This window comes from Eumetopias jubatus, unplaced genomic scaffold, assembly GCF_037043125.1.
Source record: "Eumetopias jubatus isolate StellerSeaLion01/CBP00866 unplaced genomic scaffold, mEumJub1_p1.0 scaffold_16, whole genome shotgun sequence".
NCBI lineage: Eukaryota > Metazoa > Chordata > Mammalia > Carnivora > Otariidae > Eumetopias > Eumetopias jubatus.
Window position 1 is genome coordinate 11,082,683 of NW_028274822.1, and position 144,179 is coordinate 11,226,861.

The 144,179-nt window shown below is 35.6% G+C and overlaps 1 pseudogene; it reads right to left on the minus strand.

Annotated features, from left to right (window-relative positions):
* Positions 1-85,870: 85,870 nt before the first annotated feature.
* On the minus strand, positions 85,871-86,930 carry LOC114208833 (heterogeneous nuclear ribonucleoprotein D-like pseudogene; annotated as a pseudogene).
* Between the last annotated feature and the right edge of the window lie 57,249 nt (positions 86,931-144,179).

A 144,179-nucleotide genomic window follows, 5' to 3' on the forward strand; every position in this document is an offset into this window, starting at 1 on the left:
TGGAACATTCTCCAGAACTGATCACATCCTAGGTCACAAATCAGGTCTCAACTGGTACCAAATGATTGGGTTTATCCCTGCATATTTTCAGACCACAATGCTCTGAAACTAGAACACAATCACAAGAGGAAAGTCGGAAAGAACTCAAAACACATGGAGGCTAAAGAGCATCCTCCTAAAGAATGAATGGGTCAACCAGGAAATTAAAGAAGAATTAAAAAAATTCATGGAAACCAATGAAAATGAAAACACACTGTTCAAAATCTTTGGGATACAGCAAAGGCAGTCCTGAGAGGAAAGTATATAGCAATACAAGCCTTTCTCAAGAAGCAAGAAAGTTCTCAAATATACAACCTAACCCTACACCTAAAGGAGCTGGAGAAAGAACAGCAAATAAAGCCTAAACCCAGCAGGAGAAGAGAAATAATAAAGATGAGAGCAGAAATCAATGAACTAGAAACCAAAAGAACAGTAGAACAGATCAACGAAACTAGGAGCTGGTTCTTTGAAAGAATGAACAAGATTGATAAACCCCTGGCCAGACTTATCAAAAAGAAAAGAGAAAGGACCCAAATCAACAAAATCATGAATGAAAGAGGAGCGATCACAACCAACACCAAAGAAATACAAACAATTATAAGAACATATTATGAGCAACTCTGTGCCAGCAAATTAGATAACCTGGAAGAAATGGGTGCATTCCTAGAGACGTATCAACTACCAAAATTGAACCAGGAAGAAATAGAAAACCTGAACAGACCTATAGCCACTAAGGAAATTGAAGCAGTCATCAAAAATCTCCCAACAAACAAAAGCCCAGGGCCAGATGGCTTCCCAGGGGAATTCTATCAGACACTTAAAGAAGAATTAATACCTATTCTCCTGAAACTGTTCCAAAAAATAGAAAAGGAAGGAAAACTTCCAAACTCATTTTATGAGGCCAGCATTATCTTGATCCCCAAACCAGACAAAGACGCCATCAAAAAGGAGAATTACAGACCAGTATCCTTGATGAACATGGATGCAAAAATTCTCACCAAAATACTAGCCAATAGGATCCAACAGTACATTAAAAGGATTATTTACCACGACCAAGTGGGATTTATCCCTGGGCTGCAAGGATGGTTCAACATCCGCAAATCAATCAACATGATACAATACATTAACAAAGAAAGAACAAGAATCATATCCTCCCAATAGATGCAGAAAAAGCATTTGACAAAGTACAGCATCCTTTCTTGATCAAAACTCTTCAGCGTATAGGGATAGAGGGTACAAACCTCAATATCATAATAGCCATCTATGAAAAACCTACAGCCAATATCATTCTCAATGGGGAAAACCTGAGAGCTTTTCCCCTAAGTTCTGGAATGCAGCAGGGATGTCCACTATCACCACTGCTATTGAACGTAGCATTAGAAGTCCTAGCCACAGCAATCAGACAACAAAAAGAAATCAAAGGCATCCAAATTGGCAAAGAGGAAGTCAAACTCTCACTCTTTGCAGATGATATTATACTGTAGATGGAAAACCCAAAAGACTCCACCCCAAAACTGCTAGAACTCATACAGGAATTCAGTAAACTAGCAGGATATAAAATCCATGCACAGAAATCAGTGGCATTCCTATATACCAACAACAAGACAGAAGAGAGACAAATCAAGGAGTCAATCCCATTTACAATTGCACCCAAAACCATAAGATACCTAGGAATAAATTTAACCAAAGAGGCACAGGATCTGTACTCAGAAACTATGAAATACTCATGAAAGTAATTGAAGACATAAAGAAATGGAAAAACGTTCCATGCTCATGGATTGGAAGAACAAACATTGTGAAGATGTCAATGCTACCTAGGGCAATCTACACATTCAATGCAATCCCCATCAAAATACCATCCACTTTTTTCAAAGAAATGGAACAAATAATCCTAAAATATTTATGGAACCAGAAGAGACCCCGAATAGCCAGAGGAATGTTGAAAAAGAAAAGCAAAGCTGGCGGCATCACAATTGCGGACTTCCAGCTCTATTACAAAGCTGTCATCATCAAGACAGTATGGTACTGGCACAAAAACAGACACATAGATCAATGGAACAGAATCGAGAGCCCAGAAATGGACCCTCAACTCTATGGTCAACTTATCTTTGACAAAGCAGGAAAGAATGTCCAATGGCAAAAAGACAGTCTCGTCAACAAATGGTGTTGGGGAAATTGGACAGCCACATGCAGAAGAATGAAACTGGACCATTTCCTTACACCACACACAAAAATAGACTCCAAATGGTTGAAAGACCTAAACGTGAGACAGGAGTCCATCAAAATCCTAAAGGAGAACACAGGTAGCAACCTCTTCAACCTCAGCCGCAGTAACTCCTTCCTAGAAACATCGCCAAAGGCAAGGGAAGCAAGGGCAAAAGTGAACTATTGGGATTTCATCAAGATAAAAAGCTTTGCACAGCAAAAGAAACAGTCCACAAAACCAAAAGACAACCGACAGAATGGGAGAAAATATTTGCAAATGACATATCAGATAAAGGGCTAGTATCCAAATCTATAAAAACTTATCAAACTCAACACCCAAAGAACAAATGATCCAATCAAGAAATGGGCAGGACATCCAAATGGCCAACAGACACATGAAAAAGTGCTCAACATTGCTCGGCATCAGGGAAATCCAAATCAAAACCTCAGTGAGATAGCACCTCACACCAGTCAGAATGGCTAAATTTAACAAGTCAGGAAACGACAGATGTTGGCGGGGATGTGGAGAAAGGGGAACCCTCCTACATTGTTGGTGGGAATGCAAGCTGGTGCAGCCACTCTGGAAAACAGTTGGAGGTTCCTCAAACAGTTGAAAATAGAGCTACCATACGATCCAGCAATTGCACTACTGGGTATTTACCACAAAGATACAAATGTAGGGTTCCAAAGGGGTACGTGCACCCCAATGTCTATAGCAGGAATGTCCACAATAGCCAAACTGTGGAAAGAGCCAAGATGTCCGTGGACAGATGAATGGATAAAGAAGGTGGGGTATATATACACAATGGAATATTAAGCAGCCATCAAAAGGAGTGAGATCTTGCCATTTGCAATGACGTGGATGGAACTGGAGGGTGTTATGCTGAGTGAAATAAGTCAATCAGAGAAAGACATGTATCATATGACATTGGGGATATGAGGAATTCTTAATCTCAGGAAACAAACTGAGTGTTGCTGAGTGGTGGGGGGTGGGAGGGATGGGGTGGCTGGGTGATAGACATTGGGGAGGGTATGTGCTATGGTGAGCGCTGTGAATTGTGCAAGACTATTGAATCACAAATCTGTACTTTTGAAACAAATAATGCAACATATGTTAAGAAAAAAAAAAGAAGATAACAGGAGGGTAAGAATGAAGGAGAGTAAGTCAGAGGGGGAGATGAACCATGAGAGATGATGGACTCTGAAAAACAAACTGAGGGTTCTAGAGGGGAGGAGGGTAGGGGGATGGGTTAGCCTGGTGATGGGTATTAAGGAGGGCACGTTCTGCATGGAGCACTGGGTGTTCTGCACAAACAATGTATCATGGAACACTACATCAAAAACTAATGATGTAATATATGATGATTAACATAACAATAAAAAATTTTAAAAAAAAGAAATACTTAAAAAAATTATAGGCAAAAGGAAAATGATACCAGATGGAAATTAGATCCTCTACAGAGAAGCAGAGGGTCAGAAGTGGGAAATATGCAGATAAATGTAAAATATTTTTCTTACTTATTGAGTAATTATTGGAAATATTCTGAAATCTTCAGAAAGTCACCAGAAGTAGTGAAAAATAAAGTTATTGGGTGATTTTTCTTCTAATAACTATTCCTCCTTACTTCTGCCTCTTAGTGATTCCACAAAAACGGTTTACTGAGCTAAGTATGAAAAATAAAAAGGATTTTTAACTTAAATTTTTTAATAAAGTATTTTTAAGATATATTTCAATGGGCAAACCACTTGAAAAAAATATTATACAAAAGAAAAATTGTGCCAAGGGTTTTTGTATCTCCAGGCGTTCACTTGGTCTTGTCATCTTCTGTCCGATCTAGGTAAGAATGGCTCCTTCTCATGTGTCAGGTCTCAGATTACTATGTCAATTACATGGACATTCTCACTGACCACACAGATTCCCTGTAATAGTATCTGCCATAGCATTCTGATAATTCCTACACCATTAACTTCATAAGCTCTTATACTCATGTCTTGTTAAATTTCTGTTTTCTTGATTAGCATTCAAATTCCATTTTACTGCATATATGCAGTATAATCTTGGGCAAGTTATTTAACCCACCTGTGACAGAACCTTCATCAGAAGAGTGGGAATTAAACATATGCCTGAGAATTACTATGAAGGGAAAAGGGTTAATGTAGGTAAAGAGGTTAAATTGTTGCCTGGTTCATTTAATAGTTTGATAGCTGCTAGATGGTACCATTATGGTTATTATTATTTAGATAAATTCTATGAGAACAAACTATGTTCAAGATTATATACCCTGTGCCTTTCTGATTAGCAGGAATATTTAGTTAAGTAAATATACATAAAACTCTTTGACTTTAAATGAAAGAATATAGGGGTGCCTGGGTGGCTCAGCCATTAAGCACTTGTCTGACTTCAGCTTGGGTCATGATCTCAGAGTCCTGGGATTGAGCTCCACATCAGGCTCCCTGCTTGGCGGGAAGCCTGCTTCTCCCTCTCCCACTCCCCCTACTTGTGTTCCTGCTCTTGTTATTTCTCTGTCAAATAAATAATAAATAAAATCATTAAAAAAATGAAAGCATATATACCTGAACATTATTTTCAGCATTCTATTAATAAAATACACATATTAAAGCTGCAGTTAAATTGCTATTCAAATACTAATGCTACCTTTGTAAAATTGCACCAAACTTTCAGAAAACCTTTCTGAAATCTATATCCAATATTTTAAAAATATATTTAATCAGATAACTTAAGAGAACTCCACTGTATAAAAATGTGTGTGTGTGTAGGCTTAAACAAGAAGGCTGAAGATACATTTATATCTGCAAAGATATAATGTAAGTCTATAGGTCTGTTTCACTTAAAGTACAAAATTATTTGGTAGATAGAATAAATATAGAATCCATTTGGAAGAATATTTTCAGTCATTCTATATGTTGGTTATTAGGGTACAAAATATATACATTGTAAATAAATACTAGAATAGTAAGTTTGAAAAGAAACAGAAACCAAACTTCAAGTAAGATTAATTTAAAACTGACAAAAATGTCAAAAGTCTATAAAGGAATACATCAGAAACACTAAAATATTTTAAAGTAGGGTTTTATAATTATATGTAATTTTAGTTATATTCCCCTTTTAATATACATGTATTTCAGTACAGAAGTGAGTAAGCATTCTATGTATGAAATTATTTTAGTCCAACAACCTGTCAACAGCATGTAACATCTGAAAAAACTATGACCTATTGGACAATTTCTTTTCATAAATGAAGCACACTTCAAACACACTGGGCTAGTATTCCTTTATTGGACCCACAGGTTTGCACTGCCAGATTATTTGGCAAAAATAAAAGTAAGCTTTTTGCTGAAAATAGATGTCTCACGTGGAAGTTCACTTGCGTTTGGTGTGTTTTGGCTGCTCTACTCACTGCTTCCTTGATTTTTTTTTTTTTTTGAAGATTTTATTTATTTATCTGAGAGACAGAGAGTGAGAGACAGAGAGCACGAGAGGGAAGAGGGTCAGAGGGAGAAGCGGACTCCCCACTGAGCAGGGAGCCCGATGCGGGACTCGATCCCAGGACTCCAGGATCATGACCTGAGCTGAAGGCAGTCACTCAACCAACTGAGCCACCCAGGCGCCCATGCTTCCTTGATTTTTGATTGATAGTTATTTTTCAACTTCTATTTTCTTGATTATCCTTTTTACTAACTCTGTACCCGATTCAATTTCACTACTCTGTTTTGACAGTGAAATCTGCAAGCTCTCTGACCACTGACTGCTGACTTGTGGAGTTTCTGCTGCATTTAAACTTTGAGCTTCCTTTATAAAGACACTGTAATTATGAATAGAGAATTCACCTATTCTTGACAATAGGTATTGAACACAAACTAAAATCACAACTAATTATGTGGATGGTTTTATACATTTTTCCAGTTTTTTTCTAGAAACACACTTTTTGATATAGTTAATATTTTAATATTTTCTACTCAACATGGTCCACATCTGAAAATGTAATTACTTTCTAATGCCATTAATATTATTTGAAAACTTTTTAAATCCTATGGTATATCATATGGGTATATAAAAATTATCGGTTTCCTCCTCTTTTATTTAGGTTATTTCCAACCACTTTTATACACTACTTTGTAATTAATGAACATTATGACACAGGATATTTTAGGAGAATTTGTAATTCTATCAAGAGGAGATTTACAAGGGGATTTCTGGACTGTGATTTTACCCAAAGTCCTTGATATATGTAGACATAGGGGTGTGTGTGTGTGTGTGTGTGTGTGTGTGTAACTGCTTTTTTCTATTAAAAACAATTTATTTCCATGTGCTATCTTTTTTAAAAACATGTTTCTAAATCAAAGGATTAGGGCGCCTGGGTGGCTCAGATGGTTAAGCATCTGCCTTCGGCTCAGGTCATGATCCCAGGGTCCTGGGATCGAGTCCCGCATCGGGCTCCCTGCTCCTTGGGAGCCTGCTTCTCCCTCTGCCTCTCTATCTCTCTCTCTCTCTGTGTCTCTCATGAATAAATAAATAAAATCTTTAAAAAAAAATAAAAAATAAATAAATCAAAGGATTAGTTTTTGTAAAACACTATTGATATATTTGTTTAAAATTTATCCCTTATTGCTAGTGAAGATCCATCCATTAACCACTTGGGTTTTTTTTAAGTAAATCATTTATTAACTTACTTCATTGTTAAATGGGACTTTTATAACTTTTATATTGGTTTATAGGAAATAATTTCATATTTAAAATGGTCAACTTTTAAATATATTTTAATATGAATTTTTCTAGCTCATAAGTCACATCTTAAGTCATGCTTGGCTATTTTGACACAAAGATATTTAAAGTTTTATTTAGTTAAATACAGTTAATCTTAGTGACTTTTTATTGAAGTTGCACATAACATAAAAGTTCTGGGAATTTTATAATGTCATGTTATATAACAATAACGTTAATATTTATTGGGATATAGGATTTAGGTAAAATCAAACAATTTTATATCTAAATATTTTACCAAATATTTGAATGATTTTACTGAAGGGGGAAAGCATCCATTCTCCAGTGGCTTAATTCTATACTTTCCCCTTCAAGTCTATGCAGATTTCTTTCTTTCTTTTTTTTTTTTAAAGATTTTATTTATTTATTTGACAGAGAGAGAGCGAGAGAGGGAACACAAGCAGGGGGAGTGGGAAAGGGAGAAGCAGGCTTTCTGCCGAGCAGGGAGCCTGATGCGGGGCTCAGTCCCAGGACCCTGAGATCATGACCTGAGCCAAAGGCAGTCACTTAACCAACTGAGCCACCCAGGCGCCCAGATTTATTTCTTTTATTAATATTTTGTCCCACTCTCGTATTTTTATTTTTTTATTTTATTTTTTTAAGATTTTTATTTATTTGAAAGAGAGAGAGAGAGAGAGCACAAGCAGGGGGAGCAGCAGAGGGAGAGGGAGAAGCAGGCTCCTCACTGAGCAAGGAACTCGATGTGGGACTCAATCCCAGGACCCTGGGATCCTGACCTGAGCCGAAGGCAGACACTTAATGACTGAGCCACCCAGGCGTTCCGACACTCTAGTATTTTTAATACATAAAATTAAAATATATGTATTATGACAAATCTGTCATTTATGCTCCCTCTTTCCAATATTCTTTGTATTTTTCACCTATTCTATTTGAAGTATTCCAACTAAAATAATTAAATTTTTAAATATTAGAAATATATGAAAATCTGTATCCTCACAATTATTACCATCTTTATATTCATTTCTGTATTTATTTGCAGGATTTGAAGGTATCCCTTTAATGCTTATGTTTTAAAGATATCCCAATTAAAATCAAATGTAACTTTTTCTGATATTCTCAGGTTACACAGAACTACAAATTATTAGACAAAGCATTTTTAAAGACATTTCAATATATTTTAGGGCAATATTAAACACTTGAAATAGGGTAAGAGATCAGTGAAGAACAATAGATATTTCAGAAATGAGAATTGATATATGTATGTTTTAATTATTGTAACACATTGTAAAATAGCTAGCATCCAGAAGACCTCTACTTACAACTAATGAGTCAATAAACAAAATCTTAAGCAGATTCTTCTTTGTGGATAAAAAAGTAACTATAATTAATTACTGTGAATGTAATTAAACTCATCTTGTTCCTTAAAAGGCTTGAGGGAAATTGAGATTTCAAAAAACATGTCTAGAATAAATTATATCTTGAAGTGTCTATCATTTTCAATGAAATCCATGGTTTTGTCTACATTATGACATCTTATTCAGAAAATTCCATATTATATTTAAGATGTCAAAATGGAGACCTACAACAAGCAAAGGTAGAAGAAAAATGAAAAAGTTTTAGCTATATCTAGGTCTTTTTTTATTTTATATGTGCTGAAGTTTCAGCTGAACTGGTGCCTACTGAAGTGAATTAGAAACATATTAGCACCTTAGAAAATTAAAAAGATATGTGAAGAAATTGGAAAGTTCTCATAAAAGCAGTGAAGTGGATTTCATGTTACATGTTTTACCACACACACCACACAAACACACACACACATACACAAATCCAAGGGTATATTCTGAATTACTTTCTCTGTTCCTGGAGAAAACACATCGAACCAGATTCTGTAAATCAGTAGTTGAAATAAAAAAACAAAAAACAAAAAACAAAAAAAAACACCTGGGTAGCTCTGTCGGTTAAGCGTTTGCTTTCAACTCAGGTCATTATCCCAGGGTCCTGGGATTGAACCCCACATCGCATTGGGCTCCCTGCTCAGTGGGGAGTCCGCTTCTCCCTCCCCTTCTGGCCCTCCCCCTGCTTGTGGTCTTTCACTTTCTGGCTCTCTCAAATAAATTTATTTTTTTTTAATTTTATGTATTTATTTGACAGAGACACAACAAGAGAGGGAACACAAGCAGGGAGAATGCGAGAGGGAGAAGCAGGCTTCCTGCGGAGCAGGGAGCCCAGTGCGGGGCTGGATCCCAGGACCCTGGGATCATGACCCGAGCCGAGGCAGACGCTTAATGACTGAGCCACCCAGGTGCCCCTCAAATAAATAAAATCTTAAAAAAAAATTTTAAAGCTATTAAAAATAAAATAATAATAGCTATATTGTTATATTATTCAAATGGAAAACTAAGATCAAGGTCAAGTTTTTTTTGTTTTTTAGAGTCCTAAAGATGGTACCTAAAAAAAGACTCTAAGTCTCCTAATTCTGTGGTTCTTCTGTGATTGGTGAATGTAATCCAGCATGCAAGAGTAATTTTTTAATTAGCAGAATATCATCAAGCAATTACTTTTATATATTTATATTCAATATAGGAAAAATATTTGTGCCTTTGCACTTTAAAAAGAAGAAACTAGATTCAGCTAGATAGTTGTGTAATCAGTTGCACAATCAAGCTCCAAGCTGGTCTGGGGTAACTCTGAAACTAAGCATCAAGATTGAGGTTCTCTTATTTAAATGATGAATTGGTTTGTTTCGGTAATTTAAAAGCAGGATAGAAATCTCTATAGATACAACATTCTGAATTTCTTCAATGGTATCTATTTTGTTAAAAGTAGGTCAGGGATTTTGTCTTTAAAATAATTGGAGTATACTTCAGATGTCCCAAATAGTTAATGGACACATAGGTCACACATGTTCATAATTTTACAATAATCTGAATAAATATTTCAAATATATTTGGAGGTGTGGTATAACTCCATCTTGGAGATACATTATGCTGATTTGTGTGTCTATTCTTAGATGTGATTTACATTTTTACTACATGTATTAAGCAATATAAAATATAGTTTATCAGTGATCAAATTTAATATTATGTTGCGCATATCTTCACCTTTCTTTTTAAATTTACATTCCTGAATAATTACTATGTTAATACTTAGGGCAATGGTCCATTTGTTTTTAATGATACATCATTTAATTGTATGAACATATGATAAATTCAATATCCTTTGAAAGAAATTTAGGGTACTTACAGTCTTTATTAAAAATAATGTTTCTATGAGCAATCTTGCAGTTACTCTCTTATCAAGACATACATGCAAGAATTACTCCAGGATTAACCTAGAAATGTATGCTGGGTAACCAATTTTGTATATTCTCAATAGTGGTTGTCAAAGAGCTATCCTAATGGGTTTACCAATTTACACAATACTCACACACCCCTCACCATAAGGGGAATTGACATAAATCTTAGGTTTTGCTCATCTGGTATGTGTGTAAGGGATGTTTTTCTGGTTTAACAGATATTTTGCATCATTAATAATATTGGTAACCTTTCAAGTGTCTGGAATTTTTGTATTTTCTACTTTTTAAATTGCTTTTTTTTTTCATGTCTTTTCATTTTTCTTTGAAGTTGTTTGCCACATACTTTCCAAACAGCTCTATACAGTCATTATATATAATTTTAAAAGCTCTATAACTTAATGATAAATATTTTCCATTAAGAAAGTTTTCCTTTCTCTGGTATAATAAGATATCATCCTATATTTCCTAACTTTTCAAAAGATTTTCTTTCCTCCTTTACACTATGAATCCAAATTAAACTGACTTTTACAAATGATGTGAGGTTAAGTATACATATTAGCTCCATACAGTAACACTTTTTTCCACCATCATTTAGTAAAAGATATATCCTTCCCAACTGATCTGCAAGATAGAGAAACTTTATAAAAATTTTATGTATACAGGGTCTACTGATGGGTCATTTTATTCTATATCTTAGGCCAATACCATGCTAACACTATGATAACACCATAGTAAGCCAAGATACTGTGTAGAGAAAATCACACTATTTTATCCTTTACAAGTATGACCTAGCTGCCCTTAGGTATTTGCTCTTATGGAGTTTAAGTTCCAGGTAAAACTAAGCCATATTTTATATGTAATATATCCTATCATAGTTTTAAAGGTATAAATTGATTTGGAAGAGCATTTTGTTAATTCATTTTCATTGAGATGATACATCTTTTTTATTTTAATAAAATTTTATATTTTTTACCATAATTTTTTCTTCATCCAGTACTTTCAAATCAGGTTATATATGTTATCACATGTGATAGCAGATATTTTAATTGCCGGTAATAAAACTTAAAATGTTTCTATTTCATTTTTTATTTTATTTTGGCACTTTTGGTATACCTTTAAATTTTAATTTATTTATCCTAAAGTAATTTCATAGATCCTAAATTCACCTGCAGTTTTAGGAAAATCCTACTCTTAGGTTTAGCAACATTTTCATCTGTGTGATTATCTAGTAATTTATACTCTCAGTTTTACTTAAGAATCTAATTTACTTAGAATTTTCATGATACTGAAATATTTTTATAGAGTGTATACCTAATGTCCTCCCCATCAACTATTAAATAATTATGTATCCTGTTTTATTACTTTTATCATATGCTAATTAACATTTCTCATATTTTTTGTTCCTTTATGTTTGTTTTGAATTTATTTTAAATTTTTTTAGTTTATTATATTGTTTTTTAAACACAAGTAAATCATTATTTTTAATACTTCAATTTGGAGTAGCCAAAATTGTCAAGCCATATTTTCTTATTTTGAAGCAGAATCCCCAGGAGCAGATCCTGATAAAATAATTTCAGTTCAAGTAGTTTATTTGGTACATGAGCTAAGAAAATATGAGTAAATGAGTGAAAATGTGAGACCTGAGGAAATGAAGCCAGTAAAGGGACTTTCACCAGTATATTGCTTCTGGGAACTGGAGATCAGTTCTCTAGAGAACTAGGAAAACAGTACAGAATATGCCAGAAGGCTGAGGAAGAATTTCATTCACCAGTTATGTGGATGAGGATTGATTCTGGGGACAGTAACTCTCCAACAGGTCCAGCTATCTCTACACACAGATGGAGCATGCACTTTTAGCCATAAAATCTCAGGCAGAGAGGAATAAATAGTTGCTGTAGGCAGCCTTCAGAATATATAGTTTAATGCTTAGAGGACACAAGATGGACCAACAGCATCTACTTAAGTCCCACCAATGCAAAATTGCTTAGGTTCACTCAGACCCCTGTCGAATCTAGTCTGTCCTTCCTCTGATGTTGCAAGGTAATGGCCAGTTGCAATTACTATAAGGCCACCTGAAGTTGGTTCCAAGGTCATGATTTAGTTTGTCACTCCCCTCTTCTACCATCCATTCTAGATTCCTCTCCTGCTCAACTAAGTACTTCTGTTACTTTAGGTTGCTTATTTAGAAGAATAAAACAGACCCCTAACCCTATCCCACCAGTAGTGCTGCATGCCAAATAACGACTCCCCACCCAAACACTCTAGTCCTTTTATACTGATCAGATTGCAGTTGCTCAAATGGTTCCTTGCACTATACCTTAGTGAATCTATTGATTTTTTGAGACAGGCTTGTCTATGTCCCCATCATGTAGCAAAAACCCTATGCTCGCATGATAAACAGTCAATCATCCCAGCCAGAATGGCTATTCCCTTCCTTGCCTGAGGCCTATGCAAAAGAGAAACAAAATTAGTCTAGTGGCAGCTGTATTTAGGCTTTAATCCACATTCTGTTAAATTTTAATGAATTTTGCACCACCTCCAGCATTCCCAGAACCAGGACATCTAATCTACCAAATCTTCGGATGAGAAGCAAAAATTACCCAACTGAGACAATGGATGTGATGGTTAGAGACATCACTCTATTTTTATCCCTTGGATCCTAGAACTGGGTGTTTTAGATAATTAGGATTGCATCCCTATGTAACAGCTAATCCTCCAAGTTTATAACACGTTCTGAGGGGCAATGTCTTTGTCTCACAAGATGTTATCTTTAAACTGACACTTCAGATAAGCTCTCAGGAGATGATTCAAAACTTCTGTTTCTGAGTAGGATATAGTAGATTGAATAAACTTAGTGTTCCCATGGCAACACTTAGACTAAGACAAATGGATTACAAAAATCCTATTTTTTTTAAAGATTTTATTTATTTAATTGACAGAGAGACAGAGAGAGACAGAGAGACAGGGAACACAAGCAGGGGGAGTGGGAGAGGGAGAAGCAGGCTTCCCGCTGAGCAGGGAGCCCGATGTGGGGCTCGATCCCAGGACCCTGGGATCATGACCCGAGCTGAAGGCAGACGCTTAACCAACTGAGCCACCCAGGCGCCCCAAATCCTATTTCTGAAAATCTAAAACAAGGATTAGATGCACTGGGTTTCCTAATTGAAATGAGCTCTTGATTTTTCCCTTAGTTGAGGTGAGTAAGATTGTCCTGACTCTCAGTCAAGAGTGGAGCAGGGCGGTAGGGATAGTGACATTCTAGAAGCTGACAGAATTATACTAAAACTCAGCCAAACTCTAAACCAGATCCATCTCTGCTTGGATGGAGGCAATCAGCCTCTTATTCTAAATGTCTGAAAGAATGAAGATGGCTACTGCTGGCAGAAGATATTATTTGGATTTCTTATGGTGCTTTTATACAAAAATCCTGACAGAAAAGAATTTTTTTGCTAGATATATTAAAAAAAAATGACAGATAATCAGGATAAAAACAAACAGTACATGCAGATCCACAGATGATCAGATTTTGGAACTAGCAGAATAGAATGTCAAAAGAAGCCTATGTCCAATAGAAGAAAAGGTAGACAAAAATGCATGAAAAAAGGTTTTTAATAAGCACACATATATATGTACATATGTGTGTGTGTATTTACATCAAAAGAATATAAAACTGCAAGATAAAATATGTAGAATTAGGAATTTATTGAACAGGCAAGAAACTACTTTTCTAGTCTCCTGTATTAGTTTCCTAACCTGAAATTCTGTCCCAAAGTAAATATCACCTATTCAGATTTCTTACCCTTTTATGATTAGCATCAACACTTTTGTTAGCAAATGTTATATCCATTTTATCTTCAATAGTGCTGCATGCCAGATAGCAACTCCTCACCCCAACACTCAATGCTTTCAAACAAGTATGTATTTTAATGTGTGCTTCTGTAGTTTGGTAAGAGTTGAAGTGACCTTGACCTTGGCAGGATGAATAGTTGTTTCCACTGCAGGTCTATGGGTAATCTGGGCGGCTCTGCTCCAGGATGCAGCCGCTGGGGCACCTCTGCTCCATGATTTTCATCCTCTCCCTGAAAAGTGAGTATCAGAAAAGAAATAGATGGGGCGCCTGGGTGGCTCAGTCTGTTAAACGTCTGCCATCGGCTCAGGTCATGATCTCAGGGTCCTGGGATCCTGCCCTGCATTGGGCTCCCTGCTCAGCGGGAGTCGGCTTCTCCCTCTCACTCTTCCTCTGTGCGCGCTCTCTCTCTCTCTCTCAAATAAATAAAATCTTTGGCGGGGGGAGGAAAGGAAAAAAGGGAGTAGATTAGTGTTAAGGAAAAGAAATGGGACTTTGATACGTGATGAATACAAACTTGACAAACCTGGAGTTTGGAGGTAAGGGTGTTAATTGAACAATTGAATAAATTAAGTTTAGAAAATTGTCCAAATATGAAAATTCTTCCTTAAATGAAAAAATAAACTTCATATGGCACAAAGAGTATGAATGGAAATTTATACATTAGAAGAGAAATGAATATTTTATTAGGGTAGTGAAGATTTTCTTAGATATAAAAATAAAAATGGTAATGAAAAATACTTTTGAAAATATTTGAATATATTAAAATTTGCAAATACTTAGCACAACAGCATTATTAGTAAAATAAAAAGACTTTTGGCTCACTGAGATTCTATTTACAATAACCACAGTAGATATGATTTCCTTTTATCCAGACTTTCATTCCTCTTCACATGACAACTCTCTTGACCACATTCTCAGGAGTTACCTCACTTCTGAACACAATCCCTATTTCAGCTCCTCTATACTGGTTCACTTGAGCTAAATGTTTAACAGTAAGGACTGCTCTTGATTTATCTTCTGGGTCTTTAAGTGGTTTTCTTTCAATTTCCTAATCAGGCCAAATTTTCTGATCCAGTATTTTATCGATTCCCTGGCTAATACCTTCAAGCCTCTTGGCATTTTTTTCTTTTTTTTTTTTTAAACTAAGAATAATTGTATCTCTATCAATCTGAATATCTACCTTAAAATCACTTATTTTAGCTTCTTGCCATAAACTCAGTAACCAGAGCCTCCTATGTTACAGGTAATGTATAAATCATCAAACAGGAAGAGAGAGATGTCAACACATTCAATTTCTTATTCATATTCCCATATTTTGTATTCATATTCTTCCCTTTCTACTTTCTATCTACCTGTATTCATCACAGTTTTTTTTTTTTTTTTTCTAGGATAAAAGCAAAAGGCAGGGGTTTGGGAGACCATCTGTCTGATTTCAAACCATGGCTCCATTTCATATTTGCTACATTATCTCAGATATTATATAACTCTTCCATACTTTGGTTAACTTATTTGTAAAGTGAGCAGTAAGTGATTAAAGCCAAGCTGGGGATTTAGAACAATTCTGTCAAAAGTAAGAACTTACTCTGTATTCTCTGGGATCTTCTATTACTGAGTCCTGTATGTTATTTTGTGTGAGATCATTCCTTGAGTCTAATGTTCATCCCTTATGCTCTAATAGAGATCTCAGTATTAATTTTCTTCCTAGAGACCTCTCTCAATTCTCTTTCCTCTATCTTCCCTTTCTCTCTTCACATTTTCTCATCAGAACTTAAATCCCCCCCATCATAAAGATCCCTTCCTTACTAAAGAGAACAACCCCTCAGTCATATATTGACGGGATATTCTCTGGCAGTAATAAACTCCAGTCACATTTGGTCATTTTACTTCCTCCCAAAGCATCCTGGTGTGCTATGATAGGGGTCAGTACTATTAACTTTCAAGGATATGACACAGATTATAGTGTATGAATTCAAACAAATTTCAAAAACATTAAAATTACAAGTTATACAGAAGTGGATTTATATAATTTTAGCCAAAAAAAAAAAAATTCCCCCAATCACAGCAGTAGATCCAATGGGGAAACAAAAATTCAGATAACAGCAAATACATACATAAAACACACTATTGATTAGGTATTTCTGTAAATACTTTACATATATGAGCTGTTTGTTCTGATAGTTCACTTAAAATAATTTTTTTCTATTTCTATACTAATTTTACAAATGAGGAAACTGAGGTACAGGCTTAAGGAATTTTCTCAAATCAAAAAGAACGCATCTGTTCTTTGAAACAGATTCATCTCTAGATAGCAAGATATTATATACTTCTCTTTATCCCCTTTTAAAACCATGTCTACAGGTTCAAAGATTTTGATTTTGATTTTTTGTCAATGCTGATTTTTTCTCTGAAACATTCTCTTCCTTCAGCTTTCAGGACAACCCTCTCCCTTAATTTACCTCTGCCTCTTTGGCTGATCTTTCTCAGAATACATTGCAGGCTTCTCTTGTTGTAACTGTGTCAGAAATGCTAGTGTTTCTTAGGACTTCCCCCACCTTGGCTGACTTCTCACTCTTCCTCATGGGATCTCATGATGCCAAAGATTTTGGTAACCATGATGTATGCTCCAAACACACTTTTGCCATCCAGATAGCTTTTCTGAGCTTCAGATCTACATATTCAGTTGCCTATAAATAGGAACATCAGGTTTTAATGGACTCTACATGAACTTATTTTCCTCCTTCTGTTCATTGTTGATCTCCATCTCACTACTAGCACCCTCATATGTCAAGTCCTAAAGGCCACAGATGTGCACACCATTGTAGATTGATCTCCCTCTATCTCTTTCACTCTTCCATATATTTAATACTTGATGACATCATATTAATTTATATGCATTCTCCGTAATCTGTGCTGTGTTTTAACCTTCAGTTATTTCTGTTCAGACAGAATCTAGCAATCTCCTTATTGCAATCCCTTTCTTCAGTGTGCCTGCCTTAAATTTAGCCTTATTAAATCAGTCACCCACAAAATCCATTAAAAATGACAGTATGGAGGTTCCTCAAAAAGTTGAAAATAGAGCTACCCTACGACCCAGCAATTGAACTACTGGGTATTTACACCAAGGATACAAATGTAGTGATCCGAAGGGGTACATGTGCCCCAATGTTTATAGCAGCAATGTCCACAATAGTCAAAATATGGAAAGAGCGAAGATGTCCATCAACAGATAAATGGATAAAGAAGATGTGGTATATATACATAATGGAATATTATGCAGCCATCAAAAGGAATGAAATCTTGCCATTTGCAATGACGTGGATGGAACTAGGGTGTATTATGCTGAGTGAAATAAGGTAATCAGACTTATATGTAAGACATGTATCATATGATCTCACTGATATGAGGAATTCTTAATCTCAGGAAACAAACGGAGGGTTGCTGGAGTGGGGTGGGTAGGAGGGATGGGGTGGCTGGGTGATAGACATTGGGGAGGGTATGTGCTATGGTGAGCGCTGTGAATTGTGTAAGACTGTTGAATCACAGACCTGTACCTCTGAAACAAATAATACATTACATGTTAAAAAAAAAAAAAGTAGGAAGGGAAAAATGAAGGGGGGGAAATCGGAGGGGGAGACGAACCATGAGAGACTATGGACTCTGAGAAACAAACTGAGGGTTCTAGAGGGGAGGGGGGTAGGGGGATGCGTTAGCCTGGTGATGGGTGTTAAAAATTAAAAAAAAAAAAAACATGAAACCTTAATGTATTCAAAGCTGTTTACATTTTTTAGTGAATCCTTGCCATATTCAGGTGAGTGTTTAAAATCTTTATTATACATAACAAACAGTTCTCTTGTCATTGTTCTTTTAAACTTTATGCTTCAAACTGAGTCATCCACATTTTTTCTGACCATGTCCTTCTTTTTCCTTTCACTTGAATACCTTAGAGATCTTTGCTACTTAAAATATCAACTCTAACCTTCAATGCTTGCCAAGTTTCTCCCTTAAAGTTCATTTAGGTACTAGCCTATTATGAAAGATACTCATAATGTTATTTAGAAGACTACATATTATACTTCCAGTAAAGCACTGTTTGTATGTGATATTTCACTTACTAAAAACACTGCAATTGTGTTTTTACTTGCCTTTTTTTCTCCAGAAGACTCTAAAATATTAACACCTTTATCGTGGTAAAAAGGAAAATAATATGATCTAGAATCCTAATAAGCATAAATATCCTTCAAAATAAGGATGAAATGAAGATATCTTCTAAAGCTTCATTTTTTAGAGCAGTCAGTTCCCCAAAATTAGAAAGATACAGATATTCCCCATATACCCTCCTGCCCCTAAACATGTCTAATCTTCCCCATTATTAATATTCCCCACCAAAGTGTTACATTTGTTGCAATTGATGAACCTACAATGACACAAAATCACCCAAAGTCCATAGTTTCCATACAGTTCACTAAAATTCTATGGGTTTGAACAAATGTATGAGGTTTTCATCACTGTATTATGATACAGAGTATTTTCACTGCCTAAAATTCCTCTGTGCTCTGCCTGTTCATTCCTCCTCCCCAACATCTGGCAACTACAGTTTTTTTCTTTTTTTAATTAATTAATTAATTTATTTATTTTACTGTTTTCATAGTTTTGCCTTTACTAGAATGTCATATAGTTGGCATTGCACAGTATGTAGCCTTTCCGGATTGACTTCTGTCACTTAGTAATATACATTTAAAGTTCTTCCATGTATTTTCATGACTTGATAGCTCATTTTTTAAAATTTTTTTATTGTTAATCACCATACATTACATCATTAGGTTTTGATGTAATGTTCCATGATTCATTGTTTGCGTATAACAACCAGTGCTCCATGCAGAATGTGCCCTCTTTAATATCCATCACCAGACTAACGCATCCCCCCACCCCCTCCCCTCTAGAACCCTCAGTTTGTTTTTCACAGTCCATCATCTCTCATGGTTCATCTCCCCCTCTGATACCCCCCCTTCATTCTTTCCCTCTTGCTATCTTCTTCTTTTTTTTTTTCGAGGTCGAAGAAGTTGCTGCCTGTGTTCTCCTTTAGGATTTTGATGGACTCCTATCTCACATTGAGGTCTTTCAAACATTTGGAGTCTATTTTTGTGTGTGATATAAGGAAATGGTCATTCTTCTGCATGTGGCTGTCCAATTTTCCCAACATAATTTGTTGACGAGACTGTCTTTTTCCATTGGACATTCCTTCCAGCTTTGTCAAAGATTAGTTGACCATAGAGTTGAGGGTGCTTTTCTGGGCTCTCTATTCTGTTCCATTGATCTATGTGTCTGTTTTTCTGCCAGTACCATACTGTCTTGATGACAGCTTTGTAACAGAGCTGGAAGTCTGGAATTGTGATGCCGCCAGCTTTGCTTTTCTTTTTCAAAATTCCTCTGGCTATTCGGGCTCTTTTCTGATTCCATACAAATTTTAGGATTATTTGTTCCATTTCATTGAAAAAAGTGGATGGTATTTTGACGGGAATTGCACTGAACCTGTAGATTGCTCTAGGTAGCATTGACACCTTCACAATATTTGTTCTTCCAATTCATGAGCATGGAACATTTTTCCATTTATTTGTGTCTTCCTCAATTTTTTAATGAGTATTTAATAGTTTTCTGAGTACAAATCCTTTGCCTCTTTGGTAAGATTTATTCCTAGATTCCTAGGTATCTTATGGTTTTGGGTACAATTGTAAATGGGATCGACTCCTTAAATTTATTCTGTCTTGTTGGTGGTGTATAGGAATGCCACTGATTTCTGTGCATTGATTTTATATCCTGCCACTTTACTGAATTCCTGTATGAGTTCTAGCAGTTTTGGGGTGGAGTCTTTTGGGTTTCCACATAAAGTATCATATTATCTGCAAACAGTGAGAGTTTGACTTCTTCTTTGCCAATTCGGATGCCTTTTATTTCTTATTGTTGTCTGATTGCTGTGGCTAGGACTTCTGATACTTTGTTGAATAGCAGTGGTGATAGTGGATATCCCTGCCGTGTTCCTGACCTTAGGCAGAAAGCTCTCAGTTTTTCCCCATTGAGAATAATATTCGCCATATGTTTTTCATAGATGGCTTTTATGATATTGAGGTATGTACCCTCTATCCCTCTACTCTGAAGAGTTTTGATCAAGAAAGGATGCTGTACTTGATCAAATGCTTTTTCAGCATCTATTGAGAGGATCACATGATTCTCATTCTTTCTTATGTTCGTGTATTGTATCACATTGATTGATTTGAGGATGTTGAACCAACCTTGCAGTCCAGGGATAAATCCCACTTGGTCATGGTGAAAAATCCTTTTAATGTACTCTTGGATCCTATTGGCTAGTATTTTGTGAGAAGTTTTGCATCCCTGTTCATCAAGGATATTGGTCTGTAATTCTCCTTTTTGATGGGGTCTTTGTCTGGTTTGGGGATCAAGGTAATGCTGGCCTCATAAAATGAGTTTGGAAGTTTTCCTTCCATTTCTATTTTTTGGAACAGTTTTAGAAGAATAAGTATTAATTCTTCCTTAAATGTTCGGTAGAATTCCCCTGGGAAGCCATCTGGCCCTGGGCTTTTATGGGAGATTTTTGACGACTGCTTCAATTTCCTTAGTGGTTATAGGTCTGTTCAGGTTTTCTATTTCTTCCTGGTTCAATTTTGGTAGTTGATACATCTCTAGGAATTAATCCATTTCTTCCAGGTTATCTAATTTGCTGGCATAGGGTTGCTCATAATATGTTCTTATAATTCTTTGTATTTCTATGGTATTGGTTGTGATCTCTCCTCTTTCATTCATGATTTTGTTGATTTGGGTCCTTTCTCTTTTCTTTTTGATAAGTCTGGCCAGGGGTTTATCAATCTTGTTCATTCTTTCAAAAAACCAGCTCCTAGTTTCGTTGATCTGTTCTACTGTTCTTTTGGTTTCTAGTTCATTGATTTCTGCTCTCATCTTTATTATTTCTCTTCTCCTGCTGGGTTTAGGCTTTATTTGCTGTTCTTTCTCCAGCTCCTTTAGGTGTAGGGTTAGGTTGTGTATTTGAGACCTTTCTTGTTTCTTGAGAAAGGCTTGTATTGCTATATACTTTCCTCTCAGGACTGCCTTTGCTGCATCCCAAAGATTTTGAACAGTTGTGTTTTCATTTTCATAGATTTCCATGAATTTTTTTAATTCTTCTTTATTTTCCTGGTTGACCCATTCTTTCTTTGGCAGGATGCTCTTTAGCCTCTATGTATTTGAGTTGTTTCCGACTTTCCTCTTGTGATTGAGTTCTAGTTTCAAAGCATTGTGGTCTGAAAATATGCAGGGAATGGTCCCAATCTTTTGGTAACAGTTGAGACCTGATTTGTGACCTAGGATGTGATCTATTCTGGAGAATGTTCCATGGGCACTAGAGAAGAATGTGTATTCTGTTGCTTTGGGATGGACTGTTCTGAATATGCCTGTGAAGTCCATTTGGCCCAGTGTGTCATTTAAAGTCTTTATTTCCTTGTTGATCTTTTGCTTAGATGATCTGTCCATTTCAGTCAGGGGGGTGTTAAAGTCCCCCACTATTATTGTATTGTTGTCAATGTGTTTCTTCGCTTTTATTATTAATTGCCTTATATAATTGGCTGCTCGCATGTTAAGGGCAAAGATATTTACAATTGTTAGATCTGCGTGTTGGATAGACCCTTTAAGTAGGTTATAGTTTCCTTCCTCATCTCTTATTATAGTCTTTGATTTAAAATCTAATTTGTCTGATATAAGGATTGCCACTCCAGCTTTCTTTTGGTGTCCATTAGCATGGTAAATGGTTTTCCACCCCCTCACTTACAATCTGGAGTGTCTTTGGGTCTAAAATGAGTCTCTTGCAGGCAGCATATCGATGGGTCATGTTTTTTAATCCAATCTGATAGCCTATGCCTTTTGATTGGGGCATTGAACCCATTTACATTCAGGTTAACTATTGAAAGATATGAATTTATTGCCATTGTATTGCCTGTACGGTGACTTTTCCTGTATGTTGTCTGTGTTCCTTTTTGGTCTATGTTGCTTTTAGGCTCTCTCTTTGCTGAGAGGACCCCTCTCAATGTCTCTTGTAGGGCTGGTTTCGTGTTTGCAAAGTCCTTTAGTTTTTGTTTGTCCTGGAAGCCTTTATCTCTCCTTCAATTTTCAATGACAGCCTAGCTGGATATAGTATTCTTGGCTGCCTATTTTTCTTGTTTAGTGCTCTGAAGATATCATGCCAGTCCTTTCTGGCCTGCTAGGTCTCTGTGGATAGGTCTGTTGCCAATCTAATGTTTCTACCATTGTAGGTTACATATCTCTTCTCCCGAGCTGCTTTCAGGATTTTCTTTGTCTCTGAGACTTGTCAGTCTTACTATTAGATGTCGGGGTGTTGACCTATTTTTATTGATTTTGAGAGGGGTTCTCTGTGTCTCCTGGATTTTGATGCCTGTTTCCTTCCCCACATTAGGGAAGTTCTCTGCTATTATTTGCTCCAATATACCTTCTGCCCCTCTCTCTCTTTCTTCTTCTTTTGGGATCCCAATTATTCTAATGTTGTTTTGTCTTATGGTATCACTTATCTCACGAATTCTGCCCTCATGATCCAGTAGCTCTTTATCTCTTTTTCTCAGCCTCTTTATTTTCCATCATTTGGTCTTCTATGTCACTGATTCTTTCTTCTGCCTCATTTATCCTAGCAGTTAGCACCCCCCTTTTTTATTGCACCTCATTAATAGCCTTTTTGATTTCGACTTGGTTAGATTTTAGTTCTTCTACTTCTCCAGAAAGGGTTTCTCTATAACTTCCATGCTTTCTTCAAGCCCAGGTAGTATCTTTAAAATCATGATTCTGAACTCTAGGTCTGAAATCGTACTAATGTCCATATTGAGTAAGTCCCTGGCTGATGGTACTACCTCTTGTTCTTTTTTGAGGTGATTTTTTTCGTCTTGTCATTTTGTCCAGAGGAGAATAGACGAATGAGAGAACAAAATGCTAACAGGGTAACATCCGCAGAAAATATACTCTAAACAAATCAGAAAAGACCTGTAACCCGGAGAAAAGAAAGGGAAAGAAAGAAAAAAAGGAATAAAAAAAGAAAAAGATAAAAACAAACAAAAACAGAACAAAATAAAAAGAATATGATCAAATATGATCAGGCTAGTGCATAGATCAATGCCACACAATAGATTTCAGTGTATTTTGGTCTGTTAGAAGAAAGTGCCTCCCAAAATTTTAAAGAAAAACCTATATATGTGCAAAAATAATGGTTGTTATAATGAAGGGATGGAATATGACTGTAACAGTGAAAATTATAAAAGATTTTATAAAAGAAATTGTTAAGTTTGAAAAAAGAAAGAAGAGATAAAAGAAAAGAGAATGTGATCAGGCAAGAGATTAGAACAAAGCCATACACTAGAGATTTAGGGTATATTTTGATATGTTAGAAGAAACTGTATCTCAAAATTTTAAGGAGAGAACAACTTATATATATATTCTAAAATAAGGGTAACTACTATGAAGATAGTAGTTGATAGAATATGACTCTAAAAATGAAAAAATAAAATGTTTTTTAAAAAAAGGAATTGATAAGATGTTGGCTGAAAAAGGGAAAAGAAAAATTCAAAAAAAAGTTAAAAAAATTAACTTTGAAAGGCTAAAGAATCATGGTAAAAAAAAACATGGATTCTATGTGCAATATTCCCCTAGCTCTGAAGTTCTGCCATTCTGATTGATCGGTAAACTTGGTCTTGGCTGGCTGTTCTTGCTGATCTTCTGGGGGAGGGGCCTGTTGCCGTGGTTCCCAAATGTCTTTGCCAGAGGCGGAATTGTACTGACCTTGCCCAGGGCCACGCTAAGTAATCTGCTCGGGTTTGTTTAGGGAGCTTTTGTTCCCTGCAAGCTTTTGGTACAGCTTTGGAGGATGAGAGTGAAAATGGTGGCCTGCCAATCTCCATCCCGGAGGAGCAGAGAACTCGGGGCCCTGCTCCTCAGTGAGCCCCCAGAGAAAAGCAGGCAATCACTCTCGAATCTGGCCGCACTCTGTGCTCACTGGCCTGTGACCGAGCGTTTCTATCTCTGGCACCCGACCCCGTGTGGAGTCTCCAAACCCAGCAGATCCCTGCGGTGTGCTCCCGCGCCGCTCCTCCCGGAGGAGGAAGGGGAGTCTCCCCAGATCTGCCGCTTGTTGGGTCCCTGCTGGAGGAGCAGTGGCCCGACTGGGCCGCGGATCACAGTTCAGGGCCACCCCGAGCTGAGAGCCCGCGCCTCAGCTCTGTCTCTGCAGCCAGCTTCCCCGCTCCGATACCTGGGAGCTCTGCCGCACTCAGGCACCCCCGGTCTTTCTGTGACCCCGAGGGTCCTGAGACCACACTGTCCCACGAGGGTTCCACCCCCCTGCTTAGCCACTGCAGCGACGTCCCTCCGCGGAGCCGACTTCTAAAAGTTCCGATTTTGTGCTCCGCGGCTCTAGCACTTGCCAGAAGCGGCCGACGGAGGCCCCTCCCCTGCCATCTATCCTCCCAAGTATCACCTCGGATTCACTTCTCCGCACGTCCTACCTTCCAGAAAGTGGTCACTTTTCTGTTCAGAGAATTGTTGCTATTCTTTTCTTCAATCTCCTGTTGAGTTCGTAGGTGTTCAGAATGGTTTTATCCCTATTCAGCTGAGTTCCTGGGACCAGAAGGAATCCAGGTCTCCTACGCCTCTGCCATCTTGCTCCACCCCACCCCCCCACATAGCTCGTTTCTTTTTTTTTTTTAATTTTTTATTGTTAATCACCATACATTACATCATTAGTTTTTGATGTAGTGTTCCAGGATTCATTGTTTGTGCATATCACCCAGTGCTCCACGCAGAATGTGCCCTCTTTAATACCCATCACCAGGCTAATCCATCCTCCCACCCCCCTCCCCTCTAGAACCCTCAGTTTGTTTTTCAGAGTCCATTGTCTCTCATGGTTCATCTCCCCATCTGGTTTCCCCCCCTTCATTCTTCCCCTCCTGCTATCTTCTAATTTTTTTTTTCCTTAACATGTATTGCATTATTTGTTTTAGAGGTACAGATCTGTGATTCAACACTCCTACACAATTCACAGTACCATAGCTCATTTCTTTTTAAAATTGAGTAACATTCCATTTTCTGGATATATCCCATTTTATCCATTCTCTTAGTGAAAGGGACCTTGGCTGTATCCAAGTTTAGGCAATTATGAATAAGTTGGCTATAAACATCCATGCACATATTTTTGTGTGGACAGAAGTTTATAGTTCCTTTGAGTAAATACCAAGGAGCAAAACTGCTGGACCAAATGGTAAGAGTATGGTTTGCTTTTTTAACCAACTTTCAAGCTGTCTTCCAAAGTGGCTGTACCGTTTTGAATTTCCATTAGTAGTGAAAGAGAGTTCCTGTGTTCCACAATCTCACCAGCATTTGGTGGTGTTAGTGTTCTGTGTTTTAGCCATTTTAATAGGTATATGGTGCTATCTCATTTTAGTTTGCATTTCACTGATGACCTATGATTTAGAATATCCTTTCATAAGCTTATTTGTCATCTGTGTGTTGAAGTCTTTGGCCCAGTTTTTAAAAATGTTTTTAAAGATTTTTTTAAAGATTTTAAAGATTTATTTATTAGGCAGAGAGAGAGAGAGAGAGTGAGCACGTGAGTGAGTGGTGAGGGGCAGAGGCAAAAAGGAGAAAAGGGACGCAGAGGGAAAAAAATCCTTAAGCAGACTCCCCGCCAAGTGCTGAGCCCTACATAGGATTCAATCTCATGACTCATGAGATCATGACCTGAGTGAAACCAAGAGTTGAATGCTCAACCACCTGAGCAACCCAGGTGCCCCGGCCCATTTTTTTTTAATTAGATTTTTTTTTTTTACTTGATGAGTTGAAAAATTACACACACACACACACACACACGTATTGTGTGTGTATCTATATGTATATATAATAGTTTTTATCAGACATATCTTCTGCAAGTATTACTTCCATTCTGTGGCTAGTCTTCTCATTTTCTTGACAATTCTTTTGCAAAGAAGTTTTTAGCTTTAATGAAGTAAGTTTACCAATTACTTTTTTCATGAATATTGTGGCTTTTGTGTTGTATCTAAAATGTCATGGCCAGGGGCGCCTGGGTGGCTCAGTCATTAAGCGTCTGCCTTCGGCTCAGGTCATGGTCCCAGGGTCCTGGGATCGAGCCCCACATCGGGCTCCCTGCTCTGCGGGAAGCCTGCTTCTCCCTCTCCCACTCCCCCTGCTTGTGTTCCCTCTCTCGCTGTGTCTCTCTCTGTCAAATAAATAAATAAAATCTTTAAAAAAAAATGTCATGGCCATACCTAAGGGTATCTAGGTTTTCTCCTGTGATATCTTTTTTTTTTAAGACTTTTTTGTTTATTTGACAGAGACACAACGAGAGAGGGAGCACAAGCAGGGGGAGTGGGAGAGGGAGAAGCAGGCTTCCCGTGGAGCAGGGAGCCTGATGTGGAGCTCCATCCCAAGACCCTGGGACCATGACCTGAGCCGAAGGCAGACGCTTAATGGCTGAGCCACCCAGGTGCCCCTCCTGTGATATCTTCTAATAGTTTTATACTTTTGTGTTTTACATTTAAGTCTATGATCCATTTTCAGTTAATTTTTGTAAAGGGTGGAAGTTTGTGTCTATGTTCATTTTGTTGTTGCATGTCCAGTTCTAGCACCATTTGTTGAACAAGGTATCTTTGCTCCATTGTATTGCTTTTGCTCCTTGGTCAATAATCCATTGACTTCGTGTATCTTCTTCTGGGCTTTCTATGGCGTTCTAGTTATATGTCCATTTTTTTGCCAAATACCATAGTGTCTTAATTACTGTAGCATTATGGTAAATCTTAAAGTCCAGGAATGTCAGTCCTCCAACTTGTTATCTCTTTAAATATTATGTTGGCAGTCTGGGTTTTTGGGCACTCCATGTAAACTTTTAGATTAGTTTGTCAATATCCACAGAATAATTGTTGGGATTTTAGTTGGTATTGCATCAAATATATAGATTTAGTTGGGAAGAACTGACATCTTGATAATATTGAGTCTTCCTATCCATATACATGGACTATCTCTTTATTTAGTTCTTCTTTGATTTTGTTTATCAGCTTTATACTTTTCCTGATATGGACTTTGTACATATACTGTTTTATACTTAAATATTTCATTTTTATACATAAAAATTTTCACTTGAGTAGGGCTAATAAAAATGGTATAGCATTTTTAATTTCTAATTCCACGTGTTCATTGATGATATATAAAAAATAATTGACTTTTGTATGTAACCATGTTTAATGCAATGTTACTATAATCATTTATTGGTTACAGGAATATTTTTGTCAATTCTTTTACATTTTCCACATAGACAAACCTGTCAACTACAAAGATGGTTTTGTTTCCTCCTTCCTAATCTGTATACCTTTTCTAATCGTGTTAACCAGAACTTCTAATATAATACTGAAAAAGAGTGTTGAGAAGGGATATTATTGGCTTGTACAAGATCTTAATGGGAAAGTTTCAAGTTTCTACCATTAAGTGAGATATTGGTTGCAGCTTTTTTGAAGATAGACTTCCTCAGTTAAGTTCCTTTCTAATCCTAGTTTACTGAGTTTTTGTCAGATATTGTCAAATGCTTTTTCTGCATCTATTGATATGATCATGTGATTTTTCTTTTTTAGCCTGTTGATGTAATAGATTACATTAATTGATTTCAGAAGTTGAACCAGCCTTCGGTACCTGGGATAAATCCCACCTTGTACTATATAACTTTTTATACATTGTTAGATTAGATTTGGTAAGACTTTTTGAGGGTTTTTGCATCTGTTTATCTATATAGTTTTCTCATAATGTTTTTGTCTGGTTTTTGGTATTAAAGCAATTCTGGCCTCATAGGATGAGTAGGGAAATATTATCTATGTTTCTATACTTGGAAAGTGATGTAGAGAATTGTTATTTCTTCCTATAATGTTTGGTAGAATTCACCAGGGAAACTGTCAAAGCCTGATACTTTCTGTTTTTGGAGGTTATTAATTATTCATTAAATTTCTTTAAAACATGTAGGCCTATTCAAATTTGTAAATCTAATTTTGATAGTAAGCCAAACACACCTAGGAATTTCCAAGGAGTGACAAAATACAATTACCTTTATTATACGTCACACTACATAAATATTTTGTGGTATCTTAAGTATAACACTATTTAAATATTTCAGTGTTTAATTAGGTAGGACCCAATCTAGTTGAAATATCTGACTATATAATTAACATTTGTTTGTGATGCCAATTAAGGAAAAGAACAAAACCAAAACTTAATGATAGAAATGGTCCCGCTTTTCTAGATTGTGACTTCCTTAATTTTTGAGCTAAAAACACAATAATCACCCTATTACTAAATAGCTGTACTTTTCCTTAGTTCAGTTTTTCTTTTCTTCTATCAATATAAGTGGGTGAAAAAAACTATGAGTCAGTAAACTAGGAGATAAAAAAGTGATTCTAATGTATATGAAGATAATGTCAAAATGATGAGCTTAAGTTAGATATCTGAGTTTTTTTTCTGAAAAAAAAGAAATAAAATATTTTAGATTTTGCAAATCATAAGGTCTCCATTGCAATGAACTACTCTGCCATAATAACAGAAAAGGAACCATAGGCAACACATGAATGTGGGCATAGTTATGTTTAAATAAAAATTTATTTACAAAACAAAAGGTAGGTAAAATTTGACCAAATGGTCATAGTATTATAAAAGCTCTAGTGGCTATATAAATTTCAGAAAATGTAGATTCTAATATTACCAGTAATTAAATTGGTATTTTATTATATTAAAAGGTCAGCGTATCAAGAAGATAAATAAAACCTAAGTAGAAATGGACCTAGTAGCATAGCTTGAAATCTCATGAAATAAAAACTAAAGAAAAAAAAACTGAGAAAAGAAATAGAATCTTATTTATAATTGGAAATACTAATTTTTGTCATTCAATATTTGTAGAGAAATTAGATGAAAAAATCTATTACAGCATCAATGCTTTTTATAACAGTATTAACCAAATTAATTGACTTTTGTCCTCAATAATCAGAGAAAAATCACATTTTTAGAAGCACAAGAAATTTTTACTGGAGATCATATTCTGGATAATGAAACAAGTGTCAGTAAATTTAAATTACTAAAAAAAATAAAAGGTCTTCTCTTTCCATACTACATCCCTTGAAAGAAAGTGACTATGCACACCCCACACGTATTGGGGATTTATGCACCACCTCCTTGAGGGTGGAGTGTCTACATATATTATTTGGAGTTCTTCTGCATGTGTATCCCCACCCCATTAATTCATTTAGTCACTTATATTTTATTATACTACTTACATTAGTATGGACTCATTGATATTTATACTTTATGTTATAGTCCAATAATTCTTTATTTTCTGCTCAAATTCCTGCAACTTTGGCCATTGGGATCTCTCAGTTGGCTCTGGTATACTTTTGCCATACTTACCATGAATTTTCTTAACTGTTAATTTGAGTATGTGTGCACAGAAGCGTGGGTATTGTTAACCTATACTCCCATGTGAACCAGTTTTAACAAGTGGTGTACAAGGTATATGTACAGTTTCTTTTGCCTTTAGTCTTAGAGATTTCACTCATTTCAAAAGTAACCTAGGTCTACACCTTTGCATATCCCCCTCAAGGATGTTCTTCATGTATAAAGTTAACAGATTTGTTGTCACAGTCAGTAGATCATCCTGTGATTTGCTTGATATCCCTGCCTCCCAATTTGTTTTCTATTTGCATACCAAAAAATTCACTCTTTCTGCTGTAAAGCTCAGTGGGTTTTCACAAATGAAGTGTCATGTATCCACCATTATATTATCGCACAAAACCGTTCCATCACTCTAAAGTCTCCTATGTTGCATGTATTCAACCCTCCCCTCCAAAAAATTCAAGAAACCATTGATTTGTTGCCTTTCTCCATAGTTTTGCCTTTTCAAAAATATAATATAAATTGCATTATACAGTATGGAGCCTTTCCAAACTGCCTTCTTTTACTTAGTAGTGTACACTTAAGATTCAACTATATTTTCCATTGTTTTATAGTATATTCTTTTTTTTTAAGCCCTGAATAACATTCCACTACTTAATTTGCCACAGATTTTTTATCCATTTACCTATCTTGGTTGCTTCTGAATGGAGTTGCAACAAACATCAACATGCAAGTATTTGTGTGAATGTAAGATTTTAAATCATTTGGATAAGTACCTAAGAATATGATTGCTGGATGATATGGTACGACCATGATTATTTTTGTAGGAAACTGCTAAAGTGTCTTGCAGAGTGGCTCTACCATTTTGAATTCCCATCAGTGATGAGTGAGACTTTGTTGCTCTGCATATTCACCAGCTTATTATTATTATTAGTAGTAGTAGTAGTAATTATTATTATGGCCTTCTGTTAGGTGCATAGTAATACCTTATTGTTTTATGTTTCCCTGATGACAAATGGTTTTGTGGCTTGTTTGCCATCTGTACATCCTATTTAGTATGATATGTGTTCTAAACTTTTGCCACTTAAAAAAAAATTGTTGCTGTTAAGGTTTAAGTATACTTATATATTTTGATATAGGTCCTTTGTCAGATATATGTCGCATATTTGTGTCGAAAATATTGAAAAGTGGGATGCCTGGGTGGCTCGGTTGGTTAAGCATCTGCCTTCAGCTCAGGTCATGGTCCTAGGGTGGGAGTCCCACGTGAGGATCTCTGCCCAGAGGGGAGCCTGCTTCTCCCTCTGCTCCCCCCTGCTTGTGCTCTCTCTCTCTGACAAATGAATAAATAAAATCTTTAAAAAATATATTGAAAAGTATTTCCTTGCAGTGTGTGGTTTCTGTAACCCCATTCTCTGAATTTTTTAAATTTAAATAAAGTGCAACATATCAGTTTCTTTCCCTAATTAACCATGCTTTTGATGTGTCTAAAAACTCATTCCAATGTTAGAGATGTTTTCCCTTATATTTTCTTCTAGATGTTTTATAGTTTTGCATTTTACATTTATATTTATGTTCTATTTTAAATTAGTTCTTGTGAAGGTGTAAGGTATGTGTCAAGTTTAATTTTTTGGCGTATGGATGTTTAATTGTTTGAGGACCATTTACTTTAAATTATCATTTCATCATTGAATTTCCTTTGCATCTTTGTCAAAACTAGTAAACTATATTTGTGTTTTTTTTTGGACTCTCTATTCTACCATCTATTACTTTGCCAACACTCTTTTCCTGATCACTGAGGCTTTATAGACAGCCATTAAATCATACACTCTGTGTCCTCCAAGTTTGTTCTTCATTTTTGTGTCAGCTATACCAGGATCTTATGCTTTCCATTTAAATTTGTGTACATCTACAAACTAACTTATTGTGATTTTGATTGGGATTGAATCGAATCTATAGCTCAAGTTGGAAAGAATGGATATCCTAACAATATGGAATCTTCCAATTCAGTGCATTTGCAAAGGATATTTCCCCATTTATTTAGTTCTTTCATTTCTTTCATCAGTGTTGTTATCCCCACATATAATTCAGTACGTATTTTGTTAAATTTATACCTAATTTTTTAGTGCTATGCCAAGGGACATCTTTGTAAAAATTTCAAATGACAGTTGTTCATAACTGGTATATTAGAAAGTAATCGACTTTTGTATTTTAATGTTGTATCCTGAAATGTGCTATACTCAATTACAGGAGTTTTGGTGTAGATTCTCTTCAGATTTCTATATAGATCATCATGTTATCCAAACATTTTTTAAAAATTGCTTCTCAGAAGTTTTATTTCTTATATTTTTTTGCACTGTCTAGAATTTCCACTATAATGTTGAGCAGAAATGGTGAAAAGACATTCTTGCCTTGATCTCAATCTTAGGAAGAAAGCATCTAATTTCTTACTATTTACTATGATGTTAGCCCTAGGTGTTTTTAGAATTATCAAATTGGAGGTTTCTCTTTCTTCCTAGATGCTGTAATTTATTTTTTAATTATAAGCAGGTAAGGATCTTGTCAAATGCTTATTCTATCTCACATTATGTGATTAAATAATTTGTATTCTTTAGGTTTTTGATATAATGCATTACCTTGATTGATTTTCAAATGTTGAACTTGCCATGTGTAGCTGGAATAAGACACACCAAGTTATGATGTCTAATTTTTTTAGGCATGCTGGATTTAATTTGCTAATATTTTAAGATATTTTCATCCATGTTTATGAGAGATACTGGATTTGCTGTAAATAAACTAGAAATACTTTTATTTACTAGTAATATTTATCTGATTTTGATATTAGGGTAATGTGCATTCATAATGAGTTAGGATGTGTTCTTGCTGCTCTTATTTTCTGGTATAGATTATATAAAATTGGCAATATATATTCCTTAAATATTTGGTAGAATTGATCTGTGAATACATCTGGGCTTTGTGTTTTGTTTTTGAAAGGCTATTTATGGATTCAACTTCTTTAATAGATATCAGCCTATTTCTTCTGTGTGAGTTTTAGTAGTTTGTGTCTTTTTAAAAATTACATTATTCCATCCAATTGTCAAAATTGTGAGCATGGAGTATTCCATTATTATTTATTTAATTACCATGGGACCAGTGTCATGCCCCTCCTCTCTCATCTCCTTCATTTAGTCCACTAGAAGTTTATCAATTAATGTTTTCAAAGAATCATCTTTTGACTTCATTGACTTTTCTCCATCTCCCTGTTTTCAATTTCATTGATTTTTGCTCTTTTATTATTTTTCTTCATCTTGCTTTTTTTATTGCTTCATCTTGCTCTAGTAGTAATTTATTTTTCTATAGTTTCCTAAGCTAAAATCCTAGATTATCTACTTTATATCTTTTCTAATGTATGCATTTAGTGCTATAAATTCCTCTCTAAACATTTATTTCACTGCATCCCAAACATTTTCATTAGTGACATTTTTGTTTTAAAGGTACTCAAATTTCTCTCAAATCTTTCACAAATGTATCATTTGAAGTACATTGTTTATTTCCCAAATACTTGCAGAGTTTACAGCTGTCTTTCTTTTGAGTTCATTTAATTCCACTGTTATCTTAGAACAGTTTGCATCATATATGTAATTTTACATGTTTAGTGGTATTTTAAGGTCCAAAATATGTACTATCTCAGTGAATATTCTATGTGAGAAGAATATGTATTCTGTTGTTGGGTGAAATATTCTATAAATGTCAAATTGATTGAGTTGGTTGATAGTGCTGTTCAGTTTTGTATGTATTTTTATTGATTTTCTGACTGGCCAGTTGTATTGGACAGAAACACGTTCATGTTGCCAACTCTAATACTGGATTTGCATTTAATAATGATTACTTTTTCCTTCCTCCTTCCAGAAATATGAAGAAATCTAGAAATCTTTGTTTATTTTCACTGGAAGGACATGGTTGATTGCTAATGGAGGTAAAGCCAAAAAAGTGTTGGGACCCTCATAGGATATGGCCCCCAAATACTTTTCACCTTCCTGATAGTCCACACCCAGCCTTCAGCAGTTCATCACAACTACCATTTAAGTATTCCTATCAATTTAGGCCTTACGTGGCTTCTGCTCTAGGCAAGCTGACTTTGCTTATGTTTCTCTGGATGCTCCTGTCTTTTAAGACTTCAGGGTAGCATTTTTCCCAGAAACCTCAGTTCTTTGATGGGTCCAAGACAGTCATTACTTATAGTTTTTCCAGCTTTCTCTTGTAAAGATGAGGGTGACAACTTCCAAGCTCTTTACATGTCATAGCTGAAACCATAAGTCCCAACACTAGATTTTTTTTTTCTGTGTAGTATGCAAATTTTTTATTTAAATTCAATTAGCCAACACAGGGTACATCTTTAGTTTCTGATATAGTGTTCAATGATTCATCAGTTGAGTATAACACCCAGTGCTCATCACATCACATGTACTCCTTAATGCCAACTAGACTGAATTTTAGCTTTAAATTATCAGGTACATTTTAAACAATTTAAGAGGGAAATGGATAATCCTTTGTATTTACCCAGATATTTGACATTTTGTATCCACTTAACTTTACCCAATAGTCCATGCTTTCTTCTGGTATTCTACCCCTCCACCTCTTGCTTCTTTCAATATATTTTCATTATCTTTGGATTTTCAACAGTTTGATCATGACTTGCCTGTGCTTGGTTCACTTTGATTTTACTCTTACCAGTCCTTACTGTTAATTTACATTATTTCCTAATTTTGGAAAATTTCAGCCATTTTTCTTCAAATACTGTTGTGTTCCAATTTCTTGCTGACTCCTTGAGGTTTGCTCCAATTGCTCATTTGTCAGAACTTCGGTCCCAGAGTTTCTGAAGTCTTTCCTTCTTTGCATTTTTTTTTCCTTTGTGCCTCTCAAGGTGTATAATTTATCAACTTTGAAGTCCCTGATGTTTCTCTTATTTCCATTCTGCTATTAAGCCCATCTATTATATTTTTAAATCCAAAATTGTAGTTTTTCAATACAGAGTTGTTTTTATTTTCTCTCATGAGATTTCATTTATTTTGTGTGTATTCTTTTTTGCTTCAAAGAGCATGGTTGTAGGAGTTGCTTTGAGAGGGTTTTTTTTTTTTTTTTCTGATAGCTACATCTAAGTAATCATGCATTAGCATATTTTGATTTTTCCCCCCCTTGGGAAAAGGTCGACATATCCTTTGTATTCTTAATTTATTGATTACTGAATGCTTTTTAGATTGTATCTTGGGCATTGTGATTGTTGTTTAGACTCTGGTTTCTCTTACAATCACCTGGAGCATGTTGGGTTTTCTATTTTAGCAGTCAGTCTTGTTAGAATCAGACTTAAAGCTATCTCACCTTGTGGGAGCAGTAGATCAAATCTCACTTTGACACTTTTTAATATGGTGTTTTGAGTCTCTCCTGTTCATGCATAGTTTGGGGATGAGACTGAGAATTTTATGAATTTTATGAGATCTGGAACACCTTTCTCTGGTTCTCCCTCCTCTTGGATTCTTTTATCACTCTCCAGCCTGCCTGGGCTCTTTTTCCATTTTTCCTCAGTCCAGATAGATGGTGGAATTTCTATCCTGGTATCTTCTCAGGTTAGTAACTGAGGCTTGGGATCTTGGAGGAAAAGTTACAAAAACAAAAACCAGAAAAACAAAATTTGGTAATCCCCAGCTGGTAAACAATTCCCCATGGCTCTCTGATATTTTGTTATGTCTTTCAAATAGCTACAAGAGCCATTTTGGTGAATAAATGTAGAAGATGCTCACTTAAACTTGGATTTCAGATAAATAATGAGTAACTTTTAGTATAGGTGTATCATAAATACTGTAGGGGACAAATTTGTATGAAAATAAATTATTTTCCTGAAAATCATATTTAACTAGGTATTCTTCATTTCATTTTGAAACCCTACAAGCAGATACACTGAGGGTTTGTATTTAAAACTCTTTTCATGGATGTTTATATAGCAAATAGCTTTGGAATATGAAGATCGTATCTCTCCCTAAGGAGGCAAGTGTATTTGCTAACTAGTATAATAAAGATAATATCTCCCTCTGCATAATGCATAGCTGTACTTGTAGCCTATTATGAGATTCAAGTTCTCTAGTCTCAGGATTCCTTAGCTCCAGTGCAAACCTATAGTGTATGTACTATCCACCTGTTCTCTACACTGCTGTTTTATTGCTCTGTGTTCTTTTATTTTGACCAGAGTTTATAGTTATCATTGGGTAGGATTAGCTTTAGTTTGAGTACACACATATAGCAGAACTGGAATTCATAATCTGGAGGTTTTAACATACTTTCTGCAATAATTCATAGTAAAAATAGAAAATCTATATATAGGTATAGATTATTTGAACAAAACTATTAGCCAATTTACATTTATTGAATAATATACCCAACCACTGCAGAATACTTATATTTTAATTGTAAATAGAATACTCACTAAAGCAGAATGTGTCATAAAAATCTTAATAAATTCAAATGGATTAAAATCATACCTATACTGTCCAGAACAGAATATAACCAAGAATCAATAATGATAATTAGGCAGTATCAAAACATTTTAAAATTAAGTAACAGTAATCGATTTTAACAGCTCACAAACCTCCCTCTTTCTAAATTTTCTAATTTTTACTAAAACAAACTTACAGATTTCTCCATTTTCCCCACACTCTTAGTCATTTCCTTTTAAAAATAATTTTGAAAACAGTTTTCAATTGACAACACAATGCAGCATAAGAGTAGAAACCATATTTTATTGTTAGATTGAGTAAACATAAAACTACTTTGTTAAATGGTTGTAAATGTCTCTAAAAGTTTCCCCTCATCTTCAGCCTTTACCTTGCTGGAGACCTATCACTGTCTTTGGGCCAGCACAATGTTCACCCACGTTGGGTAGCACTGTTTCACATTATATTAGTTTTAGATTGTTGTTGTGTTAGGGCAGCCAAATATATTGAACAACAATGGTTGGGGGCAGCTTAAATAGTCTTTAAAAATTCTCCTTTGTTGCTTTCTATGAACCCTGAAGCTTTTTTTTTTTTTTCTGGAGGAAATGCTCTAAGCCTAGCCGTACTTTAACATTTTTTCACTTAACTGTGTTCAAAAAAACCAAAAATGGTTAGCTTGGCTTCAAGGGCTAGAGGTTGTTATTAAAATCAGTTAAGATATAAATACATATTTAAAAAAAAACCTGAAGTTCATGAAATGGAAAAAAAAAAAGGCAGTAACAGTGAGAAGTGACCTAAGAAATTACATGTTGTTAGCATCTGTGACGTTGAGTTTGAGTGTTGTTCTCCAAGTCTCCTGATTGTCTTGTGTGCTCCGCATTTCTGTTAGTTCTTTTGAAAGTGACCAAACTTGTGAGAGTATTACAAATTGTCTAATATTCTGAAAGCATGTCCTTCATTCTTGGGATCTGATTCTAAGTTGTTTTTATCCTATGGGCTCCTCTCAACTTTGTCATATTATACTTGGAACATATGACCCACTGCTCTTCTATTTTGGGAAGGCACCTATTTAGGGATTTTCTACTGGGATATTTTTAAATACTTTATGTTAAGGCTACCACAAGAAGAAATTATTCTGAAACCTTTAGAGATGTGAAACCCTTACCTAATGTAGTCTTAGAAAGCCAAGAGAAAAAAGCATACCTTAATATGTGCTAGGCGTATATTTAGAGAAACCATGCCAAACAAGCTTAATTTTGCATGAATCTCAAGACTTTTACTGTGAAACGTCATTTCCTCCACATCCATTAAAGACAAACTTTCCCTTAGTTTCAGAGGTTATTATTAACCGTGCCTTTCCTATTCCAATAGAAATGGTTGGAAATATTTCTCTTCCTCACCGTTGAAATAAGTTTGCTGAACTCTGTACTGTTTACTTGAATGTGCAGAATGTATCATGCATGCTCTGTTGATTAGAGGTAGTTTGCTGCAAATATTATAGGTTTTTATTAAGCAAAGTCTGCTTAATTCATGCTGTGCTAAATGAAGTAGGTGGCGGCTGTTCAATTTAGCCAATTAGTGGCCAGAGTCCTTTTGGAAACACTAAAGGACCAAGAACTTCTCATTAAATTTTATTTATAACAAGGACAGGGGAGGAAAGGATCATGAAACATCTCACTGCATTAATCCTAAAGATCTGGAATGCCTTAAACAGTAAACAGACTTATTGGTTCATATAGGGATACAGTGGATTTAAATTAGTGTACAATTACACATGTTCTAAGTTGAAACCAGTTATACATATACATATTCTTTAGGGTTTATAAATCCTAGTGTGTTGTTGTCACTTAATACTTTAGTGATCATAGAAATAATATATTCTACTTATTTATTTTGTTTTCAGTCAGTTGTTTAATAAAACCCTGTAGAATATTCAGTCTATATCAAGCTATGAGACAAAAGTTAGAAACACACAGTTCCTAGCTCAAAAAGAAGCTTCCAGTCCAGTGCAAGATTGGTGAAATATTCTTTCTCACATCATGGAAAAAAAAAAAAAAGGTCAAATTCTCAGAGTGTAAGACCAAAAAAAATCACATTTAGGTAAACTTATTTTAGAAAGTTGCTTGCCTGGGGACATTCAGGGAGGTATTCCTTGTTTCTATGTTTGCACAGAAAACTCTTTTGGAATAATATGCCTGTTTGTCACCAAATTCATCACTCCCCAGGGCCAGGATTAGTACCTAAGGAATTGGTGAATTTGGTGAAAGGAACTGAACTTGGCTTGTTCAGGTTTTCCATGTCTCCGTGATAGTTGCCTGAGAAAATAAATAAGCATCTCTACTTGTCTATACTGAAAGTTTTACAGCATGAAACCACTGTTCAATAGTGATTTTAGCACCACTTGCAACTAGGTGACTCATTGTTCTCTCAAGTATTCCAAACTCAGGCCAGAAACAGGTGAGGAAATGTATTGAGTTCCCCTCAAGTTTCTGAAGACTGTCAATGTGTCCAACACATCTAGGTTCACTTTCTCACTTGCCCAGTGAGACCAGTTTAATAAATTGGCAGTTGTTCAGCACTTGCAGACCAGGGCCAAATGCAAAAGGGTAGATTCATACTTCCTACCTCTCACACAGGAGACATGCGTGCCTTTTATCCAGTCCATAAATGGAAGGGGGAAGGGACCCACCTCACTCTACATTTCTTCTTTTTTTCCTCCCTTTCTCTTACTATAGCTGCTGCCACTATTCTTATTCTTGAACCTAAGCACCAAGAGTTGAATACCTATAGGTAAACGCAAAATTCACATGCTTCCTTTCATTGTTGAAGTTTCTCTGAAGATTAAAACTTTTATGATACAGGAGTTAACAAGAGGTGAGCTTTAATAATTTTTGTTCTTTATCTCATAGCTACAATTCACATTTTTAAGCCACCTTTTTGAGGTATGATTGGCATGTAAAAAAAACCTTGTATATTTAACATATACAACTCAATGAGTTTGGGGATGAGTGTACACCCAGGAAACCATCACCACCATCAAGACCGTAGACCTATCCATCCACTCACAAAGTTCCCTTCTGCCCAGCACCCTCCCCCTTATTTGGTAAAAATTATTTCATAATACTTAAATGGTCTGCCCTCTTAGGAATTATTAAGTATACAATGCAGTATTGTTAGCGATTGGCACTATGCTGTGTGGCAGATCTCCAGAACTTAATTATCCTATAAAACTTAAGTTTTATACCCTTTGACTATCAACTCCAAAGTTTAAAATTGCTGCCTTAGTCTCTTTGGGCTGCCATAACAAAATACCACAGACTGACTAATTTACAAAGAGCAGATGTATTTTTCACAGTTTTGGAAACTGGAAGTTTTAGATTAAGGTGCTGGTATAATTGGGTGAGGGCCCTCTTGCAGGTTACAGACTTCCTGTTGTATCTTCACATGGTGGAAGGGACTAGCAAACTCTCTGGAACCACCTTTGTGAGAACATTAATCCCATTCATGGAAGTTCCATTCTCATGACTTAAGCACCCCCTAAAGGCCCCATCTTCTAATACAATCACAATCTATTAGGATTGAGGGGAGTGACAAAACATTTAGACCATAGCAACAGCTGAATCTATTATTCAGATTATCATGAAAATAATATTTTAAATTAGAATTTGGATGGATTTAAGACTGTAGGAACATACTCTTGTCCATACATTTATATAGTGTTTTGGTGCATTTTTAACTTCAAGATGACTTTTGAAATTATGTATGATTTGATAGGAAGCTAAGCTAGAAAGAAAATAACTCATCAAAGCTAACAGTAAATTCCAGGTTTTTTGTCATACTCTACTAACTTCCTTGCATCAGATATCTATGGTACTATTTTTCAACTCTTAATTTTCTTTTGAAATGTGAAAATACAAAAATATCTTTATATCAGTATGAAGATAGAGTAAGGCAAACACAAAACTGGGTGTTGTTCATTTATCACTGAAAACTAGGAAATATTCACTTGTTTGCAGGAGTATCACTTTTTGTTTTCGAGAGAGAGAGAGAGTGAGTGAGTGTGAGGTGGTGGGGCAGAGGGGGAGAGAGGATCTCAAGCAGACTCTGTGCTGAGCCCAGGGCCTGACATGGGGCTCCATCTCATGACCCTGAGATCATAACCTGAAACAAAATCAAGAGTCAGAGGCTCAACCAACTGAGCCACCCAAGCACCCTGGGAGTACAACTTTTGACCCAATGTTTTCAAACAGTAAGAAATAAAATGAAGGTGGGGTTTTGTGGGGTTTTTTTTCATTATAAATCTTGAATAACTGTGTCAACCATACCTGCAATTACTTTTATAATTACAATGTCCCCCTGACTCAGGACCCTTCATTCCTTCATCTTTCCTAAAAGCTAAGATCCTTAGAAAGAAACATATGCTATCAATATGAAAAACAATCAAGTCAAAGTTAAGATCCCATCGATACTAAGTTCTTCATGAAGAAACCAAGAATTACCAAACATTTTCAAATAAATGGATTACGACCAAATGAAAATTTTATGGCTGAAAATTTTATGGCTAACTTAAAGTTGTTATTTTTTTTAAATCTAGAAATGACTTTAGATAATCTCATTAATACAATAGATTATCAGTTTTCTTTAACTTCAAGTGATTATTTGCAAGAGGGCCAGATTCTGCACATGAGTCCTTATATCATCCTTTTTTATCAGGAGCAGTGTTGCCATTCAAGTTTTGTTATTGTAGCTTCAACCCTGTAGTAAACAACTGGGCTTCTAGGTGACATTCATTCAAGAAGCATGTGTGAAGCATTCACTACATGCCAGGCACACCCTACACACTAGAGGGATAGACCAATCAACAAAAGAAAGTTCTTTATCTTCCATAGTTTACACTGAGTTGGGGAAGACAAAGATCTATGTCAGTAGCTGCTAACAGGAAGAAAAATGTGGAGAAAAGAATATAGGGGAACAGAACATGGTAGGGATTCCATTTTGGAGGAATTAGAAGCTCTTAACTGATGAGGTGGTAGTGGAGCAGAGATTTCGTAATGAAAATGATGGATTTTAAGAGAGCAGCACAGAACAGGTACTGTTGCCAGCAAGTAGTAATGTGAAATAAGGCATTGGTATATTTTTGGATAAATGAGACAAAAGTATTTAGAAGTTAAAATATACAGTTGCTTCTCTCCATGGAAATGCTTTTGCACCTGTGTCAAAATCAGTTGGGCTTATTTGTGTGGAACTGTTTCCTGGCTCTTAATTCTGTCCCAGTGATGATCTCTATGTATGTATCTCTGTAAATACCACACAGTGTTGATTATTGCAGCTATATAATTAGTCTTGAAATTGGATAGACTGTTTTCTTCCACTTTATTTTTTTCAAAATTGTAGCTATTTTTGACTTTACATGCAAATTTTAGAATCTTGAATATATCTTGACTGTCTAGAATGTCTGTCTTAGTTTTTTTTTTTAAGATTTGATTTGAGAGAGCATGAGAGCGAGAGAGAGAGAGAGAGAGAGAGTGCTTGAGTGTGGGGAGGGACAGAGGGAGAAGCAGACTCCCTATTGAGCAGGGACCCTGATGAGGAGCTTGATCCCAGGACTCTGGGATCATGACCTTAGCCAAAGGCAGACGCTTAAGGACTGAGCCACCCAGGTGCAGCTTAATGAGCTTTTAATACAATTTTGTTAAACTTGTGTATCAATTAGAGGACAATTGACATCTTTACTGAGTCTTTCAGTTCATGAAAATAGTATCTCTTTTTATTTAGATTTTCTTTGACTTTTTCCTTCAGCATTACATGGTTTTTAGCATAGAGGCTCTATACACGTTTATTAGATTTGTACCTATATAAATGTCATTTATAAATGACATTGTAGCTTTTTCTGCTTATACATGTTCATTGCTAGAATATATAAATACATTTTTATGTTGACTCTGTATTCTAATACCTTGCTGAGCATATTCATTAATTCTGTTTGTAGGTTTGTTGGTGTTTTCTATGCTGACAATCATATGAGAATAGGGACAGATTTATTTCTTCTTGATTTGTATTCCTTTTATTTCCTTTTATTGCCCCAGTGCCAGAATTTCTGACACTACTTTGAATTAAAGTAATGAGAGTGAACATCTTCATTTTGTTCCTCATCTTAGAGGAAAGCATTCAGTCTTTTACCATTCGGTATGTTAGCCCTAGGTTGTTCTTAGATGTACTTTATCAAGTTGAAGTTACTGTCTATTCCTATTTTTCTGAAAATTTTTTCCATAAATGGGCATTGAATTTTATCAAATGACTTTCTCACTGATAGGGTCCTATGGTTTTCTTCTTTATCTTGCTAATATGATGGATTACTTTTGTTGCTTTTTGAATATTGTACCCACCTTGCATCTCTGAAATAAACCTCATTTGGTCATGGAGTATAAGTCTCTTATGTATTGATGAATTCTATTTGTTAATGTTTTATTAAAATGTTTTTATCTATATGAAGGTTATGAGTCTGTAGTTTTCATTTATAACACTAGTTTCATAAAATGAGTTGAGATGTGTTCATCCCATGATGATCTTTTGTTTACCATTTGTTACATAGGGGTCAAAATCTTCAACGATAATTGTGGACTTGTCTATTTTTTCAGTTCTATCAGTTTTGGCTTTAAATATTTTGCAGCTCTGATATTTGGGGCATATACACATAAAATTGCCATATTTTCTTGGTGGATTCACACTTATATAATCCCTCTCTGGCAATTTTTGCTGCTAGAATTTTTATCTAATATTAATACTACCTTTGCTTTCCTTTTATTAATGTTTGTGCAATATACTTTGTTGGTCATTCATTTTACATTAACCTGCTGCTGTATACTGAAATGTGTCCCCCCAAATTCATAGGTTGAAGTTTTATCCCTTGTATGGTTGTATTTGGAAATATGGTTTTTATCCAGTAATCAAGGTTAAATGACATAGTGACAGTTCAAACACTAATCCAATAGGATTGGTGACCTTGTAAGAGGAGGAAGATCTCTCTCCCTGCCTCTGTTCTTCCATCATATACTAAGAAAAGGCCATATGAGAACAGAAAAGGAGTTGTCTGCGATCCAAGAGTGTTCTTACCAGATACCAATTTGGGTGACATATTGATCTTAGACTTCCAGTCTCCAAAAATGTAAGAAAACAATTGTTTCAGCTCTCCAGGCTGTGGTATTTTGTTATGGAATCCTGAGTAGACTTAGGGCAGCTACCTATATCATATTTGAAGTGAATTTTTGGTAGAGCCCTTTTATTTGGGTCATGTCTTTAAATCCACTTTACATTTGTTTATTTAGGTCATTTATGTTTAAAGTAATCATTGATATGTTAGTGTTTAACTTTTTAAAAACAATTTTAACTTCTTCTATTCATGTGTTTTTCTTCCTTCCTTTGACCTGAACATTTTTCACAATTCAATTTTTGTTTACCTACAGTGTTTCCAACTGTACTAATTCGAGTAAGCTAGAAATCTTTTTACATCCATTTATCCGCCTGTATTTATAGTATAAACTTGCATTTAGCACCGCATCTGACATCATTAATTTTACTTCAACTGTCAAAACATAATTTAGAAAATTCAAAAGAAGGAAAGCCTAGTGTATTTCCCCCATATTTTTGCTTACTACATCCTTTCTTCCTGCTGTTTGAAGATTCTTTACTGTTGCCTTTCTGTTTAGAGAAATTATTTAGTCGTTCTTTTATGGTGTATCTGCTGTAACTAAGTACCTTTATTTTCTTTTATCTGAGAAAGTCTTGATTTCTTAATTTCTGAAGGATATTTTCACTGGTTATAAGATTTTGGATTGATCATCTTCTTTCAGTACTTAAGACCTATCAAGTGGAGGCTACTTCCTTCTGGCCTTCAAATCCACTATAATCCATCTTCTTTTTCTCCTGTAGTGAAGCGATTATTTTTCTCTGGTTGCTTTCATGATTTTTCCCTTGTCTTCAGTTTTCAGAAGTATAATGTGTGTCTTGACTTGGATTTCTTTGGGTTGATCCTTTATGGGATTTGTTCAGTTTCTTGAATCTGCAATTACATTTCTTGCTGATTTGTAAAGGTTTTCAGCCATTATTTTTTTAATTACTTTTTTTTAGCCTCATCCTCTTTCCCCATGCTTTCTAAGACCCCAGTTATACAAATGTTAGAATTTTGTTAGCCTTAGATTTTTTTAAAATTTATTTCCTTTTCATATTGATTATTTTTTCCTCTTCTAATTTACTGATTATTTCCTTTGTCCTTTGATATTGCACTCCTGATGTCATCCTCAGTCTACTGATGAGCACAACCACAGCTTTTTATTTTAGTTATTATATTTTTCATGTTTCTGATATTTCCATTTCATTTTTGTGTTGAGATTCACTATTCTTTTACTGAGGCTTTCTATATTTTGTTTCAAGAATGTTCATACTAGCGGATGCTTGGGTGGCTCAGTTGGTTAAGTGTCCAAATCTTGGTTTCAGCTCTGGTCATGATATCAGGGTCATGGGATGGAGCCCTGCATCACGCTCAAGATGGAGTCTGCTTGAGATTCTGTCTCTCCCTCTGCCCCTCCCCTCACTCACACACCGCAATAAATAAATAAAAATAAATAAATAATAAATAAAAGAATGTTCATAATAGCTTATAGAAGTATTTTATCATGGCTTCTCTAAAACCTTTGTCAGATAATTCTAACATCTGTCATCTTGATGTTGACGTCTGTTTTTTGGTTTTGTTTTTTTGTTCAGTTTAAAGTTTTCCTGGTTCTTGGTATGAAACCGATTTTCAAATGAAATGGCATTTTCATATTATGAGACTCTGAATATTATTTAAATATTTTGTTTTATCTGGCTTATTTTGTCAGCTGTGGTGGAAGAGGGTAAAGAGAGATGCTCTATCATTACTGCCAGATGGAGATGGTTGCAGTTTTCCCACTTGCCCTCTATTGATCCCTAAGTGGGGAGGTTCTTCATTTATTGCTGAGTGAGGGTGTTAGTTCTGAGTTCACGTGTGGCACCCACTAGGTATGGGGGGGTTATGAGTCAGTGGTGACTGAACCCCTGGCTCCTTACTTGACTTGGCACAAACAAGATAGGTGCCTTATTACATCCTCATGAGGTTGGAAGTCTAGGCTCTCCATTGACTCTTTGTTGGCATAGGTGGAGTTAAAAGCAATTCTCTTCTGCGATGCTTGTCTGAATTATTGTCCAAAAATTTTATGCCTATTAAAGGATATTATACAAGGGGCAGCCCCTTTCTTCCTCATGTGGCTAGAGATGGCAGGCTTTCATTATTTTTGCGTGTGTCCATTGGCATTTCTATGTTGACCATTTCTTCAGGTCTAAATATAACAAAATAAGTAGCATTTATGACACAAAAGGAAACCTGGGAACATATCACCTATTCTTTGGTTTTGGATATTTCTAGTTGGTTTACTGTCTTCTCACCTTTCAAAATTTCTTATATTGCTTATAATATATGGTTTTTAGTTGTGTTTAGTAACAAGAACAGAAAATCTGTGTCTACTTAGAAGCATATCATATTCTCAACATATTTCCTGGTCCAAATAAATGTGCTTAATTTTGTTTTGTTTTCAATATATCATCCTCTACTACATAAAAATATTTTCTAGAAGAGAAGGAATCCAGTTAAGTTGAAAGGGAAAAATAGTACCACTTCAAAAGCAATTTTATATTTTTGAAAAATCTTCCACAATGTATTTATTAGTTTTTGGTATCTGCAAGGTGGGATCTGTTTGGTGATTATAAAATAAATAAATGTTACTTAACAATAGAATGAAATATGGCTAACCCACAACAATTTTCTTTTCTCTAAAATATTGTTGCCCCACTGCCATAGACACATGATGATATGTATAAGAATCTCCTAGAAAATTTTTTTTTTTACTTCTACTACCATATGGTAGTTAACAATCTTGAGTCAAATTGTTTTACTTTTTAATGAGTCATTTCAAATTTTGGATCAGTAGAAGCAGTCAGTAAAAAATTGTGATAAATCCAATACATCTAGTAACTCTGACAAGATATATTTTTATCCTCCAAGATTGCTGTGATTTAAACTTGATGTAATATTTTGAAAGATCGGTACAATCACCTCCTAAAACAAATGAAGTTCAGGACATTCTGATGCTCACTGCTATTCCTGAACTCCTCCTCACCACTCCCCACCCCCCCCACCCCCACCACACATATAGCTTATTAGTGAGATCATTCATCAATTTTAAATACCACATAATGTATTTTATGTTTGAAAGGTGTTACAATTCTTCAAATGTTTGGAATTCAAATGATTTACATGTATTCTTGATTATTTTTTACACAAAATTATTAATAAAATGTTAACCCAAAGCTTTTTAAAACTATTAGATTTGTAACCTTGGACATATTGTTTAACCTCTCTGGACCTCTGTTACCTTTTCTGTAAAATGAGAAAATCAGAACTGGATCCTATATAAGATTTTTGTTTCTGTTTGAATATGCTAACTTATTTTAAAACCTTCCATCAAGAAGGGTTATATATGAGAAAGTTATTTTCAAATGAAATTAATGCTTACAGAAAAATACTAGGAATTTTAGATTTTATATTTTTAGGTAATTTTTCTCATGATTGTTTTCAGTCAATATTTTTTTCAGATAAATAATGTAACTCAGTGTCTCTACATCATTCTTGATTATTCCATTGCATTCTGTATCTTGAATTGAATTTCTGATTCATCTAATTTTTTCAGAGTAATGTCATATTTATTGTCTTTGGTTGTGAGTGGGTGTGTAAAGAGAGGGGACTGCAGGGAAAGAACGAGTAATAAGGGACACTAAAGATGACACATAACATTTGACTCAACCTCTTAGTTTAACAACTTCTGTAACAAAACAAGTAGAGAAATGAAGGGTGGGATTTGCTCCAAACATGGAGGAAGCATGGGTGTGGTCCATGAAAGGATGGTAAAAATTAATACTTTATTTTTTCTTTATTTCTCTGTCTTGTAAAGAATCTGGCAAGGTGATTTATTTTTAAATGGTAAACTGGATATATAGGGGCAGCGGATAATTATATCTAATTTTGTCATTGAAAATTTGAGCTACTGGGCTGTTGTGTTAGTATTTAGGCGAACAAACAAATGTGCATGCATATTCTCAAGAAATTTTTTCTCATTGAGTGAAAAATTAATTTGATGAAAGTCAGCTACTTGACCAGTCTTGAACCCAGTGGGCACTCAAATGTCTGTTGAATGAATGGATGAGTACTCTATTCTATAGTTTGGTCAGGCCACATATTCTACACAAATGAAAACAAATCCATGCTAAAAATTCCAAACTCAAGCATACAGTCCTATTTGAAGAGTACATAAAAGTTGAAGCTGACAGCTTCTCAATTAGCCACCATTTGAAGTATGTGCACAGTGCATGTAAGAAAGAGCACTGAATAAATCCCCATTATCTTTTTATTCTAGGTAGTTTCTGATCTCACGTAATTTTTCTGAAAATACAGCATTATAGATCTAGGATTGTGAGGACATTTTTGATGTACAGTCATTCACACTCTGTAATATAAAGGCATTGTAAATTTGTCAGTCGTCAAACCACTTTGCCCAAAGTGAATTAATGAGAGTTTAAAGAACCACAGCTGGGATAGGGTTCTTTAGGCCTTTGGTAAGAATCACTTACTAAAAGGCATGTGACAATTACAGAAGGAGAGGAAGAAGGCCAATAATGCATATTAAAAATTGGTATTTAATCTCTCTTAACATACATACATGAACATACACGCACCCATATATAAAATTAAAAATCTTAGGGGATGTACAAATTCTATTATGATTTCTCAGGGAGTTTAGCAAGGTTGTGGAACACAGGATCAATATATAAAAGTAAATGCAGTTATAAACTAGCAATGATTCTGAGATTAATAAAAGTATTATTTTCATTACTACTGAAAATCTAAAATACCTAGGAGTAAATTTGAAAAAATATGTAATAGCTCTCTACTGAAAACTACAAAACATTACTGAAAAGCACTACAAGAAACCTAAATAAGAGAGATACTCTGTTAGAACATAATCAGGATTCTCCCCAATTTCATCTATAAATGCAAGGTGTTCAAAGTTAAAATCCCAGCACGCTTTATTAATGCAATTTACAAGCTGATTCTAAAACTCACAGGGAAATGCAAAAGACCTAGACTAGCCAAAGCAACTTTGCACAAGAACAAGTGGATTAACATAACCAGATTTCAAGTGCTGATGCAACTCAGCCCTGGAAAAGATATTTCACAGTCTAAACAACATTCCTTTGTTATTGAAATAAGCCAAGTTTTCAGTAAGTTATACTTTTTTCACCTGCCTTGCTGATGTAAATGGGGCTTGAGTCCCTAAAGTTTGTTTCAGGAGCATTTTTTTTTTTTTTTTTAGTCAACTTTCTGTTTCTTTTACGTCTTTCTCTCATTGACTAAGATATATTTTACAGAGTGCAAAGCATAGATCTTAACACGGTTTAAGCTTTGATAAATATATATGCTTATTAAAACCAACAAATCAAGATATAAAAGATTTTAGGGACCCTAAAAATGTCCTCCAAACTTGTTCCTTTTCAAGATTTGGGAGGAGAGGATATTATATAGATTTTTTACATTGGCAATTTTATTCTAAAATATATGGTAATCTCTACAAAGGCAAACAAAATCTGGGAATATGATGTAGGTTGCACTGAAACTATAGATCAGGCTAAGGAAAGATGACAGCTTGATAATATGGTCATAAAATCCATGAGCATGGTATATATTTCTATTTAAACCAGGAGTTGGCAAATTTTTCTATAAAGGGTAAACTATTAAATGTTTAGGCTTTGTGGGACACATGTCCTCTCAGTCGTAAGCACACATGTATGTGCACGTGTGTCATATATGTATATGATATATATAAATGACTTATCTATATCATTAAAATATATATATGATATATTAAATGATTTAGTGATATATATATATAGCGTATTAAAAATATAAAACAGTGTCTCAGTTTGTGGGCCATACATAAACAGGCAATGGGCCAGATTGGTCTGTAAGCTATATTTTGCCAAACCCTGATTTAGATCATTTTAAATTATACTTTACAATATTTGTACTTCTCAGGGAGAAGGTCTTGCACATCATTGGCAAATGTATTTCTAAAATTACAATTTTGGCATTAGTACAAAAGACATTGTTTTGCATTCAATTTTCTAAGTTTTTGTTGCTAGTAAATAGAAAAACAAGTAATTATTATATTGATTTTGTGTTCCTTACCTTGATAAATCACTTAAAGTAGATTTTTATACAATTCCTTGGCTTATCTGTGTACAGAATTAATTTTCCTATGAATAATGGCAATTTTAATTCTTGTGTCTTTTATTTCTTAAATTATTTCATTGAACAGTATTTGTTATGGTACTAGCTGTGGGTTTTTTCAGATGATTTTTATTGAAGATGATCGTTTCTTCCCTAAATTGTTCGAAGTTTTTATCATAAACGTGTATTGATTTTGTTAAAGGTTTTTGTGTGTAATCAGGTGAGCATGTAATGGTTTTTTGTTAGTGGTGAATTATGCAGAGATACTTTGTGTTGTGATTAGACACATTTGGTCTTGATTTGTATAGAAATACATTTGGTGTCTAAGTTGAGGTGTTATACACTAATTTTCTTGTAATGTCTTGTGAAGTTCAATCTAATTATTTAAATAATTTAAAAATTTTTAATTAAAAAATTGGCATTAAAAAGGAGTTAAGAAATAAGTTGTTGGGACGCCTGGGTGGCTCAGTTGGTTAAGCGTCTGCCTTTGGCTCAGGTCATGATCCCAGGGTCCTGGGATTGAGTCCGAGCAGGAAGCCCGCTTCTCCCTCTGCCTGCTACTTCCCCTGCTTGTGTGCTCGCTCTCTCTCTCTCTCTCATAAATAAATAAATCTTTAAAAAAAAATTAAGTTGAAAGAGTTAAAAAAAAAGTCTTTGATTTCTAAAAGTGGGTACTTTCCCCCCCAATAGATGTTAAGTACAATTAATCATTGGAGGCATCTGAGGCTTGGATATTGTTTGTGAAATTTGTAGTTACAGATTATATTTTTTAAACATGAAGAATTATTCTGATCTTCAATTTTTCCTAAAATAATTTCCAACTTATGTTTTTAGAAAAAAAGTAACTTGTCAACTGGGTTGTATTGCCCATTCATGGAAAGTTGTTCATGATAGTTCTTCATTCAGCTTTGCTAGAAGAGCTGTAATTTCTTGTCATTCCTGATATTTGTAATTTTTTCTCCTTTTCTTAGACTAGTTGACTTTAGAGGTTTATCAATTTTCTTATATCTTTAAAGGACCAACTTCTAGATTTGCTGATTTTTATCACTTTTTAAAATTCTTCTATTTTTATTTCTATATATTGGGTTTAATATACTGTATATTTTTAAATAAGGTGGAACTTCTACATAATTTTAGACATTTCTTCATTAAATATACTTATAAAGTTAGAAAAATTATATATGCTCAGACATTTTTATGTACTGTGTTTTTATTCAGTTTAGAATATTTCCTATTTTCTTATGTTTTTAGTTACTCAGTTATTTCAAGGTTATTTTGCTTAATTTATAAATATGGGGGTTCTAGATATATTATTTATCAAGGATTTTTAATTCCTGAAATATCTTATTTCCATAATTTAAAGTTTATTGAGACTTTTTTTATAACATTTTTGGTGAATTCTTCATGTACACTTAGGAAAATATTTGTGCTCAGCAGTTGTTTCATGTATCCTTCTGTATATGCTAATTAGGTTTCATTAGTTGATAGCCTATTCAACATCCTACATTCATATTAGTTCTTCTATCAGTTGCTCAAGAGAATGTTAAAAAATCATCAAACTTTATTTATCTCCTAAATTCACCTGATTTTGTTCCATTAATTTTGAACTCTTATTGGCATTCACATATAGAATTATATTTTCTTAAATTAATCTTTCTATCGTGAAATGTCCCTTTTTTCATCCATTAATATATCTTTTCATGAAATCATGTAATAATGAAGCCACACGTGTTTTATCTTCATTAGTGTTTACATGTTATTTCTTCCTCCTGAACTTTGCCATCTGGCTTTATTTTTAAAGTGTGCCTTTGTAAACAGCAGGTCATCATATCTTATGTTCACCTAATTTGAAAATTTCTGCTTTAAAATCAGGGGTTTAATTAACCTACATTTAATGGAGTATGATATGGGTTGAATTTTTTCCTTGGAACTTTATGTTGACTAATCAATTATTTTGAGTTACGTATCTCTACTTAATTGGCTTTTTAGCTACAGTTTTTTCTTCAATTCAGATTTTTTTTCCTGTTGACATGTTTTCAATTTCATTGATTTATTTGTCTATAATATCCATTCTCAGGTTAATCATTTTTTAAATTTGACATTTGCATTTTTCACTTCTACAATTTCATTTTTTTTAGTTTTCTTACCTTTTCCATTAAACTTCCCATTTCTTCAGCCATTATAGTAATATCCTCTAAATTATATATTTATATTTTTATTAAAGTATAATTAACATATATATTATATTAATGTTCTACTAATCTCAGGTGTACACCATAATGATTCAACATTTTAGACATACATTACTCAGTGCTTATTAAAATAAGCATATTTTTAATCCCCTTATCTTTTTCAACCATCTCCCAACCTGTCTCCTCTCTGGCAACCACCAGTTTGTTCTCTGTATTTAAGAGTCTCTTTTTTTTGTCTTTTTCTTTGTTTTTTTAAACTGTACATATGAATGAAACCATATAGTGTCTGCCTTTCTATGACGGACTTACTTCACCTATCATAATACCTTCTAGGTCCATCCATGTTGTCATAAACAGTAAGATCTCATTCTTTTCTATGGCTGAGTGATATTTCATTGTGTATATACATACACATCATGTCTTCTTTATCCATTCATCAATTGATGGACACTTGGGTTGCTTCCATATCTTGGCTATTGTGAATAATGCTGTAATAAACATACGACTGCATATATCTTTTCAAATTAGTGTTTTCATTTTCTTTGGGTAAATATCCTGTAATGTAATTACTGGATCATGCGATAATTCTATTTTTAATTTTTAAAGAAATCTCCCTATTTTTTTCCACAGTGACTGCACCAATTTTCATTTCCACCAGCAGTGAATGAGGGTTCCTTTTTCTCCACATCCTTGCCAACACTTGTTATTTCTTGTCTTTTTTATTCTATCCATTCTGACAGGTGTAGAGTGATACTTCATTGGCGTTGGGTTATCATTTCCTTGATGAGGAGTGATGTGAGCATCTTTTCATGTATCTGGTCATTTGTATGTCTTTGGAAAAATGTCTATTCAGGTCCTCTGCCCATTTTTTGAATTGGATTTTATTTTTTGTGTGTGTGTGTTCAGTTATATAAGTTGTTTATGTATTTTAAGTATTAACCTCTTATCAGATACATCTTTGCAAATATCTTCTCCCATTCAGGAGATTGCATTTTGTTTTGTTGATGGTTTCGTTTGCCATCCAAAAGGTTTTTATTTTGGTGTAATCCCAATAGTTTATTTTTGCTTTTGTTTCCCTTGTTTGAGGAGATATATCTAGAAAACTGTTTTTTTCTTTTCTGATTATTTCAGTTATGACTGTCAGTACTATGTTGAATATATTCATAACACTTATTTTAAAGTTACTTTTTTTTTGCAAATGTTAGTATATTTATAATCAGTACTCTTTATTGACCTTTGTTTTTCTTCTTGATTTTTCCCTTCAGTATTTCCTAGTTACCACTGAAATTGTTGAAATTTGGTCCTATATGCTGGATAATCTTTTTAAAATAACAGGAGATATCAGTTTTAACAGCTTTGAGATATAATTCACATATTAGTGGCATCTGGGTGACCCAGTTGGTTAAGCATCTGACTCTTGGTTTTGGCTCAGGTCATGATCTCACGGGCCATGGGATCGAGCCCCATGTTGATTTCCATGCTCAACCAGAGTCTGCTTGAAGATTCTCTCCCTCTGCCCCCTCGCCCTACTCATGCTTGTACTCTCTCTCAAATAAATAAATCTTTGAGTTATAAATCACATATCCTAAAATTCACCCATTTTAGATGTAAAATTTGGTGGTTTTTAGTATATTCACAAATATGTGCACCATCACTACAGTCAATTTTAGAGATACCCATCACCTTAAAAAGAAACTCCATCTCTTTGGTATCATTCCCCTGTGTCATATACACCCAGTCCTTAGCAGGCACTTACATATTTTCCTTCTATAGACTCTTCATAGATTTCCTTTTAAAAAAATTCATACAAATGAAATAACTTAGCACGTGGTCTTTTGACTGACCTCTTTACTGCAGAATAATATGTTTAAGGCTTGTCTGTGGTATAGCTCATCCTTCATTCTTTTTTATAGCTGAAGAATATTCCATTGAATCAATCTACCACACTTTGTTTATTTATGTGGAAACCAAGAACCATGTTAATGTGGGAGATTAAATTTTTATTCTTTTTGCCAACACTGCTCTACTCTGACTTCTTTGAAAATTCCAAGGTCGGAGAAGAGTAATGGTTGGGGAATTTTTAGGCTGCACCATGTATTTTTGTATTTTAGTTTCTTCTAGAGCCTGACTTCCAAACAATCCATAGTATTCTTTAAAGTCCTGGTTACTCTCTTCTTGACCCTACAAATCCCCATTCCACTTGTACTTTCCTTCAGGTATTGATAATTATATGGTTCTTTAGTCAACTTCCAAGTGTTTGCTTTTCTGAAATTCAGTTAAAGCTTTACTTGCATCTTTGCTATTAAATACTTTCATAGAAAAATAAGATATTTGTTCTGTTTATTTTATGCTATTACCCAAAGATCAAAGGTCTCTCATATACTACAGCCTAATTAGGAACAGATGTGCCAGCCTCATGAAAAAGTGTGCATTATGGTTTTGGGAAGCAAATTAAATGGTTTCTGCATGGAATAGTGATCTTACCAAACCAACCATGGTTGCTGTACAGACAGTTCTTAATCCTTTTTCTAAAATGGGCTCCTATAGAGTATACAGATGGTTTTTCATACAAACATTGGAATTTAATTCCATGTTCAAAGAGTCAATATGTAATTTTAATCAGCTGGATGTAAACTATTTCCATGTGCTTTTCCACATACTTCTGTTTTGGAAGGTAAGGTTCTGGGGTTCTGGGAGGGGTAGGGGTTTTGTTTCATAGAAGCAGGGAATACAAACAGGTATTCTTTTTGTTTGTTTGTTTTTCATGCAAGTAAACTTTTAACAGAAAAAAATGAGTTGAGAGAATCCTGGTAATTTTAACAGCCCTGGAAATCCCAGGGAGTTTATCACAAACATTTCTTCTTTTCTTTCCCCCTAAATCAAGATTATTTTTAAACCTCATTATATTAATTTTTTTCACTGAAAATGAAAATGCAGATATATACTTTGCTAATGCCACTCCTTCTTGACAGCCAGTGTTTTCCAAATTTGATCCAATATTAAGGACAGATCTCTCAACTCTATAGGAAGTCCAGGAGCCCAGAAAGAAATTCCATAATTTTTCTGGTTATTAGAATAGGGAAACTTATCACTAGATTTCCTCTGTAATAGTACTTGCCATCTCTTAAGTGATTTCTATGACTTGAATTGAGGATATATATGCATCTTGCAATAGTTAAAAAATGCAAATTAGTGGGAGCCTCGTGAGTTTCATTTCCACTAGAAATAGTAACCGTGACCAATACGGATCTTGAAGTGTCATTAATTGCTCGACAGTAGATGAGTCCCAGCTCTGGAAGCTATAGGTGATGTGCTGTACTTTGGGTTTACTATTGTTGTTTATAGAACATGGTCCTTCCATCATCCATTTTCTTACTTGAGACACAACCTAATTCTGCTGCAGAGCATCTCATAAGGCAGACATGATCAGTATTTATTTTGTTGAACCAGTATCTACTTTGTTGGATATGAAGATCAAGATATGTGGAAAGATCATGAATTGAATAGGGTGACTGAATTTTGTAATGCAGATAATAAAATCTGAATAAGTCACTAAACAAGCAGGAGGGGCAGAAGCCAATACAAAAAGCCAGAGAACAAAGTCAATTTTGGGAAACTCCCAAGTAAATGGAAACAGAGAATGACAGTTCAGGTAGGCAAATGGAAATTCAATTTTGGATGAATAAATAAGTATACTGACTGTACTAAGATCTATCTGCACTATTTGTATGATGCATTGCCAAGCCAACTCTGATGAAAGAACTAGGTACAGAGTGTATAGAAATGAGTTGACATAGCAATAAATGGTGTTAAAATATTTTCTTGTTATCTTTGCTGGACAAATTTGTTGCACAAAATTAAATTATACAAAGCCATCACGAATTGATTCCAAAATTTTTATGTAGTGCCAAGAAATCATTAAGGACTTTTGGTATGAATCTAAGCTGGAAGCATTTAAAAGCATGTTGTTTTGTTCTGTTTTGTTTTGTTTTGTTTTGTTTTGTTTTGTTTCCCACATTTTTGCTTTGGGGCTAAAAGGAAAATCTGAAATGTGAAAACAGGAAAGGCTGTAAACAAAGGGGTTTGTTGTTTTCTTTAGGATGTTTTTCCTAATGGTTTTTCCTTGGGCACCATATAGTTAAGAGAAATAGAAAAAAGTTTCAGAGCCTTCAGAAAGGAAAATAAGGCATTATTGAGGCAAATAAATTACGGTTGTGTGTATATGTGTTTTCTTTATTCGAAGTTTTGTTTCTATGAAATTGGCCAAGTAGTTGTTTCTCCTCCTTTCTTCTCTGCTTTTTTCTCTTCATTTTTCAAGTGACATCTGAGTTAGAACCAAATATGCAAAGAGATAAAAGTTAGATGCTCTGATTGTTGCAGAGGTGGGGCTGTAGATTATTACCCACATTGATAGTCACCAATGGTGTGATAGTCCATAAGATATTTTAGTGGGATCTTAAGAGAACATAATCTGAGAATTAGTGCCTATGAGGACTGTCATAACTGTATTCTGGGTTTAGGTAGCTAGACAGCTAAAAGATAAAGCATGTTCTTAATGTCAGATACAAAATAAATACAAGGAAAATAGACAAGGGAAACTAAACCAACACAACCTATTACAGTACAATTTAAAAGTTACTAAGTGGTGTTTACAGTAGTAACAAACCCTTCAGCTATGGTAATTAAATCTGGATTTGCTTAGTATTCAATCTGGGAGCTCTTATCTAGCTTTTAGTAAGGGCATGACTGGGGAAGACCAGAAAGAGAGACATAATATAAATTCAGAGAAACAACTCTAATGATGAATGACTGAAAATTATATAAGGATATATCCATATAAATGAAATTAGTTGTGTCATATGTCTACATAAATGCTGATTATATAACAGAATATAGTTTGGCCATAGTGTTTTTTTTATAACTTCTCTAGCATAGCTTGGGACATTTTCCAATTCCTTCTGATAAAGAAAATTTCTTGTTTCTTTTTTTTTTTTATTTCCATTCTTTGGGGATTTTCTTCTTTTTTTTTAATAAAAGCATGTGAAATGGAGTAAAAATGCTTTAGATAATAAAATGGTACTTATTCCTACACAGTAGTATACAGCTCCTAAATGGACAAGATTTAGTAGGTTTTTTGCACACAGATTACTAAGCTTGTGAAGTAAATATATATATTTTTTCATATATATGTTATATATATTTACTTCTATATAATATATATTTACTTAGACATGTATATTAGATATGTACATGTATGAATATATGTGTATTGTGTGTGCATATATATGTATATGTGTATTTACATATATCCAAATTTCAAGTGAGCAAACCAAATAAGGCTTGATATAGTATTTTCTACGGTCTTTAAGACTCAGTTGGTCCTAAAACAAAATGTTTTCTTTATCTATTGACCTCTGTACTGATTGTCAGTTTTGAAAAACAACAAATTTGTTGTCATTAATCATGCAGACAGTAGTATTTTTTCAAAGTAACTTTAAACATGCAGCTTGTTTCCTGGATAATGATGCTTCATAATTACTTCAAATGATCCATTTGATAGTTCAATAATCTATTCTCTATGAGATATTCAGTTCATGAATAGTTTTGAATTCATGTTGGCTTTGTAAATTTCAGGGTGGTGGAGGTATAATTAGATTATCCACCTCCTCATATTTCAAAATTACCTGCAGAGAAACTTAAAGGACTTTGGGTGAGAAACAAGGCTTGTATATGAAATAATGTGCCCGCAAATGAGGTTATAGTTTTGAGAACCTAGGTTCATATAAATATCCTGTGGTTCAAAAATCAGACCACAATTAGGAAAAATGATGGAAATAATTTTAAAATACTTAGTATTGAAATGAGCATCTTGAGAAAAATTAATGGCCTTCTGCGAATGGCTTAGGGTGGTACCTCTGGGACTATGGAGAATCTCTATAAAGCTGTTATCGAGGGGCACCTGGGTGGCTCAGCCATTAAGCATCTGCCTTTGGCCCAGGTCATGATCCTGGGATCCTGGGACTCCCTGCTCACCGGAGAGTCTGCTTCTCCCTCTCCTACTTCCCCTGCTTATATTCCCTCTCTCACTGTCTCTGTGTCAAATAAATAAATAAAATCTTAAAAAAAAAATAAAGCAGTTCTCCATCTAAAGAAAAACAAAAACAAACAAACAAAAAACCTGGGACGCCTTGGTGGCTCAGTCAGTTAAACACCTGGCTCTTGATTTTGGCTCAGGTCATGATCTCAGGGTCCTAGGATCAAGCCCCAAGTTGTGCTCACTGCTCAACAGGGAGTCTGCTTATAAATTCTCCCTCTCCCTTTTCCCCTCTGCCTGTTCATGCATGCTCTCTCTCTCAAATAAAAATAAATAAATCTCTTCTAAAAAAACCTGATAAGATGGTCAAAATTAACATTTTAGACATTTGGAAAGTAACCAATTGGAAGAGTGTTTATTCAAGAAAAACTGGAACCTTAGGAAAAACAGCAGGTTTATGTGGTCTTTTAACAAGTTATGTGCCTCTACTCCGCTTAACTGAGCTCCACAAGACTCCTGAAAACCATCAGATGATAGCACTGAGAGCTGCAAACACAGCATCCTGACAGCCATGGAACGGGGCAGACCTGCCTTTGGGCCCCTCAACAAGTCCATACACACAGATTGTCACTATTTGACCTCTCTTGTAACTCCTTATAAGTATAAAAGCTTGATTGCAGTTGTTATTTACCTGGCTTAGAGCTCACTCTGTGGTAAAACCCATTCCTCAGGGCATTTCTTGAAAACAATCAGCAGTAATTATGTAACTGTAACCAAACCAAAGCAAGTTCACTCCTTGGTGAGTCAGAAACTGCACCAGATTGAGTTGTCTCAAAAAGAAAACTTTATTTGCAGTAAATAAAGAGATCACTGTGGACTGGCTTCCAAAACCATGGCTCCCCAGCAAGGGTGAGTGGGTTCCTTTTGTTTAGGGTTAGGATGAATAGATAAGGAAGCCTTGTCATTGGATGTGGAGGTAGGCATAAGCTCAAGTATGAACCTTTAGGAAACATGCCTATACACACGTTGTATGTTATGTTAATGAGGCCTGTGCTCCTTCTTGGGTGGAGATTTTAGTATTGAGGTAAAGGTAGTTGTCCTCATTCTAGAGGTCACCCCATGGTCCATCTGCACAGGGGCTAAGCTCAAAACTGGTCTGGGCCAGCTGGAGGACTGTAAGTGTAGTTGCTATATATCCAGAGGGGCAGTTTTATTTTCCATTTGCCTGAGTTAAGAGATAAGCTGGAAAGAAGAGCTTAAGGAAAAATGCGGAGGAAAGCTCAGTAAGTACAAGCAGGTGGGCAGTAAAGGTCAAGTCTTGGGGTCTAGCTGGTGATATAACTTCATGGCTGCCTAAGGCAGCCAGTTGAAGGAAAAAAAATTTTTTTAAGGAATTTTTGAAAGACACTGACATATTCACACATTCCTTGACCTAGAAGGTAAAGCACTTGTGAAGGATATTTACATATCCAAGAAAATCGTAAGTGGGCCCTGCATGTCCTCTGTGGCTAACATTTGGGCCCTATTCAACCAGGAAATGAAGACTAAGGCAGTGTTGTAAGTTGCTGACTCTTGAAAGCACAGTTCAATACACACAGAGCCTCTCAGCAAAGAGCGGAAGAACATTAGTTCAAAGCATTTAATGATATCATTGATCAATAATTAGCTGACCACCAATCTGAGAAGAGAATCAGTAATCTAACACTGCAGGAAATAGAATTTTTATAGATATAATCCAAATAAGTCACTAATTGAATAAGTAGTAGCAACAACAAATAAACACTAACAAAAACAAGCCTTGAAATGGGAGAAAATATGATTTCCAGGATTGCCACATCACTATATAAAAGGTCTAGTTTCCATTAAAAATATATTAGACATACACAAAAGGAAAGTATAACCTGTATAGAGAACAAAAGTCAACAAAAATTGTCCAAGGGAGCCCGGATGTTGCACGAAGACATAAAATCAGCTATTATAAATATCTTCAAAGAATTAAAGGAAACTATGTCTAAATAATCAACACAAGGTATGAGAACCATGTCTTGCCAGGGACATGTCATTAATAAAGGGATAGAAAGTATTAAAAATATAAGTGCAGAAATTCTAGACTTAAAATGTAAACTGAAATAAAAAATTCACTAGAGGCTCTCAATAGCAGATTTGATTGTAGTAAAACACAATCAGCAAACCTGGTGTTAAGGGAATTGAGATCATTAAGTCTGAGAAACAGAAGAAAAAATGAAGTAGACAGAACCTCAGACCTGTGGGATACCATCAAAAATTAAACATATGCCAAAAAATAAAAAACCCATATGCATTATGAGAGCCCCAGGAAAAAATGAGAGCCAGCCAAAAATTCCCCAAGTGTGATGGAAAAACTTTACATATCTAAGAAGCTCAAAGAACTCCACACCTAACCACATCACAGTCAAATTTTAAAGTCATAAGGGGAGTAACTTAAAAGAAGTGAGAAATGACTCCTCACTTGCAAAAACAAACAAAAAACTCCAAAAAGATTATTGAATTCCCTTCAGAAAAAATGTAAGCCAAAAGGTCAAGGGATGATATATTTAAAGTGCTAAAAGAAAAATACCATCCACTCATTATTCTATACCCAGCATCACTTTGCTTCAAAACTGAAGGAGAAATTTAGACAATTCCAGATAAACAAAAACTGTGAGAGTTTGTCAGTAGCAGACCTGCCCTACAAAAGATATCCCAGTCCTTCAGGCTAGAATGAAAAGACACTAGAGAGTAACTCAATACCACACACACAAAAATGAGCACCTTTAAATGTATTTTTGGTAACATTTTTCCTCCTTGATCTGAACAGATGTGTAAAGCAATAATTATAAAGCAGTAAAACAGTTTTGATGGGCTTATAATTGAATGACAATGGGAACACAAAGGAGAGGGGACACAAAGCTAGCAAAATTTTTAGAAAATTCTAAGAATTAAGTACTTTATAAGTTATTTTCACTAAGATAACTCAGAAGAATAAGTACTAAGTACTTATAATAAAGTACTAAGAAATTATAATACACGAGGAAATATTTAATTGAGAGGGCATAAAGCAGTAATAGAGGGAAAAAAGACCTACATGAGACCTGTTGAAAACAAATAACAAGATGACAGCTAAGTCCTACCTTATCAATAGTGACATTAAATATAAATGGCATAAACACTGATTAAAAGGCAGAGACTAGAATAATGTATAAAAAAAACTATACTGTTTACAGGACACATGTTATATATTCAGATACAAATAGCCTGAAAGTAAAACTAAGTAAAAAAATATATCATGCAAACAGCAATTATAAGAAAATTCAAATGGCTATAATAATGTGAGACAAAATAGAGTATAACATAAAAATTACTAGAGATAGAGGGGTGTACATATATATATATAAAATATAAATTTCAAGTGTACAACACAATGATTCTGTATTTATGTATGTTGCAAAATGATCACAATAATTCTAATTCACATCAGCACAGAGTTATACTTTTTTTTTCTTGTCATGAGACTTAGATTTACTTTCTTAGCAACTTTTAAAAATACAATATGGTAGTATTAAATATTGTTGCTATGCTATACATTATATTCCCATGATTTGCTTATTTTATAACTGTATTTTGTACCTTTAACCTATTTTATTCTTCATTGTCCCCTTCTCTGGCCATTACCTGTCTGTTCTCTGTACCAATGAATTTGGGGTGTTTCGTTTATTTTATTTAGATTCTATATATAAGTGATATCTTACAATATTTGTATTTTTCAGTCTGACATATTTCACTTAGCCTAATGCCCTCAAGTTTGCATGTTACTGTAAATGGCAATTTGTTTTTTGTATGGCTGAATAATATTTTATTGTGCATATATAGTCACATTTTTTAAAAAGTATATTTTATAATGATAAAAATGACAATCTACCAGGAATGTATAACAATTTAAACATATGTCCTGGGGTACCTGGGTGACTCAGTCTGTTAAGCGTCTGCCTTTGGCTCAGGCCGTGATCCCAGGGTCCTCGCATCCAGCCCCACATCAGGCTCCCTGCTCAGCAGGGAGTCTGCTTCTCCCTCTCCCTCTGCCCCCTACTCATGCTTGCTCTCTCTCTAGTTCTCTCTTTCTCTCTCAAATAAATAAAATCTTAAATAAAATAAAAACAAAAAACACATGTTCCCAAATACATGCAGCAAAACTGACAAAAGTTGTGGGGAAAAAAGACAATTCAGTAATACCGCCTGGAGACTTTACTATCTCACTTTAATTAATGGATAAAAAAAACAGACAGAAGTCAACATGCTAATAGAAGACTTGAACAATACCATAAACTAAATAAACATCTACAGAGTAATCTATGACAACAACCTCATACAGTTTTCTCAAACTGCACAGAGAACAGTCTCCAGGAGAGAATATATGCCAGACCATAAACTAAACTTCAGTAAATTTAAAAAGATTAAAATCTTAGAAAGTATGTTATTTTTTCACAATTAAATAAATCACTAAATGATATATGTGTTTTAATCCATTCACACTCAGAATTTCTAGATGATCCTATAATATAGAGGATTTTTCCTTTCTCAAAAGTATTTTTACACCTTTTTAACAAATTGCATTCTATTTATACCATTCCAAAAAAGAAAGACTGCAATAGGGAAATAATTTTACGTAAATGTCTAGATATGTGTGTATCATTGCAAGTTTTGATGGAAAATAATTTTCTTTAGCCTGAAAATTTATTCTTACTAAAAACTTAAAATCTCTAAATGGAGTTATTTGTATTATTTATGCATTATCTAAACTAAATTTGAAATGGTTAATTTTATTTAAATAATTTCTTCACCGCAGTTGAAAACTGTGCAGTCCATGTCTGTCTTCTCTGCTATCCTAATAAGTGTTCCAAAAAGATGGCCAAGGAAAATTTGAAGAACATAGAATACATCCCATTATGTTCCCACCTGGGCCATGAAATTTACGAATATAGTCATTAAGCATGTTAAGTATTTGTACTTTAATTTTCCTGCTAATTTATTTACATATTTTGATATTTTCTTTTGTCTTATTTTGACTTTTATAAGGCCATTATGCAATTCTGAGAGCTCACCTTCACAGAGATCCACCCAGATATAGACATTTTAATTCTTAGAAACTGTTAACAGCACCACTATATACTCTGTCATTCAAGCCGGAAATTTTTGAGACTTTTTCTCCTACCTTATATACTATCAAAATGATTCCCATTTCAAAATTATATCCAAAATTATTATTTTTAAAAATTACCCTATGAAATAAAGACTTAATGCTAGGTTATTTTATTGGTATAAGTCTTGAACAGGTACTTCTCAAAACACAGTATCCAAATTGGCAATATGGATATTAAGACACCCAATATCCTTATTCATCAGGGAAATGCAAACTAAAACCACAGTCATATAACAATAAACACTCACTAAATAACTTGACTGCAAAAAAAAATAATAGAATTAAAAATTGATAATCCCAATGATGGGCAAAGATAGGGAGCAATGAAATTCTTATAGATTCCCCATAAGAATGTAAACTGGAATAAGCGCTTGGGCAAACTGGCAGCATTTATTATATTTGACTTTATGCATGCCCTATAGTTAATAAGCCTGATTACCCAAAAGAAATGTATGGATGTGTTCACCAAAGACTTAGAAGAATTGTCAAAGGAACACTAACAGTAAGCTCATCCTGGAAATCACTTAAACCACATTTGTTGATAACTTACTGATTATATGGGATACGGTACTGAATGAAAAAGTAATGAACTGCTTTCAGATACATATATATAAATGTATTAAAATTCTATAGTATAATTATATATTCTCTATATAATTCTAACAAAGGTAATTTTTAAAAATCCAGTAGCAAGAGATGAAAACTATGTGATAAAGTTTATAAATTAAGTTCAAGACCAGGCCTAAATAGTATCTGATGATAGACACCAAAAAAGTGTTTATCTTTACCACTGGGTAATGACCCAGAAGAGGCTTTCTGGGTGCTATGATTCTACGTTTCTTTATTTGCATGGTAGTTACATTAATGTCTTAATTTTGGAAGAAATTCAATTAGTGACTTAATTTTGAAAAAACAATAAATACCTGTTTAAAAACACTTCTGTATATCTATGTTAATTTCAATATAAATATGCAATATTAACTGGTAACACTGAATTAATATCAGGATGAATGCTATTTAAAACAAAGGAAAATAATCTAAGAGAAAATTTTTTAAAGATAATCTACAATTTAGGATTAATACTTGAATACAGTACACAATAATTAGAAAATTTATAGTTAAAATATAACCATTTAAGGTTTTGAATCAATGAAATGTGTCACTTTTTGTTTTAAAACTTTTGTATTTTTAAATCAAGTGACGCTTAAAATAAAGCCAGCAAAAATGTTTGTGGTTAGTCTCACACTTGTATAACTGTGGTGTCAACAAAGCAGAAACCTGATTCCCAAATAAATATAATATTGAAACAAAAATATGTACTTTGGAGAAAAGATATACATGTGTTTCATAAAGAAAATAAATGCTACATAAATTTTAGTAAAAGACCATGTATCTCAGTTAAAATATTAAAACAAAATTGAATTATATATCCAAAATTATATATTTTTGTGATACTGTCCAATGCTAAAATTTTCAGTGTACATCATTAGGAATCTGTAAATAGATTACTATTGAGTGTATTGTGCTGTTGAATATTTTTAAAAAATGCTACTTAATCACATTTTGTGTCCCCCCCAATTCATACATTGAAGACCTAGCCCCCAGTACCTCAGAATATACTGTATTTAGAAAATCTAATTATTATCCTTTGAATGTGACTTACAGTGTCTAAATATACATTATTCACTTTGAGGTATAATAATGCTGCCCTATCTTATCTTGGTGTTCTGCAATATACATTGAGACTTAATGGCCTACAGTAAATTTTTAAATCTATAATTTTTAAATCTAATATTTCAAATACGTTCCCTCTTGTATGACTTTAAAAAACAATTTTTGCACATGTATTCTCTACTCTTACCCATTTGTAGCAATTATATATATTATGTAAAATATATAGCATATATAAAGTATCTATTTATATCTACCTTTTCTAATTTCCACATCATTCCTTCCCTCCTTCTGTCTCTGTCTTCCTTCTTCCCCTGTTATTTCTGTCCATATGATATTCTAGAACTTTTCTCCATGTCACTCCTCCATTTTCTGCTCAGTTCATTTTGCTTTTGCATCTTTAATTCAGTTGTACTTTCAGAATTGATGTAAGTCTTATCTCAATCACTTGTATTATGCAAAATATGTCTGTAAACTATATAGTATATTAGACCATGAAAAATATAAAAATAAGGCAAGAAAATATTTTATAAAATTAATTTACAATTTTACAAAATTTACAATTTTACAAACATGGGGTGGTTGATTACAATTTTTGATAAAATGATTAGGTAACTCACCAAGAAAATTAATTTAGTCAAGTAGATATATTGGAGAGGAACATTCTGTTTAAGGGAATTAACAAGAACTGACTCATAGATTGGAGTGTAAAAGATCATACCTGATGGGGACAATGAACTCCGAGAGGAGGTCATGCAGAGGGTGGGGAATAGAGGGAGAGATCGCAGTTCCTGGAAAGAACTTTGGTTTTTACTCTGAGGGATATAGAAAGCCCTTAAAGGGTTTTGAAGAAAAGAATATTATCTGATTTAAAATTTAATAGGGCACTTCAGCTATAGCATTGAGAATAAACTGGAGAATAATAACAGTAGAAGCAGGAAAGATTTTACTGTAAGAGATGATGATAGTGGTAGGGATGATGCAAAATGTAATTTTTTATAGACTCTGCTTCTAATTTTTTAAACTTTTTAAAATTGTGGTAAACATATAAGATTTGTTGCCTTCACCATATTTAAGTGTATATTTCAATAGTATAAAGTACATTCACATTGTTGAGAAACAGGTTTCCAGAATTTTTTCATCTTAAATCTGAAGCTCTGTACCCATTAAATAGTACTTACATTTTTTTTCACCCTCACTCTAGTTCCTGGTAACTACCATTCAACTTAGTTTCTATGAATATGACTACTTCCTATACCTCAAATGATTGGAATCATAAAATATTTATTTTGTGTCCAGCTTATTTCACTTAGCTACATGTTCTCAAATTTTATGTTACAATATCACAGAATTTCCTTCCTTTTTAAGGCTGAATAATACTCCATTGTGTGTAGGAGCCACGTTTTATCAATCTGTCCATGTACTTGGGGTTGCTTCTACCTCTTGGGCATTGTAAATAGTGCTGCTATGAACATGGGTGTGCAAATACCTCTACAAGATCCTGCATTCAGTTCTTCTGAAATCAAATATTTTTGACATCAGGAAGGGTGAATCTTCCAACTGTGTTATTTTTCAAAACCATTCTGGCTCTTCAAAGTCCCTTGAGAGAGAAAAAAAGAAAAACAAAGTCCCTTGAGATTCCATATGAAATTCAGGATAAACTTTTTGACTTTTGATTTTTTTAATGCCATTGAATTTGAGTAGGGCATGCTCTGAATCTCTAGAGGGCTTTGACTATTATTGACATCTTCACAATATTCTTTCAATCCATGAACATGAGATGCCTTTCTATTTACTCAAGTCTTTCCTTTTATTTGACAATGTTTTATAGTTTTCAGTATGTGTTTTTCACCTTCTTGGTTAGTTTTATTCCTACATAATTTATTCTTGTTGATGCCATTATAAATAGAATTGTTTTCTTACTTTTTCAGATTATTCAAAGTTAGTGTATATAAACAACTGATTTTTGTGATTTTGTTTGTATACTGTGACTTTGTTGAATTCATTTTAGTTCTGTGTGTGTGTGTGTGTGTGTGTGTGTGTGTGTGAAATTTTTAGTGTTTTCTTCCTGTAAAATCTTGTCTTCAAAAAAAGATAAGGTTGTTTCTAGTTTGAAGGTCTTTTATTTCTTGCCTAATTGCTTTAGCTAGGATTTCTACACTGTGTTGAATAGAAGTGGCCAGAGTGAGCATCCTTACATTCTCAATATTAGAAAAAAATCTTTCAGTATTTCACCAGTGAACATGATGTTAGCTATAAACTTTTCATAAATGGCCTTTTTATGTTGTTAACTTAATTTCTAGTTTGTTTTTATTATGAAAGTTTTTCTGTCAATTGATATGTGGTTTTTGTGTTCATTTTGTTAATATGGTGCATTATCCTGATTTTAATATGTTTTGAACCATACTTACATTCCAGTAATAAATCCTACTTGGTCATGATGTATAATCCTTTTAGTGTGTTATTGAGTTCAGTTTATTTTTGCATCAATATTTATTAGGGATATTGGTCTGTACTTTCTGGGAATGTCTTCATTTGGCTCTGGTATCACGGTAATACTGGCCTCATAGAATTAACTTGGCAATTTTCTTTCCTCTTCAGTAATTTAGATATTCAGGAGGATTGGTTTTAATTCTTTGAGTGTTTGGTAAGATTTTCCAGTGAAGCTAATCGTTTTCTAGTCTTTTACTTGTTAGGGGATTTTGATTACTGATTCAATATCCTCACTGATTGTCTCTTCAGATTCTCTGTCTCTTCATGATTTAGTCTTAATAGGCTATGTCTTTCTAGGAATTCATTCTAGGTTATTCAATTTTTGGGGGTGTAATTACTGATTGTATTTTTATGATCTTTTTTCTTAAGCATCAGTTGTAATGTCCCCTCTTTCATCTCTAATTTTATTTAAATCTCTCTTTTTCTTTTTTCCTCTCTTTTCTTTTTCTTAATCTACCTAAATGTTCATCAATTTTATTTTTCCAAAGAAACAACTCAGTGTTGATTTTTTTCCATTCTATTCCTTATTTTGTGTATCTCAGTTCCAGTTTTTATTATTCTTCATCTGCTAGTTTTGGTTTTAATTTGTTCCTTTTCTAGTTTCTAGAGGTGATAATTGTTTTGAGATATTTTTTCATACTAAATGTATGGATTTATAACTATATACTTTAATCTTAGTTGTAGCTATATACTTTCATCTTACATGGTTTTGTTACATCTCATAAGATTTGATATATTGTGTTTTCATTTTCTTTTTTCTCAAGGTATTTTTAACCAGCTTTGTGATTTGTTGAACTCAACTGTTAATTAAAAGTGCATTTAGGGGCGCCTGGGTGTCTGAGTTGTTAAGCGTCTGCCTTCGGCTCAGGTCATGATCCCAGGATCCTGGGATCAAGCCCCGCATCTGGCTCTCAGCTTGGCAGGAAACCTGCTTCTCCCTCTCCCACTCCCCTGCTTGTGTTCCCTCTCTCACTGTCTCTCTCTTCTCCCTCTCTCAAATAAATAAATAAAATCTTTTTTAAAAAAAGTGCATTTAATTTCGATATATTTGCAAATTTCCCAGTTTCCCTTCTCCTATCTCTAGTTTCATTGCAGTTTGAACAACAAAAAAAATACTTTGATTTCAATTTCTTTAATTTATTAAGACTTGTTTTGCAGCTTAATATGTCATATCTTGGAAAATATTCCATATGCATGTGAGAAGAATGTTGTTGAGTTCCTTATGTCTATTTTGGATTTGAATGCTTATTATACATATAATTGGAGGTGTCTGAAGCTGTGGATATAAAGATCTGGGATTCAGAGGAGTGCTCTAAGTCTGCCTATAAATATGAGACTCTCCTAGAATATAGGAAATAGTTCATGACAAAGATCTAGAGGGGACATCTAAAAAGTGAAAACAAATAGAAAAAGAGAAGTGGTCTAAAACTTATTCATAAAGTACTGCCACATTAAGAATTTGGGGCAGTGAAAAGGAATAGAAAAGGAGAACGAGTAGTCGGCAAGATGGTGGGAAGAAAGCCAGATGAAACTGGTGTTATAAAATATAAGGAAGTATTTTGAGGAGGAAGTAGCAGTCAAATGCTTCTAATCAGGTGAGACTTAATTTATTACCTTGATAAGGGTAGTTGGGCTGGGTGGCGTGGGCAAAACTAATTAGAGATAGTTCAAGAGGGAAATAATTTAAAATAAACAGAAGAATTTTTTTGAGAAATTTTGCTGTAAGAGAGAAGGGAAATGTGGGGGTAACTAGAAAGTAAAGTTTTAAAACCCTTTCTAGCTGATACTGTAAATCATATTCATTATAATTTTAGTATTTTGGAAAAAACGATGTTGTCTTTAAACAACCAAAAGAATGATTGTAGTAATAAAAACTTCAGGTCAAGCTAGTAGAGAAATTTACATGAAGGCAGTGAAGGAAGTATTTAAAACTTTGTACATATGAGATGAGATAAATTCTTAAGAGTCATCCTATGTAAGTAACACTATGATAGAAATAGTTGTTTTAAACATTCTTATTTAGATAAGTAGACTGTAATGTAGATGCTTTGCCAAATTTCTGATGCACAAAATTCATCACTTTTTAATTCATTTAAATTATCAAAACATCAATGTTTTGTGATGCAAATTCATATTCATCCTAATGCAATCTTAGTAATACATTAACATTTAGAGAAGTGATAGATATTGAGTACCTACTGAGTTGAACAATGGTATATTTTACTCTCTACCAAATGTCCACTTTTGTAAACTGCAGAGTTTAGGATAAAATTACTGTGAATCTCCTGAGCCATTCCTATTGTTATATGCCTGTATGTTATATGCAATGTGTTATCTGTTCTCTTCCCTGTGTAACCAGCAAATAGATTATCTTATCAATTAATAATACCAATGTAATCAATGCAGTGGATTATCATAATTTATTTTGTCAGAATTATGGTATCTTTATTTTTCTAAAATGTCTAAATACAAAGATGGAAGAAAAATAGCAGTAAATAAGATAAAAATAATCTACATCACGGTGTAATTTATGTCCTTTTGATGATCAATCTTTGTGTATATGGTATTCTGACAGGAATTCCAACCACCTTCACAACAAATGAGTATGTTAATGATGGATGAATAGTGTCCCCTTATATCATGAGAGACCTATAAGTCAGTTCTCAAAGAATTATGTTTTGTTTGTTGAAAAAGACCTATTTTCTTTCTACCGAGGAGATAAATCCTCTTATGTAAACTGTCATTATTTGAATGCATGCTTTAATTCTATTGAGTTGAATTGTGTTTCTGAGCTACTCTTTTGAATAATAGATATTTGTGTTTGAAAATATTGATAGCATAAGAGGATAGAAGTAACTTTTATGTATGCCATTCTTGTTCTATAATGTCCTATTTGTAAAATTTAAAACATGTTAAAATTTCAAAATAAAAGGGCAAATAATTTCAAAGGCAAGAATTCAACAGATTTACAAAAACAACACCTCAACATATCAGTTCACAGAGTGTATTTAGCTTCAGTGATGTTAAGAGGTAGCATGGCCAAAGGCTGAGTTGTGTATGTCCTGTCAGTAGGATTCACACATTTATGTTCACAGCCTCAGTCTGCTCCTGCTAGATTCTTTGTTCTTTTTTGGTCGAACAGATTAGGACAGCAAGACATGTAGGCTGATACAACATCAGGAACAAAGATACTTCCGTTGCCTTTAGCAACTCAATGATTTTTGTCAGCTGAAATGGAAGTTCTAGAAATCAGTGTTTGGTGGTTATCCACATTCTACATTGTTGCTACAACTTGTTAAAAATAGAACACCTGTAGACACCAAGACATTTGAATGGAACTGTTTAAAAGTATGTTCCATTTCACCAGTACCTTTTGCATTTTCTGTTTTAACTCCTAGTTTCTTCCAGTTTTCCATTCATCAACAATCAGTGCTATATCCTTGGAGGAAATACCCAATCTGTCAAGACATACGTATTATTAGTGTTAAGATTTCTTAAATAGACCATACACACACACACACACATACACACGCTCACACTCACACTCACACTCTTGAAGAGGACTTTTTACTGGTCACAGAAACTTTTCCCCTCACTGCATCCTAGAGAAGTAGACAGGATACTGTATCTAATCCTCATAGTGATAATGGAATTAAAAACCCTGAGGTTCTGTACAAAGCCTCAGTGTTGTTTCTCCCTATTACAAATGCTGAAATAAAATCTATTAGAAGTTAAATTTCCAAAACTCCAAAAGTATGGCAGGGAGTGTCTGAGCTACTTAAAATCAGTATTTTTGACTCATAGTCCTTAAACTGTCTTCCTACAGAGAATTAAGTATGTAAAGTCTGGAATGCCCCCTCCACTTTTGTGCAAAGCCTAAAATAGGTAAAAAGCACACCTACCAATTTATTTCCATAGTACTTTACTCAAAGAACTTTGAGGAAAGCAATGCTGTAAAATGGTACATGTTACTAAGAATGTGTAGTGTGCTAGTCTCCTAAGACTATTTGAATATTCATGTCTAATTTGGGAATAAAGTATTTCTTTGCCTCAAAAATAGTATTTTGATTAATTAAATGCAATTATTCAATTAAATGAATGCTTAATGGAAGGCTTATCATGAAAATTGTAGTTCCAGGTAATGTTGAAGATTCAGCAGGGGGAGCACACTACATGCTGGGGTCATAGTTCTTACTCAAATTCTTAAAGTTTCATCGGGTAGAACTTTGATAGCCTCTCACTGCACATTCCCATGTAGTCCTGGCTAAAGCGTATGAGAGACTAGAGTATCTGTCCTGCGTCCTAGTTACATAGAACCACTAGGATTTTAACTGGTTGCTTCCATCTTTTTAGGTTTTCTGTATCTTTTGCTTGTATATTGTCTACTATATCTACAGTCATACTTTGCTTTAAAAATGACTATGTATAATCACTTAATATTCCATGACAGAATATGGCAAATTATTAATCTATTATTAATTGGTGGGAGTATATGCTTCTCAGATATTACACATCATAATCACATGTAGTAAAGTAAGTCTTTAATGCACGATTGTTTCCCAAAATCAAATAAGCCTGGCATTTTACAGACAATCACAGCTATTTATTAATAATGAACACATGAAAAAATAAATGAGTAAGGGAATAATGAATGGCAGGGCTAATCATAAAGCTCCAGCTCAGATAACAAGTGAGATAGAGGTCCTAATGGAAAAAAAATATATGTACTGGAAATATGACAGACTATTTCACAACTCACTTGTTATGTAAGGGGAAGCTAATATATTAGCAGAACCTGTTTTCATCTCTTCTTTGATAGGGGCCGAATCTATATATTGGAAGAACTTTAGCAAACATGAAAGCATTCTGTTATATATGATAGGAGAAAATAATAGTGATAAAAATAATGATTTTTTCAACATCTACAGAAGCTAAAATTTCAACCAGACCTGACCCGATCCCCAATTCCAGATATCCAAATGATGACTGGTCATCTCCAATATCCCATAGGAAATAAGCAAAAGGTTTGTTGTGTCAGAATTAGATCTTAACATAAGGATTTATGTTAACATAATTTGTTCAGGGGAAAAAAAAGAAAAGTACCAGAAAAAGATGGGGACTAAGAAAGGGTGGTATAACAAGTAAAGTAGAATAGAGGAGTAACTTTGGCTTAATCCTGAAGGAGCTCTAGAGCCCTTGAAAGCCACATCTCAGAGTTGCTCTGCTTAGGTGCAAGGTGGCTGGAGTCTTTATCCTCCTGGATCTGTCAGTCATTGGATGAAGCCTGCCTCAAGACAAATGTGAATCTCAAGGCAATCTGGCTATCCATAAGTGCCAACAAGCAGGCCCCCATAGCCAGAGGGGTTCAGTGCTCACTGTTGGGAATCAGTGTAATAAAGAATGTAATGTTATACCAAAAACTAATGATGTACTACACGTTGACTAATTGAATTTAAATTTATTTTTTTAAGGTTTTATTTATTTATTTGACAGAGACCACAAGTAGGCAGAGCAGTAGGCAGAGAGAGAGGGAGAAGCAGGCTCCCTGCTCAGCAGAGAGCCTGATGCAGGGCTTGATCCCAAAACCCTGGGACCATGACCTAAGTTGAAGGCAGATGCTTAACCAGCTGAGCCACCCATATTTAAAGCCACCCAAATTTAATTTAAGTTCAGGTGCCCCTGAATTTAAATTAAAAAAAAAAAAAAAGAATGTAAAGGGACCCAAGGGGTTATGGGCAGAGCGCTGGAAATACCTGCATGGCTCAGTCCAAAACTCTTCCTGTCATTCTCAACTTTACTTGTCTTCAGTCTCTTAAATTCAGTAATGAAAAAAATCATTTCAATTTATTTTTCCAATTATATCCAAATGCAGACACTTCTCTTTCCCCTTCATACTCTCTTAATTCATCTCCTCCTGTCCTCTTGCCTCTACACAGTAAAGCCCTGAAGTTACCTACTGGCTGTCTCTCCCCTGTTCTTCATACCACAGCCAGCTTTGCATTTCTCAACCAGAAGTGTGAACAGGTGACTTATTCATGAAAATTATTATTCATTCCTCTCACCACCGAAGGGGTTCTGTTTGTCCAGTTTCCTAGAAAGATTTCAATGTCTATTATGATTAAGCACTGACGTAACATGCTCTTTCCTCAAAATCCTGGAAACTGTGCAATAATGAATCAATCTTCATGCTGATTGAGGTCTTCCTATTTTACAACTGTTATCTTCCGCCCTCTAATGGCCTCATTTCATCCTGACTTGTGCAGTGTCCTAGATCTAGTTTAGGAAGATGTTCAATGAACATGCTCTATGAAGACTGCTCTGAACCCTCTTTCCCTCCACTTCCTCCCCTCTCCATCATACACTAGGGTTAAGGACTTAGAAGTATAGTTAAATTTTTATTTTTTAAACTTCTATTTTTGCATTTAATAACTTGAACAATGCTTCTCAAGTAGGGTGATTTTTGTCCCTAGAGGACATTTGCCAGTTTCTGGAGAAATTTTTGGTTGTCACAGTTGGGAGGGGGAGGTGTAGATAGGAGAATCTAATGGATAGATGCTAGTATTGCTGCTAAATATTCTGCAAGGCACAGGACAGACCTCACCACAAAGCATTTTCTGGCCCCAAATGCCAATAGTGTTGAGGCTGAAAACTGTGGCCTGAGATGACATTATGTACCTATAGATGTCCTGCTTACTCTCTAGGTTTCCTTAGAAAGAGCTATGGCTTGCTCATCTTTGAGTGCTTAGTACCTAATATAATTCCTGGATCACGATTTCCATACTGGGAGAGGTTAGTACAATTTATGATACTAAAACTAACATATGAGAAAATCACATTAGTAGAGAAACATGTGTAAGATCTACAACCCTACACAATGACTTTTTCCCCCAAGTTTTTGGCTTCAAAGTTGTTGATTTGGACAAATTCAGAACCTAACTTTTAATCTGCTTGTCTTATATTCAATTGATCTAAGATAATTCTTCCTTATATCAATATTTTGATTATGCTATTGGAAATATATACATATTTGTAATTCTGATTGGCTTCCCAATAAATAGAATCAGGAATCAACTATATTTGCTGCCTATTTTGCAAATGTGGAGCTCAGGTGGCACTAGAATAGGTATATCTCTTCATGGGGTGGCTGTCCTGCCAGTTGGGCTATAAAACAGCTGTGACTTTCATCAGATGACTTTCACAATGAAAAAAAAAAAAAGGCCCCCAAATGTGTCATCTCTACAACTGCTTTATCTTCAAAGAGAAAGCAAATATATTTCTTTTACAAATATTTTAAAGGACCAACTATACATATTCTACAATAATTTTCTTTAGCTTTTCCTGAACCTAAGATAAATGTATATCTAGTTTGAGGAAGTTACAAGAATCCATTCGTTTATTATAAGAGATATGAAACTGCAAAGCTGAATTGACATAAATAGAAAAAATATCAGTTATTTTATTAGAACAATACAAGATTATAACTTAATTCCAGTGAACACATATATACTACATATATAATCAAGCATAGATTTGTCAAGAGAATCAATGTAGATAATCAACCTAGTGTCAGACAAATCAAAGGTTGGAATTTCAATGTATTAAGGACCATCCTGAGAATTAATTTACCTAACAAAAATCTTTAACTTCTGAATTTATGTCTACTGAAGAAAGGAAAGGATATAGTATTGAATCAGACCTAATTGTTTTTTTTTTCTTGGCATGAGAGTTATTACACAAAGTGTTGATTATCCTTCATTCAAATTTGAGACCTCATCCCAAACTTTAGGACACTTAAGACAGGAATACCTTCCTTCTTTCTACTACAACATAACCTGGGTTCACAATTATTAAATAAATGAGAGAAATTTCATAATTTGCTCAGTCCCTAATTACTTTAATATTTAAATTCTGGCCTTACGGAAAGTCTCAGGTGGTACAGCCAAATTTATATTAAAATGCAAATGGGAGATTAAATAATTGAAGTTATTTAAATAATGCGTAGTCTCTTTTTCATACCTGCCTCAGTATAGATTGTAAAGACAAAGATAATTTATCCTAGAAAATTATGGGACTTTTTGTTAAAAATGCTTTTCTCATACAGAAATTAATCATGTCTTTCTTCACCTCTCTTAATTTTGGACTACTTCATAATTTTCTTTTTTCATGACAGCTCAAATGAATTTAAATTTTCTCTGTAAATAACCAGCCAGGATGAAATTAATTATGCAATTTTCATTTTAACACCACACAAATTATGAATGTATGCAGATAAGCTATTGCAAAGCCTATGTATTTATCCAAAATAAGAAATATTGGTGATAAGAGGGCTATGTGCATATGTATCATATTAATATAATGGCCTTAATTTTCTCATAATAAACAGCTAATCTCTTCCTCTATAGATTAAGACCACTTCAAAATTGAGGCATATAAAATACATTGCCATTTTTGTCAGTGGGATGATTGGATACCCCACTAATAAAAAGAAAGAATTTTGCTGAAAGGAAGATAGCTGAGAATGTTTATTTTAAAAAATAATTTTAGTATATCCACTTTGGAGAAAAGAATGAATTTTCTTATAGTATTTTTAGCATTAGATTTTGTCTAAAAGGAACTTTTATTTTCAAGAAATAACTGTGAAAATGTATAATCCCATAGTGCTTTTAAAAAATGGGTAGTTTCCTTCATTTATCAGAACCTGTGGCCTCAGCAAATATGGCAAAAATTACTTAGTAAATTACCGGAGTATTGAGCTGTCTATCTTTTTCTTCAGAGAAGGCACTGACATCTAGATTTTTTTTTCTTTTAAGTACCTGCCAGTTCATGAAAGTAAGTTATATATTCCCACCACTCTCCCATGAGCCAAAAAGATAAGAATAGCATCCTTGGTGTCACTGATGTCAGTCACACATACTAGACTGTGGAATTGTGCTTGGAAGGACAGATTTTCTGTAGTGACTAAATAACCGTTTCCTTTGGGTTAACATTCATGGGAAAATAGAATAAGGTAGCTAAATCCTTGATCACCGAATAGATAATCACAGCTCTATAGCTGGAAGAAGTGGTAATGGGACAGTGGGTAAGACACTTAACTCTGTTTAAAATGTACCTTAGGATGATGGACTCTGAAAAACAAACTGAGGGTTCTAGAGGGGAGGAGGGTAGGGGGATGGGTTAGCCTGGTGATGGGTATTAAAGAGGGCACGTTCTGCATGGAGCACTGGGTGTTATGAACAAACAATGAATCATGGAACACTACACCAAAACAAATGATGTAATATATGGTGATTAACATAACAATAAAAAATTTTAAAAAAAGAAAAGAAAAATAAAATGTTTTATTTTACCCTTAAAAAAAAATGTACCTTAGGAATTGTTCTTTTTTGGGAGGGCAAGTCTCCTCTAGGAAGGCAGATATGAATGAAAAAACCCAGGTCTCCTCTCTCACATGAAGATTGTTAAATAGTTGGTATCTTTTGATAGAGCAGTGACCCAAAGAAAAAGATTTTCTCAGGTCTCATTGAAGTGTTGAAATTTCATCTATATGGACTATAACTAAACTGACCTAAACCATCTTTTTGGTCTTAGTAACATAAAAATATGGCTCTATGACTTTATTTTGCACACAAAACCTATCAGACCTCTGTTATGGGCACTGGGGAAAACTCGGAATTGTTCTCTGCCTCTTACCTGCCCCTTTTCCTGTACGTTCCAAATCCCCAAGGGCAGGTCTGAGCCCTAGTGTCTGTTTTAATGTGTTTTGCGAAGTTTAAAAGAGATATGTTGCTGAACTCATGTAGGGGTGCTCATGTAATTTTGGGATCTCCTTCCATGAACTGGTGTTACAATTCTGTAATAGAACTAAGGCAAAATCCAATTCTTGGCCATCCTGAGAAGATCCAGTAGATAAAACTGTCTGAATCAGAGTGAACTGGGTTTATTATACCAGCTTAGCTATTCACAGGCTTTAAGTGACCTTGGATATATTATCAATAACTTATAGTTTCAGCATCCACACTTATAAAATAGGGAAATAATAGCACTTCTTGTTGTAATTAGATGGGATACTTTATCTAAAGTGTCTGGCATAAAGAAAGTTCATAACAAATGTTAGGTTTTCTCTCCATCAAATTATTTTTTTTCCTTTTCTCTATAATTGAGAAATGTTATTAATAGTATAACAGCCCAGGAACATTATGAGTTAAGTAGTTGTTTTCTTTTTGGTTGATTCAGATTGGACTTTACCACTGTCTAAGCTAAATATCCTCAACTTGTAGATGAATATTGTAAAAGAAAAAAGGTACACGTATATGCCCATGTAAATTGAAAATACCTTGTACCATCTCTTTTTTCCTTTTCTGCTTCTTGCCTAAAATTTGACAACTGCAAGACAGAGTAGGAATGTCTACTGTGATGTAAGGACTTTGCAAACATAGAACGAAGGCAAGCCTGAACTCAGAGAAGAGTTCAGAGAGAGCTGAACTCTGCAGGTGTCATCTCTGCTTGCCTAATTCTAGTTGTATAGCTACCTAAGTCACTGAGGACAAACACCCTCATAACTTTCCCTGCTGATGCTGAGCCATTGTGCTGAGCCGAGTTTCTTGCTTTTGAGGAATCTGAGGCCCAGTCTGCTCAGAGTATTTTGCTGTACCATACACCGGCACAAAAAAGAAACTATATGAAATTATTTACCAAAGATTTTCCAGCAGGCTAACATCTAGTGTGTTTGCAGATCAGCATGCAATGTTGGGCAAAGACTGAGGCTGTACTTCTCAAGAATGAGAGCAAAAACAGGCACATAGCATGAGCTGTGAAAAAGCACATCTCTGTCAAATCTCTCACACATTCATACTCAGCAATTCTAGATACAATCATGTAACTCAACACCATCATGTCGAAACTGATTTTCACGCACGTGTGAGAAATACTTTAGTAATTACTTGTTGAAATGAAAAGCAGAATGTCTGAAATGAAGACATTAGATGCTTTTACTGCACCTAAATAAACTGGCTCCCATCCAACAGACTTTTTGACATACACTTCAAGTCCCTGTATCTCCATGTCCAAAGCCCCTCAGGATCACCAAGGTGTGGGGGCTTTAATGCCATTATCTTGTTCTTGTTTCTTCCTCAAGACAAAGCCTGAGAGAATTATGGAGTGCAGCTAGCTTATTTTGGAAATTGATCCCAGGAAACAGGATTTGAGGCTGGGAGTAGAAGAGGAAGTGAAGGGAAAGTCAGTCATGGGGTACTATGAAGTGGTATTGGGGTATTATGAAGCTGACCACCTCTGTGCCCTGTTCCCTGAAGCCACCTAAGAAAGTACGTATATATGCTCTGGTTCACATCCACTGGACAGTGTTAATGTCCTTTCACATTCAGGTTGGTTCTTATATCAAAGTAGCTGTTAAGTTTCTAACAAGTGTGACAAACAGTGATGTCACAGAAGCCTGGGGAAGAAATTGAGAGAGATTCAGTGTAACTGCAATGAGCTGCTCTCAGTTTAGGCCTGTGCCTGTGACTAGAGTTCAGACTAATGACTCGAGTTCAGAATTCAAAGTTAGGCTAAGAGGATATAAAAAAGGAGCATGACACTTTCACTCCCAGCACCATTCAGAGAAATTAATATCCTATAAAAAGTCCAACCCTTCACACAGCCAAAAAGTTGGTGACCAACTCTTGTGCCTAAGCTCAGGGTGTATAATTGTGAGTATGGGGAAAAGCATTCTGTAAGTGCATCTCTGGCATTGATGGTGAAGGGACCAATAATATTTTCATCCCTGGATCAGGTCCCCATATTCTAGTTACCGGGAACACCGAGCCATACATATATTGTGGAATAGTGTATATACTGCCTTAGGTAGGGTATTTTCTGGGACTGTCGTCCTAACCAAACATGTAATAAACTACTCAGCTGGCTACTTCAAAGAGATGTGTTCTGGTAAGACTATTGAATGCCATTGTCTTAAATTGAACATTGCACCTCTCATAATTTCCAGTGAGCCCCTTGGTTTTAGGCAATATTATGAAGAATATCTTATGGTAAATTAGAAACGCTATTACCATATGGATAATGGTGTTTCAGGTCCATTATGCAAAAACTCTTCTGGTTGACAGGGGAGAGTAGCTGACCTCCATTGGAAGACTCCTATCTGTTTCAACACTTTCTCTTTAGTGGCAAATATTGTCTGGTTGTTATGAAAATGAGATAGATCGCCCCTCTTTGTGCCCATTCCTATAGATCTATGTACTTTGTACCTTTCCTAAACATCGTTGGCTTCAGGCTCCTAATCTTGCTTCTTCTAGGCTCCTAACGAAACATCCAAACCTCTTGTTCAAGAATCCATGTATATTTGCACATCAGGTAACCTTCCATATAAGGTAAATAACCAAGCACACTGCTAACTGCTCTGCTCAGTGTGGAGATTTTCCTTGACCACTGTCCTCAAAGCCATCCTTGGTAGGCCTGTTGGGTAGTGAAATAGATATAATACACAGTCACTGTCTTGTAGCATGTTAACCCAATGAATTTGTGAAGAAGGCCATTCTACTTTATGAGGTTGTTATGGGGAAGGCCCTAAAAGGCCACATATATAAATGAAGAATAAAGCATTGATGTAACTAAGGGAGGTGACAAAGGAATCTAAGTCATCTATTCATTCAACATACCTTTGCCTTCTGGACCATCCCAAGCCAGATCTACAATGCATTATTTTCTATGCACAAGGGATTGCTACTGTGGCTGCCCAACCCTGCTGGATGGATCTTGGAATACTTAGTTCAGAATGGGCTGCTCTGATTGCATAGTGAGTTAGCAACTCCTCAGAAGCTTCCCAAGTATAATATGAAACTGGTATTTGTACATGGTGGGAAGGGAGAGACCAAAGAGGCAGACCACTCCAGATTGGTAGGTTAGCAGATTTAATGAGCAAGGGAACTTGTATAAGAGGCTTGTCTTGGGTGACTGGCTGTAAGACCAGAAGATCTCCATACCCACCAGAATCCTGAATTTATAGAGACCTTACCTGGGTTTAATCCTGTACACTCTCCAGGTAGTCTCAACGCCACGACTCTATCTCAAGTCTGTATTCTTGGAGCAGCTTCTGGGAGTGGGGAAGGCAAGGAGAACACACATTCCAAGAATGAGGTAGAGCATGAGAGTGGCCTCCAATTGCCCCAGTCTAGCTTATAGGTCAACTAGCAGTCACATCTTCTCATTGACCTCCCCCCATACATAGTCACTTGTTTCAGGGTCAGGTGTTCAGCCCTAATAGGATGAGTGCCACACCAACAGCTGTCTTTAAGTATTTTTCTGCTGGAGGATGCAAGATCTGACTTCAGTCCCCGAGAAGTCTGCTCTGTGACACTCTCTCTTGGCTTACTAGGGATACCACATGGTACTTTATCTGCTCAGATACCTCCAGCAGTGTCAGATCTATGGAGTCATGTGGCATGAGTGGAAAGACAGCTTATACAACAACTTAGAAATGCTGGAGATCGCTCTTTTTGCCCAGGGACTTCTGAGTCACCTGATAAATTCACGGGAATAATATTTTATATATAACATATGCCACCTCCAGAATCCAAAGAGGCCCAGCAAGCTTAAAGTAAGGTGTCACAAATGTGCAAGAATTGGCCCTGTACCTCAGAGAGATATAGGCATGACTCATACCATCAGAGCCTAAAAGTTGTTCTTGGTATGGCAGATCCTTTAGTCTTATTTCCCACCCTCTGGAATGCATGTGTCTTACTAAGGTACCCAGAATACTGTTTCCTGAATGGTGTGATCGCAAAGAGCATGACTGCATTAATATAGTGACCAGTGTAATGTTCTGTAGGAAAAGAGGGTAGTAAAACCCCTTGTAGGCTATATTTTAACACAGTACGGAAAAGGAAACACAACTCGGGGAAGACAGAAAATGTGTACTGTTGCCTTTTTCACATTAGGAGACTTTATTAAAGTATAAAATATAGAAAAGTAAACAAATCAGAAGTTTTCACATTGGTAAGTTTTCAGAGTGGACACATGCTTATCACCAACAGTAGGGCAAAACTGAACATTATCAGTGGTTTTCCAGTGATTACCTGCTCCACTACCCTGGTATCTAACACCATAGACTGGTTTTGCTTTTCTCAGTACTTGTTTGTATCTGTCTTCTTTTGTTTAATATTCTTTGTGAGATCGTCCATATTATTCTATGCAGTTGTAAATTATTCTCACTGCTTTAAAGGACTCCATTTATGAATATTAGTTTATTCATACAATTGTTTATGCACATTTGGATCTTCAATATGACACGGTTATAGTGCTTTTAAAAGAAACTTGTACATGAATTTTGTTAAATATTTGATTTTTTTTCTCTTGTATATACCTAGGAGATATATCATTAGGTGATAAGATTTGCAAATATATAGCTTTAGTTGATATTGCTAAGCCATTCTCAGTTGTGGGGCCCCAGTTTATACCTAATATATATAAAGCATTCCTTTTGATATACATCCTTCCAACACTACTGTCTTTCTTTTTTCACTTTTGGTAATGTTGATGGGTGTTTCGAGGTATCACAATTTGTGATTTTAATTTGTATTTCCTTGATAACTAATGACTTTAAGCACATGTTTGTATTTATTACCAATTGGAAACCCTATCTTGTGAAGAACTTGCCCAATTAGTGTTGCCCATTTTTTCAAATGGGTTGGCTGCATTTTTATTAGTCCATAGCTCTTTTTGTATTTGAATATGAATACTTTGTTGGCTGAGATTATTGCAACTATTATCTCTATGAGTCTTGACTTTTTAACTCTCTCCTTGATGTCTCTTCATGGCAGTTCCTAACTTTGATCAATAGCCACATACCCAGTGCCAGAGGCTGTGTTATTTGCATACCAATACCATATGTGACATACCAGCTGCAATTGAAGTACCGTCTGTTTAAGTTTATGATATTCCACAATTATCTGGCACAATTTTAGTTTTTCAGTGCCCAGACTGAGAACTAAATGTGGATTTTTAGAGCATACTACTATCATATCCTTTAATTTTTTTTTTTGATGGTGGCATTAGCCTGTTTAATTCATCCTAGTATGAGTTTGCTTGTGTGATGGAAGGAAAGAAGGATTTCGGGAAATTCCAATTGGTCTTCCCCCATCTTAATAGTTCTTAATTCACAAGTAAGAAAGAGTTAATGGAGTTCTTTTGCTATAATCTATACATTCCAATTATGCAATGAAAAATACTTACATGATGAGTACCTGGACATTTTGGAGTGTCTGAGAGAGATGTGTGCCAAAATACCATTCATCACCTGCCTGCCGTGTACTTTCACTCTGACTATCACGATGTCTCAGTTCTGCTTGTATCTGAATCCATTCAGACCTGGTACCCAACAGCTTTTGGTTCCTTCAATTAAAGCATTTGGGGTCTGATAATTGACTTAGATCTAGAAATGATTAATGGATCATTAATTACCCTTGCGGTGGCTGACCTCCACATTTTGCTATCCATTGCCTCTCTTCTCTGATTGTGTCAATGATATCCAAGCTGGTTTGCCACCTTCTAATCCCTAAGATCATTAATCTATTAGTCATTGCCCTAAATCCCTGCAGGTCAAAAAACCCTGGCTGTCTCTCCAGTCTTGTTGCCTTTACCTTGCCTTGGTCAGTTCATTACCACCACTGGGCCTCTGCTGATCTAAAAAATCCTATTATACACAGCAACGATAGAGAGCCTAGTTCCACAACAGCCTTCCCTGCTATCAACTCTGGCATAAAGAAGGCAGTTATTACTTCTCCAAAGGTGTTGCTATATAACTTACCCAATAACCTGCTTTACTTACAGCTTTAACAACAGGAAGTGGCCTTATGTTACTCCTGGAGAACATAGGTGATAGGTATCCTGGTCTCACGTATTAAATCTTCTAACATCCCCACATCAACATCTGTGAGGCTTCTTTTATCTTTTACATTCTCAGCTATTCATTGTGGCTCCCACTATGTTCATCACAAAATTATCCCAGCAGCATATAAGGAATAGTTCCGGGTATTATTGACCAAATGTTAAATCTCAGATCACAAGAGTAGACAAGCATGTCAATAAATTCTCCCTTATCTGCCCTATAATCTCCCTTTCTGGTCCAATACATTCAAGATTTACTATAAACATATAATAACCCATTTCAAGATCTGAAAACCCTTTGGTAAATAGGTGGTGTCTTCTCATAGCAGAGAAGGAACTTACTAGCTTGGGCTTTGTTGAGACAAGCCCAAGTTATTCACCTGGAGATGATAATAAAATGAGAAAGATAAGGACAAATTTTAGGAGCCATTGGAAAGCACCCATCTCATGAAGGGGAGGGTTCAAGATAATCCAAGAGTTCAGGTTTATTCACCCAAATATCCCTGTCCCAAACTCAGCATCCCATTCTTCGGATCAAAGTCAAAGTCCTGACTTTGGCAAAGGATACCTACACTTGATCTTAGCTAAAAGGCCAAGAAGCGATGGCAAAGGACACCTGCTGAGGTGGAACATTCAGTTTTTCTGCAACTTGGAAGCTATAGGAGGTAGTTGATCTGTTGAATTTATAATTACTATTTCCCCATTTCCTTCAAGTACCCCCACTGACAACTAAACCAATGCTTCACTTTCCACCTCTACCTTAACAAGTTCACCACCAGTTAAATGATAATTGTGAAATAATCACACATCAGGGGTTACATCTTCACACCTACCCTTAGTAATAGGGTCATTATTGAGCCTGATACCAATCAATCAGAGGACGAGTTCTAAAGTTCCCTCCAGAAGGTGTCCTTTCTAGAGCCAGATTTATAACCAGTTCTCTTAATCTGGGTTCCCACAAAAGCAGAGCCTGAGAAAATATCTTGAATGCAAGGATTTTAGGTTTGGAAGTAATCCCAAGCAAAGGAAAATAGTTGTAAAGAGGAAAACAAGGAAGGTGGGACAGTTAATACAAAGATGAAATGTCGACCTGATCACCACTGTGGACAAATGGATTATATCTTGCTGACAACTTTCTTTTTTGTTTGTTTGTTTGTTTGTTTAAAAAGCCTTTATTCATTTTGATCTCAATGTCAACTTCTCACCTAATCATAAATTCGAACAGGATTCACTGCCTTAAAGACACTGCGCCTACAGATTTTGACAACAACTTAAAATGAAAATTTCCCTTGTTCCCTAAGGTTGCATGTTGAAATAATAAACAGTCCCTTGCAATAACCAACTTTGGTACTTGGCCTAGGTTTAAGGTCAAATAGCAAAACAGGAGCAAAAAGGAGGCCAAGTGCATTGTAACTTGATAGCCAGCAAGTACAAACATCATTGAATAAAGAAAGTTGCAGGCACCAAATAAACAAAAGGCAGGTTTATCAGCATAAAAAAATTTGCATCTGGTTGAAGGTGAAAACTACTCCGCTTGTGAACATGTATGCCAAATCTAGAGGCTAATGTGGAACCACAGAAAACAAACTTAAAAACCTTAAATCCAATTGCACTGAATGTAAAATTCAAAACTTGGGTTTACCCAGGAAATTCTCCCAAATCTAGGGCTAAAACTGCTTTTTGATGCACCAGGAAGATGTTTTAATGACTTAGCCACTTAGATTTGCACTGACATACATAAAATTTAAAATATACTTCTCCCTACTACTCCTTCCTATGTCCGAATCTGGGTATGCTTAACTACCCAGCTCATGCACTAATGAATTAAAAATGGTGAAATCTACTACCATGACTTTTTCTAAGAACTCACATCACATTAACAGTTAACACCCAATATAGCTTCCTAAAAATGCCCCAGTAGAAAACATTTTGTTCAGTTTGGTGCTTGCTGTGACAATACCAACAGAATACAACTAATTCCCTCAGCCACTACTTCAAATACCTCAATCTAACTTCTGCTCAAATTTTAACCTCATACTATCTGCCAAAATGCTTGTTAAAATTAAACTGCTTTTTTAAACTGCAGCTCCTATACACAAGTTTAACAGGGCCTTTTCCCTGGGTATATCTGGACATTTTAATCAAGAAAACAAAGTCATGGTACTATGATTAGCCAAAGCTCTTTCTAGCAGACCACTGATTCTGATTTAGCATATCTTTAATAAATGGCTTCCCAGAGACAGGAACAAAGCACAATCTTTTCTATTCATGAAAGGAGCTACCAACATGCTTTGTGCCAGAAAGGTGCACTTTTCCAAGACATAGTCCAGAAGATTCATGGTCTGCTAGAAAACTTCCACTAAGGACAACCCTATGACAAGATCTCCAGATATACAGAAAAGAAACATTAAAGGTGTGATAGAAACCCCGTCTAGCAGGGAAATGAAGCCTTAGATAGTATACATCTAACAAAAATGGGGAGCAGGGGGACACTGTAGCTGGCTATTCATAAAGGACCACAGTTTCTCCCTATGGACCACTACTCTCTACAAAATAAACTGTGCCTTAATTATTGCTTATTTTAAATTACACCTCTACAGAGCTATTTAGTACCTGACACAGAAAAACAATCTCATAAGGAAGCATTTGAGGTTTAACATGAAATCATACAAATAAAATTTGTATAAACACAAATCCACATCGAGTCATAGCACACATAGCAGAAGACAAAGTAAAAACGAAGAAAGCTAATTGGCGGCTATATACAGTTGGACACAGTTGTGTCTTGTACACTAGAAAGGCTTTTACAAAATAATCATCTTAGATCAACAGAAGACCAGTCTTCAGTGTTGTCCTGCAACATGGGTTAACTTTAGCAATCTCCTCCTGTTTTCTCCAACGTCCTCCTTTAGTATGGCTGGTAATTGTTTTGGTGATTGCCACCCCCTCGAGACGCCTTGCGGTAAGTGCTCTGTTGCCCACTGTAGTCTGCACATCCCTGTCCGTATCCATAGTTCCCACAGTTAACCCAGTATGATCACCACCAGAGGCACTCTTGTAATTTCCATATCCTTGATCATAATAGCTATTAAATCCTTGTTCCAGTTTTGGCTCTGACCTTGTCCAGGACCCCTAGTACCACCTCGTCCACCAGCTGCAGCACCTATTCCTCCTTTTTGTTGCTGTTGCTGTCTGTATACCTCTTTGGGTTGTGCGACTTTGATTTCACACTTCCCAGAACCAATTTGCTGATAGCTGCTGTCTAACAATTTCTTTACTGGCCCTTCCTCTGTATATGTGATAAAACAAAATCCTCTTCTTTCATTTGTTTTTGTATCCATGGGAAGTTCAATATTTTCAATCTCTCCAAAGGCTCCAAAATACTCTTTAATTTGTTCTTCAGAAGTATCTGGGCTCAATCCACCCACACAAACCTTTTTGGGGGGTTCTTTCCCTTTTAAAGCTTTGGCCCTTTGGGGGTCTATCAATTTGCCATCCAATTTGTGTTCTTCCAGTTCCAAATCCTTATCAACACTAGCAGCATCTTTGAAAAGCACAAATCCAAATCCTCTTGATCTTCCAGTCACTGGATGTTTTAATCGTACAGTCTACAGCTTCCCCAAATCGAGACAGATACTCAGATCTTTCTTGCTTGTATCCCAGCCCAAGCCTCCAATAAACATTTTACCGTCATCCTGCTGATTCTTGCTAGCGTTGATCTTGGATCCCTCTGGAATTCCTCTACGATGCTGTACTCGTTCGTGTCCCCCAAGGTGGCGGAGTAGTCGGCCATGGGGTGCTGGCGCGCAGTCCGGAACGCGGCAGCAGCGGCGGCGGAGTGCTGTCTGGAGCTGGATTTACCACGGCGGCGGAAGAGCTCTTGCTGACAACTTTCTAAAGAGTCTTGTAGAATACACCTCAGAGCTCGCCACCATAAAGACAGATTAGAAGAGCATTTATTAATCATATAACTAGATAACCCCCTTCAGCAAGAGTTGCCTCAAAGACGTTAATTCACTTATATTTCCATTTTGTGCAAGGTCATGATAACTGAGAGAGTACCTGCAGAGGTGTTCTGAGTGACATCTGCGGTATATACTGAAGTAGAAGGCTGCCAGTGTACAACTGCAGTTGGTTGGTTTTGGCAGCAATATTGTGGGTAAAATGGTGGGCTGAGAAAATATACGGTATACAGAGGTTACAATTTTGATTTCAAGTTTTGTTTGATTCTCTGGTCTTAATTGCTGACTTTTGCTCTTTTTTTTTTCTTTTTGATTTATACGTTCTAAAGACCTTGTAGATGTGTTCATAGAAGTCTTTTTCACAAAAATATTATAGGGACGCCTGGGTGGCTCAGTCAGTTGAGCATCCAACTCTTGGTTTTGGCTCAGATCATAATCTCGTGGTCGTGAGATCTTGTCCCTCCTGAGTTCCATGCTCAGTGGAGACTCTGCTTGAGATTTTCTCCTTCTCCCTCTGCCCTTCCCCCTCTCCACTCTCTCTCTCACATCATTTATATATATATATATATATATATATATATATATATATATATATAGGCACCTAGGTGGCTCAGTTGGTTGAGCAGACTCTTGGTTTCTGCTCAGGTCTTGATCTTATAGGTGGTAAGATTGAGCCCTGCCTCAAGCTCCAGCTAAGGGGGGAGTCTGCTGGAAGATTCTCTCCCTCTGCTTCTTCCTCCACTTTCATACGTGGGTGCACTCTCACTCTCTCTCTCTCAAATCTTTTAAAAAACATTATAAATTGTCAGTCAAGGTATGGTTAGAGTGACCCATGAGTGATACAAAATAAGAAGTTTATTATAAAAATTAGACTTAATTTAGGGTAAAAAGTAAAAAGTCACAAGTCCTGGGGTGCCTGGGTGTCTCAGTCGGTTAAGCGTCTGCCTTCGGCTCAGGTCATGATCCCAGGGTCCTGGGATCAAGCTCCGTCTCGGGTTCCCTGCTCAGCGGGGAGCCTGTTTCTCCCTCTCTCTCTGCCTGCTGCTCCCCTACTTGTGCTCTCCCTCTCTCTCTGTCAAATAAATAAAATATTTTTTAAGAAAAAGTCACAAGTTCTCTCCATCTGGTCAGTCAGGCTGATGGCAGGGAAGGAGAATGGAATGTGATCTGGAGGGTTAATAAGGGCAAACTAGAACCTACAAGAATAAACTAGTACCCATGAGAAAAAAGTGGAAACCACGTTTCCTGTCATCTCATCTGACATTCAGTAGAATAGTATTTTTCAACACAGAACTGTTCACATGCATGGGTCAGTACCCAGAGAAGCCAAAAGAGGACGAGTGTGCCTATATGTACCTCAAGCCAACAAGATGATGAAGCCAACCCACGACAATTTGTAGGTGTCACTTTACTTAGTGCCTAGCTCCAAACTTTATATAAAATGGCTTTTCCTTCTTTTCTTTCAAATCTTATGTAAATTTCTTTCATGGATCATAGAGGAAATCAAATGCATGGTAAAGTATTACCAGCTTAACTATATTGACCTATAATATAGCCATCACAGTCTACTTCTTGTCAACTTGGCACTTCCTTCAATCCTTATGAATTTACAGAGAAGACAATAACACAATCATGCTTGCACCTAATGGGATTCAAACATCCCTGATAGAGCTGAGAGAAAATATAATCTGTCCCCTTAAAGAGGATGCACAGTTCCTTAATCCATTTTTGGGTGATGTGCATTCTTTTCCTAGACAAATCACACTTGTCCTTTGATATATTGTAATTTAAATACAAAGATAGAAGGTTTACTATTAACATATCTTCTAAATTCCAGACATTCATCTTACTGATGTTATACAGAAGCAACCCAATTTCCCTTTGAAATCAGAATTGATCACCCTAGCCAGCACACTAACACTTCTGTTTACCCGTTGATTCACTGTCATGAGAAAACCAAAGTGGCCAGGTGGAAGTCTCAACTTACAGTTTAATGGAATCATTGTCTTGCCCTTTGATAGAAGCATTTTCCCCTTGGAAATTAAGATTACCAGACCAGTAAAGGCAAAAGTCATGAGAATAGGAAACAAACATCTCACTAGTTGGTCTCTAGAAGAGTAATGAAAGAATCCATTTTCATTTTCACCTCACTGGTTCCTAGATCTTTTAATCCTGGCTGCAGGACAAACAACATATTTTAATCACTGATTCAGAACATAGGCTGCATCTTGGAACTCGTCATACTACCCTTTAGGAGGTGGACACATAGTTGGTAAAAGAACTAAATCCTTAAAAGTCTGTTTCACGGTTCTATCAGGCCAGTTGCTTCAGAATTATGGATAACATAGTGATTTCCAAGAGAAAGAACCCATTGCCACACTATCTGCTCTAAAATAAATTCCTTGCCAGAGGTAATCTGAGTGGAATACCATTGTGGTAAATACAGCATTTTGTAATCCCACAGAGGCTTTTAACAGAAGCATTGTGGGCAGGGTAGATAAATCCATAAAGCCACCCCATAGTTTGATTCTTATAGGATTTCTAAAGTATAACAAGAAGGCAAACTAGCCAATATTATTCCCTTCCTTAGTTTAGTGACAGAGCATTGAATTAGGGGAAATATATAACATTTTTATGTTAGCATATTATAAAAACATAATTTAATGCTCCAAAAATTATTGCTAATTTAAATATATATGGGTAGGTGGTTAGATACTTATTCATCTCGATTCAAAGAGATGTGTCAAATAGGTCCACAGTATGTTAGCTTATTAAATATGTTCCCCATTATACTGATATGAAGGAAAAAAACTTATATTTTAGGAAAGCACCTACAGTTGTTAAACTACAATTATATTTATCATATAGTGTCAAATATTTCCATATGATTTCCAGTAAGATAAATTTGCTATAAGTTATACCATGTTGTATTTTATGGCTTTTTCTTTTGCAATTGAGTATTGCTCAGAGATGATACTTTCTCAACTCTCTACTTCAAATCACTACACTCTTGCTTTATCTACAAGTTTATCCAGGACGATACCAAGATGTAGTATTAGAAATGTCTTTTCTAGCTGTGTCAAGTTTGTATTCAAAATAAACTTTGTAAATTATCAAGCTAATTCCTTCCTCCTGAGGGATTTGTGGGATGTTAGAAAAATGTATGACATATTTTTGAAACCTTAAGAATTGTGAGCCACCATAAGAATAAAACTATATTAAATATTGTAAGGAGCACCAATTGGGTGGTACCAAATCACAATGTGGTTGCTATAATTCACTGAAATGACCATCTTTTGATACTTAGGAGGACTCTTGAGTTTCATGTTTTTGTTTTCTTCCTGATACAGCCCTAAAAAAGGAAGATGCACAGGGGGCTGTAGTACTGGATGTGGAGAGCACATAGGCAAAGGATGTTTATAGTATATAACAATTTTCAATTTTCTGCTCCTAAGCACAGAGTGTACATTAGAGGAACAATTGCCACCTGTGACCACTACTAATTATTTCAATAAAATATTTATAAACAATGGGATCAAAATTAAGGCATTAGCCAAATCATTGCTTCACTTCTACCCCATGGGCTTTCCTGTTCTGGAACATTCTATAGCAAATCATTGGGATTATGTGCCTGGAGGAAAAATTTTCCTACTGTTTAGAGCTAGATTCCTCTTCAAACACAAGCAATACCTGACCTGTGTCTTCAAAATCAAGAGCTAAGACCTCACATGGGTGTTCTTGACCTTCCACCATCTGGCTCATAACATTTTTACATTATATCCTATTACTCTCATTTAAAACAACCATCATGTCAGACTAAATTTCCCCCTTTTCTTTAATATTTCTGAATTTACCTACACTTCTACTTTGTTCTCTTTATTTAGAATACTTTCCTTGAATGCTCACTCTTTAAAAAAGTTACATCATCAAATGTCTATTTCCAATACCATCTCCTTCAAACTTTCTTGATCCTTTGTAACGGATTCTTTTAAGCTATCGAAAACACTCATCCTTTGTCTTCTTACTACATCTTAATTTTCTATGATACCTATATTAGTAAAATGTAATTGATATTTAATTATGTGTTAACCTTAAAAATAAAACTACCAGTTATTTTACCAGCAAAAGATGGGTTTATTCAGGAATGGCAGATAACTACAACCTAGGACAAGCAAACTATGGCAAAATCAAAGGCAAGTTTCATGAACAAAGGAAAGGAATATTCTTTTATAGAGAAAATAAGGGAGTTGGGAGGAGCTTTTATGAACCAAGAGTCCATTGGAGTAATATGGGGTGGAAGTATAGTGGCTTTTCACTGACTGATTTGTGACTATCTCCCATTGGCTGGGCTGTTGCTGGGGTAGGAGGAAATCTAGATTTAGAAATACTAAAGTAGTATTCACCTGCAAGTTTATTGCTACTGCAATTGACTGGTAGGGCCTCAGCTAGCCCCTAAACTCCTTTCTAAATGAGATTTCCTTTTAATTTGCACATATGTAAATAAACCATAAATAAGCGTATCTAAATGGTGTGACCTCATGAACTTTCTCTAAAAGTAACTACCAGAGTCTGTCAGTTCAATTGCCTGCATTGTACTATTAAAAATATAAGTTTTGAGGCAATGTGTACCATGCATATAAACGGTCATGACATGAATAAACTCTAGAATCTCCATTTTTAGTTTCATATTTGAGAGTGTAAACCTGGAAACAAAGATTATATTATTTTAGCTATGTGGATATTTTTATGAAATAGTGCTCTTCAGAGATTATTTTCTTTCTCCTACAAAAATCAAGACAATTCATAAACCCTCACTGCCATTCTGATAGAAAAGAAAAACATTCATAGATATTATAAGGAAATTGAGAAAGTCTATTTTAAAGTGAAGGGGAAAAATTCCAACCTCTTGGAGCATTCACATGGTTATATACAAGATAATAATGAAAGATACAGATATTTTGTTGACAAAGCACTGTTGCTCATTATGAACTGCTATAAATATTGTACAAAAATTAAAATTGTTTTAAAATAAAAATATCAATTTTTATAAAAGGAAGCAAAATGAAGAGGGGTTGCATCCAAGAGCACATTAAGATTTGAGTTAAGTAGAGCACCTGCACTGCAAAGAACTCCCCAAGGTGAATGCCCTTTGGGGGTCCCTGGCAGCCAGCTGGCCAGCTGTCCCTGAAGACAATTTTGTGTGCCACAGACACCCATTTTCTCTCAAACTACAGGAAGGTCACTGGCAAATCTGTCTCTGGGGAGGAATTTGGACGACTGCTCTCCACTAGACTTAAATTAGGATTGGAGTGGGGAAAAGATGATAGAGGAGTAGGGGACTGTATTCCAACCAGTCCCCAGAATTGAGCTGGATATCTACCAGACCACTCTGAACACCCATGCAATCAGCCTGAGATGTAAGAAGATCTGGATCTCTGCAAACCAGAATATCGCAGGACGGTGGGTTTCAAGGTACAGAGCGGGGAGTCATGATTCTGCAGGCAGATATTGGAGGATAAACAGCAGGGGGAGGGAGCCTGGATGTGGGGATCCTACACTGCTGGTGAGCGATATCCTCCTGTGCTGGGGATGGGACACAGACTCACAGACCGGTAGCGACAGGGAAAGGACTTTAGGGCAGCCCCTCAGATGGAAATCCGGAGTGGCGGGGCTGCACCTGCAAACCGGGGGCAGCTGGAGGTTTTAGAAGCACAAACGGCAGAGACGTGCCCCGACCTGGAGGCAAGGACTGGGAGCACTGCTGAGGGGCACACAACCCAGGATGCTGCAGTTTATAGCAGCATAGACAGAAATGGAGATAATGTGGCCTAGAGAGCTCACTGAAGAACAGACTGCGACTGTGATCTCTGTGCTCTGAGGCAGAGGGTTGGAAATGGTCCCTTTTGCTCTGACTCTCCAAAGAGATGCAGAAAGACACCAGAGAATAAAAGCCCCAAAAAAACCTGTGTTCACTGAGCCCATTCCCCACCACAGGGGGCAGGGCAACTCTGCCCAAACAGGGTTGCCTGAGGAACAGCGCAAGCCCCTCCCTCAGAAGACAGGCTGGGAAAACAAGAGGCCAGCAACACTAAGGTCCCTAGAAAACAGGTTCATCGTGCTTGGGTTGTGGTCAATAATTTGGACTCTATACATTCCCTCAACCACCCCTCAACAGAATGACTAGGAGGAGGAACCCCCAAAATAGGATAGACTCAGAGACAATGACTTATGCCACAGATTTACAAATGGATTCAGATATAACCAAGATGTCAGAGATGGAATTCTGGCTAGCAATTGTGAAAACAATAGATAGAATGGAGAAATCAATTAATGGCAACATAGAATCTCTAAGAGTAGAAATGAAAGCTGAATGGCAGAACTTAAAAATGCTATCAATGAGAGCCAATCTAATCTAGATAATCTAACAGCTAGGGTAAGTGAGGCAGAAGAACGAATTACTGACCTAGAAGACAAATTAATAGACAAAAAGGGAAAAGAGGAAGCCAGGGAAAAACAACTCAGAATCCAAGAAAATAGAATCAGAGAAATAAGTGACACCATAAAATGTTCCAATGTCAGAATTATTGGAATCCCTGATGGGGTGGAGAGAGAGAGAGGATTAGAAGATATATTTAAGCAAATTGTAGCTGAGAACTTCCCTAATCTGGGGAATGAAACAAACATTCGTGTCCGAGAGGCAGAGAGGACCCCTCCCAAGATCAAGGAAAACAGGCCAATGCCCTGGCATGTAATAGTAAAACTCGCAAATCTTAGAACAAGGAAACCATCTTAAGGGCAGTTAGGGGGAAGAGTTTCCTTATGTACAGAGGGAGGAACATCAGAATAACGTCAAACCTATCCACAGAGACCCAGCAAGCCAGAAAGGCCTGGCAAGACATATTCAGGGTACTAAATGAGAAGAACATGCAGCCAAGAATACTTTATCCAGCAAGACTGTCATTTAGAATGAATGGAGAGATGCAGAGCTTCCAAGACCAGCAGAAACTAAAAGAATATGTGACCACTAAGATGGCCCTGCAAGAAATATTAAGGGGGGTTCTATAAAAGAAGAAAGACCCCAAGAGTGATATAGAAAAGAAATTTACAGGGACAATATATAAAAACAAGGTCTTCACAGGCAACATGATGACAATTAATTCATATCTTTCAATAATCACTCTCAATGTGAATGGCCTAAATGCTCCCATAAAATAGCACAGGGTTGAAGATTGGATAAAAACACAGGACCCATCCATATGCTGTCTACAAGAGACTCATTTTGAACCTAAAGATACATCCAGACTGAAAGTGAAGGGATGGAGATCCATCTTCCATGCCAACGGACCTCAAGAGAAAGTTGGGGTAGCAATTCTTATATCAGAAAAATTAGATTTTAAACTAAAGACTGTAGTTAGAGGAAGGACACAATATCATTCTTAAAGGGTCTATCCAACAACAGGACCTAACAGTTGTAAAAATCTATGCCCCCAACTTTGGAGCAGCCAACTACATAAGCCAACTGTTAACCAAAATGGTCATATTGATAAGAATATGTTAATTGTAGGAGACTTCAATACTCCACTCTCAACAATAGATCATCTAAGGAGAAAATCAACAAAGACACAAGATCTTTGAATGACACACTGAACCAGATGGACCTCATAGATATATACAGAACATTCCACCCTAAAACAACAGAATACTCATTCTTCAAGAGCACACATGGAACTTTCTCCAGAATAGACCACATACTGGGTCACAAATGAGGTCTCAACCGATACCAAAAGATTGAGATTACTCACTGCATAGTCTCAGACCATAATGCTTTAAAACTGGAACTCAATCACAAGAAAAAATTTGGAAGAAATTTCAACACTTGGAAGCTAAAGAACACCCTGCTCAAGAATGTTTGGGTCAACCAGGAAATTGAAGAAGAACTTAAACAATTCATGGAAACCAATGAGAATGAAAACACATCAGTCTAAAACCTATGGGATATTGCAAAGGCTGTCCTAAGGGGGAAAAACATAGCCATCACTCAAAAAAAATAGAAAAATCCTGAATTCACCAACTAACTCTACACCAACTAAAGAACTAGAGAAAAAGCAACAAATGATGCCTAAGCCACACGTTAGAAGAGAAATAATTAAGATTAGAGCAGAGATCAATGAATTAGAAACCAGAAACACAGTAGCTCAGATCAATGAAACAAAAAGCTGGTTCTTTGAAAGAATTAATAAGATTGATAAACCACTGGTCAGAATTATCCAAAAGAAAAGAGAAAGGACCCAAATGAATAAAATTATGAATGAAAGGGGAGAGATCATGACTAACACCAAGGAAATAAACAATTATTAGAAATTATTATCAACAACTATATGCCAATAAGCTGAGCATGGATGAAATGGATGCCTTCCTGGAAACCTATAAACTCCCAAGACTGAAACAGGAAGAAATTGACAACCTGAATAGGCCAATAACCAATAACGAGATTGAAGCAGCGATCAAAAAATCTTCCAAAAAACAAGAGTCCAGGGCCTGATGGATTCCTTGGGGAATTCTACTAAACATTCAAAGAAGAAATAATACCTATTCTCCTGAAGTTCTTTCAAAAAATAGAAACAGAAGGAAAGCTTCCAGACTCATTCTATGAGGCCAGCATTACCTTAATCCCCAAACCAGGCAAAGACCCCATCAAAAAGGGGGAATTTTAGACTGATATCCCTGATGAATATGGATTCCAAAATCTTCAACAAAATCCTAGCTAATAGGATCGAACAATTCACTAAAAGGATCATCCACCACGACCAAGTGGGATTTACCCCCAGGATGCTAGGGTGGTTCAACATTCGCAAATCAATCAATGTGATAGAATACATTAATAAGAGAGAGAAGAACCATATGGTCCTCTCAATTGATGCTGAAAAAGTATTTGACAAAATACAGCATCCTTCCTGATTAAAACTCTTTAGAGTATAGGGATAGAGGAAACATTCCTCAAGTTCATAAAATCATCTATGAAAAACCCACAGCAAATATCATCTTCAATGGGGAAAAGTTGAGAGCCTTTCCCTTAAGATCAGGAATACGTCAAGGATGCCCACTCTTGCCACTGTTGTTCAACATAGTACTAGAAGTCCTAGCAACAGTAATCAGAAAACAAAAAGAAATAAAATTTATTCAAATTGGCAAAGAAGAAGTCACACTCTCTCTTTTCACAGATGACATGATACTTTATGTGGAAAACCCAAGAGACTCCACCCCCAAATTACTAGAACTCATACAGTAATTCAGTAATGTGGCAGGATACAACATCAATGCACAGAAATCAGTTGCTTTCTTATACACTAACAATGCAACTGTAGAAAGAGAAATTAGAGAAACAATTCCATTTACTATAACACCAAAAACCATAAGATACCTCGGAATAAACCTAACCAAAGAGGTAAAGGATCTATACTCGAGGAACTACAGAACACTCATGAAAGAAAGTGAAGACACAAAAAGATGGAAAAACATTCCATGCTCATGGATCAGAAGAATAAACATTGTTAAAATGTCTATGCTACCCAGAGCAATCTATACCTTCAATGCCATCCAGATCAAAATTCCAATGTCATTTTTCAAAGTGCTGGAACAAACAATCCTAAAATTTGTATGGAATCAGAAAAGACCCTTAATCTCCAAGGAAATGTTGAAAAAGAAAAACAGCTGGGGGCATCACGTTGCCCAATTTGAAGCTATATTACAAAGCAGTGATCACCAAGACAGCATGGTACTGGCACAAAAACAGACATATAGACCAATGGAACAGAATAGAGAGCCCAGATATGGACCCTCAACTCTATGGTCAAATAATTTTCGACAAAGCAGGAAAAAAGATGCAATGTTAAAAAGACAGTCTCTTCAATAAATGGTGCTGGGAAAATTGGACAGCCACATGCTGAAGAATGAAACTTAACCATTCTCTAACACCATACACAAAGATAAACTCAAAATGGATGTGAGCCAGGAATCCATCAAAATCGTAGAGGAGAACATAGGCAGTAACCTCTTTGATATCACCCACAGCAACTTCTTTCTAGATACATGTCCAAAGGCTAGTGAAACAAAAGCAAAAATAAACTTTTGGGACTTCATCAAGATAAAAAGCTTCTGCACAGCAAAGGAAACAGTCAACAAAACAAAGAGACAACCCACGAATGGGAGAAGATATTTGTTAATGACACTACAGATAAGGGGCTGATATCCAAGATCTATTAAGAATTCTCAAACTCAACACCCAAAAAAGAAATAATCAAGTCAAAAAATGGGCAGAAGACATGAATAGACACTTCTCCAAAGAAGACACACAAATGGCTAACAGACACATGAAAAAATGTTTATCATCATTAGCCATCAGGGAAATTCAAATCAAAACCACACTGAGATACCAGCTTACACCAGTTAGAATGGCAAAACTTGACAAGGCAAGAAATGACAAATGTTGGAGAAGTTGTGGAGAAAGGGGAACCCTCTTACACTGTTGGTGGGAATCTAAGTTGGGACAGCCACTTTGGAAAACAGTGTGGCATTGCCTCAGAAAATTAAAAATAGAGTTACCCTATGACCCAGCAATTGCACTACTGGGCATTTAGCCCAAAGACGCAGATGTAGTGAAAAAAGGGCCATATGCACCCCAGTTTTCATAGGAGCAATGTCCACAATAGCCAAATTGTGGAAAGAGCCAAGATGCCCTTCAACAGATGAATGGATAATGAAGATGTTGTCCATATATACAATGGAATATTCCTCAGCCATCAGAAAGGATGAATACCCAACTTTTACAACAACATGGATGGGACTGGAGGAGATTATGCTAAGTGAAATAAGGCAAGCAGAGAAAGTCAATTATCATATGGTTTCACTTATTTGTGGAACAGAAGGAAGAGCATGGAGGACATTAGGAGAAGGAAGGGAAAAATGAAGGGGGGGAATCGGAGGGAGAGATGAACCATGAGAGACTATGGACCTTGAGAAACAAACTGAGAATTTTAGAGGCGAGGGGTTGGTAGGTTGGGTTAGCCTGACAATGGGTATTAAGGAAGGCACGTACTGCACGGAGCACTGGGTGTTATATGAAAACAATGAATCATGGATCATTACATCAAAACTATGATGTAAGGTGACTAACATATCACAATAAAATAAAATTTAAAAATGAAAAAAAAGATTTGAGTTAAGTAGCAAGACGACCAGTTCTTTTTTTTTTTTAAAGATTTTATTTATTTATTTGACAGAGAGAGAGAGACAGCCAAGAGAGGGAACACAAGCAGGGGGAGTGGGAGAGGGAGAAGCAAGCTTCCCGCAAAGCAAGGAGCCAGATGCGGGGCTCGACCCCAGGACCCTGGGAACATGACATGAGCCGAAGACAGATGTTAAAACAACTAAGCCACCCAGGCACCCCAAGAGGAGCAGTTCTTAAAGTCACATTTAATCATGGTCTCAGAATTCCACCATTTGATAGACTTTCTTGGCATTATTGGGGGTGGGGGAAGAGTGCCTAAGATGACTGTAATTAATTGTATGCCATTAATTCCGTATGTGAATTGCCTTAAATTTGCTTTTTAAATAAAGTTCCATGATAAAATATTTTCTCCAAATAGTAGTTTAAGTAGATGTTTTTATTTAGAAAGGAAAAAAAAAAAAAAAAAAACAAAGTCTTTAAGAGCCTTGCATCCATTGTCAACGAACTCAGTAAACCCATTAATAGAAAGGTTTCTAAATAAGGCAAATAATTATTTGACCAAGTCACAAGGATAGAAACAGCTCTTCATGTTTCCCCTAATAACATGTTTGTGTCTTTAAGAAGATTAAGCACTATGCTAAGAAATATTAGGCTACAATATATATATCAATTATTTATCAAGAAATTCCAAAGAACTTTACACTTAAAAAAATAAGCTCTGATAACAGTGGGAAAAGGAAGGTGTGTGTCTTGCTGCCTTAAAATGGACAGCTTATTTTGATGTAATGGGGAACTGCATTATTTGTGGAACTTAATGACTAGATAGGCTACAAGCATTCAGTAAAAGGAATTAAAAGACAAATTAAAATGAAGTTTTACCTATAAGGCAAACCTCATCCCCCATCCCTCTACTCTACCTTGGAGCTGACCTATGATAAATTGTCCTTGTTAGTCAGGACTGGAAAGAGTTAATTCACTTGAAATACTACCACAGTTGTTATAGTTTCAAAGTTTCAATTTTTAAGTCATGAACATAAGAGCATAAGGGGATGAAATTAGAATAGTAATATGAAAACATAAGAATTACATTGCATTTTTGCCTCACATGAAATCAAATACCACACCCACATTAGGGACAATAGTTGAAAATCATGCTGCCAAATGATGAATATGCCTTTTTCCCTCTTCTATAGCTAATAAAGGATGTTCTGTGAGCTATGTATATGCCACACACTACTTCAGGAATAAAATCATTAGCAGAAATGTGCATCCATTACTTTTGGGGACCAATGAATGTCCCCTGATTTTCAAACTCAAGCTAATGTTAAAAATGAACATTTTCCATGTTTGCAATTCTTTGCACTTCTGAGAAGCAGCTGAGACCAGAAGCAAAAATGCTAATACTCCATGAGAACAGCTGTTGTTATGGTATTTCTGGACTAGCTGCTTACAGAAAGATTAAATCTTGCTGTAAAGCTTGCATTTTCTCCTAGAATTCTCAGCTCAATTTCACAAACTCAAAAGGTTTGAGTAGGTGAGATGCAATTGCGATAAGCAACCCCAGTCCATTTATTTCTCTGAACTAAAACAAGCCTTTAAAATTTTCTCAGCTCTAATGCATCTCCATTAATAGTGTTAAAGCCAGAAATTACAGTGGAAGCCACAAATATCTAATCTGCAGAAAATGAGAAATCCCAAAATAGGAAAAGGAAACTCTGGAGTGAGGGGAAAAAAAGCCCTTGAACTTATTGTTTTCTCTGGATATATATGTCTATATGTGTGTATGTGTGTGTGTGTGTATACACACACACATATTTGACATCTATTGAAAATGAAGAGCACTTAGACCTCAGAAAAATCAAACAGTAAGATAACAAACAGCAAACCAATTCACTATGATCACCAACCACAACAGTGTGTTTTAACGCAATGCAAGTGGACTGTTGCATAAGCACATATATGGTTTTACTCATAATAAAACATTGGGTAGAAGAATTTTTGAATCCATTATTTTCTCATTCAAAACATATGGTAACTTTTAAGTCCTAGAAATAGCTATATTAAAGTATTTTAAAATATGTTCTTATTTGAAATCTTTTTTTGCAATGTTAAAAATACAAGAGAAAATGTAACCACTGTAAATGTGATATATTGATTATGTGATAATGTATTTGGATGTGCTTGATACATATTATATATTGATAATTTGATAAGAAAATATATATAAATTTTACTAAATAAATTTCAAAAACATAATTGGTGAGTAACGCCAATCAATCAACCAAACTGCAAATGTTAATTAAGTATCCATTCTATTTTGGTTTCCCTGATGACTTCAAGTAAAAGAAACACTATTCTAAAGCATTTAATCAATTCAAGGGGAAAAAGAAATTTTGGTCCCCCAATTACCATATAAAAAATTCTAGTCCTCAACTGTTCTTTATTATAAAAAGTCCATGAGTTCATAGGTGAGAATGTGTAATCTGGTTTATAATTGCAAAGAAGTAAAACTTCACAAACAACTGCTTGGTCCAAAGGGATTAAAAATAAGCTGAAAGAAGTGAGATAGGATGACAACATTATTTAAGTGGGCAGAGGGACCTAGTGACCTCAAATGTGGGATAGATCTTGACAATTATGTATATGTATATATATATTTACAGACATGTAAACACATATACACATGTTATATACATACATATACAACTAAACATATGCAGTGGATAACAGATTAATAATAAATTATGAAGTAATTGTTCCTGATTTCTATTTCATATATACTTCCTGGCTAATTCATCAATATATATTTGTCGTTGTGTAGATACGAAGATGATTTAGGGAAGGATAAGACTAGATTTAGTCCATCAATGATCTGTTGCCATGAAGTAAGGCGGTACCTGTGAGAGGTAGATGGAACAGTCTGTTTTAAGCAGAACACCTATGAAGTTCTTTCAGGTTACACTGTATTCTGTAGCTTCTTTCATATGCATGGCATCTATGAGGTAGTCAATAATAAACTTGTTCAATCAAAAGATATTTATACTTCATCTTGACTTTCTAATCTAGGTACTGATATAAACAAGCTCAGGTTCATATCAGGGAAAATCTTGATCCCAAATTAGAAGAGGACTGGACTACTGTCTCCATAGGAACAAAAGAAAAGGAAAAATTACAAGTATATTGTATAATTTTGAAATCAAAAGGAAATGTTTCCAGAAGTAGGAAAATGATGAAAAGGGGCAGAAACTTTTTTAAGAAGAGAAGGTAAATTCTCATTAGCTAAAATAAATAACTATATCTGCTAATTGTTTCTCCCATTTTCATTCCTATTAAATTTTAGAAAAAAGCAAAAAAGTAGATTTGCGTGTGAATTGATCAAGTTTAATTGTTTCTCATCAGGTTTTCACTCTAGTCACTGTATTGAACCTGCTATTTTAGAAAGGTCATCAATGACATTGACCAATTACATTTTCATGTTTGCACTTTTTATCTTTGTTCAGTGTTTCACATTTCAGACTTTGTGTCTGAATTAAACTGATTTTTTAATCATGTATTCATTCATACATCTATTCATCAATATATACAATATTGATGATTTTAGGAACTAAACACTTGGGATTTTAGAATCACCTAGCTTTGAAATCTCAACTTCAGAAGTTATTAAAATCTTCCTCTTTTAATTGATCACTTATAATCATTTCCCAATATCTTTAGATTTTATTACCACCCTGAGTCCAATGCATTTTGATCTTCTACACAGCTACCTGAGGCCAAGTGCTTTAGTTTTAAGTAGGTATTATTTCTCTTAGGAACATTTTATATCAAAGACCATAGTAAGTACTCACCAGTAAAAATTTAAGGAATATTCACTTTGTCAAACAATAGGTTATAGTTGAGGAATTTCCTCAATATTCCTATTACAACTTCACTGTGGGCATTTGGTGCCCATACTCAAGAACCTTTAATTCCAAAGAAATAAAATGCCAAAACTTTATGTTTGAAGGGATATTATAATGAAGTGCCTATTAAATAGTCTTTTTTTTCTTTTAATATGTCACAGATGTGGGCGCCTGGGTGGCTCGGTCATTGGGCATCTGCCTTGGGCTCAGGTCGTGGTCCCTGGGTCCTGGGATTGAGTCCCGTGTCGGGCTCCCTGCTCAGCGGGGGGCCTGCTTCTGTCAAATAAATAAATAAAATCTTTAAAAAAAAAAACTCACAGATGTGAAAATAAGCATTTTCTGTATAATCGAAATTAAACATGTAGATGAGATGGTAGGTAAAGAGAAGTAAACATAACTCATATTAGAAATTAATAGAAGTGAAAAAATATTCTCATTTTTGAAGTGAAAATAATTTAAATCAATTTCTCATTTTCTTTCCAAAAAAAAAAAGACACTTCCTTATTTGATAAGAGGTTACACAAATCACAATCTTACTTGATCTGGTATAAATTCACTTGAATTTGTATATGTTATTTCCACATCAGGATCATTAGACTATTAATGAGTTTACTTTTATACAAAAAATATACTGAGTGAGTGATAGGGCAAATAGGAGAAAGGAAGAATTATTATGTCAAGAACAAAGCATTAAACTTATATACATTTATAGAATCTATAGTAGGATCCTAAAGATTTTATATCCAGAATGTGCAATGGTCTATGGACAAAATAGCACCTTTTAAAAAATATGGTCTGAAAATTTCATGAGGATGTTTCAATCAAACATAGAAAAAGATTTAAGATTTTTTTTTTACAATTCATTGAGGCGTAATTGCAAAGTACACATACCATAAGTATACAGCTCCATCAATTTTCATAGAAGTATACATCAGCGTCCTAAAGAACTATATTTTTAGAACTTTTGCCATTTTGTAATTGCCTCACCTCTGCTTAGGTTATTTATTTGTAGTTATTCATATATTCTGGATATGAGACCTTTGGGAGATCTATATCTCTGTGTGCATATATATCTGTGCATGTATGTTTCTGGGAGTATATGTATGTGTGTATATACACACACACATACATACATACATACACACAAAATATATACTTGCACAAATATCTTCTCCTAGTCTGTGGCTGGCAATTTCATCTTAATATTATCTTTCAATGAACATAAGATGGTGATTTTAACAAATTTAAATTAATCCCATCTTTATGGGAAACTTCCCTATTTAATTTTTGACATCTAAAATTAAAAGTTTGCTTTATGTTTTCTATTAGAAGTTTTATTATCTTACCATTCAATTTTATGCTTAGATCCCTTTGCAAATAAATGTTATGTGATTTTCTCTAAAGTTAAAGTATTTTTTTTTTTTTTTTTATGAATCCAAGTTCACTTTCATGTGTTCTTTAAAGTGGTTAGCTTTTCCACTGAATTTTACTGGTGCTTTTATCAGCATCATGTGATGATACATGCCTAGGTCTCTTTCTGTCCTTTCTATTCTGTTCTGTCTGTTCTGTTCTAATCTGTTGATTTATTTGTTGAACTTGGTACCAATAATGTACTATGTTAATTTCAGTAAATGTAAAAAAATCTCAATAGCTAATAGTGTTAATCAACCATACTTTAACATTTTCTTTCAAATCAAATAATTACTCTAGGCTCTTTGTTTCTCCATTTACACTTTAGAAATCATCTTAAATTTTTACCAAAAAAAAAATTCCTTGTGATATTTGTATTGAAGTTGCATGGAATATGTAGGTAACTCTAGTATCAGGTATTCCAAACCATTAACATAATATCTTTCTCCACTAGTTAAGATATTTTATCACTATTAGAAAAGTTCTATAGCTTTTATTTTTTGAAATATTTTATTTATTTATTTGAGAGAGAGCAGAATGAGAAAGTCCAGGGGTAGGGAGGGGCAGAGAGAGAAAAAGCAGGCTCCCTGCTGAGCAGGGACCCTGATGTGGGGCTTGATCCCAGGACTCTTGATCTCAGGACCCTGTGATCATGACCTGAGCTGAAGGCAGACACTTCAGCTTAACTAACTGAGCCACCCAAGCACCTTGGTTTTATAGTTTTTACAGAAGTGACCTGAACAACATTCCATAGCTATTTTGAGATATTTCATTGTTGCTAGTGTTATTGTAATTTTTGTTATTTATTTTTAATTACTAATTGCATTTTGCTAATATGTAAAAATACATAGAATTTTTATAGTCTTTCTTGGACTTGAGCAACTTTGCTTATTTTACAAATTAACTCTGTTCATAAATTCTTGATTTATATGGACACAACTAATTCTTTGCAAAATAATGAAAATTTTATGTGTTCCTTCCAATCTTTGTACTTTATATTTCTTTTTCTTAAATAATTTCACTAGATCCATTATTAAAAGAGGTGATGGCAGACACCATGTTTCATTGCTGAACACAGAGGAAAGCAATGACTACTTGTCAATTATGATTTTAGCTTAGGTTTTTCAGACACTGTATCAGTTTGAGAAAGTTCCATTCCATTTCTCCTTTGTTAATAGTTTTGAATTTTGTCAGATGCATTTACAGCATCTAATGAGACGTTAGGGGGCCCATAGAGTGAACATAGAAAGAATAGAGATTATGTCTAAGAAGTAATGGGGGCCAGCTTATAAGATTTTTTTTTTTCTTTATAAGACTTGAGAAGGTTGGTTTTATCCTGACAAAAATAAGGAGCTTTTGTAGGGCTTAATCAGAGATATGAAATGATTTTATTAGCTATTAATATTTGTTTCTATTTTGAGAATTATTTAGGAGAAGACTAGGTGAAAACAAGATAAACATTTAGGAGGCATTATCAAGAATCCAGACAAAATATGAGTGACTTGGAAAAGAGAAGTATGCTTTGATGTATTTAGATATATTTAGAAGAAAAAACACATTAGAATTTATGAGGAAATAGATACAAACTTGGGGAGAAAAGAAAAACTTGAAGGATTCAGGCCTATGTAATAAGAAGGATGGTATAGCCATTAAGTGATACACGGAAATAGTAGGCCAGATTTTGAAAGAACCTTTTTAGGATTTTAGTTTTGAGAATGTTAGGTAAAAGACATTTATTGAACAGTAAGTGAAGGTGTTAGGTACGAGTTTGAAGTTAACAAGAGAATTTTTCTGGAGACCTAATTTGTGGGCTATCAGGATGTGAGTGGTAATGTGTAATTGCATTATATCACCACAAGAGTGAATGTAAATAAGGTAGAAAAATAGATACAAGGATTTTGAATCCAAAATTAAGGATGAATATTAAAAGAATCACTAAAGTAAGCAGAGAATGAATAGCTAGAAAGGGGGAAGGGGGGCGTATGGGTTATGTAAAAAGTTGAAAATAGAGCTACCATAAGATCCAGCAATTGCACTACTGGGTATTTACCCCAAAGATACAAATGTAGGGATCCGAAGGGGTACATGCACCCTGATGTTTATAGCAGCAATGTCCACAATAGCCAAACTGTGGAAAGAGCCAAGATGTCCATCGACAGATGAATGGATAAAGAAGATGTGGTATATATATATATATATATATATATATATATATATATATATATATATACACATACACAATGGAATATTTTGGAGCCATGAAAAGGAATGAGATCTTGCCATTTGCAATGATGTGGGTGGAACTGGAGGGTGTTATGTTATTCATATATTATTCACTGTTATTCAGTGACATAAGTCAATCAGAGAAAGACATGTATTATATGCCCTCACTGATATGAGAAACTCTTAATCTCAGGAAACTGAGGGTTGCTGGAGTGGTGGGGGGGTGGGAGGGATGGGGTGGCTGGGTGATAGACACTGGGGAGGGTAAGTGCTATGGTGAGTGCTGTGAATTGTACAAGACTGTTGAATCACAGATCTGTACCTCTGAAACAAATAATGCAATATATGTTAAGAAAAAAAAAAGAAGATAGGAGGGGAAGAATGAAGTGGGGGGAAATCAGAGGGGAGATGAACCATGAGAGACGATGGATCTGAAAAACAAACTAAGGGTTCTAGAGGGGAGGGGGGTGGGGGGATGGGTTAGCCTGGTGATGGGTATTAAAGAGGGCACGTTCTGCGTGGAGCACTGGGTGTTATACACAAACAATGAATCATGGAACACTACATCAAAAACTAATGATGTAATGTATGGTGATTAACATAACAATAAAAAAATTTAAAAAATGAGTTCCAGAAAGAAAGAATGGTGGTTAATGTCACAGTGATGTCAAAGAAGATAAGAACTGAGAATTGACTATTGGATTTAGCAGGAGGAAGTTCGCTGATGGTCTTGAAATAATTTCTGTGACATGCTAGTATGTTATCTGTGTATGACTGATGGTGGTAGACTTAAGAGAGTGGATGAGAGGGAAGAAAGGCGATAATGAGCTTAACTATTTCTAAGAAGTTAGCTAAAAAGGGGGAAATAATTTGGTCTCTAAAAGGCAGGTAAGGTCAAGACAATTTGTTTATAAGTTTTGAGAAATAATAAAAATACATATTAGCTCAGATGGGAAAAAATAGTTGACATAGTATTGTTCTTGAAAAAGTAAAAGGGGAGGTGATCTAGATCTAGATCTAGATCCTACATAAGGGGCTTAACATTAGAAAGGAGGAAAGACTGTCATCTACACAAGGAAACAATGTATTAGAGGTATGTAGATTTATGAGAAAGTGGGAACGTGGTGAAGTTATTTTCTCACTCATTTTTTTTTCACTGAAACAGATAAAATTATTAGCTGAGAGCTCATAAAAGACACTGAGGCTTGCTTAGAGAAAAGATGCAGTGATTTTCTGGAGAAGGTAAGGTAAATATATTTGGGAAAGTGTGATTGCAGATCAGTATTAAGGATTTATTTTGTTTTATGATTGATTTTCAAGCTAGACCAGTCTGTTCTGTACTGTATTTTCTCCAGCTATATTCAAAGGAAAAAAGATATGAGAAGAAGGAATAAGGATATGGGAGAAGAAACTGCTGAAGATCTATGCAATAAAGTTGTAATAATTTTTTTAAGTAATCTCTACACCCAACATGTGGCTTGAACTCACAACCGCAAGACCAAGAGTCGCACTCTCCACAGACTGAGCCAGCCAGGCACCCAGTTCCTAGTATTTTTTTATAGTCCTTTTTCTTTCCCTAAGCTTGGTAGCAATGACCCCTCTTTCCATCCTAATTTTAGTAATTTAAGTTTTCTCTTCTGTGGTCAGTATTGCTATAGATCTATCAGTCGTGTTGGTCTTTTCAAAAAAACAACTTTCAGTTTTGTTGATTTCATCTAGTCTTGATTTCATTTTTTCTGCACTCCAGTCTTTATTTCTTCCTTCTGCTAGCTTTGGGTTTGTCTTGCTCTTCTTTTTCCTGGTTTCTTCTCATTTTTTAAAAGATTTTGTTTATTTGAGAGAGAGGAAGCGAGCACAGAGGGAGAGTGAGAGGGAGAAGCAGACACCCTGCTGAGCAGAGTGTCTGACACAGGGCTCCATACCTGGACCCTGAGATCATGATCTGAGCTGAAGGCAGATGCTTAACTGACTAGGCCACCCAGGGGCCCTTAAAGTTGTAACAATTTACCACGGGTTTCAAATTTTATAGGGAAGAAAGATAACAGATTAAAAGAGTTAGTAGATGGCATGAGTTGGAATTCTTTTAAGTCAAAGGATTATTGAAGCCATGGCCCTGAGAAAGTAAACTGGAAAGATGGGGGTGGTGACCCCAAAGAATCTTGCATGATATTGAGATTATAGGGGAATGAGGCCTAATGAGGCCAGGGGTAGGAGAATGAAAATGACTTAGTTAGTAATATGATCATTGGAAGAAAGAAGATGGAATGGTATTGGAGAAAATGAGAATAAGTTATGAGCTAAGGACCCCAACGTGAGGAGCTAACTTAAGTGTTGGAAGAGTATAACAACAATGATGTATAGTGGGTGACATAGTCTGATGATATGAGGTACAAAAGTAGGGGTTTTAGGGAGGTGGGTAGGAACACGGTCTGGAAGCAACAATAGAGTAAGCCGCCCCACTTCCCTTCTTTCTCCAAAGGCGCAAACATTGTGAGGGGTAAAAAGAGTAGACATCAAGGGCTGTTGGCAAAACAGATATTTAAGACCTAATTTTCTGTTAGAATGAGAAGATAAACAGAATTGTTGGAGAAAATATTTAACATAAGAAAAATGTCAGTGATGGACCCTTAGTACCTGAGGGTACAGTGAGATGTTTTAGAAATTAAGGGGCAGAATAGAGGCTATGCAGAACATAAGGTAACAGAGAGAGAAGAAAGTCTTGGAGCTCTGGTTCTTCATGAGGGGGATGGGATCAGACTCAGATAGTGGCAATGATGGGATTAGCTCTAATAAACTCATGGCAGTTGGTGCTGGCGATTTCCCTGGTGGGGAAGTAGACGACTGTGGCTCTCTCTAAAGGTTTGATAGTATAATTCTTGTTAATATAATAGCTAAGGGACTTCAGGTAAATTTTTCAGGATGGGGTAAGTTAACGAAAATTTGGGAGAAGCAAGAAGCAGAAAGCCAGTGAGGATCATAAATACAATAGCTTCTATTCAGGTTTTCTTGTTCAAAGACCTCATTATCACTTTCCTTTGACCTGGGAATCTAGATTTTTCTCATTTCTTTTCGGTGCTCAAGAGTTTAGTGTGGTTCTCATGAGAAAAATATGGAAAGTGTATGAGTTTTCTACGTGAAACTAAGTGTATTTTGTATTTTGTGATGCCATTTTTTACTTTTTGGAAATCCATATGGTGATAAAAGCTGGTAAGTCATAGTTGTTGCTTTTGTTTGTTTTTCAAGGATTTTCTCAAGCCTGTCTACTATATACCCATTGATCATTTTATTTATATTTAGTTTGGTTGCTTTAGTAGGGGTATAATATCTATGATGTTTTCATTTTTTCTATATCTTTCCCAAGGCTTTAACTCATTTTTATCTCTGAATTTGGTTCAGAGATTGGCTGAATAATGGCTATTGGCTGAATAATGTGGTATTTGCAGTTTGATCTCAATAAACTTAGGTTTAGATTTATTGGCTTTGAAACCTTAAGAGCAAAGTTTCTGCTCTAGAAGTCAATTTCCTTTCTGTCTGGTCTATGGGAAGTCACTGTGGCCCGCCAAAAAGTGTCTTAAATAATCTTCTCCCAGCCTTGTGATCTAGCAATGGCGGTTTCTACTTTCCTACTCTGACTGAAATCATTTACAGCAGTCTCCTTGGGTACTAGGGAGTTAGTTCCAGGTTGTACAGCCTGGAAATATGTGACAATACCCCTCTTCTTAGGTTCCACTTTGACTCCTGATCTGCAGGGTTCACCCTTCTCTCTTGTCATGGAACATTAAATCTAATTACTGTAACCCAAGCATCAGCTGGTGACCACTATTCACTTGACCTCTAAAGAGGTGGGAGTGGGTTCTCATGTTATCACTACATTTTGGCCCAAATTTTCCCACTATTCTTCATACTTGTGTTTCATGTTTGGACTTCTAGTGTAAATCTTTTTTAAGTTTTATTTCTCCATTTTGTTTCTCTTTTTTCTTCCACTTAGGTTCAAAAAAGCTGGTAGATAAAACTGCCTTTATTCTGGCACCAAAAACCGGTAATAGCTGAATTTCCTAGCTTTTAACTTTCAAGGAGAGAGTTTTGGGAACTCTGGCACTCCTATCATAATATCACTACTGTGTTATCTGACAGTGTCTTCTCCTTGGATTTGCAATTTTAAATAAGTCACAAAGCTCTCTAGGAATTTTAGTGAATGCCTGAGAGTGAGAGGAGAAGTTGAGCTCAGGGCTGAAGGGGCAGGAGGGGAAGTTAGGAGCACTGTCTCCCAAAGAGATCAGTGACAGCCCAGCCCAGCCCCACCTGGCAGGCCAACTCTCTATTTGTGGCCAATGATTGGGTAACACGTTCACTTTACTATATTACTGTATTTATTGATTCCAGCCTTATTATGCAAGCATGGGAATTAAACCAATAAGAGTAAGAGCATTTTGTATTCTGTATAGTTCATAATCATTGGCTCTCTGATGGCAAAATTTTCAGGCATTGGACTGAATTCATACAGATTTGAATTTATGTAATTATATCAAATCCAGCATAACAAAGAACTAAAAAAAAAAAATCAGTATACCAACTCTCTTTATGCATCCAGTGTACTTATTTCACAGAGAAAGTGTCTTTTTTTTTCTTCTATATCTAGAACTCTTGTGCTGTATTTTTGTCATGTCACTGGTGGAAGTTGATAGCTATTGCTCAATTACATTAAGGCTTTGATGTGTACGGTCTATACACAGTCAGTCGAATAACCTGAATATAAACGGCAAACTCAGAATGGCTCATCACGGACTTTCTTGGCAGTAGATCTTAAGTGTCCTGTGTTTAATGCCTGACCATTATAGGGAAATACGCTGGCTTGCTGAGACATACCACAGGGGAATTACTAGGACTTGAAATAGCGTTTTGGTCTGGTATAGGCTTGTTGTCTTTGATGTCAAAGTGATTTGAAACTATATACATTTTCCAGGTGACATACAAAAAGCACATTGGAAAATTGCTTACCTCACTCACGGTATCTAAAATTTACCTGATTTGTTAAAATGTGCTTTAAGGAAAAGTTACCAAAGCCAGAAAGTTAAATTTAAAGAGCTCCAAGCCTCCTATTTTATCTCTGCATCCTTTAATTCTCTGTATTCCTCTTTAACATTGATTCTGTCTCAGAAGCTATATCATGCTATTTGTTTTAATGGCTATGCTTTGACAACCTGCTCTGCATAGTCATCACATTTTAAACAGTTCAGCCCATAGAGTTTGCATGTGCTGTTTTCCAACATGAAGAAATGCTGAAGTGATCGCGTCATGTTAAGCAACCACATGATCTTATCCTGGCCAATTTCAACTCCCATCATCAGGATGTCTAATGTCCTATTTCTGAGTCAGATTTGGGTAGTCATCCTTCTGAGTTCTTCCAGTTACTTTTAAGAATATCTCACAAGACACTACTTTGTACATCTTCTCATTCTTAATTAATTACGATTAAGTTTGAAAAAAAATAAAATTGTAAAGGACAAATGTTTATTTTCTGCTGCAATATAGCATACACCTTAAGATCTCATTTTTATTTAATCATTAAAATAATGATATGGCTTATAATTGACTCATTTTTCAGAAAATAACTGAGACAAAGAAAAGTTAAAAAACAGGAACAGGAAATCTTACACAAGAACATGCAGCTACGTCAGATACCTTGAACTATCTCATATACATTTCAAAAAGTAGCATGAATTCTTAGTCTTAATGGAGTGAATTTCATTTCATTTTAAAACAGCAACAAAATAAAGTACCAACATTTCAAAATAATTGTTAGAAACATCTCGTTTGTAAACTACTAAAATACGCAAAGTAAGTTCATCCTTAAAATTTGTTTCTATTATCACCTATTTGCTTCCCTTTTATAACTGATTATTCCTGGACTAAAATATGTTTGTCTTTAATAGCCAACTCAGGTTACACTTTTGTGAAGATATCTCCCCCAGTGATTCTCAACCCCTATCTTTCCCTTAATCTTATTTAGTTCATGTGTTTTGTGTTGTCACATGAATATTTACTTTCCTAGTTCTATTTTTTTCTGTGTCAGAATTTGGCCTTTATTATCAATACTTGATTATATATACAGAATTCTTATCATAATTTTCGCTTGTCTAGTCACCCAAATAGTTTATGAAATAGGCTTGGGGGAAGATCTTGTATATAGATAGGGGGTTTAGTAAAGCTCTGTTAGTAATTAGCTCACTTTAAGGAGAGATGAGGAAAAGAATAATGAAAGGTATACAGAATATTTTAATTTTTGGTACGAAAATAAAATGATGCTTAGATATGCAAAGTGAATATCTTTCAGGATTCAATGTATAGTTAATAAGGACTTCATACTTGTCCAAGGTACAGCCACAAAATCACATAAATGTCTAAAAATTAATCTTTCTCCCCAAGATGGACCAAACAGCACAGAAAATACTAATTAGATCATCAGTTCTCAGAATGGGTCTGAAGAAGTGGCAAAGTCCTATAAATAAGCTGTGACTTTTACCGTAACAACCTTAACGAAATTAGACCTCCAGGTGAAAGAAGGAATGCAGGTGGGGAGATGGGTCTGGAAAATGCCTTGTCATAAGGCAACGAGACACAGTGTTCAACCAGTATTCCAGTTATTACTGGGGAGAGGGGGCGGGATGGAGAGAATCGGTTTGTTTGATGTAGAGAAAGTAGATTATTGCCAAAAGTGCTTAGCTGAGAATTTTCCAAATTTTCACAGGATAGCACAGATCCTTCTTTCGCAGTCCTTTGCTTCTTCCTGTTCCCCTTGCCCAGAGTGTTTGCCAGTCTCCATATGACTGCCGTGATGTCTAGTTTTCTGCTCTCAGATATCCAAAACTATTCTCTGCTTCTCTCTTTTTGATGTTTTTATCCTCCCCTGTTGTATCATTTTTAAGGAGTTTTAGGAAAATCCACAGAAGACAAATGTTTAATACTCTATATTTTCCTCTAGTGAAGATGCTGGTACGGGGATGAAGGAGGCTGAATATTTAGGTGTTCCGTGTCACTCCCGTCTCCTATAAGAGCACTTTTATCTGAATTATACTCTTTTTGTTCTTTAAGTGTCATAGAGAAAGAAAGGCCTACTGGGTAATTTTTATTATAATTTATACAGTAGGAAAAAGTAAATTCTCTGTAACTACTTGGTTTGTCATTAATTAATCACACAGAATCAATATCTCTAGCCTGATTAGAAAAATGATAAATGCAGCTTAAATGTATTAACAGCAGATGCATGCAAATATGAGAGTATATGTTGAAATCCACAGAGCATAAATTCGAATAAAGAGAACAATTTTTAGTCTTTCATTTGAGGATACATTCATATGATATTCATAGTTTTATTATTTCATGTCCAAATTTATGGCCAAAAAATGTATGGTTTAAAAATCACAAACTTGAGGGGTGCCTGGGTGGCTCAGTCGTTAAGTGTCTGCCTTCAGCTCAGGTCATGATCCCAGGGTCCTGGGATTGAGCCGGGCCTCCGGCTCCCTGCTCTGTTTCTCCCTCTTCTGCTCCCCCTGCTTGTGTTCCCTCTCTCGCTGTGTCTCTCTCTGTCAAATAAATAAATAAAATCTTAAAAAAATAATAAAAATTAAAAAATAAAAAATAAAATAAAAATCACAAACTTGGGGTGCCTCAGTAGCTCAGTCGGTTAAGTGTCTGCTTTTGGCTCAGGTCATGATCCCAGGGTCCTGGGATTGAGCCCCGCGTCAGGCTCCCTGCTCGGCTGGGAGCCTGCTTCTCCCTCTGCCTGCCACACCCCCTGCTTGTGCTCTTCTTTCTCTCTGTCAAATAAATAAATGAATAAAATCTTCTTTAAAAAATCACAAACTTGAGTTCAATAGCAACTAAACCTCATGTAGAAATTGATATTATCATGTACATGTAAGCAGTTTAGCAAATTTCTGAAATCAGGCGTACAAATACAAATTTTATTTTCTCCAGTCATTCCTTCAACCACGCTTTGTTGAATCTTTTCCATCTTTTAATAAGTTCTCCAGTTAAGTCCATGAATCTCCAATCACTTTTAACCAAGTTTTTAAAATGTGTAACCTCTTCTATTTGCTCTTATCCAATCTATAATCCTTTTCCTATGCCCCAATATCTGTGTCTAGGGTTTGTTCTAATGACTTAGAGGAGAAGAGGTGAACACAGTACGCTTTGAAATTGTTTTCCATGTCCCTTATCTTTGGAGTGGCAAGGAAATTATAGGTTCTTATTCTTTTGATATGTTGGAAAAGAGAGAGAGCTGAGGTTATCTTATTTAACCAATTACTGGTCAGTGTTGTGGAGATACCCTCTGCACCCCTATGAACTGCTAGTGGTTTTATCTGCTAGTGGCCTCTGCTTATGTGGTGGTCCTCTGCATACCCTGGCATGATTATCTTGAGGATCTTTTCAACCCAGCACATATTTCCAATGATGACCTCTTCATAGAGGGTCACTTATGTATTCTTTCTATCCCTTAAGCCCTTCCTGGCTGCTGATTTCCTCTCCAAGGAGGAGGTTGGTTACCTTGAATGGCATGCACATGATTATGCAAACCCATCCATTCTGCTTTTTCCTCAGATCTCCATGTAGAGCCACAGGGGCCTCATCTATGCCATTCAAGGGTGCAGAAATGGTATGGAAGGAAAGGGCATTCTCTTCCCAAGCACATTGCCCAAGCCTTCGTTGTCCTGCTAATGCAGTCTGCTCCAACAAGCCTAACAACTTAAGAAATAGCCAGGGAAGAAGCACGCAGGCTGGAGGACATGTGTCAGGCTCCTCTAGAAATAACAAGAGGGCCTAAAAGTTCAGTTTCACATTATCTCGAGATAATGTCCACTTATAGAGTATGGCCCCCTTTTCCCTTTTTGCAAAAGCCCCAAATTTAACAAGTGTCTTGTGAATGTCCCTCTACTTGGTTAAGTGTGGAGGCAGGGCCCTTATCCATGGTGGGGAAAGGAAAACTAAAGCATTTCTCACTTTGCTCTCAACCAATAACTGATTATGATAATGAATATTTAACCACTTTTCATTATAATTCTTGACCCTTGGGTAGACTTGTTTTCTGCTCACTTTAGAATGTGGGGAAATTGATAACTTTTTACCTTCAATTTTGGATTCTATCTTTCAACTCTACAGCAGAAATCATGTTCAATATCTTTCTATGGATTGGCCAGTATTTTATTTAAACCGGTATAGCAACAAAGCTGGGGTTTGTTTAGACACTTAACCATCTGAGCCACCCAGGTGCCCCTAGTTAATTCATTTTAGCATTAATGCATACCTCTCAAAGAACTTTAAAGACTTGAATAATACCTATTAACTTCTAAATCTCTTAATTTTTTTTTAAATTTTTTATTTCTAGGAATACATCAGAATATGTATTCTCACAGGAGTAGGAATAGTTTGAACTGTGAAACAGTTGTGAGATGTAAGGTAGACTAAAGAGGCAGAAACCAAAGTCCTGTGATTTTTGCTTTTCAAGATAGTGAGAAAACTAAGTTACTACTTGAGTGCTTTACTGTATTAATTTTTGCCTATTTTTTATTTGATTCATTATAAATGACACATTCAACAAATTATTATATGCAGAGAGCAATCTTAATTCTTTGTGTGTATATCCCCATGGATGTCAGCATTAAAATATTTACTGCCCTGAGCTCAGTCAAGGTATGATACAATGTAAATATGAAGACTTTATTACCCTATAGGGCCATGACATAAATAATTTCCTGTGGAACAAGTAGTTCTTATTAAGTAGTTGCTTTTCTCTTGCTCTCCTGCATTGAATGTAATATCCAATTATTCCTATGTCCTCCAATGACCAACCTCCCTCCTCCTTCTGAGGCCTTCAGAAAGGCCTTCCTCAGGCCTTTCTGAGGAAGTAGAAAGGTTGTAAATATATATGTATACAGATACATACACACACAGATATGTGGACCTCAACCACATGTGTCCAGTTGACCTGTGAACTGCATAATTAGAGAAAACCTTCTCATGGCATTCCTACTTGAATATCAGAGCAATAGTTAACTACCTGTCAGGTAAAGTCAGTAAACTTTAAATGAATCCAATTGCGAGAGAGCCACAAAAATGAATAAGAAGAACAAGCAATAAGAAAATGTAAAAAAGAGAAATTTAGTATGTAATTAAGTGGCATTTTAAGTCATTGTGGAAAAGTTGTTTTCTGGAAGACTTTCTAAATATGACATAAAATGGACACTGTAAAGCACAAAACTGACAGATTTAAATACATAAAAATATTTAAAATATGTATTTAATAAAATACACAAAGTAACATGATACATTGTAGACTATTGAAGATCTTTATGATATGAATATGGCATTAACGTACAGAATCTATGAAGAATGTATACAGATTAATAGGAGAAAACCCAAGTTTTGAAATGGTCATATTATTTAAACAGGAAATTCACACAAGAAATAAAACAGCGAATGAAAATATTTTTAAATGCTAAATTCCACTAAAGTATAAATCAAACTACAAAAACAAAACAAAACACACTTTTTTAAAAAATATATTAGGGGAAGAACCCTAAATGTGGTTAGAGGTTTGAGGAGAAAAGGGCGCTCCTGCTATTAGGTGGTTTACAAACAGGTTTAGCCACTTTGGATTCTTGGGGGAATTCATTAATAAAATTATCATTAACATTTTTGCTATGTCCCTACTGAAAATACTATGAAACCATTAAAATATGGTATGTCTCTGTGTTTTGACAGAGAAAACAAATAATTGTAACAAGTACATTATAAACAATATGTATGGTTTCATCCAATTTAGGAAAGTGAAAATAAACTAAATACTTAGATTCATAGCTATATAGACAAAGATAAGTATAAAAAAATATATAAGAAAAGAACTTAAAAAAAGTGTCTGGAAAAAGATACAAATGAACGTGTTTATTCTCAATAAAGGATTTGCAATAAATGATTAATGTATTTTACATTAATAAAACAATGAAACTGATTATCTCTAAAAAAGAATTTCAAAAGGATCATAAGCAAAATTATAGAAGTTCTTAGAAAAAGACTAGGGAAGTTATTTGAAAGAAGTTTTTTTGAGTCTCAGGACATACCCTGAATATGTTTTAGGTTTAGGATACAAAAAATCTATTGTGAGTAATACGATCTTTTTAAACTATGCAAATTATTCCTATTTAAAAGAACAAAACTAGTATGTTTTATCTTTTACACTTTTTCTTAGATTGTACAAGGCTTTGAAGCAAGCAGCTGCCATGAATTTTGAAAACTAAGCTGCCTTCATTCAATATCTATGCAAAAGATGTTTAAAAGAATTTCGGATCAGTATGACTGTCAAGTGAGAGTGAGCCATATCAGGAGATGATACTGTGAGTCATAGTTGTTAGTTGAGAAGGTGAAATCAATCAATCACGTGTTTCCCTCGAGAAAAATACTTCATACACAGCAAGACTGTAGAAGAGTGCAAACAGATGCTCTCTGAAAATGCATGAGATGATACAGAAAAGACATTTAAAATATATTAGGGAAAAAATATATTAGGGAAAATAAATTACCATTACTAAAATCAATAATAAAACACTATTCTAAGTGGCCATTTTTTTATAAATATCTATTTTATTGATATCTATTAATACTCTAAAATCAGGAAGTGGTAATTTAGGAATAAGTTTATTCAAACAGGAAGCAGCAAGAACCATCAACACATAAAATATTGCTTCTAGGATTAGTTGGACAAAACAACTAATTTTCAAAATTGTTTTCCTGTTAAGTAATTTATTGTCAAAACTATCAAGCTCTTTTTAATACATATGGAAATGTGTATAAAATATTTAAAATGTATAGATGTATTTAAATGTCTATTTATTAATATGCACAATCATTAAAACAAATTAGCAAAGAGGTCAAGCAGTGTATTTCATGAATGATAAAAAGTTTGGTAAACTACTGGGGCGCCTGGGTGGCTCAGTTGGTTGAGCGACTGCCTTCGGCTCAGGTCATGATCCTGGAGTCCCGGGATCGAGTCCCACATCGGGCTCCCTGCTCTGCGGGGAGTCTGCTTCTCCCTCTGACCCTCTTCCCTCTCATGCTTTCTATATCTCATTGTCTCTTTCTCTCAAGTAAATAAATAAAACCTTTAAAAAAATATTAAAGACTGTGTTTAAAAAAAAAAAGTTTGGTAAACTACAATTGTTTGGTAAAGAGCAATAGATGATGTAGAACTTGAAGTAAGATTTTTTTAAGATTTTATTTATTTATTTGTCAGAGTGAGAGAGCACAAGCAGGGGGAGTGGCAGGCAGAGGGAGAAGCAGACTACCCTCTGAGCAAGGAGCCCAATGCGGGACTCAATCCCAGGACCCTGGGATCATGACCAGAGCCAAAGGCAGACGCTTAACTGACTGAGCCACCCAGGCATCCCATAGAACTTGAAATAAGATTCTTAATGAAAAAATAGATCATACTCTATTAATTTCTATCCACATAGAGGGAAACAATATATTTGAATGTTAATCCCAACGTCATACTCATATATACTTTCACAAGGCAAAATTAGGCTCCTTCTCTTTAACCTATTCTGATGATAAAATAATGTGGCTTATCTAAGGTTCCTTGATTACCACTGCCTAAAACAAACAAAATGAAACAAAACATTTTATTTGTACTTGTGTTTTCTTGGGGATAGCATAGAGCATCACAATTGTAATTGATAAAGTTATAGAATATAAAAATAATCTTGAGCTGTGGATCACATGGTAAGTCAGCTGGGTCACTTAAACTTATAATTCAAAACAAAGCCTGAAAGAGTCATTCTGACAATGAAAAATGGTATTGGATTGGCAATGATCTTCTAATGTGTAATAAGAAAGGAAAAATGGGTGAATTTGAGATATTCATGCCTCAGAGCTATTTGATTCTCAAAGAGAAGGTTTACCAATTATGGTCTGTGGAGATGCTGGGATATGCCTCTCCCCTCACCCCCAGGTCCTCCTTCAGTGAAGTTTTGTTTCCCAGCAGCTAAGACAACCTTAATCTATTTGTCTTACCTTTTAGCCCTATCTATACTTCAGCTGCAAGTTTCCACTTCACCAAAGTTCACCCCCCTTCTCTGAGTGACCCACATCCCATGACTAGCAGCATATGGATGAGGGCAGGGTTGAGTCCTAAAGACTTGGTAGTGTTGGCCTAAGTATGGACAACTGTGCAGGGCCATGTTAGCTCCAAAACACCCAGTGGGGGTGGGGGGCGGGGGTTCTACTGAGGCAGTAGTTGGGCTTGTGCCCCACGCTGCTTCACCCCCTTCCTTCCCTGTTTCTCTTTACCCCTTTCACAGGTACTGGTACCAAGGGCACTCCCTAAATGCTCACCTCATCTCAGAGATCGCTTTCCAAAGAACCCAACCTGTTACATGTCTGAAATCCCTTCTAAGGATTTCCCCAGAATCCTCTACTCTGTCCTGACCTGATAAATTTAGATTAGATAAAATTTATGTAATAAAACTATGAAAAGAAAAATATCATTGGCAGCCACAAGAAATACACATGGAATATGAATTCTTGACTACTGTGTCTCCTGCTAGGGAGAAAACAGTATAAATGTATTTGTTTTTGAGGTTTATCCACTGGTCTATGTGACTTAGACCGTGTATCTTTTATTTCCTTTGGGATCCAAGCAAGTGTTCAGTAAATGTTGGTGGTGCGAACAAAGGAATCAGTCCCATTCCTGGGAACTTTAGATGGTACTGACAATAGATTTATCTAACACCCTGTGTGATCAAACTGTTTTTAAGCTTTACTGGTAAAGCTTAAATTTATCATAATCATCGTGGAAATTATTTCATGGATTTGCACTCTGAGTAAGATAGTTTCTTTAAACATGCAATGAAAAACGCAGTGAAAATCCTAAATACTTAATAAATATTTGTAGATATAACAGGGAAAATAGCAAAATTTTTCAGCAAGGTGGATAGGAAAGTTGGGAAATTAATTTTCATTCACTTTCCTCAGATATATGTCACCTTCCCCCTTGCCAGAGAAGTGACATTCTAAAAAATTTTTTAAAAAGGCCTTCAAAATATCTTTTTGAATCTCCGTAAAAGACATTGTATAACACATTTTTTGTTTTGAAAATATATGTAGAGTTATGACTTTTATAGAACACAGATGTACACATCTATTTCTATCATCTATTAGTCAGCTGCAATTACAGCTCTTTTTAAAAACCATATAGTTTAAGGAATACTTCAGTGCCCCAAATCTCTTCACTTTGTTAGAAGCAAACATAGAATATTGAAGAAGTAATGCGGTAGTTCAAAAAAGGTACTTTAAATATTATTACATAAAATGAATACAGGGTTAAAAGTCAACTAATATCACATGTATACAGCATATTTTAGTTTTAATATATTAATATGAGTCATCTATTAAATATATTTAATACACGGCATATTAATACAGGAAAGACATTTTGTTAAAATCCATTAATACATGTTTTATAGTTTTCTTCTATCAGTCATCAAGATGGAAACAGTCTTTAATCATTTATTAATTAAATGCATTACAGTTGCAATGAAATGGCTTTTGTATTTCCTGTTTCATGAATATATTTGATTAGAGAAATTAATATAAGCTTCTAGAATGTAACAGCAATGATTGAATAGTTCATAACTACCAGAAAACCACACATAGTTGAGAAAAATTAAGCAGGTAATATTTTGCTAATATTAATGATCATATTTATATTTATACTTAGAGATCACTCTTTAAAAAGAGTGTTGTTGTTGTTTTTTTTTTTTTTCTTTCAGGGGGCTGTTCTAATGCTCTACCTTAAAATGAAATAGTAATATGTACATTGTTTTAACAAATAAAAATATTTTGAATGCAGTGGGCTTTAATTTCCTATAGAATTTAGAACATAATTTAAGTCTCTGGTGGAAAAACTACAGTGATCCTAGAGTGATAAAATCCTCTAAAAATCAAACATAAAATTGAATTTAGTCTCAAAAGAAGTCAAGACAAAAAGATTCAACATGGTAATTAGATCCGTGTATTCAATACATGGAATTATGTCAGCTAAATTATTATTCAAGAAAAATAAACTTACTTGATAGCTATACTTCAGAAAGTAAAACCAATCCAGATAATTGGAAAGAAAGTTTTTAATTGCCATAATTTGCCTTTGTAGAACAGCTCTTGCCCCTCTCTCCCAAAAAAAGGTTTTGAAGGTAGAATACATTAGAAATGCTTTGATTTGTTATACTTATAATACCCCATTGATTGAATTTCAGAAAAAGCCATCATTTTCCCATCCTTACATATTGGAATATCACAGCCAATCTGATACCATTTTTCACTGTCTGAGAATCTAGTTCCTGCTTTCTATTTGAATTATAAGTACAGGTAACCTGGCTGACTCACCAAATGATCCATAATCCAATCACGGTCACGTTTCAATTTAATATTTTCCATTTTAAAAGATGATTTCCCTTCTGAGGTCATTCTGAATAGGAGGTTCAATTTGATTTTTCTGTATGTGGGCAATTCAGTTTTCCTAGAACAATGAAACCAACAAAAATCATGCGCCAAAAAAATCAGGTTTAAAAATAAAAATGTCTGTGTAGTGAACTTAATTTGGTCTTCAGTTCCTAGTTAAATTTAGTCATTTTGGAGATTCCCCTTTGTTTAGTACATATTTTTTCACTTTATCCTTATAATTGCATGTACATCAAGGCATTGAGGGAAGGAGCTACATCAGGTAGTGTGGCATGAACTGTGAGATATAGTACTTCACCTAATCTTTAGTCTTTGGCATGGGACTAAGTCTGTTCGGGCTGTGATAACAAAATACCATAGACTGGGTAGCTTATAAACAGATATTTGTTTCTCACAGTTCTGGAGATTGGAAGTCTGAGATCAGGGTATCTCTATGATCAGGTGAGGGCCCTCTTCCAAATGGCAGACTTTTCCTTGTTTCCTTACATAGCGGAAGGGACCAAGGGAGCTGTCTCAGGCATCTTTTCTAAGTACCCTAATTCCACTAACAACACTTTGGGGGTTATAGGTTTCAACAAATAAATTTTGAGCACACATTCAGATCATGGCAGCTTATATTACCTCTAGACTTCTCTGAAATTTCTCTATCCCACCCAATCCTGCGTTCCTTTGTCCTAAAGCCTGCCCTCTCATGTTTATGATGCTCTTCTGTGGATTTGTATACCTACCTTCAGCACCTGTGAGATACTGAAAAAAAAAAAAATGTGTGGTACTCTGAGACTCAGGCATGTTAGGGCTGCTTTAGCTCTGTTTCTCCTTAGGATACCAGGCAGATATCTAAATTATTGGTTCCATACAAATATGGCATGAGAAATAAAGGGACATTATTGACTTAAAATCATAGCCCCAATTATTTCAGTAACATAATGGTGAAAGGGGAGATGTCATCTTGTGTGCGCCAACTCTTAAGGAAGTTTCCCCACATCCCTTTCTACTTGCATCCTTTATGTCAACCAGAACTTAAACACATGATTACATTCAGCTACAAGGGTGCTTGGAAAGGTAGTCTTTATTTTGGATGGGCATATGCCTACACGGAAGTACTAATATTACAGAAGGGAGAAGGATACTGGGAAACAACAAGCAGTTTGCCCCTTTGGTCAACGAAATATCCATGCTTACATTTGTTTCTTCCTGTGTACATAGAACACACACCTCAGAAGAGTTGACCGTAATGTTCCATCTACTTACTGCATCTAGCTCTACTTCACTCCATTGCCAAGCACTTAGAAACTTAGTTCTCACCCATAGCATTCTGTGGGCCTGAGTCAGGGAGCCATCCTCCCAATATCCCAAATAGAAATATTAAATTCTCCAGGTTGAGGACATTCTCCATTCACTCGAGGTAAAGTGAAACACATTCCTCACCCCAAACTTCATCCCACTTCGGAGATACTGGAAATTATAACTTAGCTGTCTCTAAAGTTACATACCCTTAACATATTTTACCCTTAATAGAAGTGTATGAAGTCATGTAAACAGTTTTATGTTTTCACCTTTTTTCAAGATCTCTAGGGTGGTCTAACTCATTTCACACACACTTTGCTATTCACTATCTCTTATCCCTTGGTATCTTAGTTACATATTCCAATATAACATCCTATTATGTATATATTGGTTTATGATTTTAAGATTTAGCCAAATATTTTTTGATTAATTTCTTTGGTATCCTTTGTCCTTCCTATGACTCAAGTAGCTAAGCATATTTTCCACCAGAAAAGTATTTATAACAGCATAAAAACATAGCTGCAGCCTTTCTTTTTCAAGAGCATCTGTTTAGCACTATTAAGTTCTCCAGAAAAGATAGCAGTGTTAAACAAACATTCCAACTGTTAACTACCTTTTCTAGTTAGTGCAGTTAGGTATGACCAAGGGCCTTGTTCCATCCAATACTCTTTGAAATGAAATGGCACGTATCACTAATCAGCTGAAATGTGTCACTAATCAACTGAAACATTAAAAAATTGTGGCCTTCTTGCTCTCTCTTCCTCTTTTGGCAACTGAGGAATGTTTTCTGATTACACAGTTTAAGAGAATCTTGGGATTTATTCAGGCTCCTTGAGTGATTATAGGAGCTTGTCCCCTACTATAGTGAATGTTTAGAATACAAAACAAATCATTTTTAGTTTTAAGCACCTGGGGGCTAATATACATAACCTATTCTGATTCATATAGCTTCTGAAAGATTGTTAGGACTGAGGGTGAGTTGGAGAAAAAGCCTATGTAAAGGTTTCGTTCTTAAGAAAAGGTCCTATATGATACCCCCAACTCTATCTTGACCAAGAATCCTTGTGAGAGAAACTTCAGAGATTTGAAAACCCTAAGAGCAGAAGGAGGTCTATGCCCAGATAGAGATCAGAAAAATTGCTAAAACTCAAGTATTAAAAGATCTCTGTTTGCTCTGGTCCTCTAAAAAGCGAACATTAGGATGGAATTAAACACGTTAGAGATTTACTAGGAAAAAAAAATCTACAGAGGATAAAGGAGAAGAATCAGAAAGAGCGAGCAGGGAGGAATGGGCCAGAAAATTTTGGACTTAAGGACTATTCTAAGAAAAAATTCTTCCAGGGAATGTAGAGTGCTTAAAACCAAGTTTCCCCTGGAGGATCCTGTCTCCTATGGGAATGGGCCAGCACTAAGACCTGTGCAGTAGTACTCTGTCATTGGTTGGGAGCATAGGGGGGTGGGAGAATGTCTGGTGTGAAGGCTCTGGGGCTGTCAGACCTCTGTGTTCCCTGCAGCTGGTGATCTTAAGGGTATCTAAAAGATTTGGTTCTAGGGATGCCACAGTCCACCCATTGTGCCAACAGAGTCCATTTCCATGCACATTCAAGAAGTACCTACTCTAGGGCTCTTGTGGCCCTTTTTTTCCAGAAGGAAACTTATAGAAAAAAATGTTGATAAGCTCATCTATAGTCATTCTTGCTGCAATTTGCATCAAGACCAAAATGTACTGATTTTCCCCCTTCTCCACTACTCAATGCTAAATTTTTCTCAGCGGTTCAGCTGATCTTGATGCTTAAAAATTAATTTAACCCAATCTCTTATTCCTGGGAGGTCTGAGTCCTAAGTAATCATATTCTTCCAAAGTCAGGATGCATGTGAATCCAAGTGGATCTCCTGTGTTATATAACCTGCTGGATAAGAGAGTGACACCATCTTTTGTTGAAAAGAGTCATTTTCCTTGGAAGATGTTGACTCATCTTCTCATCTACTGGTCTGCAGACATGAGGAGTACAGAGTTCTCTAATGGAACTCCAACTATGCAAAACCTAGAGTTGTGCAGATGGACAAGCATCTGATGGGTCACTGGAAATTGCTGAATGTAACCCACTTTTGCTTCCACACCCTGGTTCTCACACCCATTAACATTTTCTATTGAAGATACAGTGCAGTGGTCTCTAGTTTAACACATATACTGCAGCCTGAAAAATGGTACCCATGCATTCAGAGAATTTTCTCCACACTGGTACTTCAGCTGTGTCTTTACTAGGCTACTCTAACACTCCGTGAGGTTACCTGCATCAGGATGTTTTGGTATATGATAAAATGAGTGGATTTCATGGTCAGGGCCCCCTCCTTTGCTATAAAGTGAATCTTCTAGTTGGCTGTGTTATTACAGATCGAGCATCAAATAGTGGTGCTGGCTGAGGCTTTGCAGAAATAAAGGCACTCATATTCAGAATAAATATACCTGAGGAGGTACTAATGGACCTTCCAGAATGGGGGAGGTTCATTGTAACTCACTCAACACCAAGCAGCCCATTGGACTATTATATCTATAATTCTCTTTAAAACAAAAAATCTCAAAGTAAGAAGTATAGTGACTTTATAAAAACAAGAGAAATGAAATAGATGAAATGTAACCCAGGAAATAAGATTAGTATTATCAGAGCACTGGTGTAATACTAGTCTTCCCAAACCTCAAGGTGTTCCTTTGTTTAGGGGTTTTTTGTTGTTGTTGAAGTTCCATGCTTCTAATTAAAGATCTTTGTTGCTGGGGAAAATTTAGTGATCATATTTTTGCATGGAATCATAATGGTGGAGGAATTTCAAACATTCTCCTGGTCTTTAATTTTTCTCCAGTTCTGAACTGTTGTATGTGGCTTAACTTTAATTCCTGTAGAATATCATTTTAAGACCTGAGACCTTTTATAAGCTTGTGAACTCTTCTGCTTCCTCCCAAGTGCAGACACATCTTTTTCTTCAGAGCATTACTCATGCAAGGCTAATATGTCTAAGGGGATCTTTCTGATGCTTTGAGACCCTCTCTAGTGATGTCTGCCTGCCACCAAGTGGCTATGGCCTTTTGCTTGATTCTTTTTAGAGACTGTTTTCCTAAGTCCATGGCTTCTTCTAGAAATAAATAAATAAATATATATATATATATATATATATTTTTTTTTTTACAAAGAGATAAAAAAAGTATTTTTTTTCTTCCAATCCTACAAGGAAAAAAATCCATTTTTACTCTTTGGAGCAATGAACACCAATTGCCTTCAACCTTTCCATCAAGAATAACCCAAAAGTTTTCATTCTTTCTATTTCAAAGCAAGATGGCTACTCACACAGTTTACTCTAAGAATAGGCTTCTACCCCAAATTTCTATGCTTAGAGACATAAGTGATATAGAAAAAACCTCAAATTATATTTTTTCCTTTCACTTTTCATGTGTACATTCCAATTTATCATTTTCTTTTCACAATCTCTGTAAATAGAAGTAAGGTACAAATATTATACTTTCCTTTCTGGGTCATGACTTTTCTTGTAATTTTTTATTTACACTAAGTCTTTACTAAAACTTTATTTCCTGCAAATCTAATTTTTCCCCTTTGGCACTGAGTGGGAAAATATATAATTATTTCCTGAATAAAATATTTTTATGCCGTAAATAGCTTTGACCTATTATACATAGCGTGCACACACAAAGAGAGAAAGATAATTTGGACTTTCAGTCAGAGATGCCTGAGATGAGTGAAATGGTTATTTACATGGACAAATTGGGCAGGTGCAGAGGATAGAGGCTTCTTAAGTTCCAAAATTATCTATGGAGATGCATACATGGGTTTGGTAAGCAGTTGCTTTACCTTGACCAATTCTTGACAGAAAAATCCAGCTTTTTCTGGATTTCCAAGAGGTATTCCCATAATCTTCACCACCCCTCCTGTGGTTGAACTATCTTGACAGGTTGTCCATCACTTATAACCAAATGGTCCCTGACTAACCTAATGTATTACAAGATATATTAGGATGAAAAGAACACTTAATGAAAGAGGATGTACAAAGTAAAAATACTGAGGAACAGCAGAAGGTTTTAGAAGATGAGTGAAAAAGAAAAAGAAAAGGCAAATGAAAAATTTATAGCCACCATCTTTCCTTGTGAAATTGCATTTCATCTATCTTATTACTCATTACTGATTCTTAAAAAAATAATTTAGACAATTTCATTTTTTTTTAAGATTTTATTTATTTATTTGAGAGAGAGAAAGAGATAGCAAGAGAGGGAACAAAAGCAGGGGGAGTGGGAGAGGGAGAAGCAGGCTTCCCGCCGAACAAGGAGCCTGACGCTGGGGTCAATCCCAGGACCCTGGAATCATGACCTGAGCCGAAGACAGATGCTTAATGACTGAGCCACCCAGGCGCCCCTAGAAAATTTCAGTTCTTAAGAATAAGTTTTTGTTTGAAAAATATATGAAATACCTCAGAACATACCCAAGTTCTATAAGTACTTTGTTTTCTACTACACAGCTCACGAGTTCTAAGTGACAGTCTAAGTCATTAAAACAAAAAAGTGTCACAAGGCAGGTCCCAGAAAGGCATTCATACAAGTTCAGTCTGCAAAAACTGCCTGCAATTAGAGCTTAAAAGGTCAGGTGAATCACCCCATTTCCTAATTTATTGGAAGTTACTGATTACAGAAATAGCTAGAGAAGTAACATATTGCAGTTGCTTATACTGCTGTCTCATTCAAATGTACTATAAATAATTAGAGAACTTCAGCTGATGGGACCAATTAAAGGAGAAAAAATTATTTTTTTTAATTTTTCCATTTAAATATGCAATATTATGTTAACATATATATATACTGTGTTATATACAATCTTTAAAATTTTCCACCTTTTATACAATTGTGTAAAAGTTTATAAACCAATAACTTTAATCTTATAGTAGAATACACAGAAACCCTCCCCACTTCTATATTGTGCCTTTGTATAAGAAAAGGTAGTACGTACTTCCTAGGCCTATGATGTGGATTGAATAAAGGTTGAAAACAGTGCTTGATCAATAGCAAATTATTTACTAAATGGGAGTTAGTAGTATCTGAGAATATAATTTTTATTTGTTTTTGTGTGTTTATAGGAATAAATTCCTGTATAACTCATGAGGCTAGAAATCCAAGGCTAGATTTCTTAGAAGGCTAGAAATCCAAGATCAGGGGGTCAGTTGGCTTGATTTCTTCTGAGTCCTCTCTCCTTGGCTTGCAGATAATGACCTTTGCACTGTGTCCTCACGTACGCATATATCCCTACTGTGTGCCCTACTGTGTTCCCAAATTCCCTCTCCTTCCGTCATTTTAAACCCTTCTTTAAAGACCTTCCAATTTAGACACATTCTGAGGTTCTGGGCTTAAGGCTTCAATGTGTGGGTTTTGGGGGAACACATTTCAGTCCATAATACCACCAATGAATGAGGTACTTGGATATTTATCAGCCTTTCTGTCTGTGCAAGTCTGTGCTCCTTTGGCACTCATTGTTTTATTGTCATAAAAAACACATCACATACTATGTCAACTGTTTCTAAGTGTACAGTGCAGTAGTGTTGACTGTTTGTACATGGCTGTGTAACACATTTCTAGCACTTTTCCATCTTTGCAAAACTGAAACTCCATACTCTCATTCATTTTTGACCGATCCCTTTCTTCACCTTGGCTGATGCATGGCTATAGTGGCAGAGTTCAGTCAGCAAAAATGTTCTTTACCTGACATAGTTGTGGGAAGCATTCCTCTGCGTTGTTGAACAGCATGGCACAGAGCGGGCTGAAGTGGACTCCGTCCCCGATACAAGTTAGGGAACACCCCTTCCAATCAGCTAAGTGAGGCTATAATGATCAGGTCCTCTGGGCTTAGGGAGCAGGCAATCTCACTCTTTCTAGGACTGAGATTATCTAATTTATGAAAGAATTTACAAATATCTGTAGAGTAATTACAATATATCACTAACAGTTTCCATTTCATACATATTTGGGAAGTGAATAACAGATGAGTCAGGCTAGCAGAGGAATTTGAGATTAGATCTTGTGTGGGTAAGTGCCATGGAACAAATTCCTGAAGGAATTTGATTTAGCCAGTGCCCCAAGATGACATGTGATATTAAATAGACCTAACAAAAGTTTTATACATTGTAGGGCTCAAAGTAACTTTCATTGACACAAAAATTAATCAAACACACATATTGTTCAGGATAGCTAACACAGCAAATTAAGATGCATATATAATTTTTCATGATTTTTTTAATCTCATGCTTTTGAGTATGTGGTAGGGCAAGCAGCAGGATGGAAAAAAATAGGCTTATTCATGATCCTGACACCCCATGAATATTTGAAAATTTATATTTTTCTTTTAAAGATTTATTTTAGATAGAGAGTGGAAGGAGGGGGAGGGGCAGAGGGAGAGGGGGAAAGAGAATTCCAAGCAGACTCCACGCTGAGTACAGAGCCAGATGCGGGGCTCGATCCCAGGACCCTGAGATCATGACCTGAGCCAAAATGAGTCAGACGCTTTAACTGATTGAGCCAGCTAGGTGCCCCGAAAATAATTTATTTTGAGAAACAATCTAGATTGATTAGATTTCCCAGTTTGGTCAAATTTTGTATCCCTTTCATATCTGTGACACTTATATTTGACCTCTTAAAAATTTCAATCCGGGATGTGAAATTCTTTCTGCCACCTGATTATAAGAGACTGTTTTCATCAGCACTGAAAATGTTACCAGGTTTTAAAATTTCAGTGCCTCAAGATCTATCAGATGGCAACATTTCTATACCCTGTTGTTACTTGATTTAAAAGCATTTTCCTTTGGTCATATCCAGCTGAAACCAAGTATTCTCTAAAAGTAACGTCTGCAACCACGGCTGCTAAAAGTAGGCCTTGGGTAATACCTCCAGGTTCTTACAGGGAGAAAATTTGCCATATTCTTCTTAATGGAATAGTCCCATATGTCTTTCAATCCAAAATAGCTCTTTATGATTTTAAGGTAGTGGTCACATGCAGAGGTAAATGGTGGAATGTATATATATCAATGTAATTATTAAATGGGCTTTTCGGGTTCCTTGGTTGAGAAATACCTTTCCCATGCAGAGGCAAAGTGTAGTGGGTCAAAATGAGCTCAGCGTGACAGGCTGAAATTTTCCTTGATGCTTCTCTCCTATTTAATGCATTCCCTCCATTACCAAACAATGCCTTTAGCATGCAGCAGCAGGGAGAAAATCTGGAATAGCTTCTGTGAAGCCAGCCTCATCAAAATGAAGGACTAGGGTTTTTGTTGTTGTTGTCATACATTTGGGAAATCATGGGAAATTTAGCATATATTTCACAATTATCTGAATAAGCACCATGATATGTGAGAAAAAAAAAATCATATTAATATGGACATCCCCAGACACTGAAAGGAGTCTGACAGGCTCCCTGTAAGCAAATTTAACCACAGAATACTTAAAGGCAGTCCCTCCATCTTCATTCATAATTTCTGTTGTTGTGAGAGAATTCTGATGAACAATGTGGCTTGATTTCATAGAAGGGTTTCTGCACACAGCAGTATGGTAAGGCCATTTCCAAGGTAACGCAGGATGTAGGATCAGAGTTACAACCCTGATTACATTATAGTCACTCATGACAGTAGATAATATAATGAAGGGAAGCACAGAGAAGGATGACTTTTTATGTACCTATAAATTTTTATATAGAGAATGATCCTGATTTAACAAAAAATTGGTGCAATTTGATTTAGGGTGATATGTTCTTATAGATGAAAAGTGCTAATGGTGTTCTTAGATTATTTTTCAAAAGAGGCCACAAAAACAGAGTTAAGAGAAAGTTGTTTATTGCATGGCTGGCCTTTAAAATTTTATGTCAATAACTTAGATAATTTTCTCTTACAAATGATATTTTAACTAAAACCTTGTGGGCTGTGGAAACAAAATGTAATTGGCTTGTTTTAAAAAAAATGAAAAACGGTAAGAACAAATACCATCTGGTTCCAACATATTTACCTGTATCATACCCAGTATTAGCGAGTCTCTCTCAGTGCTCCTTATCTCTCCTTCACTTCCCCAAAGACCTTGACCCAGACTACCGGGGTGTCTCATCCTGACATATGCACCTAACCACCCTTTCACTTTGCATGCCAAGCACATGGTTTTGGCCTTATGCCAGTTCTGGTCCTTGCATTTACAGATATCAGTCACTGTATTGCAAAAATCTTGGCATTGAAAAGGGCCTTAAATTGCATCTAACCCATAACTGCCAAGTGATTGACACTCTGGCTTGGTAGTGGAGGGGGTTCTGCGCTCTGCTCTCCTAGTGCTCAGTTCTGTCACAGTTGCTTAGGTATATAAGGACATTTTGCAAGGTGAGATAATTCCTTTGATTGTCATGGAGAGAGCTGGAAAATTTAAATATGATCCAAAGAAGAAAAAAAAAAGTGATGAAAATATTAGGGGGGAAAAACAGGAAATTTCAAACTCAGAAAAATAAAGATAACCTGTAAATTGAATGATACTACATACAGCCAACTCTCCATTTTCGAGTAAGAAAAAAGTAAATTATAGCAAATAACATTTATTTTCAATTTAAAACTTCTTGATTTATGGAACATAAATTGTGGAATACTTTAACAAAGACGATTTCACAGTTTACTTCCCTGAAGACACTGACACACAAAAAAGACAAAAAAAAAAAAAAAAACCCTCACTCTTAATGCATCCAGAGGGTCCTATGGAGATGCCAAAATAGGTGATTTTAGCTTGTTTTCCTTCTTAGTGACCTTTATAAATAATACTGCATGTAAAATCAATGCTCCAGATGATTCCAGTCTGATGATTCTGGGCTAATTTGATTATTAAAACATATCTGTAATACTGGTTCCAAGTTAAATTGAAAGTCATTGGACCTTCTAGAAATTATTTATTCTTAAACTTTAAGTTTTTACATTTCAGTGTTGTAGTTATTTGTTAGAAAGGATAAACTCTCTCAAGAATAAACTAAATGGTATCACACCCTGACCTATAAACTATATTTAAGAGTTCAGTGACTCTTTAATGTTTCCCGAGACTTTATTAATCTCAAATAAGTTAAGCTCTTCTACTTCATTACGTGCTGAGTAAAACAGTGTTTGAGTCTCAATAATTATAGAAGACACTAAAAAATTGTCAAAATTAAGGCCTCAGTGTAATCACTGAGTTTTGTCATCTAGCTGCCAGACATCAGCCAACTATGGGATACATTTTATTTTTGTTGACTGTTATTTTTGAGAAGTGCCATTTAAATGAGTGGAAAACAAAAATAAATTTGGACAAGACTCCTAACTTAAATCTGTTTTTCAATAGCAAATATTATGATTTAAATAATATTTTAACATTAATTCAGTCTGCCAACATACATGAACATACAAATTGCATCTAGGCATTATAATCTTCCACAGTTTATTGTCAGTGCAAAAGGAAAGTCTTTGATCAGATTGCCCATGACAGATCCCACTTCTGCTTCATAAAATTTTAAGAGATATATATTTTGAACATATTAAGGGAAAAAAAATTTCAATTTATGGGAAATGATAGGTCAGCAGAGATTTAAATTGGTTTAGACCTGTACCTGAAAGGTACTTAGGCTGGCTTGCAGCAGATGACGTAATCCTTCAATGAAGGGAAAACACAGCTATTGGCATGCTAATCAGAAGTTCCATTGGTCTCAGAGATGATAAAGCTTTGCTTCAAGTTATTGTTGATAATAAGATTAAGAGAATTGTTGAGTTTTCTGTGCCTGTGACAGAAGGGTCAATTTTTTAAACAACAGTATGTGAGCTTATCTCATACGGTTTTGCTAATGTCCTCCTGACCCAAATAATAGGGCCGAGATAAATATTTGAGAGATAGATTTCTGTATGCTGTGTCTTTATTGTTCTTATATTTATAACATAAATTGTGATTTTGTAAATTGACTAATTATGGTATCAAGAAGAGATGTCTCCCCTCACAAACATACTAAACACTAGATATTACTCAAGGAAATCATGCAGTTCTCAGTAAGGAGAAATCAAGGCAGGCTGAACAAAATTCAACCAGTCTTTTTAAAAGATATGATTTCTTAAGCTGTTAGAATGAAACTGAATGTTTTGCCGGTGAAGTGAGGTTCACTTTTACCTTAGATGCTAAGGTAAACTTTTTAATATTTTCACTTTTGGAAGGAGAAGGGAGGTAAGAAAAGAGAAAGAAAAAAAGAAACTAAGGAAGACAAGCTGCAGGAGATGTAACAAAATAATAAGCCTTTTTAAAAATTAAAATGTTAGATGTAGAACATTTATAAAGTTGGAAAGTGGAAAATAAATAATGAAAGAATTTTACATGCTTAATTCTATATGGTGTGAAAGTAAAGGGGAGTGAAGTTATTAGCATCAAGCATATAAGGTAGCTAACTGGTGAAAGGAAAATCAAATTCAGTAGAGAAATGTTTGTTTATCCTTACATGCTTCAAAATAATTGATTTTTACCCAAAACAGTCAGTGTTCCTAAGTTATAACTCATAATGCTTAGGGATCAATATGGAAAATAATACCATGAAGGAATTTTTGACTTTCTAGTATTAATAATACTTGTCTTTGAAAAGGGTATTCTTCATTTTTAAAAGCCTCATTATTTTAAGTTTAATGTATTTGTTGTGTGTTGAAAACTACACACACGCACGCACGCACACATACACACACACACACACACACACACACACACACACACACACTGTGGCCAAAGAAGACAATGATCATATTTTACTCCTTAATCTTCCCACACCAAAAAATAATAATCTATCTCAAAATGATATTCCACCCCATGGGGACTCCAGAATTCTGCAGAGACCATGTGAAACAACATAAACAATAACATGGTGAGAAAAAAAAAAACACTGAAAATGACAAATAACTTGCTTTCCTCACCAAATATGAGCAAACATAAAATGTGTTTGCAATTTAGGCTCAAATTTCAAAAATTCTAAGTAGAGCTCTACCAGGAAACATGCTGTAGATATGCAAATGTCCTCCTTCATATACTGAGATGAGGCCACGGAATTTTTATCAGCCTGGTTTGTGCTTTGAATCACTTCACTAGGGGATTTTTTTTTTTAAACTTTCATATTCAATTTCACTTTGTAAGAAACAATAGCCGTGTTCAGGAAAGCTGGATGATCATGAAAAAGAATTTGAACAAAGCAAGATTAATAGATCTACTCAATGCCCCTCCTGCCTATGGGGTTACTGTCTCTTGAGTTATAGACTGTCTGCTTAGGTGAACTTTTCTTTACTGACCTAACATCATACCAGACTTTATTTCTACCTACTGTTGATTTGAATCTGTAGAAGACCAGTCAACTTTATTTGTAAAAAGTATATATACCTATCTCTTGTTAGAGACTGGTCACTTACTATAGTTCAGCTAGTTTTGAACTCTGTGCCGCTATGCCTGGCTATGCAAATCATCTTCACTGAAAGAAACATTAAAAGGAAATCCACAGGAGAAGCACAGTATCAGCCTCAAGAGTTCAGAATATTTCTGAGCCACACAAATGTGCTCCTCCCCATTTCTTTTGTATGACTTCTCACAAATCAGTCTCCCCAAACTGGCATCTTTTATCTGTAAAAAAAAAAAAAAAAAAAAAAAGTGGAGGGCTGGGGAGGATTCTCCTATCTTTCTTTTTTAAGGTTATTATAAGCATCAAAGGAGGTGATTTGTGTGAAAGGACTCTTTAACTACAAAGTCCTACACAAACGTGAATCTTAACAACTGCAGTCACTGTAGTCATTCCCGACTTGAGTCTCACTGACATCAGCCATTAAGCCTCATGACCATACATGACTAAACCATAATGAAAACAATGAGTGACTCACAGGCCAAACCCAAAAGACAACTTAAGAAAACGTAATTTATTACTATGACAAAGATGGATACTTATAGCCTTTAAGCATCCCGAATGATGTAGCACAAACTCCTATGGTTCTATAAAATCACAAAATAATGCTAATAAAATCATCCCGAATGATGTAGCACAAACTCCTATGGTTCTATAAAATCACAAAATAATGCTAATCTGTTTTGCATATTCTAAACTTTGAAATATAAAAATTCCAACACTACAAGGTCAGAATTTTTTTTTAATTCCCAGAATCCACATGAACTGAATTTAAGGAAAACAAAGGTTAACATACACTGCATCCTGGCAATGGAGCCAGGCACTGTTCTAAATACTCTACATTTACCAACTCATTGAAGGCCTCAGACATCCCTATTAGATAGGTGATATTGTCGTAACTATTTTATAAATGGAGAAACTAAGGCATAAAGAGTTCAAGTAACCTGTCCAAAGTCACTCAGCTGGCAAAGATGAAGTTAAGATTAAAAGTCACACACTCTAACTCCAGGGTCCATAATAGTAAACACTACACAGTATTCCTTCTCTGAGATGTTGATTAAAACTGTCAAATGTTACCAAAAAGCAAGGCAAGTGAGACTGAGAAATAGGGATGAGAAAAGGCTCTAAATGACAGAACATATTTAAAAGTGATGAGTCTAGGGATCTACACATATTAGGTGTTGAATAAATGTCCAGTCTCTCTGAAATCTCTTTCCCCTCCCCCTTCTCTCCCTTTGAAGAAGACAGTTACCAGAGATTGATACCAAAATCTTATCTGGAATTATTGGGAATTGGAGACAAAACGCATTGTCAGTGATTCTCAAATTTATCAGCATAAGCTAGCAGAAATGCTATTTTCAGCTTCCCACTTCTATACCCAAAATACTGAGTAGGGATGAGCTATCATCATTTTTTACAGCCATTCAGGGGATCTACCAACAACGCTGTAAAAGAAAAAATTTGAATAGTTGGCTTTAAGGAAAGGCAAGAGTGAAACGTGTAACCTGTAGGTTAGGAAACATTTCAGAAGACTTTCTCTGTGTGTTGCCAAAGGGATAGCATAGTCATAGTCCCAAGCAAGGAGCCATATAAAGGTCATATCAAGAGCCAATATAGAGGCTTAAAGAAACAAAAATAATAGTCCATTTGTGGAGCAATATCATTGAGATGGTAAGAAATACTAAGGGGAAAAATGAATGGAAAGTGAACATACAGAAGGTTTTATCCTAGTGAAGAGAAAATTGAGCTCTTGCTGAAAACTCCCAATCTAGCAAACTGTGAAGGGTATTGCTGATGTATGATAGAACTGATCAACAAATACACAAGAATATGTGAAAAAAGAGCATGAGGGAGGGATAGAGAAAAGAAGAGCAAAATCCCATGTCATTCAGCAAGAAAGGAGGGGAGTGAGTGGGCCAGACTGTAGAGACGTTGTGTGTGCAAATGCAGTCAATGACAGAGCTATACACAGATTGTTGTTTAAAGGCAGGGCTTCCAGAAATAAAAGTTCCCAAGCAGTGACTCTAACTTCAGGGTTTTGTTGTTTCTATTTGTTGATACGTTCTTTCTTTGATTTGAGAGGATGCAGACCCTAGAGGAGACTATCGCTTACTCAAGTTTTCATTGCCATCTGGATGAATAGAAGTAGCGGGATTTGGTTAAGAACAAGGTGTTCTGTGTTGAGCCCTCTCTCTAAATCATGCTAAGTTGTTTTCGCCTTGTGCATCTGATAATCTGTAATGCAAATACTCTTATTTCAGCTGTTCCCTGCCAAATCCTCTTTCATTTGCTTCATCTTTCATCATCTTTTACCATATTTAACCGGAAGGCTTTTAAAAGGCTGGAATGCACAGGAGTGTGTAAATGTATTTTGTATTTCTTCAGGTGGAATAATGGGAAAATGTAACTGAAAGGAGATACTGTTTCATACAAATGTGTATTTGAATATATTCTGCCCTCACTGACTTCATGCCTTTGGGTAAACTAAGCCTCAGTTACTTTATCCGCAAAATAATGATGTAATTACAAATTTCAATCACTTTGTTGGTTTTATGGAAGAATTATTTGACACATGTTGGTTTTGGGGTGTGTGTGTTCACACACACAAATAAAAACATACGTTAAATATTTTGTGCTTATACTGATGAATATCCATGAGTCATCATCGTCGTCTTCACTAATGAATAGAGAGAGTACTTTCTACACTCAAGGGAGTGTTTTAGATGCATTAAAGTTGTTAATTTTCCTTCTTTTTTTAAAGATTTTATTTATTTATTTGAGAGAAAGAATGAGAGAGAGAAAGCACATGAGTGGGGGGAGGGTCAGAGGGAGAAGCAGACTCCCTGCTAAGCAGGGAGCCCGATGCGGGACTCGATCCCGGGACTCCAGGATCGTGACCTGAGCCGAAGGCAGTGGCTTAACCAACTGAGCCACCCAGGCGCCCTAATTTTCCTTTTATAATAATTCTTATGACTCATGGCAGGCCAATGGATTTGGGTAAGCTGACAGAAATGACCCATAGATTATCCAGAAACTTTACCCCCAGTCCACTGGGCTAGCCACAGAGTAAAAGAAGGTAGAAAAGACTGCATGAGACTGGTAAAGCCAGGAATGCTCAGCAAATACTGGCAGATGGCACGCCACAGGGGGTTGTACACCATCAGCAGTCCAGCAGTCCAGGGATCCCCACCCTGGACTTTTGCCCCTTCACCAAGACCCTCACTGGAGGATTAGATATAAACATCACTGCCTTTGACACGAGTTTTGAACGCATCCAGGCCAGCCTCAAAGGCTGTACCAAAAAAGTCACCATTGTGAGGCTTTCAACTTCCCAGTTGTCTCTGCCTTCCCAGGTGCCTCTATGAGAATTTGGTTCGCCCTAAATGCCTCTTGTATAAGTCATTTGGCCCAGAAGAGCACCATGACGGGTCTCAGACTCCATGCCAAAACTCTCCTGAGCTCCTCCAACCACTAGCCCTGAGCCATCTGTGTTCCCCAGACAGGGCACCTTCTCACCAAGGTGACAGATGAGACCAATGGCTGTTCTCTTACTTGTGCACACTCCTTTCTAACAGACTCCCAGATCAGGATTTGGGACTTGAATGAACAAAGTAGCCAACTCCTGGCTGCTCCAAGATGCAACACCACCATTCTCTTTTCTGAGAACAGCTATTTCCTGGCTATAGGAGCTTGACAACTCCTCTGCCAAACTCTGGGATCTCTGTGAGCTTAAGAACATTAAGATGATGTGGCTAGCTAACAACTTTAAGTCACTGAATTTTGACTATGGTGATACCTAAATGGTTATTGGGAACACAGACGTCCACATGGTCATCTGCAAGGAGTGAACAGAAATTCCTCACTCCCAGGGCACGGTGGCTGGACCACAAGGTTGGGCTTTGGGCACCATGCCAAGTTCTTCACTTCAACAAGCATGAGCAGGAGCCTCCAGTTTTTTTAAAGTCTGTAGGCCCTGTCCCTTCTCACAGAAGCTCATGCTCAGTAGTGGGGTAGAGCTAGGGTGGGAAGGAGGTAGAGACTACTTGGCAAGGGGGGGGTCTATAGAGAAACAGTCACATCATTTCACTGCCAGATGACCACTCAGATATAAGAAAAGCATGTGAGAGCCACAGCAGTATGGACCACCCTAACAGATGTGGCAGCATAGGAACATATGTGCAAGGAGGAACTGTCACCTTCTAAAGCCTCAGCGTCAGAGCCCTGAGCTTATCCCCTAATGTCAGTCATTGAGTTGGTGGTGTTGGCCAGTCCATCAACACTTTGTTTCTGTTCCTGTGAGATGGGGAGAGGTTGTAAATAAATCGAGGCTTAGCGAGACACAAATGGGAAGAGAAATTAAGATTGATTTGGATCTAGGACTGACTGCAAAATTTATGTTCCTAATTATTAAACTTTTTACATTTAATGTTTTTTTCAATTCTAAGCATATATCACTAATGGTCATTTTGAGCTTGTATGAGTGAAGTTTATGTATGGTTGCCCTTGTCATAGTTACTCCTAATTTAACATGCACCCTAAAGTACCATTAGAAATATGTGCTGTTAAATTTAATGTTAAATTTGTGTTGTGTGCATTTATATTTCCTTCTTTGGGCACACACAGATTTAAACCTGGGCCTTAGACTGTCATGAAGGAAACACTGAAATAAAAATGCGATGATGTGTCAAAACCATAAACATATGTAATTTCATCATTTTCCTAACACCTCATTTCTATCTCCTAATCCCAGAAAAAATTCCAGTGGAATCCTCATCTTTATTCATTCATATTCAATCTAGGGACACACAGTGAAAGCCAAACTTTTAAATCTGACGCATCATTTGTTTGTGTGACAAATATCTCATTCGCCCTTTCTAAATTTCACTGAGGACGCTGTTCTGATGGTAATAAGAAATGTGTATTTCCACATAATAGAATGTGGGTTTTTTTTGCTCATTTTCGTAAGTCGTTAGCATTAAAGTGGGTAATTTAATCAGAAGAAATATATCCAGGTGGTTCAAATTTATAGAAAAATCACTTTAAATTTTTTCATTGCATTTAAGTTTGCTTTTAATACAGACTAAGCAAAACCTAGGATAGAATAAATCTTAATCCCAGTTATACCTGATAGCAGCCAGCCTCCTGGGGGCTTCTGGTAGAGCTAAAATATAATCCATTTGTCAGCTCTCCATTGGTTGATGTCCTCAGGGAATTTTATCTACAGTAATTTGCAAATGCTTCCTTTCCCTATTGACACTGAGGGAGGTTTTTATTACATTAGTGGTTACAGTAGTTGTGAGAGGGGATGTATTGTCTCTCAAACCACTTGCTCTTGGCTGACCACTCATGCCCATGTATTTCATATCTGGGTCTACATAACTAATGCTTTCCCATTCCATTCCCTTTCTGAATTGGAAACTTAGTTTTAAGGTGACTACACTCATGACTCACTTTAATATTCCAAATTCCCATAGAAGTTTCCATAACTGAGTGCACCAAAAGTGTTGTTTTGTTGTCTGTAAGGTCAGACTCATTTGCCTGACTTTACAGAGAGACCATTGGCTATGGCCTAAGGTTCTATAAATATTCAAACACTCCCCACAAGGGCTTGAGGCAGATTCCTCTCTACTACTCTACCCTTTGTGCTAACTTGCTCTCTCCTCTCATCAGTTACCTTCTTCATGTGATTTACATATGACGGTGTATTCTCAATCCAGAAACGCACATGGAAAAACCATGCGTGGCTTTTAGACCACAGAGCAACGAAAGAAGTGTGGTCCTCGGAGGGCTACATGATTGTCTGTGCCAGTCGTGAGATAACCTGCCCACATAGACAATGTCAGGAGTGTCGCCAACTGCCGCCCCCCCCCCAACCCCGGAAGAAGCTGGCAGTTGAGCTTCTTCAAGTTTTCACTTGAGCTATACTGAGGAGCTACCTTAGGCAGTCTTTGAGTGCAACCTCCAAGAGTTTCCTGCTAGTAGCCTTATTTGAGTTCTGTGTAAGACCCCAGGCTATATATATTTATTTTGCACATGCTACTAATGCCATGTGAACCGTCAGTTCATAGAAGCCTAGCTGAACTGCCTGAGCCATCATCCTTTGTAGAACTTAAAAGACTTTTTTTCAGTTCAGCCTCCATTGGCTTTCAGGCATCTTCTTGTACCTTGGGAATAAGAATCAACAAAATTCCTAAATAAGCAGTGTGGTTTTCTCAAAGTCTGAACAGCCTGCTAGTGTCTAAGATTATTGTTTAGTGACAGGGTCAGCGAGAGATAACTTATTTCTCAGAATTTGAAGAATGTCCATGGTTGTTCTAGGAATTTCACAGGCTAGGATAGCCTTGAATTAAAGTTGTGCTTATCAGAGAGCTTCTATTTGTCATATGGATGACTAGAGCCCTCAATGCCTCTGGGCTCCTTTCTCAGAGGAGTCCGTTATCATGGCGTCAATATACTGCTCCAACAAACTACTCATGATCGTCAAGCCCAAGTCCTGCCTTACTAGATTATGGCAACAGGGTAGCAAATTCAGATATCCTTGTGTTATTACAATAAGTATATACCAAGAACCCAAGTCACCAAAATGCAAATTGTTCTGGCTGGACTGCAGAATTACTGTGGAACAGAAGAACTTAAACAGGACTATAATGCATACAAGTTTTCCTTGGCCTGTTGCACTTCGTACATAGTCTTTCCCATATTAAGTACAGCTGAGGTAACTGGAGGAAATATCTTGCTTAAAATTTGATAGCCTATTATTAATATACATGTACTGCATGCTTTGTAAGCTACCCAGAGAAGACTGCTAAAAAAAAAAAAAGTTTTACAATCAAACCTTCTAATTCATGCATTGCCATAATCAGAAGAAATATCTTACATTAGTTTTATACCAATTATGCATTGTTTAAACACTGCTTAAAATTGACTACTTAGGAAAGATTGGGTTATTCAAAAGATTCCTATTTATTATGGGTAGTTAAACCTGGAGGAGTGGGGTTAGTTATTCCTTGTAAAAGGGGTAAGGCCAAAATGCCCAGTTCATACATCTATTCTAATTATACATCCAGGTAAATTCAAGGACCACAGAATATTTTCTCTAGTCACATATTCTAACTTGTGACTTAATCTACATCTGAGTTCCTTCTACCACTGCGTCTTCATACTCTTCATATTTTAAAGTCTGAGTTTCAATTTTGGGAATTTCACAGTGCTATTCCAGAATAGATGTTGAGCCAGATATCTGGCATCCTGACAAGTTTTGTATATCAACCCAAATCTACTTTACTCAGATTGTACTTATGTCCCAAGATACCCTACCAGAAGTTGAGCAAGCAACTTCTAATTTTAGATTTTAGCCCTTCTAATCAATCATTCTCAGATATTATGCCTTTAAATGGAAAGGTACATTCAGTCTACTTTTATTTCTTTTTTTAATTAAGAGTTTATTTTTTAGATCAAATCAAAGCAAATGGAAGGTCCTGTCAAATGCATGGACAGCCTTCTCCATTAACAACATCATTCATCAGAGTGGTGTATTTGTTACAATTAACAAATTTAAATTGACTTATAATCATTCAAAGTTTATAGTTTACATTAAAGTTCACTTTTGGTGTTGTACATTCCATGGGTTTAAAAAAATGTATAATGACATGTATCCACCAATACATTATTATATGTAGTGCTTTCACTGCCTGACAAAGCCTCTGTGTTCCACCTCTTTATTCCCGCATTTTACTGGCCCCTGACAATCTGTGATCATTTTCCTGTCTACAGTTTTGCCTTTTCCAGAGTGTCCTATAGTGAGAATTAAATAGTATGCAACATTGTCAGATTTACTCTTTCACTTTTGAAATTCTTCTATATCTTCCAATGGTTTTATGGTTCGTTTATTTTTAGTGCCAAATACTATTCCATTGTATGATGTACCACTGTTTATCCATTCACCTACTGAATGGTATCTTGGTTGCTTCCAAGTTTTGGCTGTTATGAATAAAGCTGCTATAAATATCCATGTGCATTGTTTTGTTTGGACATGTTTTCAGATCCTTTGGGTCAATACCAAAGAATTTGATTGTGAGGTCATACTGTAAGAATATGTCTAGTTTTATTAAAAAAAGTGTCAACTGTCTTCCAAAATGGCTATATAGTTTTGCATGTGGTCCAGATAGGAGTCATTCTAATGGGTATGGAATGGTATCTTATAGTTTTAACTTCCATTTTCTGAATGACAATTCATGTGAAGCATCTTTTAATGTTTATTTACCATCTGAATATCTTCTTTGATGAGGCCTATTTTTTTAGTCCAGTCCTTTCTTATTGTTGGATTTTAAGAGTTCTGTGTCCTTAGATAGCCTTATTTTGGATAAAGGTCCTTAGGTGTATCTTTTAACAAATGTTCTCCCAATCTGTGAATTTATTTCTCATTCCCTTCACATTGCCTTTTGGATAACAGAAGTTTTTAGTTTTAATGAAGTCCAGCCTATCAAAGTATTTATTTTATGGATTGTGCCTTTGGTGTTATATCTAAAATGTTATCAGTATACCAAAGGCCATTTAGGTTTTCTTCTATGTTCTCTTCTAGGACTTTTAGAGTCTTGCCTTCTACATGTAAGTCTGTGATCCATATGGTGTTAATTTTTGTGAAAAGTGTAAAGTCTGTGTCTAGATTCATCCTTTTGAAATAAGATGTCCAGTTGTTCCAATACCATTTGCTGAAAAGCCTCTTTGCTCCATTGTATTGCCTTTGTTCCTTTTCTTAAAACCAGTTAACTAGATTTATTTGGGTCCATTTATTGGCTTTCTATTCTGTTACAATGATCTTTTAGTCTATTCTTTCACTATGCCACACTGTCTTGATTATGGTAGCTTTATAGTTAACTCTTGAGGGTGTTAGTTCTCTGATTTGGTGGTTTTATTTCAATAATATTTTGACTATTCTGGCTCTTTTGCCTCTGCATATAGATGTTATAATCAATTGTTGATATCCACAAAAATAATTTTCTAGGATTTTGAATGAGATTGCATTGAATGTATAGATCAAGTTGGGAATAAATGACATTTTGATAATATTGAGTTTTCCTATCCATGCACATAGAATATCTCATTTACTTCTTTGATTTCCTTCACCAGAGATGTGTAGTTTTCCTGATATAGTTCTTATATATATGTTTTATTAGATGTATTCCCACGTATTTCAAATATTTTGGATGCTAATGTAAATGACATTATGTTTTATTTCAAATTTCAGTTGTTCCTTGCTGATATACAGGAAAGTGATTGACTTTTGTATATTAACTTTGTATATTGCAAACTTGTTATACTTGCTTATTATCACCAGACATTTTTTTGGTCCATTCCTTCAGATTTTCTATGTAGATGATCATGTCACCTGCAAACAAGGAAATTTTTTCTTTCTTCCTAATCTGCTTCTCTTATATATCTTTCTCTTATTGCTTTAGCTAGATCTTCCCAGTATGACTTTGAAAAAGACTGATAAGAGTGAATGTCCTTGCCTTGTTTCTGATCTTAGTAGGAAAGCTTGGAGTTTTTCACTACCAAGTATAGTGTTAAATGTAGGATTCTTATATATATTCCTTCTCAAGTTGATTAAGTTTCCTCTATCCCTAGCTTGACTGGTTTTGTCAAATGCCTTTTGCTGCATCTATTGACATGATCATGAAATTTTTTGTTTGTAGCCTCTTGATGTTATGGAATAATTGATTTTTAAATGTTGAACCAGTTTTGCATACCTGGGATAAATTCCACTTGGTTGCAGTATAAAATTATTTTTATACCTTACTGCATTTGGTTGGCTATTTTGTTGAAGATTTTTATATCTATGCTTATGAGAGATTTTGCCCTGTACTTTTCTTGTAATGTTTGTGTATGATTTTGGTATTAGGGTAAACCTGCCCTTGTAGAATTAATTAGGAAATATCCTCTCTATTTCTATCCTCTGAAAAAGATTGTATAGAACTGATATTTCTTTCTTAAATATTTGGGGGAATTCACAATGAGCCCATCTGGGCTTTCTCTTTGGAAGGTTATTAATTATTGATTCAATTTCTTTAATAGTTATGGCCCTCTTCAGATTACCTATTTGTTCTTGTGTGGTTTTTGGCAGATTGTGACTTTCACAGAATTCTATTTCATCTAGTTTGTCACATTTGTGGACATAGAGTTGTTCATAATGTTATTTTATTGTTCTTCTAATGTCCATAGGATCTCTAGTGATATCTCCACTTTTATTTATGA